Source organism: Dama dama, chromosome 16 (genome assembly GCF_033118175.1).
Source record: "Dama dama isolate Ldn47 chromosome 16, ASM3311817v1, whole genome shotgun sequence".
NCBI classification, from domain to species: domain Eukaryota; kingdom Metazoa; phylum Chordata; class Mammalia; order Artiodactyla; family Cervidae; genus Dama; species Dama dama.
The window spans coordinates 25,538,769-25,651,951 of NC_083696.1; the positions used below are offsets into that span (position 1 = coordinate 25,538,769).

Below are 113,183 nucleotides of genomic sequence, written 5' to 3' on the forward strand. Positions count from 1 at the left end.
CTCTGATAATTATTCTCAACTCACAAATGCAGAGTTTTCTCTACTATTTCTGATGATACCCAACCATAGAAATGTGTGATTATGTTTGGCTGGTTCATGTGTTTTGGACCCTCCCACAAAGGCAATTTTCCTCCATCTATTCATACTGAAGAGTCAGGTGCTGAGAAGCTGGCTGTTTGTGTGTGAAGGAGGCTGTGGCTGGTATCCCCAACAAGAGTGTTCCTGGCAGGAAGCCAGTTCTTTCACGCTACCTGTCAGCACATGGAGGTTTTTTCCTCCAAAGAAGTACCCTCTCAGAGGGAGTGGCCTTGGGCAGTGACAGCCTGCCTGCCAAAATTCTAGAATGTACTGGACAGACAGGCCATCCAGTTACTCCTTTGAGGAAGGGCTTGTTGCCCCCAGCTGTCAGTTCCTTCAGGGTCTGTCTCAGTTGTAGGGAGCCCTTTATCTCAGGAGCAGCAGCCCTCCAATGCCTGACCAGGGAGAGAATCTGCTGTCTGTGACTGGACTATGAAAAGAATAGCCTGGCAGGGAGCTTCTGGGTCCTTCAAAGTCCTAGGTTTAACTCTCTGTTGAAAGTGATCACTGTCTCCTTGGGGACTTGGTAAATGCTGAGTTCTCTTTTGCAAAACTTGTAGTAGCAACATTGTTGATGCTACATTCCTTCAGGGCTCACATCTGCCCCTCTGTGACCCCTGCAGCAAGTGCCTGTGGCCTCAGGAGCTTGTGCAGTGTGGGCAAGAACGTGTGGAGCAGCCCTAATCAGAGGGGCAGGAGTGGGGCCACGAAGCAGCCTTCTGGCTCACCAAACAGTCAACTGGGAGGGTCCCAGCAGGACTGAGCCCCTGATGCCTCCTGCTCCCCTGCAGGTGCTTCTGGGGATCACCGCCCAGATTCACTACTGTCACTTTAATCCTAATGTCAGGGTCTGTGTTTGGCGGAGCCCAAACTCAGCCACACTGAGTCAGGAGCTATTCAATGGGCACCAAGTTAGATGCCATGGTCATGGATGTCCATTCTGATTGGCTGTCGTGGACGTCCATTCTGATTGGCTGTCGTGGACGTCCATTCTGATTGGCTGTCGGTTGTGGGCATCCATTCCGAACGGCTGTTGCTGGGATCAGGGCTCTGTGCTTAGTACGCTGGGCATCCTATCACCTCTGCCTGTGGAAGGGCCACATATCGCCAGGAAGTTGCCTGTCTCACCTCATTTCACAGAAGGGGAAACTGAGGTTCCAAACGTTGCTTGAGGTCACAGAGCTAAGAAATTGAGAGTGTGTTATTGAAATTACACCTTCTATTTCCAGGGTCCATTTTTGTTCTTGTTCTTTTAAAATCTTTTAGCTGCACTGTTCGTGGGATCTTATTCCCAGACCAGGAATTGAAAATGGTTCCCCTGCGACGGAAGCGTGGAGTCTTAATCACTGGAAGTCCCCAGTGCCCTCTGCTCTTAATATGGAAGTCTGCTTTGCCTGTCCAGAAACAGATGAAAAGTGATTCAGAAACAATATTCCATGAATATTAATAGTGTTCCCAAGACTCATTCATGAGTTATTTTTGATACATGAAATAAAAGAAAAAACATAATAAACACCATCATTGAAGGAGAAAAAAAATCCCAAATTTAAAAGTAGAAGGTGAGACACAAAGTATGCTAACAGTTCAGTGGGACAAAAGAAAGTCATACTGGATTAGAAGGCAAGGGGGATTTGAGGGCCATTTTGGAAATTATTGTTTTCCAGGATTTGATCTTCCAGGGCTGTTTTTAGCCCAGTGTGGATTGCTGTGTGATAGAAAAGTCTAGCAAATAGAGTGAACAGGAGTCAAGAACAAGTTTTGGTGACATCCTGATGGTAGGAAGAGAGGCAAGTCAGTTTCCCTCATTTCTTATCTGTTAGTAGATTTTATGGAGGTGCAAATGAGTTGCAATTTCTTGGAGAGCTTTGAGACATAATACTACAGATGTTAATAGTCTACAACCTTGGATGCTTTTAATCTAAGTCTTGGGGAGCAGAATAAGTGGGATACAATTGTGTCACCCTGACATATGTGCGTACAAATGAAGAATGGCATTCCAGATCTTCTCGGTGCTTGATCTCTTCCCAAAATATTTGTTAAAGAGGCCTTTCAAATTTGAAAGCTCATCAAAATAACCCACTCATCTTTGAAACATAAACGCATTTGGAATTTGGTTTCTATGAAATTATTTAAGAAATGGCTGTGTGACTATTTCTGAAACAACATAAAAGAGGAAATACAGTCAGTCAGTAAACTCTTTAGATGTTAAAGTGTATTTTTTCCCCTCTTTAACCAGACTCTGATTGAGAGAAAATAAACTTTCAAATATAAACATTCTCGAAATCAGAAAACTGTACACGTGAGCTGCTGAAAACTGGGTTTAAACCCAATTTTACACCCTCTTTTTGAACTCCTGACCACTGAAGATGGAAAGGGAGTGAAGCTGTAGGATGCAGTGTGCAGATAGTCCACGGACCCCCTGGAACACACTCGGGTGTTCTTAATGGTAGGTTATTTTGGGGGTAATTTTCCATTCATTTAATAAATATTTACTGAAGAGCCTATTTAGTGTCATTTATGCCTCTGAAGGAAGAAGTTAAATATTAATAAAATGCTCCAGATGTAATTTATCTTTGGCATGAAAACCGTCACTACTAATGAAGGATAAAAGGTGACATTCTAGAAGCTTATAAAAATGGGATACTGAAACAACAAAGTTGATAATTAACATAAATTTTATTTAAGTATTCAGAACTCATCTAATTTCTCATATCATCTTGGGAAACAAGGGCTGTCTGCAGTAGCAGTTTTGCAGGCGGGTGGATGCCAGTACCACACAACCTAATTTAAAATAATCAAGTCCAGATGCCACTGCCAAAAAAGAGGTTTGCACCATTCACCGCTGTGACCTGGATCATATTTCAAAAGTGTCAAATCAAAGCTGTCCCACCAAAGCCTGATTTCCTAATGAATTCCTTATGTGTTTCATCTCTTGAATACAAAAAGTGGGGTATCCGTTGGGAAGTAAAATTCAAATTTACAAAAACAAAACCTGTGGGTGTGATCCATTGTGAAGCACACCCCTCACAGATGATCCCCTCACTGTAGAGCTATTTACTGCTTCAGTAAGATGCTTTTATTTAAAAAGCCACATCTGAGAGGCATCATAATATTCACAGAGAAAAGGGACTATGAACTGAAGGGAATCTCATTTAAATCTCAACATTAATGTCTTTAAAAAATTCAGACATTCTGTCATGTTAATCCAGTGTTATTAACAGCAAATTTTTTTTTAATTTTAGCATTTCTATATCTTAAATACTTGATCTTTTTCTTGAAGAAAGATTCAAGCTAAGAGGGTGTTTTTGAGTCCTTACTTACTATGTTAAGTTGTCTGAATACTGAAGAGTAAGTTTTCCTCCTTTTGGAAAAGAGAAAGGAATAATTGCTCATATATATGTATATATATATATATATATGTATATATATATATACATATATATATATAGTAGTGTCATCAGCTTTTAGAAAACAGCAGTCTCCTACCTCAGGCTACCAGTTCATTGTGGTCTTTTCTCAGAAAGATGAAGACTAAAAGCCCTGAGGAGTACTTGTCCAAGAATTCAGGGAAATGGGGCTCTGGCTTATATATGCCTCTAGGACACTGAAATTAAAGTATGAAAACTCCATTTATTCATTCATTCAACCAATAATGATTACAGAATGCCCACTCTATACCAAGGCCCAGCAGTAGCTCTTGTAGCTATGCAATTCAAGTGGATCATTCTGCTTTCCATTTGCAAAATCTTTAGTAGCATTTTCAGTTCCAGAACAAGAAAGTGTAGGCTCACTTATCCCTCATCCTCCTCACTGTCAAACAACTAAGTAGTGTGGAAATAATCCAACAGTCAAAAATAAAGGATTCTGAAAGCTGGAAAGGAGAGGTTGACTAGTTAGAGACCTCAGGACTGATGATGTGGTGAGTCCCTTTCTCTCTCATATGCCTCATATGGGGCCAGAGAGACCTGAAATCTGGAGACACTAATGTACATAGACATGCAAACAAACAAAGGCACTGGCCAAAGAATCAGAAGGGAGAAACCCAACAGAGCCAAAATGGGGTGGGGAGTGCTAACTCCCGCTTCACAAGGGGGCACATCAGAGGTCTCCAATTGCCCTCAGAGCCACACTGGACTGACCAACCCCTTCTCCACCCCTTCCTCTGGGTACTGCTGAGTAGGCTGATCCACTGCAGGCAGCATCAGCACAGCCTGGCATGGCTCTGCCCTCCACCCAATGGCATGAGAAGATCCAGGCCCAGTGGCTTCAGTCTCTCTACCTCCCTTGGCTGAAGGTGGCCCGTCACCTCTATGTGACGCAGGAAAGCAACTTTCACCCCTTTAGGCAGCGCCTGCAGGGACTGAGCAAGAGCCACATAAATGCCAAAAGAATGAAGCAGACCTGAATAGAATGTCAAGGGCTCTGAAAACTAAGTGGTCACTGGAACTATGGCCTACGAAGATAGGCTAGAACCTAGACAGTAAACTTAAAAAGGGTGAATGTCTAATAAAACAGATTTAAAGAGCACTTAAAAGTCTCCTAATATAATAACCAAAATGTCTAGGATACAATAAAATTTCACTCATCATACTGAGAACCAGGAAACCAACACTTTTAATGAGGGAAAAAAACTCCAATATTGAAACAAGAAAAAATGCCAATAATGAACTATTTGACAAGGATTTTAAAAGTTGTAATAACAATGCTTCAATAAATAAATATGAATTCTCTTAAATGAAAAAATAGAAAATCTCAGTAAAAAATAGAAACTATAAAAGACAGCCATATGAAAATAACAGAACTGAAAAATATAAAGCCAATACGAAAGAAAAAATAAACAACCCTCAAAGGGTAAGCTCAATAGAACAGTAGAGATGACAGTGGCTAGAATCTGAGAACCTGAAGGTAGGTCAATTGAATTCATACAGTATTAATAAAACAAAAAAGATACTGAAAAAAATGACCAGTGCAGCAGTGATCTGTGAAACAGATATGGAACTAAATATCTAATGAAAAAATAAAGACAAAAAAAACAATTAATTTAAAAAATCTTAAAAACAATCAGAGAGGAATGGTGTATTAACTCTGCAGGAAGACCAAATTAATGACTCTCGATTTCTCATCTGAAACCATCAAGCCAGAACTTAGTAGCACAATACTTTGCAAGAGATAAAAGGAAAAAACTGACAATGAATTCTATATCTGGCAATTCACAGTATTTGATAGAACTATGAGAGATAAAATCAACAGGAACAAATAAATTTATAAATAAATAAATGAATGAATAAAATCAACACAGAAGACCATCAGCCTAGTGGATCTAACTGACATTTGTAGAACACTGCACCCAACTATAGCAGAATGCTCATTCTATTCAAGTGGTCATGGAACATTCATCATGACAACCATGTCCTTCCTAGGTCATACAACAAGCCATAATGAATTTAAAAGAATTGAAATCATACAGAGTATGTTTTCTGTCCACAAGAAAATCAAATAAAAAGTCAACAATTGAAAGACAACAGAGAAATTTCCAAATACTTGGAAATTAAATACACTTTTAAATAATCCATGGGTCAAACAGGAAGTTTCAAAAGAAATTCTAAAATAAAAATTAAAAATTGTATAAATGAAATAAAAATACAACATATCAAAGTTTGTATGGTTTATCTAAAGAAGGGCTGAGAGGGGAGATTTATAGCACTAAATCTTTACATTAGAAAAAAGACAATATATCAATAATCTGAATTTCTAGCTCAAGAGACTGGAAAAAGAAAAGAAGAAAACAGAAGGAACAAAACAAGCAAAAAGCAGAAGTCAATGAAAATAAAAGCAAGAGAGAAAATTGATGAAACAAAAACTCATTTGTCAAAAAAATCAATAAAACTGGCAAACTTCTTGACAAAGATATAAAAAGAGATTATACAAATCACCAATGTCAACATGAAAGAAGGGTATCACAGTGGATCCTGCAGGCATTAAAATGATAACAAGTAAATACTACAAACAACTCAATCCTCAGAAATTTGACAGCTTAGAAGACCAATTCCTTGAAAACCACATACTAGTAAAACTAAGCAAGATAAAATAAATATATGAATAGTCTTATAATCATTAAAGAAATAGAATTTGTAATACAGTTTCCTGGAAAAGAAATCCCCGGGTTTCAGATATTTTCAAATAGAGAATTTCTCCAAACATTTAAGGAATTAATACCAATTTTTATAAAATCTCTTTTGGTAAAGAGAAGAGGAGGGAACACTTTCCAGCTCATTTTACGATCAATTACAAGGTAAATATGCCCACTACCACTGCCACCATTTAATCTTGTTTTGGAGATCCTGGACAATGCTATAACAAAAGAAAAAGAAATAAAAAGTGGAATCTACGTAGAAAAAACAAAAGAATCAACAAGTGATTCAGCAAGTTTTCCAGATAAACTTACAAAAATCAATGCTTCTCTACACCAACAATAACTGACTAGAAACATAATAAAAGTAAAATACAAATTACAATAACTAGAAGTAAAAAATATCTAAAAATTATCCAAGACACCAAAAATCTGTCAATGGGAAAAGTTAAAAACTCAATGGAGATTGAAGATCTGAATAAATACAAAGACATCCAATTCTCTTAGATAGAACAATTCAATACTGTAAGATATTGATTCTTCCTAAATTAATCTATGAATGAAATGCAATATCAGATAATTCCACTTGGATATTTTGAGGAACTCAACTAAATTTACTTAAAAACATATATGAAGGAATAAAAACCTATGAATGGTGAATTCAACTTCAGAGAAAACAAAGGGTGAATGTGTCCTGTCAAATATTAAGATAGGCTAAAAGACTATAATTTAATAAAGACAGTGAAATTGGCATGAGAACAGATGAAAACACCAAAGGACATAATAATGTAAAGACTGACACTTGCTTATATGAGACTTAATATAAGATAAAGTATAAACATAAATTTAAGGGGAAAACAATAGATTGCTTAGTGAATGATTTGGGAAAACAATCTCACCATATGAAGAAGAATAAAAATGAAACTGGACTCCTACCTAATCCTGACTTCAGATGGATTAAAGACCTAAATATGAAAGATAAAGATCTGAAATCAGTGGAGAACTAAGAGTGTTGAAAACTTCTTAACTAAACTTCAAAAGCACAAACTGTAAGGGAAAAACAAATCAATAACTTTCATTACATCAAAATGCAGGCAGCTAAGATATAGATGACAGTAATGCAACTGCACAAAATTTTAAGGGTTTATTACTTGGCATAAACTAAGAACTCCTAGAATAAACAAGTGGAAGGTAGTAATTCAAATAGAGACATGAGGAAAAAATATGTAGAGAATATTTTCAAAATAGGCGATCTTAATGAAGGCTGATAAATGAGGAAATGGGGCATAACATTATTTAGACAAATGCTTGGTTCTCTAGAAGAAGTAGAGAGGAAAAGGTTTAAGTGGACTACCTCTTGAGAGTGTGGCTGAAGGTGGGAACAGTTGGGGTAGAAATCCTTCAATATAATTTGATTTTTAAGTTTTAAAAGACAAAGAACTAATGTCAAATAGCCTCATCCATATCTTTCAAAAAGTTAAAGAAAATGTCTCACTTAGAGTAACCTAGTCAGTAATAATTACATTTAAAATGCTGCATAAGAACAAAAAATTTTAAATAATTTCAAAAATGATGGCAACATACTGTTTACAAAATAGAAGGATTTAACTAGGTAAGGATAAGTGTTTGACAAATAAAAACAGGTCTAATAAATCTTATATAGCAATTAAATATATTGTGTTTTAAAGACATTTTTGGCATATTACAAGAACACAAAAATACTTTGAGCAGAAAAAATTAGATTGCAAATGAAATAGGTATGATATGCAAAAGTTACAGTGTATAGAAATCAGTTCAGTTCAGTCGCTCTGTCATGTCCAACTCTTTGCGACCCCATGGACTGCAGCATGCCAGGCTTCCCTGTCCACCACCAACTCCTGGAACTTGCTCAAACTCATGTCCATCAAGTCAGTGATGCCATCCAACCATCTCATTCTCTGTCGTCCCCTTCTCCTCCTGCCTTCAATCTTTCCCAGCATCAGGGTCTTTTCCAAGGAGTCGGTTCTTCGCATCAGGTGGCCAAAGTATTGAAGTTTCAGCTTCAGCATCAGCCCTTCCAATGAACATTCAGGACCGGTTTCCTTTAGGATTGACTGGTTTGATCTCCTTGCAGTCTAAGGGACTCTCAAAGAGTTTTCTCCAACACCACAGTTCAAAAGCATCAGTTCTTTGGCACTCAGCTTTCTTTACAGTCCAACTGTCACATCCATACCTGACTACTGGAAAAACCATAGCTTTGAGTATAGAAGCTTTGATATAGAAATACAAACCAATAAATCTTTGGGGTGGGGCAGTAAAACAATGGTAATTTATTCTCTAGAGTTCTGGAGGCCAGAGTCCAAAAGCAAGATGTTGGCAGGTCTGCACTCCCTCCAGACGCCCTGGGGGAAGATCACCAACTTCCGGCAGCTGTTGGTCATCCCTAGTATTCCTTGGCCTGTAGCTGCATCACTCTGATCTCTGCTTCTGTCTTCATGTCTTCTGTCTCATCTCCCCTGTGTCTCTCTTCTGAAGACACTTATCATTGGACTTAGGTACCTCCCCCCCCAACCCCTTTTTTCCTAAATAATTTGAAGCATTCACAGATTCCTGGAATTCAGATACAGAAGTCTTTTTTCAAAAATTAATTTTTAAAATTGAAGTTTAGTTGATTTACAATTTTGTGTTAGTTTCAGGTGTATAGCACAGTGATTTGTAAACTAAATAAATCTTTTATTTCTAAAGTACTTTATAGTTTCCAAAGCATTTTCCTTTTGAATTTGAATTAATATCAGCTGAACATCACTCCAGACACCTTCTCTGGTGATAAATATGTATCAGCGAGATGGGCATCTAAGATCCTTAGGATCCTCAGACAAATATCACCAAGAGAGAGAGCACAATGAAAATGTGATCTTGCATGAAAAGATGTGTGATTTGGTATATGGGCGCATAGATGTTAGAGCCCAAATACCTGGATTCTATCTAGATTCTACCTCTTTCTGTCTGTGTGATGATGAGCAAGTCACTCCACATCTCTGTATCTCAACTTTCTCAACCATAAAACATGAAGTCAATAATCCCCACCCCACAGGGTTTCCTTGAGGATGAAAAAGAGGTTAGAACAGAATCTGGTACATTGTAGGCCTTCAGTTAATGATCACTGTTTTCCTTGGTCTGACAACCAGAAGGCCAAGAAAGAGCCTTCTGGCCTTTCCAGGGTCTTTTCCATGGTAAGGACAAGGAAAGAAGGAGGGGATGTTGTTGGGTCTGGGTTCTGTACACTCTAGTGCGATTTTGTCACATGTTTTACTTATTTATAATATTTATTTATTTTCAGCTGCTCTGGGCCTTTGTCGCTTTGCATAGGCTTTCTCCAGTTGCAGCGAGAGGGAGCTGCTCTCGTTCCGGTGCACAGGCTTCTCAATGTGGTGGGTGCTCTTGTGGCAGAGTGCAGGCTCTAGGCATGTGGGCTCAGCCGTTGTGGCACACGAGCTTATTTGCTCCGCAGCATGGGGAATCTTCCTCGACCAGGGATCGAACCCATGTCCCCTGCGTTGGCATGAGGATTCTTAATTCATTGTGCCACCAGGGAATTCCTTGTCAGATGTCTGAAGCAGAAATTTAGCCATCATTTGAGGAGGTGTTTTACTCCACCAGGTCTCAGGCTGCTCCCTAAAGCTTCTGAGGATCCTGAGAAGTACCTCTCATTTCTTCTCAAGTTTTTTGCGGGTGGCTGAGGGAAGTATAGCAGACAGTTAAAGAAGAATATTTTAATTTCTTTTCTAGCTTTTACCCATCTTTCCACCCTGTTCTCCTTTTCATTTTGTTAGGATGTTTTACTTTACCTCATTTTCCTAGTGCCCTGGCACTGCGTGGTACTCATTTAGTTCTAGAATCACCTTGCAAGGCAGGCAGAACTTGTAAGACTGTGGCCATACTACTGATGAGAAAGCCAACCATCATAGAGTAAAGCTGTTTGCTCAGGGTTGTACATGGCTATGACTTTCCAAGTGATGCTAGTGGTAAAGAACCTGCCTGCCAATGCAGGAGACATAAGATACTCAGGTTCTATCCTGGGGTTGGGAAGATCCCCTGGAGGAGGGCATGGCAATCCACTCCAGTATTCTTGCCTGGAGAATCCCATGACAGAGGAGCCTGTTGGGCTCTGGTCCATAGGGTCACAGAGCTGGACACGACTGAGGCGACTTAGCAAGCATGCACATATGTGCCTGTGAGGAAGAGCCAATGCCATGAGTCTATACCAAGAGCTTACTGCTGTTGTCCTCGAATGTATTCACTCAATGTTTATTGTGTCAATGAGGATCTGGCTGCACTGATGCAGGGGGCGGGGGGTACAAAGATGAGTAAATATAGTTTTTTCCTGCAGACCTTCTAATCTAGCATGTTCAGAAGAGGTTTCCATTAACATAGCTGTGTGGAGCATTTGATGTCACCAGGCAGTTTGTAGCCCAGACAATAAAGGTCTCTATCAACATGTTTGAAGGCAGTATGATGCAGACACAACCACTCTGATTTTAAAATATGGTAACCTGAATCTTACAGTCTTCTGGAAGAGAAAAAGTACAAGAATGTCAAAGCATATTTTGAACTAGAGAAAGATAGGAGACTGGTTCTACCAGACAGGAACACATATCAGAAATCAACAATAGTTGCAGTGTTCTGATGTTGGCCAAGATAAGACAAACAAGCTCAAAAAGCAGCTATTGATCCATAGGAAGAAGTATTTGAAGGAGAAAGGACAACTTTCTTATAATTCTGGAGTGAGGACACCTCTTTTTAGCAAGGCAAAATTTCTAGGCCATATGGAAGAGACTGGCAAATTTGACAGCATAAAAATTTGAAACAGCTGTAAAGAGAAAATAACACAAGAACAAGCAAGAAAAAAGAAAACTTGTCATATAGATACCTGATAAAACTATTTGCTGGTTTTTATACAAAGAAAGATTTTGCAAACACCTGGGCTCAAGATTCCAGTTCTAGAAGTCCACATCATGGAAATTCCAGAGGCACATTGTTACATGTCTGAGGATGTTCATTTCAACATTGTTTGCCATAGGAAAAAAATAAGAAATTTAAATGTCTACAAAAAGAAAACTAGTCAAATAAATTGTGACACATCCAAAATACAGAATACTCTGCCCAAAGTAAATGGAATGAGGTGCTGTTACAGAAAAATTCCTACTTTAAGTCAGAACAAGAACTATGCAGCTGGTCTGTGCTTTTAAAAATCCACTTAAATATAGGTATACTTGCAAATAGAAATGGTTTCTGGAGGCTCTCCAACAAATTTTGAATAAAGAGTTACCCCTGGGGAGTGGAATTGGGTGGAAGTAGGATTTTCAAGTTTTATTCGTCATGCTTCCTTATTTTTTTGGATGTTTAATTTGAACATATAATCACTTGTGTAATTTTAAAAATGTAAACAACAAGAAAGCAAGGTTCCTCATCCCCAGGGATGAAGAATAAGGACTTTGCTTGTCCATTTAAGCTGGGGAGTCAGACAAGTCAGGAGGCCAGCCAGAAGCTAAGGGGCAGGAAACAGATGTGGAAGAACAGCAGGCCAGGAGCACTCACAAATCCCCTTATTGCTCAGCTCTAAGCAGACTGTGTGTTGACTGCACAGGGTGAATGAGGGTTTCCTCTTCACTTGAATGAAAGAAATTAAGAATATCGAAGAGGCAGATGTGACAGCTATATAGAATGATGTATCACCTGCAGGTCTGAGGCCCTGGAGCTATCCTAACTCAGCTCAGCTCAGCAGCAGCGGCGTCAGGATGCCCAGACAGGGACATCTCTGATCATCCCGGCTGAGGACTCAGGCCTGTCTGCATGAGGCAGCCTACTGGGAGGCCTGGCCTCCAGATCTGTTACTAGTTCTGAGCTTGTGAGCTGAGGAAGGGCTGAAATGCAAATACAAGTCTTTCTTAACTGGAAGGAGCTGGCAAACCAAACAACATACCATACTTAATCCGCCTTTCATTTTCAGTGCCATCAATGACAGAAGAAACACACTGGGAATTTGAACAGAGGGTCTCTCTCCAGCTCTAGTTGCCAGGATGGGTGGGGCACTCAGTTCCTCGGGCTTCTATCGGTCCCAGTGTGGGAGATGAGGGGTGGGCCTGCAACTGACTGCCAGATCTGGATTCTCAACAGAACATGTAGGAAGCTGGTTCTAAGCCATGCATGTGAATTAAGGCGGCAGAAATACTTTTCTTGGAAATCTTCAATATTTGGAGCGGCTTCTGTAAACCAGTTGCAGGAAAAAAAAAAAAATCACAGACCTGGATGTTATGTGAGTCCCAAGTCCTTCTGGAATGACTTCCTACTGGACGACGTAAGAGGGAAGATAGGCAAACTTTTTGCCAACTTGTCTCAATTATTATCATTAATAACAACATATATTTTATACTCAGTACACATGAAGTGCAATTTAAAGTATTTGCATGTATCGTCTTACCTAATTCTCACAATGGTTCTATGGGCTACTGCACAATTACTCTCATTTTACAGAAGGAGAAACGCGCAGTCAGTTTTAGTCACTGTCTGGGTTCACATGATGGCTGGTGGTGATGCTGGTCCTTCTAGGTGTCCAGACTCTGGGGCATCCTCTGCCCTCTGCAAGGAACCCTTGGCAGCCTCCTCAGATGCTGCAGTCTGTGGAATAAATTTGAGAGGAAAAAGGGGCCTGAGGTGATGCATAGCATGGGGAGTGTCTCCAAGGAAATTCTTGGTTGCCATTAAGCAGGGGAGAGATGGCTTGGGGCTTGGGGGGACAGAATCACTTGGAGGGTAAGTAGCAACAATCAGGGGAATGGAACCCAATCTTTGAAGCTTTCTGACTTGTGTGTTTTCATCAAAATAGTATACTGATTGGTGTGAGTCACATTCCCTGTGGGAAAGGTGTGCACAGGTAGTTCTTTTTCAGTGACAGAGGTCTCTCTGGAGCCAAAGAGAGTTTTCCAACTTGGCTTGGGAAGCACTGTGACAGCAGGAGGATTTAAGATAATTCAAATATAGTCTGTCAGCCCAACTCTATTTCATAAAGAACTTGTTCAGTGAGGAGTAGGGTCCTGTCCAAGGACTCATGGCTAATGAGCAGATAAGCTAGGACCAGACCATGTTCTGCTTTCAAATCAGCCTTGGGCTGCCTCCTGTTCTATTTTGGCATACTGTGATCTGGTGCTGAGACCTGCCACCCCATCCACATCGTGGACTTCCAAATGTTCATCAGGGACAACACAGATAAGAACACATTTGCTGAAATGACTGGAAGAGTCAACTGGTTAGTAATTATGTTCATTATCAGATTTGTACTTGATTCAGTATTGCTGTTGTTCAGTCACTAGGTTGTGTCCGACTCTTTGTGACCCCATGGACTGCAGAACGCCAGGCTTCCCTGTCCTTCACTAACTCCTGAAGTTTGCAGTCAGTGATGCCATCCAACCATCTCATCCTCTGTCACCCACTTCTCCTGCCCTCAACTTTTCCCAGCATCAGGGTCTTTTCCAACAAGGTGGCTTCGCATCAGGTGGCCAAAGTATTGGAGCTTCAGCAACAGTCCTTCCTATGAATATTCGGGATTGACTTACTTTAGGATTGACTAGTTTGATCTCAATTCCATAGTTTCTAGAACAGCTGAGGGAGCTAAGATGGCAGAGGAATAGGACGGGGAGACCACTTTCTCCCCCCAACAATTCATCGAAAGAACATTTGAACACTGAGCAAATAGCTTCTAGTATATTCAGAGTTGTGCAACCATCACAATCCTATCTTGGAACATCTCCTGCAAAGGTCCCCTGTGCTCATAAGTCATCAGTCAATCTCAACCTCACCCCCAGTTGCAGACAACCACTAACCACTTTTTATATTAGCTTTCTCTGGACACTGAATATGCATAGAATTACATAATTTCATGGTCGTCATCTGTTTTTTTCCCTTATCAAAAAAACTTTGAGACTTTTTCATGCTAACTTGTATTCCATTTTATGAATATACCACTTTCTGTTTATTCAATCATCAGCTGGCAGACATTTGGATTGATTTATGGCCACCATGAATAGCACTTCCCAGGTGGTGCCAGTGGTAAAAAAAAAAACAAAAACAAAAACAAAAAACACCTGCCTGCCAATGCAGAAGATGTAAGAGATGCAGGTTTGATCCCTGGGTTGGGAAGATCCCCTGGAGGAGGGAACAGCTACACATCCAGTATTCTTGCCTGGAAAATGAATGAACACAGGAAACTGGCAGGCTATAGTTCATAGGGTTACAAAGAGTTGGACGTGACCAAAGTGACTGAGCGTGCACACACGCATGGCAGGTTTATGTTAAATTGAAGAAGCCGCCAAACTGTTTTCCAAAAATGTTGTGCCATTTTACCTTTCCACCAGCTATGTGTGGGGTTTCCAATTTTTCCGTATCTTGCTGACATTTGGTATTATCTTTTTGATTATAGTCATTCTAGTGAACATGTAATGGTATCTCGTAGTTGTAATTTGCATTCCTCTGATGACGAATCAGACCAAATGTTTTCATGAGTTCAGATATTTGAATGTCTCTCTTGGTGAAATGTCTAGTCTTTCACCATTCTAAAATTGTACTTTTTCATTTCTTATTTTGGAGTTGTGCTCTTTACATTCTTTATGGATACATATCTTTTCTTATATATGACTGGCAAATATTTTCTCACAGTCTGTGGCTTATCTTAAAGTCTTTCAAGCTGTCTTCTGAAGAGCAAATTAAACAAAAAAAATTAATGAAGCTTAATTTACCTATCTTTTTCTTTTATGGCTTATACTTTTGGTATTACATCTATGTTTGCCTAACCAAAGATTTGAAAGATTCCCTTCTGTGCTTTCTCTTAGAAGTTTTGTAGTTTTATCTTTATATTTAGGCCTATGGTCCATTTTTCCTAACCTGACTAAAAGTCCCACTTTTCCTGAGCTGGAGTCTCCTATAGACAACAAAAAGGAAGTAGTCATGTGTGGCTTCTTCCTCCCCTGGGGGCAAGCGCTGAGTGGAAATCTGCTCCAAAAGCTTTCCATACTACTCACCTAGTTACTGCCTTTCTAAACAGAGGACCACTGACCGAGCACTTCAGAACCCTCTCACTGTCTCGAAAACAGCAATTTGCAACCTGCTTTAGATTTGAGATATTGTTTCTCACCGTTTCACTTGTTTTATACAATTTTCTTGTTTCTAATAGGTATTTTTTTGTGGTGTGTATTACTGGATTGTGGTCACTCTACAGCTTTAATTTAGACTTTGTTTTTGGTTCATGTTGATGTGTTTCAAGGATTGAAGTTAAATAATATGTGCTGCTCCATCATTTTTTTCCAGGAACTTCCAATAATTTTTTTAAAGTAGCAATAAAAATCTAGATATTGCAATCTTGACTTTGAAAGGTTACAATCTTAACCTGCTTATAACAAGAACAGGTCTTATATTTTTGTAGGCATAAGCGGCCAAGGCTTAAATCAGTATGAACCAATGAAATTTCTGATACTATATATTGAAGAAAGGCATTAAGGAATTAAACACCCCCATAACACACATACACATTCACACACACAGACTACCACTCTAGGTCTGCAGAATTTAAAATTAAGAGACCATTCTGTTGAATATATTACATATGCAAATAGACTGATTATCAGGAATGTAGATTTATTTAATTAAAAAACAAAACAGAAGAGATTCATCCCCAAGAGTACTGTTATCTTTTAAAGCAGCAGCAATCACAAGGCACATATGTACAAAATACCTCAAGCAAAATAGAAACTAAACATTAAAAAATATATGTTATCTAAAAAGATGTTGAGGACCATTTGTTAATATGAACATATACTATAAAAATGATATTTTCAATATAATTTTATTCCTTTCCCTTTAACAAGAGATGGAATAATAATGTAATATCTATGCACTATCTTGTGGCACATATCACAAACATTTATATCACCCAACTTGGTCTGCTAAAGAAAAAAAGAGATAGCTAAAGCAAGGATTAAAGATTTTATTTTCAGTGCTTTCACATCTTTTTCAGATATCTGGATTCATTAAGCTGAAAAGAAATAAAGGTCTCATTTTCTTTAGCTTAGAAAAAGCCCATGGTTATATGTCCCTAGGCAAACCCACTATACAAAAAAGAATACATTCAAGATATTCTAAAATATCAAGGACATGATTTCTATTTTGGGATGATCACAGTAACCCTCTTCAGAAAACAGATTAGAAGTCAACACAGAATAAATATAAAGGTCAATTATACTAAAATAAAACAGTATTTGATGTAAATTATTGCTCACTTAGGAAGTACAATGACTGTTCTCTGGTTAGGGATGCTAAGATTCAATGTTAGGAATGGTGCAACATCAGCATTTAGTGTATATAAAAATTCTTGGATTCAAATATATTATAATGAAAAGTTTATAATAATCACACAAAAGTGTTCCTTTATATATTAGCCACCACTGAGCTTCACATGACAAAGACTGAAAAAGATGTGGTTGGATTAGCTCTTCAGTACATTTTGTATCACATATGCTGAAGTGCCTCTAAGCTTTACCGGTGTAGACAATTTTGTCTAATTATTTAGACAAATAGTACTAAATAACACAATTTAAGTATCAGTTAGATGCTACCACTAGTTTTTCCTTTAAAAAAAATTAGATTTTGGGTTTTTGGATGTTTTCTCTTAAAGAGTCACCAGCATCCATCTCGTGGTCACACAACACGTTGACATCCACACCGTCTAGAGACACCTCATCAGGTAACTGCAAGGCACCCTCTGCTCGCTCGGCCAGGATTCTGAGGCCTGAGTGTTGCGTGCTGAGTGGACACCAGGCCCCAGACTAAAGCAGCACGGTCTGGGCCACCTCGCTGATTGTGGACGCAGCTTTCTCCAGCTCCTCTTCTGTTTGTTCCACTGTGACCACAACCCTAATGCTGAGAAACCATAAGGGACACAAAAGACAGTCAAATCAGAGTCTCCACAAAGGGTCAGCGGCCATCTGTTTTTGTGCATAAAGCTCTTCTACTGGAACATGGCCTACTGTCCACAGCCACTTTCTCCCTGCCCTGGCAGGGCTGAGCAGTTGTGGCAGGGACCTTGTGTCCTGCGAACCGCAAGTACTGACTGCCACTTACAGGAGTGACTGTTCCTCCTGGACTGCTAGTGATCTGGTCAAGGTAACCTTGCAGTGGGGCTCTGCTGGGGCCGACAGGAAACGCTATGCTTTTAAATCTACCACTGCAGGTTCAAAGCAGGAAGTCAACACTTCTCAAATTAATGAGTCTGCGGTTGCTCACAATTTTAATTCAGTAAGTCATACAGAGTTCTACAATATTTTGATGCAAGGCAAAGGTTTTCAAGTTTTCAAGAAACTAAAGATAAGAAACATCAGCCTGACAGCTCAATGCTACCCCTGTGCCTCTTACTCTGCTCTGCAAATATCTGCATAAGCCATTGGACACGTATGTGCTGAGGTGGGCTGGGCTTGGAGTCCTGAGGGCACAAAATTAGGGTGGCCCCTGTCCTCATGAAACACAGGCTCACAACTCGGGATGGTGTGATTGGAACAGAGAGAGCAGGATTTTCAGGGTGCCTTCCATTTGCTGCCGGAACAATTTTCCAGAACCCAGCCTGTGCTCCACGTCTGCACGGTGCTCTGACTCCATGTGCTCTTCTGGGCCTATCCCAGCCTCCCCCAGGCTCCCTCTCCATGGTTCCTCTCAAACCTGTGCTCTGGCCTCCCCTGATGCACCTGTAGCTCTCCATAACCCTGCATTCCCTGCTGGAAGGCCTCATGCGCACCCCAGCTTGTCTGATACACTCAATTTTCCTGGTTTGACTTAAGCATCACCTGCTCTGGAAGCCTGAGTCCCTCCCAGGCTAGAATCAACCATATCCTCCTCCTCTGTGACCTGTGTCATGACCTCGAACACTCAATGTTCTGTCCAACCTCCTTGGACTATGCTGTAAAGACTTAAGGGCAGAATAAGGATGTTTTGTTCAGTGAACACTGATTTTACTTATTTTTTTAAATTAATTTATTTATTTTAATTGGAGGCTCATTACTTCACAATATTGTAGTGATTTTGCCATACACTGACGTGAGTCAGCCATGGGTGTACATGTGTTCCCCATCCTGAACCTCCCTCCCACCTCCCTATCCATTCAATGAAGACTGATTTTAAATCATGAGTCAAGGTACTTTCCATGGAGGGCTGCTCAAACCTCTCTCGATTTTCCCCACTGATGCTTTGTTTTTCCTTGGGAGTTTAATAAATGTTTGTCAGATTAAGTATCACACACAGTGCTTGGGCCAGAGGTGAGATGAAACCACCAACCAGACTGTGCCCTTCCCTGCAGGACTGTCCTCATGGCAGAAACAGCTGCCACAGCACGGTGGCAGGTTGTCGCCGATGGGAACCTGGGCTGTCCCAGTTCCATCTTGGGATCACAGATGTTTCATTTACTAGGGTCCTGAGGGATTTCCAGTTAAAATAGGAAAACATCTAGTTTAAGAACAACAGGTGATATACTATTTTTTAATGATACATATTCTTCCTTATCCGATGATAATCTTTCAGATAATTTCAAAACAATATATATTTCAAAAGAGCTTAAAGTAGTAAACAAAATGATGCCTCAGGTTATATTTTAAAGTCTACTAACCTCGGAGGAGGGAGGTACTTTTCTTCTTTCTCCAAGTAGCGTGCCTGAGTTAACGCGATGCCTCTGTCCATGCACTGCATGAAAAAGGAATATACCTGTGACCTGAACTGCAGATGTGCATGGGTGCAAAGTTGCTTCCGTCATGTCTGACTCTGTGCGACCCTACAGATTGTAGCCTGCCAGGCTCCTCTGTCTACAGGATTCTCCAGACAAGAATCCTGAAGTGGGTTGCTGTGCCCTCCTCCAGGGGATCTTCTCTACCTAGGGATCCAAACCACGTCTCTTGCCTCCTGCAGTGACAAGTGGGTTCTTTACCACTAACGCCACCTGGAAAGCCCAGACTGCAGACACTGGTCATTAAAACAGGAAGGTACACTGAAATGCCACCCTCAATAGAAGTTTTCATTCATTTTTCCAATTATAACTACCAGAAGACAAAATAACTACAAAGTCATCCTGAGCAACAGTGTCCTACAGAGCTTCCTGCAACGAGGGAGGTGTTCACTCCGCACGTTCACGGGCAGTCAGGGCCCCACATGCCTTTCGGCCACTGTGAGACACGGCTAGTGAAACTGTGGCACTCAGCTCTGAGGGTGACTTAATTCAAACAGCCATAGGTAACTAGGGATTACCATTTTAAGGCAAGCAGAGTTAGGACATGGGGAAACAGGACCAGCAAAGCCCTACAGGCTAACCAAGAGCTGGATTTAATAACGCCAGCAGAAACACTTCAGAAAGAAATTGCTCACAGGGAAATGGCAACCCATTCCAGTATTCTTGCTTGGAGAATACCATGGACAGAAGAGCCTGGTGGGCCACAGTCCACGGGGTCGCAAAGAGTCGGACACACCTGAGCAACTAACACTTTCAAATGCTAGCAACACCTTTGATTCCCATGTGCTACACTTGGCCACGGTGCTACCAGGCATAGAAAAGTCTGGTAGCACACATTTTTTGGACAGTTTTCCCATACATTAGCTATCTGTCAACAATGTTAAAAAATTAACTAATGCTATCAAAATAAAGAAAGCATAAAGTCAGACAAGGGTAATAATTTATAACAGTTTCTCTTTGGGGTGATGAATCACCCCAAAATTTGGAATCAGATACTGTCTCCTGCACCACCCTGTGAAGATACTAAAAACCACTCAACAGGATATTTTAAAGGGTGACTTTTACAGGTGAATTGCATTTAAACAACAACAAAACCCAGTCAGAGCAAGAGGTGCTGTAAAGGAGAGAACAGTCACGGCCAGCCTGGGGCAGCTATCAGCCTGAAGAGGAACCACTCTGTAAGCTGTGAAGGCAGGTTTTCCTCTGCAAGGAAAAGATGGAAAACAACGGGAGGCAGTGACGTTTGCTAACTCTACACTCAGGAAGTGTACTTGGAAGAGTTAACTCCTTCTGCAAACATCTGGACCGGCTCTGCTTCCTGGCTAGTTAAGAAACATTATACACCATAGCTCAGTTTGTAAAAAACGGTGTTTTGTCAAACAACTCAACAAAAACTTGGCAGAACCTCCTCTCAGTTCTACAAAGCTTAAAAAAGGGCTACGGTGTCATAATTCCCTTTTCTCTTTCAAATACGGAAAAGAAAAGGCAAAGAGGAACAAAGGCTTTTAAGATGGAAGCTGTGATGATGCAAAAACACTGTAAGAATTGCCTCTTCCTTCTTACAAACGCAGCTTTCACAGAGTATTTGTTCCCTCCTCCAGAGGGCCTGTTCTCTCCTCATTCGACTCTCAAGATGATTTCCCATAGACAGCCAGTGTCGGTCGGGCCCACAGATACTACTTAGGGATCTGTGAACTGTCCACAGGCTCACTTTTTCTGTTTGTTATGAGGATAAAGTATGTTAAGTACAGTATGGAGTCAACTGATTCACATGCCCTCTTCTGAGTCTCCCTCTGGAATAAAGTAGCAGTAAGACTAGCTGTTCCCACGAATGAGAAGAGGACAGAGGTGAGTCTGATCAGAACAGACACTCTGGCACCTAGACAAGGCCCACATCCCATGACACAAAGTGTGTGTGGAGAAACATTACTATTACCCTGACGCCTGGCAGCATAGACTCAGGGCAGGAGGCTCAGGAAGGAACTGTCAGGACAAGCAGGACAAGGAAGCAGAGTGAGTCTGTTTTCATTCGCAAATGCGTATGTATTCACCTAATAACTGGATACTCACTTGAGTTACTATTTCCTGAAGCAGTTTAACATCTCTTTCTCGACACCCAGTGGTCTCTTCCAGTTGCAGGTGCAATGCTGGAGAAATAGACTCCCCCACTACTTTTAGTCCAGGAATGCTGAAAGGGAAACACACACAGAAGCATAAATCCCCTTCCAAGCTCAGGTTGTGCTTATGCTTGTGCTGAGCTGCTCAGTCAAGTTTGACTCTTTGTGACCGCATGAACAGGATATACTACCAGGCTCCTCTGTCTACCAGGCTCCTCTGTCCATGGGGATTCTCCAGGCAAGAATACTGGAGTGGGCTGCCATGCCCTCCTCAAGCTCAGGTTCCTCACATGTCAATAATCTTATGAAGTCTGCATTAATGAATGTAACAGAAACTTGGAACTTTCATGGGAAACATCACGTGATGGGATCCTAGATCTGACAAAGCAAGGTAAAAATCATGCTCCGGGCAGTGCTTCCCCGTCTAGGACACCCTGCAGCGCGGCTGGGAAGACGGTTCTCTGTCTGGAGGGTCCCCCTGGGTTCACATTTCACAGAGAACACGTACATCATCTCCAGCCTCCCACCAGGTGGTCTACATGCCTCACCCAGCTTGGCTGGGACCGCCCCTGCCTCAGTGGGACCCTCACAGGTCCCACTTGGGTCGTGGGCCTTGGTCTTGCAGTTTCCTCTCCTCATCGATTCTTCCCCATTCTACTGCTAGTGCCAGACACACCTGGACCCGGTCCACTGTCAATTCCCTGAGGGCCTCCCTCATCACCCACTTTAGGAAAGCACCTTCATTTTCTATTATTTTGTTTTTTTCATGGACAACTTATTATAATTGATAATGTGGCTTCCTTATTCTCTAAATCTTTAGTTCATAAATTATAGGAATGACTTCTGACATTGAAATTTTATATTTTGACCACCAGCAATGTTCAGGTTGTAAAGCTGCCTTCTTGTGTGCAAGTTTTAATTATTTTCTTCTTTCTTAGGATTAACAGCACAGAAACCTGCTCTTTCTCAAGGAGAAAAAGAGATTTCTTTAGGGGTGAAAGTCTGTATTTTCAAATGATTATTACAGATGTTATGAGAACTGCAGGCCATATTACTTAGTCAGGAATGGTATGATTTTTGACCTATCTCAAGGGACACAAACCATAATATACACTATTTGAAACTGGGCTAAACATTTTAGATTGCTTTCATTTAATGTGCTTTACTTGGAAAGATCTGCTTTGCCCTTAGACTAAAATGAACACAAAAAGCACTTGGTAGCATATTCAATTCCTCAAATGTTTTTAGGACTCACCACGCTTTTCCTGAATGACTACTTGTGCCAAACAGCACGTAAGGTGGGGAGGCTAAGATCACCTGCCTTTCAAGCCACCGTTGAACATCATTAATTTATGTCTACCTTCTTTACATGTAATACATCATGCTAATACATCTCTCAATACACCAGGCTGCAGATCTGAATGGAACCTTAGATTCTAGGACTTCTAGAATACTGGGAAACCTTATAGATCAGTTGTTTTACTAATTATTAAGCAATATACTTTCAAAACCCATTTCCTAGATGAATTTTGAATGTGTTAAACCTTATACAAAGAAGTATCAATTATTTTAGGTCATATACTCTCAAACAGAACTGAAAATATTACTTTTCAAATAGCATCTCCTATGAATAAAATGGCCTGGATTTTCCTTGTTAACAAGGCACCTAAAAGCCCAATCAAGGTTATTATTTGATCAAATGGGCTCATTTCACATGTTGGGTGGAGCAAGCTGGTGGGAGAGGAATGAAACAAAATGCCCTCTTTCTGGCTGCCTGGATACTGATGCATTAAAGTTTAACTAAAACCAATGGACAGAGTTATAACTCGAGTTTAGAAACTTAGACGTTGTGTTTCAGAGCCTATTATACTTAAAAAATCTTTTTGGAGACCTTATTATCTACCATATTTTTTTACCAAATGGAAATCCTACACACTGACCTAAGTCCCAGGGACAGAACAATCAACAATTCAGACACGGTCTCTCATGTGCTTACTGTGGGGAGAGCACTGGGCGCGAATAACTATCTGTCAGAATTTAAGGACTTCAAGATTCTAGCAAGGACTCAAACTAGCAGAGACCATTGACTTCCTCTCCCAAATGCAGCCTCAGAGATGACAGATGCAAATCTCTGATTAGAAGAGATTAAAAAAATTACTTAGAACTGAATGTTGGAAATACTGCCTTTGAAAATGTTTATCTTTAAGATATTTACTGGAAAATAATAAAACCAATAAGCTAAATGTAAAAAGCTAAAAAAAGAATAAAATAAAAATCCAATGAAACAAGGAAGGTAGAAAAATAAGGGGAAAAAAGATCAATCAAAGAAAACAAAATCAAACTTAAAAAAATGTGCTGGGCAAAAATCCTGGAAAAATATCATAAAAGGAAAAATGACAGAAACAGAAAATAAAAGGAGAAAATAATATACACACACAAAAGATAATCATAGACTACATGCCCAACCCAAAGGCCCCAACTCCAGAGAGTCTGACAGAAGAGTCTTGCTCAACTCTGAATAAATAAATCATCAAGCCTGGTCTTATACAGTAGCTCCATAATGCAAGACAGTAGAAAAACTGTCGATCATTTGAGGCTACCATAACACTGATTCCTAGGTTACGTAAGGCTGTTGGAACCAAAGACTGTAGGCCCATTTAAATCACAAATATGGATACAAAAATTCAAAATTTTAAAAGTGAAGAAAAATATACTATAATCAAGTAGGGGTTTACTCAGGAATACAAGGATGTTTTAACATCAAAAAATACAGTCATCCCTGTTAGTAACAGGCACATGCTGGGTAACGTGCAGGAGCTGAGGTGGGTTTCAGTAGCTCCAAGTGTGCATGAGAGGTGAGGGTGTGAAGACTCAACAGTGGGAAAAAGGCTGACCACAAAGAGAGCAGAGCCACAGGCTAGTTGCCAGAAGCGAGTGTGGGGTCCTGGGAAGGAAAAATTTAAGACAAGACGGGGCAGAGCTAATCAAATGACTCAGGAAATGGGAGAGACTGCAGAGAAAGGAGCAGAGACAATCAAAGGCACTCGGTTTTAAGAAAGAAGAGCTATGCTGGATGGATGAACACTTCTCTGGCTATAACACGAGGGAAGACTGGCTTGGATACCGGCAGGTGTACAAGTTTGTGAGGGAAAATGAAGGAGTTCCCAAGTGAAAGCATGAGGCAAGGCTGTCAGCTAAAAGTGGGTGGAGTGAGACAGAGGGTGAGGGATTTTAGAGAGAAGTGTGAAAGAGCTGGGAAAAATGGAGGACTGGACTTAAACATATCAACACTGCTAGACAGAATAAAGGGCATATGAGGCATGTTTACACGAACTGGCAGTGACTCCAAGGTGCTGGGCTGAGCAGGTTTATTAATATTTCATAAACCAATGTAACTGGAAATAATAACAACAATATCTCTCTACCATAAATCATGCAAGAACTTTTGCTATGATCGTAAAGTTAGATCCAGACTTTAATTATTTCTGCCCCTATATTATCTGGAACATCTGTGACCTGCTTATTTATTAACTGTCTTTTTCTTTTAGAAAAGTTTCTAGGTTCCATATCTGGGAATAGGGATAGGACTTCCATGACTGAGAAGGCAGGTTTCACCTTGGAAAGGCAAAAAGAAACACCACAGGCAAGGTGAGTTAATTTTCTATAAGAGCCTGAGGATGTCACCAGCCTCAATTTTTCCCTCCTCAATTCTCAAGGAATTTTAAAGAACTACTCTTGTATAGTTAATAAAAATAAACAGAATATACATAAGGTTCACTTCATTTTCACTAGTTTAAGTAATTTAAAATAAAACAGTAATTTTCTAAAAAGTAACATGGACAGTATGAACCCACCATCATCTAATTACGTCCTTCTATCCCTACAGATGTGCAGAGATTCTCCAACGTTTATCAGTTATTTTGGGAGGTCATATGTTCTGTTAGTTGTTATTTTTCATCTTTATCTTTTGTACTGCTGTAATTATTTTACTAACAAGCTTGTTATCATTTTTAGAAAAACAAAGCTATGATTCTTTAAAACAATGGCAAATGGATGTTCTGGATTCACACAAAGAGAAATTTGAATGAACTGTGTTTTTGGTTTCGTTGTTGCAATTTAGTCCAACTGATCCAGCCTATTAAATTGCACTCAAAACCAAAGAGGTGACATTCAAAAATTTTCATGAGTTGTTTGAATGTGGTGAAGATAAACTTTAAGTTGGTTGAAAAGATATAAAACTCACCCTTGTAAAGCTTTATGAATTCGTTTGCACTTTTCCTTCAACACTGCAAAAATACCTGAATGAAACAAATACATTTGATAGTACATTTGGAAAATTTGCTATTACTAATCTAAAAATGTTTTTAAAGACCCAGTTCATCAATTTATTTTAATTAATTTATTTTTCTTTTGGCCATGCCATGTGGCATGCAGGATATTAATTCCCCAACCAGGGATCAAAATTATGCCCTTGCAGTGACAGCAGAGTCTTAACCACTGGACACCAAGGAAGTCTCCAGTTCATCAATTTCAATCGCTGCAAATCCTTCTGCCTACTAACTCCTACTGCTGGTAACTCCTCTGAAGGTCCTCAACTTTCATCTCTGGCACATCTAGATGGCACCTTCTCATCCCACTTTCAGCAAAATCTGGGAGGTTTTCAACAACAAAACAATGGCTCTTTTTCTTACCAAGATTCTATAAATTATCTGGCTAAGAATAAAAGGGTACAAATCTGATTTCTGGACCCTAAAGACTTTGGGAAAACACAGACACTGTTGTTAATGTTTATGATCTCTTTCTTGATACTTTTGCTTTCTTTTAAGGAAATTTCACAAGCTGAAATATCTGAGGAGATGAGAGTGGTGGGCTATCTGACAAGCAAGTATATGAATATGCACAGAGAAACATTCACTTTTCTGATTCTCTGAATTAAAAAAATCAATGCTGAAACTTTAGAAATTTAGAAAATTTAAACTTTACAAAACCCAGGCCTGCTCTTGCATTTGTGTTTTATCCCTTAGTGAGGTGTTAGCACAACCTAGAATCACATTTTAAATTGAGTCACCTGCCCATTAAGCAAGCTTTAATGGTTGGTAAACTAGTTTGACTTTGGTACCAACTCATGGTTCAAAGGCTGAAGGGGGAAACCAGACAATAGCTATAAAATTCTATGTACAAAAATTAGCATACTTCAGCAAATTTCTCAAATAAATAAATAAATAAACTAAACAGTAACTGGCTCAGAGGTAACCCTCCTGTTTCTGGCATCTTTGCCCACCAAAGGAGCCAGCTCTGCTGTGGCTCTGGCTTTATCTCCAGAAACGAGAGAGGTTTTATACCAAAACCCTGGGGCAGTAACAACTTCTTCACCACCATTCTTCCCACAGGTTGCCAGATAATCTAATTCTGAGCCAGAGCTTTGTCTAGGAAATAATTCCCTCCAACCAATTTTTCAAAAAAGCAAACCAGGAGCATGGCTAACATAACCTGTGGTACCTTTGATTTCCTGGGATTAAAGGTTATACCTGGATTCTCTTCCATGATGTTGAGAGCCTCAATCGCAGCAGCAGCTAACAGGGGAGGTAAGGAAGCTGAAAAGCAGTATCCCTGGCCAGAAAGTCGCTGAAAAGAAACAAACAAGTTACAAAGCATACATTTGGTGGGGGGTGGGGGAGACAGAGAGGCTAAAAAATCTAAAGGCACTATATCTCCGTACCACCTACCAAATAGTGTGTACAACTGCTAAGGTGGTAAAACCCAGGCATGTACAGACGTTATCATGTAACAAAAACAAAACCTTTTTTTAAAAAAGGGAAACAATTTCTAAATGTAAATATTTTGAGTGATTCTTTAAGAAATCTATTTCTAAATAAAAACTGTACGATAAACTAGGAATGAAATTTTGTAAAAACAGTTACATGTTTGGGTGATTCAAATGGAGCAGTAAGTTTCGGTTTTTGCTCTTTGTTTTTAAAAAGAACCCACCTGATGGTCAATCACGAAAGACCTGCCACAGCAGAAACCCCCAATAGAAGCAAGTGAATTCTCCATGTTGGCACTGATAAGATCAATATCATCAATCTGCCAGAAAAGAGGGACAGTGGGAGTTACTTCTCAATTTAAAGAAAAGGAAAAAAAAAAAGGCCAATGTCAAGCTTAGAGACAAAATTTCAGCAGTGATGATGTCAACATCTGTGAAAATAAAGGATAAGTCATACAAAATCAATTGTTAAAAGGACTGTTGCTTCACAACCCACCTCTGAAAGTGTCTCATTTTATATATACTTTTCTGCCATTTCGTCATGCACTGACAATTTATTCAGAGGATAAAAGATGAAATCTAAAGCTGTTTGATACTAAACGTATTCAGAGGCACAAGATAAGATCATTCCTTGCTAAAACAGTGGTCTCACCTGGCCTTCTCCATAGAAGGTACTTGAGAGAAACAAAAGGGAATCTTTTGAGCATTTTTGCAATGTGTACCACATTCATCTTTTCCACCTTTCCTAAAATGAAATCAATTTATTCAAACATGAAGGCAATAGGTTCTTTGAACAAATGAACCAATTTGGGCATGGATAAACCTAATGTGCCCAGTGGGCTCCTGAATACCCACCACCTGTTCAACTGCTGAGCACTCCTTGGGTCCTCATGTTCTGCTCCAGCCCCCAGCACCAAGTTCCATCCTGTGCACGACAGCCATTCAGTAACTACTCACTGGTGGCCCTAATAACTGGTCAGATCACATATGGTGCTATTCTAAGTGTTCCACAGATCCAACAAGGAAACCTGCACCCTCTTATTCTTCTTTATCCTTTCCTTATGAAAAATTTCAAACATATATGAAAGTATACAGAATTACCACCAGATTCCATAATTATCAACTTATGGACAAACCTGTTCTATGAACAGCCCCCTACTGCCCTCTTCATTTCTTTGGAGCAAATTTCGGACTTAACTTGTTTTCATCCATAAATATTTCAGTGAGCTTTTCTAAAAGATATGTACCCTTTCAGAAACATTATCAAATTAAAAAATGAAAAATTTCTTAATGTCAAACATGGAGGGTTCAAGCATCTCTGTTTCACAAACCTTGTTTTCCTTAGTATCTGTATGAATCAGGATCCAAATAAAGTTCACACATTCTGTCCTTTTACTCACACTCTTATAAACAGTATCTCTGAGACAACTGCTAAAAGCAGTCAGAAAACCAGAACAGTGAAGTTAGATGGTGCTTTTATCTTCTTTAAAACCTTCATGTCTTAAAAGCTGCTCTGGTCTAAATTTTACTTGAAGTACATTTCCATTTTTCTTAAATTCTTTAGGGCATTTAGTTGCCAAATGTCAGTCTGTCTCTGAGGAACATGCTTCAGTCAACTTTCTGTGGTATTCATTCTGCTTTACATTTTTCTCTAGTTCTGTATGGGTAGAGGGATGCAAATATAATTGAAGGTGATTTTATGTTTCGTAAGTTCAACTTTTTAACACAAGTTGTGAAAATTTTTATACACAAGATTTGGAGAAAAGCTTCCTTAACTTGACCACACAGTGGAGGGCAAGGACAGGCTATGGCAGTGGTGAATGAAGACAGGCTACAGCAGCGGTGAGCAAGGACAGATTACACAGCGGTGGGCGAGGGCAGGCTATGCAGTGGTGAGTGGTGACAGGCTGTGCAGATGGGCCCACGCTGCCTCTCCTTCCTGAAGATCTAGGCGCTCACACCACCAAGGGTGGGGCTAACTGAAGCTTATTTTCCTTCAGCAAAAGAAAAACATGACATACTCCCGTTGTCTGGGACCTTATGGGGCTTTTCTGTGAATCCCATGTTGGTAGTGTTTCTGATATTGTACATATAAAAATCATTGCCATACATACATGTTACACAGAATATATAATTCTAAATGTTAGAAAGGACATCTTTTCACTGCTATAATAAATATTTTCTAAGGACAACTTGAGGAATCCTTACTGATTTTAAGGGAAAAAAAGGTAAATTTAACTGTTTCTAGAGAAGAGATACTGAAAGCTGGGATCAAATGCCTCCTTGTAAACAGAACACCATTCTGGAATTAGCTACTCTGAATTCACAGATTTCAAGGGAAGACGGGGCCTCTGGCGTGGCTGAGCCGTCCTCCACGGGCCCAGTGAAGTGCTGCACGTGCACGCTGATGAGGAGTGCTGTCTTCTATCCATGAAACCTGCCCAGCAGGATGGAACTGCATGGTTACTATATGAGGGAATGTTCCAAAAAAGGAGAGCTTACATTGATTCCAAAATGTTCCGTGACTCCTCGGCCATGCTCTCCCAGGACTCCAAATGAAAGGCTTTCCTCCAGAAAGATTCTTGCTTTATATTTATATTTTAACTTAACCTATGTGGTAAATAAACACAACTTTAAAATACTGATGATTAGCAGTGCACAGAACATATGCATAAGAACAAAATTAAACCTAAAATAAAAAGGAAAGGAAAAAAACGTACAGTTGGTCGGTCCTCAGTACTGGTGGATTCATATTTGTGAAACTGCCAACTCGCTAAAATTTGTGACCCCAAATTAATACTTAAGGCACACTTGCAGAGTGGTGAAAACTGAGTCACCTGTAACACACTTTCCAGCCGAGTAAACAGGCTACTGCTTCAGCTCATATGGTGAAAAAGTGTCCTCTTCATGTCCTGTTTACTACCACATTTTTCACATTTTGTGCTTTTCGTTGGTGATTTTGTTATTTAAAATGGACCCCGAGCACAGTGCTGAAGTCTTGTCTAGTGTTCCTAAGTGCAAGAAGGCTATGATGTGCCTTATGAAAAAAAAAAAAAAATGTGTCTTACACAAGCATCATTCAGGCCAGAGTTATAGTACTACTGGCCATGAGTTCAATGTGAATAGATCAACAATATATATTAAATAAGGTGTCTTTTAACACAAACACATATAAAACAAGGTTATGTCCTGAGCCATGGATGAAAACATTGTGATGAGAGGTCTGCGGTAAACTGGCTCTGTATTTGTCCTAGGAGCAAAAGTTTAGTATTCGATAACTCGGTATTGGCAGCAAAGTAAACACACCCACAGGCTTCCCTGGTGGCTCAGACAGTAAAGAATCTGCCTGTAACGCAGGAGACCCGGGTTTGATTCCTGGATCGGGAAGATTCCCTGGAGAAGGCAATGGCATCCCACTCCAGTATTCTTGCCTAGAGTATTCCACAGACAGAGAAGCCCGGCTAGCTACAGTTCATGAGGTTGCAAATGACTGATAGACTAACACACACACTCTTCATAGATCAGAACTGCCATGAATAATGAAAATAACAAAATTTGGATGCTCTAAAATGATTCAATTTAACTCAAATAATACAGACAGCACAATGTCAATTTTTAAAAAAGGAACTGTTTAGACCTTGTAAGTACAGACATGTAATATATCTGTCAAATATTGGTCTAATTATGCATTAAAACTTCCAGGGAAATGTTGTATACATTCTTCCCTCAGAGGCACTATGCTTCAATTTAGATTCATTTTTATTAATGCAGAAAAAGTTTTCATTAGTATGGTTTTTTAATCTTTTTTTTTCCTTCCCCTTTGCTTTCTGGCTTGTAGGAAAGTCCTTTCCCATCAAAGGTTTAGATGCATATTTATCTATATGTTTGTCTAATTATTTCATAAATTTTTGGGTGTATACATTGGGAAATGTACAAGTGTACAGTTTTTTTTTTCTCCTTCTGATGTCTAATTGATTTACCCTTTTACAATATGTATGTGATCAGTTTTACAGCTGAATTAAAATATAGTGATTATCAACCACTAAATTTTTATATATGTGACATGAGAATTTGGGTCATAAATCCTTCCACGACTCAAGTAATCTTCCCTTGTGCCACAATCATACTTTTAATAATCAAATTTTAATTACTAAGACTTTTCCCACTGAGACTATAGAATTAATGCACAAAAATATACAAGACTCTCGTATCATGAGTCTCTGATAATTTATTTTTTAACCATAATCATGCTAATCAATATCAAGTTGGGAAGGGATCCCCACTGGGCTTTTAGATAAGTTTTCATTAACAATGAACGAACCAATTTGGGGAGAATTACATTTTTTCAACTGACTCTGTCCTATCCATTAATATGAGATATTATCAAATGAAATAGTCTCTAAAAACTATGTTTTAGAAAATGTTTAATAATATTATTACAGTACTGGTACACAGACAAGTGTAACAAAACAGGAATCCCTTTGTCAAACCCTAATTTGTATCCTGTAATTTTACACATTCAATACTTACTGTTCCTACACTTTATATTTTTTCCATTGGCTGTATATCTGCCCATGAACACTGCTTTATTAATATATTTCTGTAATATATGGTTCTAGTATCCTGTGGCCCACTCTTTCTCCCACATTATCTTATCAATCTTTGACACAAATGGAAGGAGAGAATAAGAAATCATCTCTTTTATTAACATTTAGGATGCATCTAGATTTCCTCAATAAATAGGGAAAAATTTAAAAATAAGACATGAAACTCTTAATTTTAAATCCTTATTCAATTGATGGACTCACAGATTCAGACTTTAACGGTCAAATGCAATGGTAGTTTACTACAGGAAAATCAGTGTAACATACTATACTAACAGATAGAAGGAAAATTACATGATTAACTTAACTGATGCAGAAAAAGCATCTGACAAAACCCAAATCCCATATGAGAAAAGGGCTCAACAAATTAGAAAAAGGAGGAACTTCCTCAACTTGATTAAGGGCATTTATGGAAAACCCACAGCTAAAATCTACTCAACGGTGATGGCCTGAAAGCTTCCCCTTAAAGATTAGGAATGAGATAAGGATACACACTCCTGCCACTTATAGTCAACACTGTACTGGAAGTTCTAGCCAGAGCATTAAGGCAAGAAAAGGAAGACAACCAGATTTGAAAGGAAGAAATAAAACTATCTCTGTCCACAGATGACATAATCTTAAATACAGAATAATAAGTTCAGCAAAAGCTGTATAAGACCAATACACAAGAGTCAGTAGTATTTCTGTAAGTAGCAATGAACAATTCAAAAAGGAAATTAAGAAAATAATCCCATCGATAACAGCATCAAAAAGAATAAAATACGTAGGGATAGATTTAACCAAAGAGAGATAAGACCTTACAGTAAAAACCACAAACAGTAATGAAAGAAATTGAAGAAAATAAAAATAAACGGAAACACATTCCTTGTTCATCAATGAAAAGACTTACTATCATTAAGATCATAATACTTCCCAGAGCAATCTAAATATTCAATACAACCCCTATAAAAAAATCTCAATGGCATTTTTTTTACAGAAATGGAAAAGCTGATTCTAACATTGAAATGGAATCTCAAGGTACCCCAAATAACCAAAAGAATCTTGAAAAAGAACAAAAATGGATAACTCACATGTCTTGATTTCAAAGCTTACAAAGCTACATGGATCAAGCAATTAAGCATGGTGCTCACATAAGGCTAGATAGACAAATGGAATAGAACTGAGAGTCCAGAAAGGAACCTATATATTTATAGTCAGACGATTTTGAACAAGGGTGCCAAGACCATTCAATGGGAAAATAATAGTTTCTTCAACAAATGATAGAGGGACAAACAGATAATCACATCCAAAAGAATGAAGTTGAACCCCTCTCTCACAGAATATACAAAGACAAGTAAGAACAGAAAGTTAGATAAATTGGACTGTGCCAGAATTAAAGACCTTTGTGCATTATAGGCCACCATCAAAGAAACAGACAATCTACAGAATGAGAGAAAACATTTGCAAATCACATTATCTGATAAGGGTTTAGTATCCAGAATACACAAAGAACTTAACAAAAAAGACAAACCAATTTAAAACTTGGCAAAAGGCTTCTACAGACATTTCTCCAAAGATCAACAAGTAGTCGACACAAGAAAAGAGGCTCAACATCATTAATCATTTAAGAAGTGATCCTGAGGGATCCTCTGGAGTGACAGAAAAGTTCTATATCATGACTGCGGTGCTGGTGATTCAGTAGGGTACACCTGTCAGAACACATCAAATCATACATTTGAAATAAGTGTATTTTATTATGTATCCATTACACTTCAATAAAGTTGATTTTAAAAAACTCAGTCGTGATTACTCTTTAAAGGTCATGGTTGGCATTTATGTTAATCTACTTCCCTAATATGATCAGAATGTGCTTATGATACCTATTAAGCAAAGCAGTGTAGACATTATACATTAAAAGTGGTCACAAACAAAAGGTATAACTGCCAAATAGTCTGAATTCTCAAATAATTAATAAACATAGTTGCTCACCAATTCTGGAAGAGGGCAAACAGTTCCAGTATTCATATACAATCCTTCAACTATAATGAAACGTCGAGTTACACGAGCCTTGCGAGGATTCTTTAAAAGAAAAAACACAGACGTTTTAAACTTTAGTAACTCCAAATACAAAAATCTGTTAGGTGCTTTCTAGCACTTTCACCCTACAAGACTTATTCACCAAGGTAAATAAACTGACTAAATTAATTTCAAGCTTTTCTGAAATCCTGTTACTATGAGATGAAAAACAGTGCTTTCTTCTCCCAGGTATGTTTTCGGGTCACATAGCCAATGAGGAGGCCTCACCCACAAATACAGACTGTTTAGAATCTGAGAATACTAAAACAAAAATAAAACCCTCCAAGCCCAGAATGACTGGAAAGGGACCCAAGGGAATCTTCTGGGGAAGAAGTGGACGTTTTATGTCATGATAGGGGTCAGGACACCAGGGCTACATGGGTATAACTACTGGTCAAAATTGGATGACTAGGATTTATGTATTTCAGTGTCTGTAAATTTTACCTAAAATAAGAAGAACTATAATGATGATGACAGTCATCATCATCTTCAGCGATGGGGTGGGGAGTCAGGTGAAGGTTCAGATGACACAATGACAGAATTTTGAAAACAGAGCTGAGAGAAGGGCACAGGGGGCTTCACTATACTACTATTTCCTCCAAATGTGCCAGATCTTTTAACAATAAAAAGTTAAAAAACAGACAAACCTTGATCTCCCTTGTCAACCAAAAAACAAATGAAACCTTCCTTATTCCTCAAAACTGAGTCAAGTAAAACTGACTATGGCTTCATCCAGTGATGTTCAAAGGTGGTGTAATGGAGGGACTTTTTCAAATAACACATGCCTTTCCACACCCCACTGACATCAAGTCACTAATAAACCACTCCCACTGCTGAATCTGTTGATGTTTCAGGTATGCTGCACTGAAGGAAATGGCAACCCACTCCAGTGTTCTTGCCTGGAGAATCCCAGGGATGGGGGAGCCTGGTGGGTTGCCGTCTATGGGGTCGCACAGAGTCGGACATGACTGAAGCGACTTAGCAGCAGCACTGAAAAAATTCCATAGACAGAGTTTGCCATCACCTTTCTACTCAAAGGCTTCTTGCTTCCAAGCTTCTAATGAACAACTAGAAATTCAAATATCAGAGCTGTTCTTTAAGGTATATTGGGGAACCCACAGCTGTAATGTTCAAAAAAGTGTCTACTGAAGTACGCAAAAGTTTACATCATTGAGTTTTCTTGGTCATCTTCACTCTGCCATTAACTCAAACATGAAGTCTGTGGGTCTCCTGGGAGGTCACAGGTGAGGACATGGGGGCATCCTGCTTCTCCTTGCCTTTCAAGAATGAAGTATCTTTCTTATGATCTTAAAATAATCAATGAAGGAATATTTTATTCCTGTAATATTCTTGGGAAATGGAAAAGTACAAAAAAGAATTTAACAAATGAGTTCATCACACCATACACTGATTAACTTACTTTGTTTAAGTCAGGATTTTGCTGCAATAGTTTCAGGATGTGAGTTTTAAAAATATTATCTGTGAACATGTTTACACTATTTAATATTATTTAAACCATGATTTTAATGGAGATTTACTATTTCACCTTATAGATACACCACAGATTACTTAATTATTCCCACAGTGTTGGATTTAGTTTGTTTCCCTCATTTGGTTTTTCCAATTTACATTGTGAATATCGGTTGATCTTTTTTTTTTTTTTTGATCTTTGACACCATTTCTGATTATCTTATCTTCTAAAGACAGAACTCCAGAGGATACAGGTATTTAAGAATCCTAGAATATATGCGCCCATTTATCCTCTAGAAACGCTGTCACAACTGAAACTCTCATCAGAGCTAGAGGAGAACTCTTTGTATCATCACACACATCAGTGCGGCACTGATTACTACCATAAAAGTTTTCCCTAACTGGACAGGCAAAAACTTTTACCCTTATTTCTGTAATTGTTAGTGAGGTCAGACTGTTTTTTATTTGCTTAGTTGTTTGTATTTCTGTGAACTGCTGTTTTTAATCTACTTTTTTTTTTTCTTAAAGAAAGATTAATATGGGATAAAAGAACTCTAAAAGAAAAGTAATGAAGAAAATGTATGAACCCCAATAGTTGGGAAATTTTTGACAAAAAAAGTTTGATCCAAATCCAGACTAAACTGCAATATTTTAACTCACTTTCAAAGTAAAAACAAGCATCTAAGTAGGAAATATATAAAAATTTAAATATGAAAATAAAATTTAAAAAGATTTATTTCTAAAAATCAAAATGTAATTTAGAAAGCTTACTCTTGGCAGGGAAATATGGTATAAATTAACTAGTAAAAAGGTAAAAACTATAAAATGGCAATAAATTTGAAGATAATTCCTGGTTATACATTTTTAAAAAGTTCCACAGATTGTAAATCTTATAAAATACATACAGACAAAACTTGAATATGTTGTCTTCCAAATTTGTACAATGTTAACTTGGCAAAATAACTCTAGAGCAGACCAGTTCACTGGTCATACTTTCTATGGCAGTGTTCTTCAATACGGTAGCATTCTATTACTGAATCAGAATAAGGGGCATCATTTTACAATGTGTAGAAAGAATTCACAGGTGGTATGGTCTCAACTTTAAGATGTTCCCTAGCATCTATAGAGTTTTCTAAATTGTATAATTATAAAACATGGCTTATAACACATCTATCGCAGAATAGCAGAGTCTACGCATATTCATCACAAGAATGTGTATGATCATGTAGTGCTGCTCCTAGGCTATCACCTAAACAAGGACAACTGAATCCAAAAGAAATAAAACGAGTATCTAGAAAAGTGGGAATTAACACAAAATTAAGAATGTGATGAGCATCTTTATCAGTTACTCTAACAATGGATGAGTTGCAGTGGAAAAGTCCACTTGAAAGTGGTGTTTAGACCAAGGATCTGGTGACTGGGTTACTAGTACCTCTACATATAGTGGTTCCTTCTGCAGAACCACAGACCAGAACTACCTTCTCCATCCCTGTTGTCAGGGGCAAATAAATGCTAATTCTAACAGTGACGCTTTGAACACATTTCCTCTATTTCCCCCTTTATCAGAACAACAAGGAGCAAGCTCCACTCCCCCAACTCCCTCCCTGCCCCAAGGAGCTAGGCAGGTGCTTGAGAACTGTAAACAGGCTGCAGGAGGGAAGGAAACCATGCTGGAGGCAGTTGCTTCCCATAGGAAGCAGTCGCTCAGAGCTCTGGGATGAGGCTGGGGTCAGAAGAGTCTCACATAAATACATAAATCAAGATACGATGCCACTGTTTTTTCCATTGAACTGATACATGATTTATTCTGATATGAATAAGTCTATTTTAAATTCACTAGGTATATCCTGTTAACACTGTAATGAATTCTGGTGTTATTTCCGTAGAGTTGAGAATATATATCCCTCCATCTCAAAAGTGCATGCAGTTTTTCTTTTTCTCTTTTTAGAAAGCTGCCTAGATACTCTTCTTCCAAATTTGCCACATATAACGATGACAATGATGAGGCAATTACTATCATACTTGGCTTTCTAACCTGAGGTACATTTAATAAGCAAGAACACCCTTATTTAATACCCAAATGTGATCCACAGGCAAGTTTTCATGACAAATTACCATTTCATTTATAATTTAGCTGGTTAGACAGCACTAAAGAACTGTATAATTTTCTTCAAAAGAATCATACCTTTTGATCTTCAATCTCTTGTTCTTTTAGTAGTCGCTCCAGGTCGTCCATATCATTATGGTTAAATAGCTTAATGTCACTACGTGATGCCTGTAATCCCTTCTGAATAGCAAAGCAGGCAGCTTTATCTCTGCAAGAAAGAGAGACCCACCAGACTGGGGTTTAAAGGGTCTTGTCAACACTCTCAGAAAAGGAATGCTTGCTTTTGTTAGTTGACCAACATCCACTTGTTAAACTGAACAGGGTAAATAGATAAAATATGTTTGAACATTAATACATCATTGTTTGCACTTCACTCTGCATGTCTTTCCACCTAACTACCATACTAATTCTGTTCCAAGAAGCACACTCTTGCCATATTTTGACCTTTGAAAAATCAGCATGCATCCTACTGTATGGATGGCATATTAATTTATTCACAGTAATTTTCTCATTCTGAAAACTAAATGAAACATTGATGTATCTTATCATCAATAACATCTCTGATTTGACTGGCCACCACTCTGCCATTACTTTGCCATGAAAATGAATACTGGACTGTTGACTCTACATAACCCAGAGGAGAATGCTGAGTCATGTAGATTAAACTTCAGTATGATCTCCAAAATTGAGTTATTTGTGGTGAAAAGGTGGAATATACTTTTTAAATTAAGTGTATTATTTAAAAGTTCAAACAAGACTTCTACTTCTGGGGAGAAAGGCATTATTAATTTTTCCTATTTTTCTCACTGGGTAAAACCAAAAATCCTGGACATTGTGTATAAAACAAATATAAAGACAGTACTGAAAAATAAGAAAAAGCAGACAAGCAAGGGATTTAAGAAATGACATGAAACAAGTTCCTGGATTTTCCTGATTTGGAACTGATGCAGCATGCAAACTGGAAATACCAACACGCACAGACAAAAAAGGTCTGACAAAAGTCTGCTCTCTGTAGCCAAAAGGACAGGAAAGAGGGCAGCTCAGCAAATGATAACATCTCTGTGTGTATTTTTAGTCACTCAGTCGTGTCCGACTCTTTGCAACCCCACGGACTGCAGCCTGCCAAGCTCCTCTGCCCGTAGGGATTCTTCAGGCAAGAATACTGGAGCAGGTTGCCATGCCTTCCTCCAGGGGATCTTCCCAAACCAGGAATCGAACCCAGGTCACCCACACTGCAGGTGGATTCTTTACCTTCTAAGCCACTAGGGAGGCCCAGTAATGTCTCTATTGCCGCCAAATCAAGAACAACCTGGGCCTGTCTCCTCCACATCAGCAAAGGCTCAGGGGGAACCTAGACTCTAGCCCTTGCAAGGCCATAACAAGGCTCCCCAACACCCCCAAGGGAGTTGTCAGAGAAGACAACCAGGATGTGTATGTATCCCTACAGGACAGTAACGAGTGGCTCCCACTGTGAAGACCATGTGGAGAGACCCAACTTCCCACCCTCCTGCCTGAGAGGCTCTCTCCCCTCTGTGCTTAGGGTGTGCCAGGGGCGGCTCAGAGAGAAGGAGGACTCTCGTCAACCAGCAGAAATGAAAATAACCCATGTCAGTGTCAATAGAGGCCCAGTGGAGACCCTGGACTTGTATTTCCATCTGGCAGTAATGAGGCAGCAGTGCCCCCTGCTCCTGTTGAAAGACTGTCAGAGAAACAATTAGAACATTTAAATAAAGCATAAACTATAACAGCATAATATGAAAATGTTCAGGTTTTACCTGTCACACCAAGAACCAAAAAACATCAAACAATGGGGAAAAAAAGTCAACTAATGTAGGTACCGAGATGACAAAGTTGCCAGGATTATCTGCCAATGACTTCAGAGCAGTCACAATTAAAATGCTTCAATGAGTAAACACCAACATGCTTGAAACAAATGAAGAAACAGGAAGTCTCATCAGAGAGAGGCAAGAAATAAAGAATCCTGTGGAGATGTTAGAATTGAAAAACAAAATAGTCAAGAGAAAAAGCATAGTGGATGAGCTCAAAATCAGAGAGCTAAAAAGACAGAATAGTAGAAATCAAGTCAATGTAGATAGCAAAGAGAAAACAGACTAGAAAGAAAAGAACAGAGTCTCAGGGACCTGTGAGACTACAATAAAATATGCAACATTCAAATTTTGGAGTTCCAAAATTGTGGAGTTCCAAAGAACAGAACCAAATAAGTACTTAAATAAATAATAGCTAAAAAAATTCCAACTTTGGCAAGAGGCTTAAACCAAAAGATTAAAGAAGCTGAGTGAAATTACTGCAGGTGAAACCAAACATATAAATGACAATACAATTTTAGTCAAATTTCTGAAAACTAGTGACAAAGAAAAAATTCTTAAAAACAGCACGCAAAAAATGACATCTTACATATACAAGAAAAAAAATTTGAGTAACAGTACATTTCTCATCATAAACCATGAACACCAGAAAAAACTGTCAGAATGTATTTCAAATGCTGAAAGAAAAGACCGGCAACCAAGAATCCAAAACTAGCAAAAATATTCTTTAGTAATGAAGAGAAGATGATATTCTCAGTTGAAAAAAACTATGAAAATTTTTCTCAAGAGGACCTACCCTAAATGAATGGCTAGGGAAAGCTCTCCACATAGAAATAATAAATAAATAAAATAATTGTACATTCTGATGAAGAAAGAAAGGACAAAGTAAAAAGTATGAACAAACACAGTAGGCTTTTCTTCTCATGAGTTTTTGAAATTATTTTTGGATGGTTAAAGTAAAAATTATAACACTATCTGTGGTTCTCAAGGTATATACGAGAAATACTTAAAACTGTATTATAAAAAAAGATAAGTGATTGTATTATATAAACAAGATAAATAAAAATGGAACTCCCAAAGACATTCAATTAACCCTGAGAAAGGCAGGAAAAAGAAACAGGAAAACAAAAAACAAACAGAACAAGTAAGAAATGAAAAATAAAAATTGGCAGATCTAAGCTCTCAGATAGTTAGATAGCATTACCAATTCAACAGACATTAATCTGAGCAAACTCCATGAGATAGGGAAGGACACGGAAGCTAGGCATGCTGCAGTCCATGGGGCTGCAGAGATGACACAACTTAGCAATCAAACAACAAGCTGTCATATACCAATGATTACATTAAATGTAAATGGCTTAAATATACAATTTAAAGACAGAAACTGGCAGAGAGGATTAAACATACTGCCTATAAGAGAAATTGCCTTCAGATGTAATGAGATAGGTAGGTAGTAAGGGAATATGTATGTATGTTATATACAATAATACAGGCAGTGAACGTATCTATTACATACAATAAATCTATCACACAAACATTCAAAAGGGAAAGCAGAGTGCCTGTGTTATTAACTGATAAAGACGACTCTGGAACAAAAAAAATTATCAGAGACAGAGAAAGGCATTCAGTTTAGTCAGTTGCTTAGTCGTGTCCGACTCTCTGCGACCCCATGGACTGCAGCACACCAGGCCTCCCTGTCCATCACCAACTCCCAGAGTTTACTCAAACTCATGTTCACTGAGTCGGTGATGCCATCCAACCATTTCATCCTCTGTCCTCCCCTTCTCCTCCTGCCTTCAATCTTTCCCAGCAACCGGGTCTTTTCTAATGAGTCAGTTCTTCGCATCAGGTGGCTAAAGTATTGGAGTTTCAGCTTCAGCATCAGCTCTTCCAATGAACACCCAGGACTGATCTCCCTTAGGAGGCACTGGTTGGATCTCCTTGCAGTCCAAAGGACTCTCAAGAGTCTTCTCCAACACCACAGTTCAAAAGCATTAATTCTTCAGTGCTAGCTTTCTTTATAGTCCAACTCTCACGTCAATACATGACCACTGAAAAAACCATAGCTTTGACTAGACGGACCTTTGTTGGCAAAGCAATGTCTCTGCTTTTTAATATGCTGTCTAGGTTGGTCATAACTTTTCTTCCAAGGAGTAAGTGTCTTTTAATTTCATGGCTGCAGTCACCATCTGCAGTGAAATTTTGGAACCCCCCCAAAATAAAGTCTGTCACTGTTTCTACTGTCTCCCCAACTATTTGTCATGAAGTGATGGGACCGGATGCCATGATCTTAGTTTTCTGAATGCTGAGTTTTAAACCAACTTTTCACTCTCCTCTTTCACTTTCATCAAGAGGCTCTTTAGTTCTTCTTCACTTTCTGCCACAAGGGTGGTGTCATCTGTATATCTGAGGTTATTGATATTTCTTCTGGCAATCTTGATTCCAGCTTGGCCTTCCTCCAGCCCAGCATTTCTCATGATGTACTCTGCCTATAAGTTAAATAAGTAGGGTGACAATATACAGCCCTGACATACACCTTTACCTATTTGGAACCAGTTTGTTGTTCCATGTCCAGTTCTAACTAACTGTTGAGCCATTATGTAATAATAAAAAGGATTAATTAGTCAAGAAAACTTATCCTAAATATGTACCAAATAACAGAGCTTACAAAAGGTAAGAAACAAAAACTGATAAAAATGAAAGAAGAAATAGACAAACCACAGCAACAGTTTGATAGAACTGTAGTAGTAGTAGTTTGATAGAACTTCCAAACAGAAAATCAGCAAGGATACAGAAGAACTCAATAACACCAATCAGGAAGATTTAATTGTCATTTACAGAACACTCCATTCAGCAGAATATTGTTTTCCTATTTAATGACAAGGCTTCCCTGGCAACTCAGATGGTAAAGAATCCACCTGTGATGCAGGAGACCTGGGTTCAATCCCTGGGTTGGAAAGATACCCTGGAACAGAGGGTGGCAACCCACTCCAGTATTCTTGCCTGGAGAATCCACATGGACAGAGGAGACTGGCAGGCTACAGTTCACGGGGTCACAAAGAGTCAGACACAACTGAGCAGCTAAGCATAGCACAGCACATTTAATGATGATGGTGAAAAATAATTTTCCTCAAAAGTTAAGTAAAATTTCATATGGAAATTATTTTTGTTTCACTAAAACTATGATATGTAGAAATATATCTTAAGAAGTTGACATGTAAAACTACCACTCTCTCTCTGAGTGGATTGTAAGACATGGCAAATAAATGTTTTGTGGTTTCTTTCGTTTTTAATTTGCATATCATTGACTTTTAACAAATAATGATCAGTGTAACATTTGATCACTGAATACTATCATATGAAAAACTGAAATGCATAAGGAAGGAAATTAATCATGCGTCCTATTATGGAGTGATGCGTTCTCACTGTTGTCCTCATACAGGCTTTTCTATTTGCCAGAACATTCTTTTTTAAAGTGACTATGGAACATATTCCAAGAGAGACCACAGCACAGGCCACAAAACTAACAAATTTACACATTCCAAAGGTTTGGAAACGAAACAACACACTTCTGCATAACCTATGGGTCAAAGAGAATATTAAGGAAAATAAAATACAAGGAACTACATGAAAATGAAAACAAACATATCAAATTCATGGAACACACACAAAAAAAAAAAAAATTCATGGAACACAACTACAGCAGTGATGAGGTAAATTCATAACACTAACACATTAGAATGTGAATTAGATGTGACTGGTGATAGAAGCAAAATCCGATGCTGTAAAGAGCACTATTGCATAGGAACTGGGAATATTAGGTCTATGAATCAAGGCAAATTGGAGTGGTTAAACAGGAGATGGCAAGAATGAATGTCGACATTCTAGGAATCAGCAAACTAAAACGGACTGGAATCTGTGAATTTAACTCAGATGACCATTATATCCACTACTATGGGCAAGAATCCCTTAGAAGAAATGGAGTAGCTATCATGGTCACAAGAGTCCAAAATGCAGTACTTGGATGCAGTCTCAAAAATGACAGAGTGATCTCTGTTCATTTCCAAGGCAAACCATTCAATATCACAGTAATCTAAGCCTATGCCCCAACCAGTAACGCTGAAGAAGCTGAAGTTGAACGGTTCTTGAAGACCTACAAGACCTTGTAGAACTAACACCCAAAAAAGATGTCCTTTTCATTATAGGGGGCTGGAATGCAAAAGTAGGAAGTCAAGAAACACCTGGAGTAACAGGCAAATTTGGCCTTGGAGTACAGAATGAAGGAGGGCAAAGGCTAATAGAGTTTTGCCAAAAGAATGCACTAGTCATAGCAAACGCCCTCTTCCAACAACACAAGAGAAGACTCTACACATGGACATCACCAGATGCTCAACACCGAAATCAGATTGATTATATTCTTTGCAGCCAAAGATGGAGAAGCTCTATACAGTCAGCAAAAACAAGACCGGGAGCTGACCGTGGCTCAGATCATGAACTCCTTATTGCCAAATTCAGACTTAAATTGAAGAAAGTAGGGAAAACCACTAGACCATTCAGGTATGACCTAAATCAAATCCCTTATGACTATACAGTGGAAGTGAGAAATAGATTTAAGGGACTAGATCTGACAGACAGAGTGCCTGATGAACTATGGACAGAGGTTCGTGACATTGTACAGGAGACAGGAATCAAGACCATCCCTATGGAAAAGAAATGCAAAAAGGCAAAATGGTTGTCTGAGGAGGCCTTACAAATAGCTGTGAAAAGAAGAGAAGTGAAAAGCAAAGGAAAAAGGAAAGATACTCCCATTTGAATGCAGAGTTCCAAAGACTAGCAAAGAGATAAGAAAGCCTTCCTCAGTGATCAATGCAAAGAAACAGAGGAAAACAACAGAATGGGAAAGACTAGAGATCTCCTCAAGAAAATTAGGGTTCATGTCAATGTACGACAAAAACCACTAAAAAAAAAAAAAAAGAAGAAGAAAATTAGAGATACCAAGGGACCATTTCATGCAAAGATGGGTTCGATAAAGGACAGAAATGGTTTGGACCTAACAGAAGCAGACGATATTAAGAAGAGGTGGCAAGAATACCCAGAGGAACTGTACAAAAAAGATCTTCACGACCCAGATAATCACGATGGTGTGATCACTCACCTAGAGCCAGACATCCTGGAATGTGAAGTCAAGTGGGCCTTAGAAAGCACCAGTACGAACAAAGCTAGTGGAGGTGATGGAATTCCAGTTGAGCTATTTCAAATCCTGAAAGATGATGCTGTGAAAGTGCTGCACTCAATATGCCAGCAAATTTGGAAAACTGAACAGTGGCCACAGGACTGGAAAAGGTCAGTTTTCATTCCAATCCCAAAGAATGCTCAAACTACCACATAATTGCACTCATCTCATAAACTGGTAAAATAATGCTCAAAATTCTCCAAGCCAAGCTTCAGCAATACACGAACCGTGAAACTTCCAGATGTTCAAGCTGGTTTTAGAAAAGGCAGAGGAACCAGAGATCAAAGTGCCAACATCCACTAGATCATCGAAAAAGGAACAGAGTTCCAGAAGAACATCTATTTCTGCTTTACTGACTATGCCAAAGCCTTTGACTGTGTGGATCACAATAAACTGTGGAAAATTTTGAAGGAGATGGGCATACCAGACCACCTGACCTGCCTCTTGAGAAACTTGTATGCAGGTCAGGAAGCAACAGTTAGAACTGGACATGGAACAACAGACTGGTTCCAATTAGGGAAAGGAGTACGTCAAGGCTGTATATTGTCACCCTGCTTATTTAACTTAATATGCAGAGTACATCTTGAGAAATGCTGGGCTGGATGAAGCCCAAGCTGGAATCAAGATTGCCAGGAGAAATATCAATAACCTCAGACATGCAGATGACATCATCCTTATGGCAGACAGTGAAGAGGAACTAAAAAGCCTCTTGATGAAAGTGAAAGAGGCGAGTGAAAAAATTGGCTTAAAGCTCAACATTCAGAAAACTAAGATCATGGCATCTGGTCCCATCACTTCATGGGAAATAGATGGGGAAACAGTGGAAACAGTGAGAACTTTATTTTTGGGGACTCCAGAGTCACTGCAGAGGGTGATTGCAGCCATGAAATTAAAAGACGCTTACTCCTTGGAAGAAAAGTTATGATCAACCTAGATAGCATATTAAAAAGCAGAGACATTACTTTGCCAACAAAGGTCTGTCTAGTCAAGGCTATGGTTTTTCCAGTGATCGGGCATGGATGTGAGAGTTGGACTGTGAGGAAATCTGAGCGCCGAAAAATTGATGCTTTTGAACTGTGGTGTTGGAGAAGACTCTTTAGAGTCCCTTGGACTGCAAGGAGATCCAACCAGTTGATCCTAAAGGAGATCAGTCCTGGGTGTTCATTGGAAGGACTGATTCTGAAGCTGAGACTCCAATACTTTGGCCACCTCATGAGAAGAGTTGACTCACTGGAAAAGACCCTGATGCTGGGAGGGATTGGGGGCAGGAGGAGAAGGGGACGACAGAGGATGAGATGGCTGGATGGCATCACTGACTGGATGGACATGAGTTTGAGTAAACTCCAGGAGTTGGTAAAGGACAGGGAGGTCTGGTGTGCTGCGATTCATGGTGTCGCAAAGAGTTGGACAAGACTCAGCGACTGAACTGAACTGAACACATTAGAAAAAAAGAAAAGCCTCAAATTAGTAATTGAAGTTCTCTCCTCAAGAACCTAGAAAGAACAAGATAAACTGAAAATGATGAGATAAGAAATACACCAGAAATCAACAGAAATGAAAACAAAAATACACTGTACCAAAAATCTATGAAACAGAGTTAATTTTTTAAAAAAAAGATCAATAGAATTGACAAATCTCTAGCAAAAATGACAAAAAAGAGAACAGACAGAAATTACCAATCAGGAAGGAAATGGGCTTCCAGACATTCAAAGGACAATAAAGGAATACCACATTAGAAGGATAATAAAGGAATACCACAAAGTATGCTATACATACAAATTTGTTTATTCAGAAGAAATGGACCAATTACTTGAAAAACACGAACTGCCTCATCTCACTCAATTTTTAAATAGCCTTATAAGTACTAAGGAAATCAAGTTCATAGTTAAAATACTTCTAAAACAAAACAAAACAAAAAAACTCCAGGCTCAGCTGTTTTTACTGGAGAATTCTAACAAATGTTTACAGAATTTCTCCAGAAAATACTAGAAGAGGAGAGAACACTTTCAAATTGACCTCATAAAGTATTATCTGATGCCAAGACTGCTGCTGCTGCCGCTGCTAAGTCGCTTCAGTCGTGTCCGACTCTGTGAGACCGCATGGACAGCAGCCCACTAAGTTCCTCCATCCCTGGGATTCTCCAGGCAAGAACACTGGAGTGGGTTGCCATTTCCTTCTCCAATGCATGCATGCATGCATGCTAAGCTGCTTCAGTTGTGTCCGACTCTGTGCGACCCCATAGATAGCAGCCCACCAGGCGCCTCTGTTCACAGGATTCTCCAGGCAAGAATACTGGAGTGGGCTGCCGTTTCCTTCTCCGACGCCAAGACTAACAAAGTCTAAAAACAGTTAAGTATGGCTAGTCATCAGGGAAATATAAACTAAAACCACAATGAGATATCTTTATACACCTACAGAATGGCTAAAACAAAAAATAGTGACAACACCAAATGCTGCTGAGGATGTCGGAGAAACTAGATCGCTTATATACTGTTGACAGAAATGAGAGATAATATAGCCACTCTGAAAAGTTTGGCAATTTCTTAAAAAATGAAATGTGTAACACTGCATGACCAGCAACTGTACTCTTTCGTCTATATTCCAAAGAAATAAAAACTTAAGCTCACAGAAAAACCTGTACATGAATATTTATTGCATCTTTACTTGTAATAGCCCCAAACTAAAAACAACTCTGATGTCCTTAAGAAGTGAATGATTCAACAAACTTTGGTGTATCCGTACCATGGAATGTGGCTCAGCAATCAAAAGGAACAAACTCCTCTTTTACACAATAATTCTGGAGAATCTCTGGAAAATTCATTCAAAATGAAAAAAGGCAATCCTCAAATATTACCTACTATATGATTAATTTAGTAGGTAATCAGCAATTTAGTACAGCAATCTTCAAATGATGAAATTACAGAAATGGGAGAAGAGAGTAGTGGCTGCCAAGGGTTAAAGAGAAAGCAGGGTAGAAGGGACACAGGTGTGACAACACCAGGGATTATCTTGACTTTATCAGTGTCTACATCCCAGTTTGAAACTGTATTACAGTTTTGCAAGAGGTGACCTTTGGGGAAGACTAGGTAAAAGGTCCAGAAAATCTCTACATTTCTTACAGGTGTACGTAAAGCCACAATATATCAACATAAAGCATTTCATTAAAAAAGGGTACATAAAGTAACAGAAAGATAAAGTAACAAGGAAAGACCTAAGTATATCAACAACCATTGCTCTGAGATCTGTAGGCAAAGCATTGTCACGGTTTACTACAGAAGAAAGAAAATAAAACCTCGGGCATATTGCCTATGCCTAATGAATTTATCAAAAACAATTCATTAAACCATTTACTAAATATCTTCTTACCTCCAGTGTTCCTACCTAGATTTCAGGTGGAATATTTAAAATTATGTACTAGGAAATAATTAAATTGTCTAATGATGTACTAGAAATTTAAGTTCTAAGACACCAGGCATAAGACTTGAAAGTGAATTTAGACTAGGTTTCCCAACTAAACCAAAAGGACAATATAGTATTCATTATCTGACAATGGAAGCATACAAGTTCAACTGTTAACTGTAAGCTTTTTCTGAACTTTAAACTCAAAATGGAATTTATGGGGTGGTACTTGTACAAAGCAATACTGGATGACATTGTAGTTGTAACTATGCTTTATTAAAAATCTAGCCCCTAGCTGGGGACTTTCTTAACTCACAAGGACACCATGCTGTCAGGAGCTGCATAGGGAAGACAGAGGGCTGGCCCCTTCCTGCAGAAGTTTGACCTTCTCGACGTTAAAAAAAAAAAATCAATATTTTAGGTAGATGATCTCTAACAGAGGCATTCTCTAGAAAGGCCAACATTATTTCCAAAGGAATTTTGATGAGAAATGTAGGTAAAGGTTACTTACACAAACACAATGTCCCCTCTCTTAGAGTAAGCAGGAATAGCACTAGCTATAGTGGCAAATCCATATGAGTATATTATGGCTTCTTCTGTCTTCATAAATTTTGCCAGGCGGTCTTCTAAATCCAAGTGCACATCTAGTTCAAGAGTAAAAAGTTAAACGGTTAAAAGGTCTTTTAATTCTTTCTCTTTGACTAAAGAAGAAATAACATAGGCAGTTTAGTTATTAATAGTCACCTTGTGGTCAAATGTAATTGTTTTTAGTTATAAGTTACAATATCTACTAATTCCAGGCCCAAACTATTTCTATACTCTGTGAACTGAGTCAGCTACTCATTTGTCCATAAATGTGTGACTGAGATGGCTCTGACTCTTGGTTTTGCTTTCGTATCACTCTAGCAGTAAGAATTCAAGGCCCTGTCACTTTGCCTGCTTTAACTTCTCTCAATCAACAATGCTGAGGTGTTATCAACGTACAATGGTAATTTATTAATGCCTTTTTGCATATTAGCAGAAGTGACCAAACCAGGCATTAAGACAACTGTCAACCAGCTTTTAAAAGGAAAAGAATGAAAAAAGCAAAGTAGTTAAAAAGAACTCCACACACTCTGCATTGACAGGGAGACCTTCTCAACTATGGAGGTCACTCTGCTGACAGTTTGTGTCAGCATTTATTGGTGGCACCTTCCATCACACTGTAGGACTGAATTTCTGTCTGAATTTTCTTTTTAAGAGCACTGGTGAATTCAAATGTAGAGTACAAAGAGAAATATGGTCCTTTTATGGAAGCAGCTTAGGAAGAATGTTGGTATAATTATAGGGATAAATTGTATTAAACTGTCTTTTTTCTTCTCTCTTACATCATGGTTCCATATAGCCTTTCACCTTCCCAGGCCCTCGGATGAAAAGACCAGCGATATCTGGAATAAACAGTATACTGACTGGCTTTGAACTGGAAAACTTTTTAAGGTGTCTTGAAGCATTACCCAAGAGCGGAAAAATTTTTTCAACTTCCTTTAGCTCTTTTAACTATAGCAGGATCCAAGCCTGGAGAACTAGATCAGCGTTTTACCCATGCCCTGTGCAAGGAGAACTCAGAAGCTGATACAGGGAACATGCAGACAGGCCCCTCTAGCCTTGTAGTTTCAAGAGAAAGAGGAGGAGCTCAGAGGAGTAAAGGCAGACTTTCAGACAGAGCCGGGGCATGTCCACTGAGAGGAACTCAGAAGTGTAGGCAGTGGCAGAGGACCTAGATGTTCTCAAGTAAGGGGTGGTGAAGAAGGCTGACAGCCCAGCAGAACCCTCCCTTCAGCCTAGATGTGGAGGACCTGTAGGTGGGAGCATTGCACCAAGAGATCCCTTCAGTATCAGTCTTCCCTGCAGTATGCCCCTCCCCACCAGAGGCATTCCTAGTGAGAAAGTGGAGAGGGAAAAGACCCGAAGGACTGAGAGATACAAAAGAAACAACTTAATCCAGCTAAACAAAGCTGGACTCTGAGTGGACTAAATATTTCCACGGTAAGGGACAGGGACCTAGTTAATTATAAAGCTTCCATCACCTTCCAGGGAGGGGTAAGTTCAGCAATAGGAATAAACCACTTTTTAGAACATCTGACTAAAGTGTCTAAACTCTGTAAACCCACTTACTGATATATCAGAGGCAAGCTAATCTTATTGCAATGTCTTTTAATTAATGAGACAAAATTGAGAATTATAAAAGATACAACTTCACAAAGGACTACATTTTTAAAAGGAGATGAGGGCTAACAATCTCAGTTAATTCAATTGTTAATTAAACATTTAGTAAGTATCCCATAAAGATACTCTGATAAGCACTGGGTCAGGGAGAAATACAGGGCTCCTGCCACTTGACAAAGTGAGACAGCTAAGAGAGGCACCTGGCAGTTTTCAATGGAGAACTCTGAGTCTACAGGGCAGACAAAAAACTAAGTTGTGCCTTCGGTCTCCTGGTCTGAAGCATTTGGGTCCCTTCTACACTCAGAACTGCAACACCTCCATAGTGACTTCTGACTAAAGGCAGAGGTCCCTCAATCATGAACTAAAGGCTGCAGGGGTGGGAGCCAGGAGTTGAGCAAGAGAGGAGACAACACAGAGGGTCCAAACTAAATCCCAATTTGATGGCAAGAGAGGTACAGTGAGGAATTAGAAAATTTAGCAGCAGTATCCGAAAAATAAAATAAATCAAAGTCTACTTCATGCGTAGACTTCTTAAAGGATGATACAGAATTGTGAAACTGAACTATTTATCCCATTCTAATAAAGCAATGATAAAAAAAAATCTAGGCATGCTTCTGCCCATTTATAAGTTTAAAAGTATACCAATATAGCCTGAAAGTGAAAGTCACTCAGTAGAGTCTGACTCTCTGCAACCCCATGGACTATACAGTCCATGGAATTCTCCAGGCCAGAATATTGGAGTGGGTAGCCTTTCCCTTCTCCAGGAGATCCTTCCAACCCACGGACAGAACCCAGGTCTCCTGCACTGCAGGCAGATTCTTTACCAGCTGAGTCACAGGGGAAGCCCAAGAATACTGCAATGGGTAGCCTATCCCTTCTCCAGATCTTCCTGACGCATGAATTGAACCGGGGTCTCCTGCATTGCAAGTGGATTCTTTACCAACTGAGCTATCAGGGAAGCACTCCTATATAGCCTATTACATAAAAAATACATGAAATATCACTTAATTTCCATTACCAAATAGTTATTTTTATAGAACTGATACTTTAAATACATCAATATTAAATAAACATGAGATTTCACAATAACAAGGTCTAGAAGGATGCATCCCGGTTGATCGAAATGGTACCAAAGGAGTGCTTAGCTTTTCAAGCATCAAACCTGTGATAGCAACACCATAAAGTCTAAAGACTTGATTTTGCTCCTGCCTGCCCGCCCTTCTATAAGGTATGTTGCCAGGGAAAGGTTTCAGGCAAAAATCTGACAAGAACAAGGAAAGCAGAAAAGCACCAGACAACCAGTTTCCTCCTTGCAGCTGAGCACAGGCATGTCTCAGGCGTGTCTTCCTTTTCTTCTCTGTTAGTGCCCTCTGAGCACCTTCCCTACAGGAAGACCCCCACCACTCCACTGCCTCCCGTTTCTGATCAGATGAGAGGGCAGGTCCCATGTAGGAGGACTCCTTCAAATTACAATGCTGCCTCTAAACTGGGAATTAGCTATGGGAAATCTCAACAATTTAGCTAGCATAAATACAACCCAAGTCACAGTGAAATGCTTTCATTATCTCCATTTCAAAAAGAAAAAACATGCTGTGGATACAGACAAACTTTCTGCCAATCACAAAAAGGGATTTAAAATCATTCTGTAGATCTAAATCATCCTCATTGATTAGCAATAAAACGAATAAAAATAAATAAAACAAACACATCTTGGCTCTGCTTTAGGGGTTTAGAGTTAGCAACTCAGTTGATAAAAAAATTATGTTAATACTCTCATCACACATACTCATAACCATTTTTATCTCATTACCATGAAGTGGTAAGAAGAATCTCTCTACAATAAGTCAGTGATTTACTGGTTCTTGTCTAGTCCCGGAAGCTTAAATAAGACAGGCCTTTTCTCCTCCTAACTAAAAACACTGGGCTTTAGCTGATGACAGCCTTGCAAAGCAGGTTTTGTGACAGGTGAACAAGGATAACTGTGTAACTTCTTTTTATGTATGATACTACTCTGCAATGAAGAAATTCTCAACAAAAGGGCGGGGGAGGCAGCAACAGAAAAAACCGTCAGGGCATGTTCTTGGACTCTGGATGTCTATCTTCTGTGTGTATGACCCATTTCAACAATTAGATTCATAGATCTGCATGCAGCATTCTTTAATTCACTGCTAGGAACCAATATGGCAGGCAAGAGGCTATGGCAGGAGGTGACCAGAAGGCCTCCTTGTCTTCTCAGCACTTGCTGCCCTTTATGGCATTTGCTCACTCACCAGAACATAACAGATGGGAGGCAAGGCTAGGGCAGGACGCCCCACACCAAGCACAGAGCCTGACCATCGTGGTCATCACAGGGGCTCAGATCTGGGGTCCCTCACTGTGAACCCCAGACAGGCCTAAAACTCTTCTGTCCCTCTCAGGTCCTTCCTCTGTCAAATGGCAACAGGTGTACCTAACTGAAAGGACTGTTAGGAGAACTGCAAGAGTTAATGCTCATAAACACTCAGAATAATGCCTAGCATGGAAAAAGCAGTATGCTGTGTGTTTGTTCAACTAAATTAATATTTGTAGAATAAAAGAAAATGTTTTCTTCTTTTAAAAGGAAGTATCAGATATGTTACCTTCTAATGAAGCTATTCAAATTCTGGGTATCCAAATATAAGGACTATATATTAAAGCCACTTGGTTCAATTTCCTGTTTATCAGAATAAAAGGAGGTATTATGGCCAAGTTTGTTGTTCGGAGGAAAAACCATAAAATTGCCAACTTTAAAACAGTTTAAAAACAACCTACTATATTTTCTCTTATATCTCCTTATTTTTATGTTACATATTTTAAATACCTGAGACTCGGACAATTTTTCTTAAAGGTACAAATATCACATATATACTCATTAGAACACAAAAACAGTGCTGAATGTTTTTCAGAATGCTTTCACATGCAGTATTTTTTCACAAACAGTATCTTATGTGATTCTTACCAAAATGTTCTAAATTGCACAAAGATCATTCCCTGCCTACACTGAGAAAACTACAATCCCATGACTGGTAGAAGGAAGTAGCAGATCTAGGAATTTTATGACCAAGTGCTTTTCCTACTAAAACATGCAGTCAGGATCCTACAACAGAGAAAAAATATTTTCAAAATAAACAAATGAACAGTTCTTTACTATTGGCTCTAAAACACAATTAAATGTCACTATCTCTCAACATAAAACCCTGCCAGTAACTGTCTTTTGATTTAGTTAAGACCACAGAGCCCAATATGTATTACATATGCAAGGCAGATCCCAGGCCTGAGGAATAAACAAATAAATGAGATCTGAATGCATTACAAACAAAATAAAAAGGTTCAGTGAGAGCAATTATCAAAGGCACTGGGACCTCATCAGCCTTAGAGAAAAGGAAGGCTCCACAACTTGATAAAACCATTTGACTGATTCTAAAATACACATTAAAACAGTAAAATGAGAAGGTGGAAAAACCTCTGATTCACATGGTCCTTTACTATGTAAGACAACTTGCTGGGCCTTTAGGAGGCAAAAGAACATTTAGTCTAAGAAACTAGAAGAATTTTAACTCAATTCTCAATTCTCTTTTTTCTGTGTTAATCATCTAGTATCACCTAATTTTACTATCAAACAATAAGTGGAAAATGTTTTAATAAGGAAATTTACTTTTCCACTAAGTGATTTTCATTCATTATTTGAAATGTTGAGAGGTAAAACAGGCAACATTTGCTTCACTGAAAATAGATGCCGGAGTGATCCTTCCAAGAAAAAGACAAAATTAAAAGCAACCTTTTGCTGGGCCAGGGAAAGAGACCCTAGTCTCACAAATGCACAAGCTACTAAAATGAAAGGAAGGGGGTCTTCACTTCTGCTTTAATGCTCAGTGCAAAGGGTTAATGCACCCTAAATATTTAGAATAATTTAATTGTAGACAGTATTTTAGAGATTTAAAATACAGCCTTAGCAGATCTCAAGTAGCTTCCCTGAACTTACCTACACTGAAATTTCAAGGTAGTGTAATACAATTACAGTAATTTAAGTGATTGGTTCCAGAATAAGGAAAAACAGAAAATATCCTATTGAAAAACCAAAAAGTAAAAATACATGCAATATACACATAAAGAAAGGAAAAAAGATGATAAGCAAGCATGGGTAACTGCTGAAAAGGAACAAAGCAAGTTAATAGGAAGGACGAAATACTCAGAAAACATCACATGTTACTCCAGGCTGTAGGTTTGGTGTCTTATTACAAAACCATCACACGGCAAACTAACCTTCAATCTTTGTGCCGATACCACAGTCTGACTGGACCCTGAACTACAACAGGACAAGAACAATGCGTGTGAGTGGGTATGTGCTGTCATTTAGACATGTCTAGCCTTTTGAGACCCACCAGCTACAGGACTGTAGCCCACCAGGCTCCCCTGTCCATGAGATTTTCCAGGCACGAATACTGGGGTGGGTTGCCATTCCCTACTCCACGGGATCTTCCTGACCTAGGATCGAAACCACGTCTCTTGAGCTCCTGCACTGGCAGGCAGATTCTTTACCACTATGCCCAAGAAAGACACAGTGACAAATAAAGTAGTTCACAGAAGAGCTGATAACACAACTATGTGTTTATTACATTCAGACATGTGAGAGATTAAATTTAAAACATACTTGAACAGCATACTACATATATAGGGTATGCTATCATTTTTGCAAAACTGGGGTGAAAAAGTATGGAAGTGGTTTGCATACACTGAAAAAAAGTCTCTGGAAGAATTAACAAGAAACCACTGACAGCAGCTGTCTTTTCTGGGATGCAGAATGACAGTGGGTAGAAGACTTCACTATCTTCTTAAACCTTTTTGAGATTTATATCATGGACTGAATTATTCAATCAAGAAAGTTAATTCAAGGTTTTATGAAAAGTGAAATAAGTCAGGCAGAGAAAGACAAACACCATATGATCTCACTTATATGTGGACACGAAAAAACAAAACAAACAAACCATAATGAAAACAGGCTCATAAAGAAGAAATATGTGGCTGCCAAAGGGAAAGGGGATGAGGAATGGGGAGAATTAGGTACAGGGGATTAAGAGGTACAAACGTCCCGTTATAAAATAAATAAGCTATGGGGATGTAATATACAGCATAGGGTATGTGGCCAATAATATTGTAATAACTTTGGGGACAGATGGTTGCTAGACTTATCATTGTGATCATTGCATAATGTATGCAAACGTCAAATCACTATACACTTGAAACTAACATAATATTTTTTGTCAACTATATTGCATTTTAAAAATTAATCTAAAAATCATTAAAGACACCCCCCCCACACACACACACAAATCTGGAAGCACCTATTATGCATATTTCAGGTGATTCAAATGAAAACTGACTGGGAGATTACAACAACATATTTCCACAGTTCTGGGAAAACTGGTCTTAAAGATTCGAAACTTTTTTTTCACTAAATTTTACAATAAATCTCTTATTGGTCTTCTCAGATAACTCTTGAGCAACAGTCAAGGCCACACGAGCAAATAAAATCTGCTAGAAAGAGAGGCTTTTAAGAAAGCAAATTCTTTACCCCAGCAAGCAGATCATGGAAAGAAAGACTTGTTCATCAGATTACAACAAATAAACCTGTAAAAACAAAAAGTGCCTTTTCTAGTTTTCTAATTCTTATCAAGGAAATAATACCCTACCAATAAAATGCAGGCAAACAACTCATGTTTGCATTAGGCTAGGAGAAAGAGGGAGGCTCTGATCTAAGCTCTTTAAAGTCTTTGATCTTCCCATTACGATTGCAAATCAGAAAACTTGTTTTCTAGTTTTAGGGTTGAAATTAATTAGCAGTGTGACCATGAGGAAGTCACTTAACCTCTCCGAGCTTTCTAGTTCTCTTCTGAATAGCTGGGATGCAAGAATACAAGATTTTAAAGATCCTGTCCAGCTGCAGGATTCTTGGACACCAACTCCCATCATCTGTTTCCAATACAAATAATTCAACCACTAAACTAGCTAAGGGATAAAGAAAGGTGCTCCCTTAAATAAAAACATCTTAACTGCAGAAGTGAAAAAAAAAAAAAACAAAACACAGACCAAGAAATGAAAAGGAGCAGAGAAGACAAAAGAGACTTCCTTCCCTGGCCCCTTTCCCCACCCTCTGACATTTCATAAACCAGAATGTTGTTTCCAGTAGTATACTCACTTGAACAATTATATAACATTTCTGAAATTTTCAGAAGCAAAGAACAATATACATTTAACAAAAGCCATCATAAAATTCCAAGGTCTTCTTTGATGACTCTGATTTAGGGAGTTCACTGTGTTTGAAATCACACTCATCCTAACATGTAGTTAATCCATCCCAGGTCATCCACACATAAGGAAATCAATGATCCTTCATCTTCATTCCAGAAAGAAAAGGGCTATACAGTTGACCACTGCCCCCCTTACCCCCAATCTGTTCTCACCTTGCTCCTGGCATGTGGTGGCTGCCCAGCCAGGGCAACTTCCCAGTCCCTCTGCTGGAGACATGATCCGGGCTATGTTTTCACCAATGGCATGTGAGCAGAATGATGAGCAATACCACCTGCCCACCCAAACGGGAACAGCAGCCCTGCACTCCTGCTCCCCCATACTCATCATTTGGCTGCAGCCACGCAGACAAGGAAGGTGCCCTTACTAGGCCAACAGCAACAATACAGGGAAGATTTGGGTTCCTGCACGACTATAAAGAGCAGAGCCATGCAAACCAGATGCTTCCCATCACAAATGTCATGCATGGCAGACAGTCTCCTCATACCACTGTCTCTTGGGGCAAATGCAACAAGAGCTCAGTCTTCGTCCTACTGAGACAGTGCGCTTTTGGTACCCATGGCCCTTTGGCACAAGGGACAGTCAGCCTGAGATCAACACGTCTCCCACCAATGCTTTCAAACACAAAATCTTTTAGAAAGTTCACCTGCTTATTACCACAACTAAGGATACCTTTTCCAAGGAGTTTTGAAATCAGATTGGATCTTAATTGTTGAAAGCAGTAGTCTAAAAAATATGACAGAAAACATACCAAATGTGCCATAAAATCCTCTAGGTCCACAAGTTCCCACACCATACTTCTTTAGAGATGCCAAAGCTGCTGCCTTTGTGGAAAAAAACATATATATATATTTTAATAATTTAGCTTTAAGAATTCAAAAATGAAATTTCCTGTTTTTTAACCCACATAGCTCCCCAGTCACCTGGCTTTTTCTCCTTTATAAGGACTAAGACAATTCTGACAGGATATAAAGAAAGGAGGGATAGAAAGATTTAGGCATATGACTAAGAACATGGAAAAGTTATATTAGCTTGATCATTAAAACCTGATTGTTAGTTGCTCAGTTGTCTCCGACTCTTTGCGACCCCATGGACTGTAGCCTACCAGGCTCCTCGGTCCATAGGATTTTCCAGGCAAGCATAATGGAGTGGGTTGCCATTTCCTTCTCCAGGGGATGTTCCCAACCCAGGGATGGAACCCAGGTCTCCTGCATTGTAGGCAGATGCTTTAACCATCTGAAAACCTGGTTAACTCAATGCATTCACCCTTTCTGGCATTTTGGGCCTAAGTTTTACCTCAAAGGTCACGGACATGAACTTGTGCAAACTTCGGCAGATGGTGAGGGGCAGGGAGGCCTGGCGTGCTACAGTCCAAGGGGTTGCAAAGAGTCGGACATAACTGGGCGACTGCACAACTTTCCTCAAAAAATGTTTACTGGCCCACAATCCCAAAAGGAGATGAGGCAATTTCTTGGACACATCTCCAACTATTACTGGGTTTGGTTCATATAGTTCTCTGGCTGTCATCTAACACTAAACCACATGAGGACACTCCTGCCTTCCTTTGTTACAGCTCTGTCAAGAAAGATTAATGATAAACATTTACATAGTCCTTTCAGATATTCTGCATTTGTCTCTTATTTTATGCCCAGTTGCTTAAGTCAGTCATGTTATCTGTCCACTTCAGCATATGTGCTACCTACCTTGAGCCTAGGATTATCCAACAATCCAAGAAAATTGAATGAAGCAAAGTTTATACATTCTTTTCCATTCACCACAATGTTATGGCTTGGAGGGCTGGGGAAAGAGACAAGAGTGGTATACTTCAGCAGTCATTCCTGTTGCAGGACACACATTATTATACTTCTTGGAGAGGGAAGGGGACAGGACACACAAGTGTTGTCATTCAACTCTATTTGCATACGCCTATCTCTCTTTTTATTCTTAAAAAGTAAAATTAGAAAATGGTATATTAAAAATCAGATACTTGGTCATTAATTCTACTCTTAATAGGCCCCTCTATACTAGTTAAATAAAAAAAAAAAGGTGAGCTAGAATTTCAAGATTTTGGATAGATGAATGGCAAACCTTTGCTTGGTTTTGAAACTCACTTAAGTTGCTAAATAAAGTACCTAAGGAAAATATAGAAACATCAAGATCAAAGACATGAAGAGGCAGAGCGAGTCACAATCTTACAGACAAGCAGTTTAAAAATACATGTTATCTACAGGAAGCCACCACAAGAGTAAGTGAGGTACGGCCCCCGTTTCTAAAGTTAATGCTGAAATGCTATTTAAAAGGAATTCCCCACCCCTCCACAAAGGGGTAAAATAAGAGTGCCCAGTTGCATACAGCATACAGCATGGATCTGAGTTCAGATGAACAGGAGATGGGCTCTTACTCAGACAACCTATTATCCTCTGCTGAAAAGTACTCGAGCTACAAGTCATACTTTAAAAATAAGGGCCAAACTATGGGACATGAGCTATTAAAGGGTGTGATTAATGGATCACAGCCAGCCTATTTCACCTAAAGGAAATCATAAGAATAAAGAATAGAATGAATAGAAACACACCACACAGGGCCAGGGAAAGGACAGTGGCACGGAACTGATTGTGTTTCACAAACTCACTGCTCTGTCACGGGGCTGTTCTGTAAAATGTACTGTGGCCAGAAAAGATTAGGGAACACCATTCTCACCAGTATATCTTAACAGAACTGGTTTTCTATGAGAAAAATAATGAAAAATGCTGGGAAACCAGAGAAGGAAAAGAGTGACTACTAGAAGTAAATTAACAAAAGCAGATGAACTCATACAAGACTCAGTGAAAAGAACAGTTGTAGAATCAGTCAGGCAGATTCTGTCTGCATTGTGGCTACTGACGGCTTCAGAAACTCAGGGTTGTTACTTGGCCTCCATGAGCCTCAGTTTCTTCATCTATAAAGTGGGGTAAGAACCTATGGCTCAACTTGTCATTATAAAAAGTGCTCATTAACTATTTTCTTCTTTCTTATCTATGGCTTCAAGGGATTTTTCTCTTTCAAATCATCCACTATGATTCTAATTCCACTATGTCACTTGTTTTCCCAATTCCCAGGACTTTTTTAGTTTCACAAAACTGAAGTTTCATAAAATTTCCTGAGGTGGTGGAGCTGGCACCCACAAAAACATGAAAAACCAAAATACCCATGTAGACAAAGGCTGCACACAAAATCTCAAACATTCCAGAATGGAAGGCAGAATCAGTAATATGAAAGGACCCACTCACTGATCTTAAGAGAGCCTCCCAGAGAGGCAGGAGGCAAATGGGACTTAAATGGGGACAGAGACACTGGCAGCAGTCATTTTTGGGAGATCATCACATATGGCAACACTGGTGCTGACAAGTGCCACTCTGGAATTCTCACTCTAGCTTATGAGCGCTGAAACTGAGCTATGTCTACCAGACAGTCAGCACTAGCATGGGAAACGCCAGGCCAAGGGGCCCGATGGGCAGAGACACAGTCCCCCCTACTAGCAGGCACGCTGTCACAGGACTCCGTGAGCTGCAGGAACCCCAAGACTAACCCTGCCCACCAACACTAGGTAAACAGTAGCTCTGCGGCTCCTGGCCTTCAGTCAGCTACTTCGTAACCTGGGCCCACCCACAGTGGGCTGGCCCCAGGACTGGACTCCACTAGCCATGCAGCCAGTTGTGCAGGATCTGGACATGCCCATCAGGGGCCAACAACTTCTGCACAACTTCTGTGGCAACCAACTAGACCAAGAACCAGCCATGGCTACCAAGTATACACAGGAATCAGTCCACTGAAACAGACTCACTTAGCCCACACAGGGCATGCTCAGAACCTGTAGCTCTGGTGACCAGATGGAAGGATGCTGTTGCAAGTTTAAAGCAATACAAGAGTATCTCAAGAAACAAAAAATCCCTCAAATAAATGACAACTTTACACTTAAAGGAGCTAGAAGAACAAGCAAACTCTGAAGTTAGTAGAAGGAATAAAATGTCACACACATAAAATCACAGAAATTTCACACAAAAAGGACATTACAGACCAGTATCATTGGTGAACATAGATGCAAAAATCCTCAACAAAATATCAGCAAGCTGAATTAAACAATACATTAAAAGGATCATACACCATGATCAAGTGAAATTTATCCCAAGGATGGTTCAATATCCAAAAATCTATCAACATGATCTATCATATTAACAAACTGAAGAATAAAAATCATGAGCATCTCAACAAGGAGACAGTTTTGACAAAATTAAACATCCATTTATGATAAAAACTCTCAGAAAAGTGAGTACAGAGGGAACATCCCTCAACATAGTAAAGTTCACACGGAGCAATCCCACAGCTAATATACTCAACTGTGAAAAACTGAAAGCATTTCCTCTAAGATTAGGAACAAGACAGGATGAGCAAGGGATCTAAACAGATATTTTTCCAAAGAAAACATACAGATGGCTAACAGGCACAAAAGATACTCAACATCACTAATCATCAGGAAAATACAAAACGACGATGAAATACCACCTCACACCTGTCAGAATAGTTATCATCAAAAAGAAACAACAAATAAATGTTGGCACGGATGTGAAGAAAAAGGAACCCTCATGCACTAATTGTGGGAATGTAAATTGGTGCAGCCACTATGGAAGACAGCATGGAAACACTTCAAAAATTAAAAATGGAGCTATCATACAATATAGCAATTCTAACCCTGGGTATTTATCTAAAGAAATCAAAAACACTCATTAGCAAATATTTTTCCATGCTTATGTTTACTTCAGCATTATTTACAATAGCCCAGATATGAAAGCAATCTGAGTGCCCATCAATATGGATAAAGAAGATGTAAGATATATGTGTGCATGTGTGTGTGCGTGCATGCGCGCGCGCGCACACACACACACACACATACACATACACGAAGGAGTATTACTCAGCCAAAAAAAAAGAACAAAATCTTGCCACTTGTGAGAACATGAATAGATCTACAGGGTATTATGCTGAGTGGAATAAGTCAGAGAAAGACAAATATGTATGATTTCACTTACATGTGGAATGTGAAAAACAAAACAAATGAACAAACGTAACAAAACAGAAGCAGTCACAGAGAAGCAGAGTCACAGTCAGAGGGAAGGGAAGGTGGGGAAATGAGAAAAAATGGATGAGGAAGAATAGGTACAAATTTTCAATTATAAAATAAATGAGTCATAGATATGAAATGTACAGTGTGGGGAATATAGTTAATGATTATTGTACTATCTTTGTATGGTGACAAATGGTAATTAGATTCATCATTGTGATCACTCTGAAATGTATACAAATATAAAATCACCATGTTGTGTACCAGGAACTAAGAGTGTTTTAAGTCAATCATACTTCCAAAAGAAACAAACTCATAGGAAAAGAGATCAGATTTGTGGTTATCAGAGGCAGGTTAGGGACAGGGGGTATTGGATTGAGGTGATCAAAAGGTACAAACTCCCAGTTATAAGATAATTAAGTACTGGGGATGTAACGGGCTTCCCTGGTGGCTCAGATCATAAAGAATCTGCCTGTAACGCATGTACAGCATGACAAATCTAGTTAACACTGCTGTTAAATTATATATGAAAATTGTTGAGGGTAAAACTTGTTTTCCTCGGAAGGAAAAAAAAATTACTATTTAATTTTGAATCTGTATGAGATGATGTATGTTCACTAAACTTAATGTGGTAATCAATTCATGATCTATGTAAGCCAAATCATTATGCTATACACCTTAAACTTATACAGTGCTATATGTCAAGTATATCTTAATAAAACTAAAAAAAATTATTTTCTAATTTTTAAAAGATACTTTATTGCTAACAAATGACAGCTATCATCTGACAACACAAGGTTGCCACAAACTTTTAATTTGTAAAAAATGCAGTACCTACGGGAGTGCAATGGAATTCCCAGGTGGTGGAGTGGTAAAGAATCCACCTGCCAATGCAGGAGACACATGAGACGTGGATTTGATCCCTGGGTTGGGAAGATCCCCTGGAGCAGGAAACGGCAACCTGCTCCAATATTCTTGCCTGAAAAATTCCATGGACAGAGGAGCCTGGTAGGCTACAGTCCACGGGGTCGCAAAGAGTTGGACATGACTGAGCGCGCACACACACACACACAGGAGTACAACAAAGCAAAGTGCAATAAAATGAGGTATGCCTATATATAAATACCTGCAAACAACAGCAGCTGCACCCACTACTATGTTACACATATTTTGTTCTCAATGGGAAAAAATAAAATTGAATAACCATATACAAAGGTGAATTCCAGGCATTTTAAAAGCCTAAAGAGTACTCTGAAAAAGGTAACAGAAGAAAATTTAGAAAGTCTTTGTGACCTTGGAATAGGAAATGATTTCTAGAGCAAGTCTCCAAACATACAAACCATGAGGCTAAAATGGATGGATATGACCAAGTCAAAACTAAGAATTTTGGTTCAATGAAGATACCACAGGCAAAACTAACAGATGGGGATAGAAATTTGTTGTATTTCATGAATCCAAGATGGCATCGGCTGTATTTTATCTACCACTAAGGAAGAAAGACATGGCCAATTAAAATGTAATGATATTTTTCTTATTATATGTGTTTCAGGTTATATTTAATGAAAAGGCATTTCTGACACAGATTTTTGTCATTCTACTTTCACACCTATGTATGGAAAAATATAAACAAGATGAATCAGTTAAGACATTCCTAACTTTTAGTCAGCAGTTCTGACTGACTGCTCCCTGCTACATCATGGATATCACAGGTATTCACACTCCCTGCTAACCGGAGTATCCTGGTATTGCTTGAAAGGATGCTCCACTATCATCTCTGAGATTACCTGACAAGTCAGTATCACCCATTCTCTAAATTTCGTGCTGGAACTTTCCTATTGGACTAAACTCCTAATTTAATCTTTCCTCAATTGAATCATGTGTTTCTAGAAAGTAAGCTCTCATTATCCAAAGGCAGCAGGAATCTGATAAAGGAATGCTCAAAGCCGTAATCCCAACAGCCTCTGTTCATCCGTCTGGAGGAATGTGAGCATTTCTCCTTCCATCAGGTGACTTACACGACTTATGGCCACATAACTCAACTGAGGTGTTGGCAGTGAGTATAGTCATGACCAAGTTCATCGGTGCATAAGAAATGATACCACCCCAACTGCCCCCAGGTAAGAATGACTCTCAGCAGCTGTAAGATTCATATCCATTTCAGAGATCTTAAAATAGAAAAAAAAAGTTTCTTAGAATCATTGTAATAAATCACTACTCAAGAACTTACCAAGAATTAAAATCTACACAATACTAGGGATTTCTGATAATTGAAAGGCAGGCTGGGAATCAGGTAGAAAAAGAAGTAGAAGATACCAGTAGGCATTTTATAGAAGTGAAAAATTCCAACAGCTAATAAGTAGATAAAATTATACTTAATGGCTCAAATAATCAGAGAAATGCAAAATAAAACAATGCTGTCCAGGAATTGGGTACTGGTATACGCCTGTCTCATTTCCCTCTGGGACTTTCCTACATCATGATTCTCCTGCTGGGCCCACACCCCTAGAGAGACTCAAACAGGTCCACAACAGGATATCAATCAGGTTTATCACCACGCTGTTTGTGGCAGTGGGGAGTCGAGGCAGCTGAGGTATACATCACAAGGAAAATGGCTAAGTAAAACGTGGTGGCCATATACCACGAATAATACGTAGCAGTCAGAAGAAATGATGAGAAGTACACTTAGCAACTCCACCTCTCTGTGCTGCTTCATATTTCTTTACACCACTCAATGCCAGCTAACGCTATATTTATTTCATTTTTGGCTTGCCTGGCCTAAGAGAACTAAGATTTTGATTTACTGCACATGTCCAGCGTATTCCTTGAACACAGCAGGAACTCAAAACGTTTGTCGAAAAATTGTGCTGAGTAAAAAACTTGTTTAAAAAAAAATCAGAATGGAGTCTAGAGCACAAAATTAAAAACACACATTCATAAAACATTAAGATTAGATAGTTTCAAGAATATATACACGCTAAAAATAATAAAATACATGATTTTAATGACATAAAATAATGAAAGTAAAATACAAGCATTACAGTGGGATACATTACTGGCGGAGAACAGATGCAGGTGCTGGGGATAAAGGAAACAAAGAAAAAAGTAAATGAGAATGCTGTCTTACATGAGTGCTGATGAGAGCAGTGCTGAAGAGAGGGTCAATACCTGTGTCTGCAAGAAAGGCCCAAAATGAAGAAGATAAAACAGAGACTGAACTAAGCCAGAGGACAAACCTTTAGCAAATGTGAGTGAGAAAGGAGACACAACTGACTGCAATGCAGACACAAACCCCACACATGTCTTGTTCTACACATCTGTTTATAAAGTTGTATATACATACAAATAGCATATATATTACTTTACATATAATATGAAGCGGACTTCCCTATAGCTCAGATGTTAAAGAATTTGCCTGCAATGCAAGAGACCTGGGTTTGATCCCTGGGTCAGGAAGATCCCCTGGAGAAGGAAATGGCAATCCACTCCAGCATTCTTGCCTGGAGAATCCCATGGATAGAGGAGCCTGGCGGGCTATAGTCCATGGGATAACAAAGAGTTGGACACAACTAAGTGACTAACACACACATATATATTTTATACATATATAATATATATATATATTACATATAACTGAGAAAATTGTATAAATTACTTCATGCAAAAGCATTTGAAAACACAAGAAGAAATGAGCAATTACTAAATGACAATAACCAAAACTTACTCATAAAGGAAATAGAAACAGCTTTACAAACTCGCTGAAGACATTAAATTCATGATTAAAAATCTATGCTCAACAGAACAAACAACAAATATGTATTATTGCCAAGAAAATTACAAGACTACTAAATTTCTGATACCAAACCTGGGCCAGCAGAGTAAGGGAAAAGAAAAGACTAAACTCATTTTCCAATACTGATACTAAAGGTACCAAATATTAGCAAAAAAAAAAACCAACAATTAATAAAAATTAACCAAACAGTCATGCTAAAATAGGGTTTATCACTAAGTTGTAAGAGTTTTCTAATATATATTTTGGATACTAGCCCCTTAACAAATATATGACTTGAAAATATTTTCTCCCATTTTGCAGGGTTTTATATTGTTTCTCTGATAGTGGACTTTGAAGCAGAAATGTTTTTAACTTTAATGAAGTGCAGTTTATCTATTTTTCCTTTGGTTGCTGGTGCTTTTTGTGTCATATCTAAAAATCTTTGCCCAACCCAAGATTACAAAGAATTACTCTTTTGTTTTCTTTCTTCTACTAAGAATTTATGATTTTTGCCCTTAAATTTAGGCCTGTGATTAATTTTGAGCTAATTTTTACATATGTTGTGAGTTTGAGGTCTGTCAACATTCTTTTACATTTGTCTATCCAGTTGTCCCATCACCATTCGTTAAAAGAGACTATTCTTTCTCTACTGAATTGTCTTGGCACTTTGTTGAAAATCAGTGGACCATAATTTAAGGTTGTCCACCCATTTTTAAGAATAAGACACTGAAATGCTAACCAGAAAGAAAAAGGTGAAAGTGTTAGTTGCTCAGTCATGGCCAACTCTTTGTAATCCCATGGACTGTAGCCTGCCAGGCACCTCTGTCCGTGGAATTCTTCAGGCAAGAATAGTGGAGTGGGTAGCCATTCCCTTCTCCAAGGGCTCTTTCTGACCCAGGGATTGAACCCAAGTCTCTCTCATTACAGGCAGATTCTTTTTTTTTTTTTTTTCCATTTATTTTTATTAGTTGAAGGCTAATTACTTTACAATATTGTAGTGGGTTTTGTCATACATTGACATGAATCAGCCATGGAGTTACATGTATTCCCCATCCCGATCTACCCTCCCACCTCCCTCCCCACCGATTCCTCTGGCAGATTCTTTACAATCTGAGCCACAGGGAAGCTAGTTGGAAGCACTGTGTAAACAGGCCTGGCTTCTTGACTCACAGTGGGCTTCACTCTGTAATAATCAGACATGAGTTCATCTGTGGAAACCCTAAGCTCAACATTTTCTGTTTTTTCTCTTGACTTTGAGTTTCACCAAAGAGAACTCCTTTGGTCTTTGGTATATATGAGGTATAAATCTGGTTTCCAACTTTCTCTAAGAGCTGAGTTGGAGGAAATGGGATCAGCAACCTAATATTCATTATAAACATTTTACTTGCATTCTGTTTTCAGAAGGGCAACCGTTCCCTAACACATCCTTCAGCCTTTTCATTTATATTTAGCCTTTCCAGAGAGTAAATCTCCATCCTTCTGCAAGTCTACCAAGCTAGAATCTGAGTGACCATTGCAAGCATGATTGCTTGCAATTTTCTCAAGAAATTTTATATATATGCTTAATTAATGTAAAAAATCAATCAGTACAATTTAAAATATAATGGATTAGAGAAGAAGAGTCACAATCATCTCAACAGATTTAATAAAATTTAATACTCTGATTTTAAAACTAACAAAAAGTTCTCTTAGCAAATTAGGATGAGAAAGGAAGGCCGGTAACACCATACAGGTTATCCCTTAAAATTAATCAGGAACAGGACACAGAAGTCTTTGTTACCACTCCTATTCAACACTGCATGGAAAGTATCCTAGCCAGTGCAATAACACAGAAACAAGAAGAAAATGATGCTCTTCATGACAGAAATGAAAACTCTCTGGTACCTAGAGACAAAGCTATTAAAACATATGCAACATCAATTTCCTGGCTGTGATACTGTACTACAGTTAAGCAAGATGTTACCACTTGGAGACATGATGAAGGGTATATGGAATCTATCTGTATTATTTCTTATGACTTCATGTGAATCTATCATGTTTCAAAATAAAAAGTAGGAAAAGTTAAGCAAAATCTTTATGAAGAACGTTATCCAACTTTTCTCAGAAACACGAAAGACCTAAATATACAAGTTATACATAAGATATATGGTGATGAGATTCAGTATTAGCAATATGCCAATTGTCTCCAAATTAGTTCACAAATTAAATCCATTACTAGTCAAAAATTTAAATTCATTTTCTGGTCAAATCTGATCAGCTAAACCTAAACTCTTAGTGAAGAGTCAAAAAACAGCCTAGACTGTTCTGAAGAATAAGAAGGTTAAGGACCCATGCTAGTCAAGACCTATTATTAACCTAGTGGTATAAATGAAGTTCTGGCATAAGAACAAATAACACTGTAGACGGAGGTTTGTAACACTGTACAGGAGGCAGTGTCCAAAACTATCACAAAGAAAAAGAAATGCAAGAAGGCAAAGTGGTTGTCTGAGAAGGCTTCACAAATAGCTAATGAAAGATTAGCAAAAGGCAAGGGAGAAAGGAAAAGATATGCCCAACTGAATGCAGAGTTCCAGAAAACAGCACGGAGAGATAAGGCCTTCTTAAATGAAAAATGCAAAGCAACAGAGAAAAACAGTAGAATGGGAAAGGCTAGAGATCTCTTCAAGAAAACTGAAGCTATCAAGGAAACATTTCATGAAAAGATGGGCAGGATAAAGGACAGAAACGGTAAGGACCTAACATTAGCAGAAGAGATTAAGAAGAGGTAGCAGAATGTACAGAAGAACTACACAAAAAGGTCTTGACCCAGATAACCATGATGGTGTGGTCACTCACCTAGAACTAGACATCCTGGAGTGTAAAGTCAAGACGGCCTTAGGAAGCATTATTACAAACAAAGTTAGTGGAAATGATGGAATTTCAGCTGAACGATTTCAAATCCTAAAAGATCATGCTATTAAAGTGTTACATTCATATGTCAGCAAATCTGGAAAACTCAGCAGTGGCCACAAGATGGGAAAAGGTCTGTTTTCATTCCAATCCCAAAAAAGGGCAATACCAAAGAATGTTCAAACTACCCTACCACTGAGCTCATTTCACATGCTAGCATGGTTATGCTCAAAATCCTTCAAGCTAGGCTTCAGCAGTACATGAACCTAGATACATACATAAGCTGGATTTAGAAAAGGCAAAGGAACCAGATTACCTTTGGTAATGGAATCACATTACCAATATCTGCTGGATCACAGAGAAAGCAAGAGAGTTCTAAGAAAAAAACATCTGCTTGACTATGCTAAAGCCCTTGACTGTGTAGATCACAAAAAACTGTGGAAAATTCTTAAACAGATGATAGTACCAGACCACTGCACCTGTCTCCTGAGAAACCTGTATGCAGGTCAAGAAGCAACAATTAGAACCAGACATGGAACAATGGATTGGTTCAAAATTGGGAGAGGAATACAACATGGCTGTATATTGTCACCCTGCCTATTTAACTTATATGTGGAATACATCATGCAAAATGCCAGGCTGGTTGAATCACAAGCAGAAATCAAGTTGCTGGGAGACATAACAACACCTTCAAATATGCAGATGATACCACTCTAATGGCAGAAAGCAAAGAGGAACCAAAGAGCCTCTTGATGAGGGCGAAAGAGGAGAATCAAAAAGCCGGCTTGAAGCTCAACATTCAAAAACTAAGATCATGGAATCTGGTCCCATCACTTCACGGCAAACAGAAGGGTAAGAAGTGGAAGCACTGACAAATTTTGTTTTTCTGGGCTGCAAAATCACTGCGAACAGTGTCTGCAGCTATGAAGTTAAAAGACACTTGCTCCTTGAAGGAAAAGCTATGAGAAACCTAGACAGTGTATAAAAAGCAGAGACATCACTTTGCCAACAAAGGTCCGTACAGTCAAAGCTATGGTTTTTCCAGTAGTTGTGTACAGATCTGGAGTTGGACCATAAAGAAAGTTGAGCTTCCCAGAATTGATGCTTTTGAATTGTGGTGCTGGGTAAGACTCTTGAGAGTCTCCTGGACTGCAAGGAGACCAAACCAGTCAATCCTAAAGGAAATCAACCCTGAATATTCATTGGAAGGACTTATGCTGAAGCTGAAGCTCCAATACTTTGCCACCTGATTCGCAAAGCCAACTCAATGGAAAAGATCCTGATGCTGGGAGAGACTAAAGGCAAAAGGAGAAGGGGGCGGCAGAGGAGGAGGTGGTTAGACAGCATCACTGACTCAGTGGACATGAATTTAAGCAAACTCAGGGAGACAGTGAAGTACAGGGAAACCTGGCGTTCTGCAGTCCACGGGGAGGCAAAGAGTTGGATATGATTTAGCGACTGAACAACATAAACGAGGTCCTGGCACAGGGAGAAGAAATACACCAAAAGAATAGAAATAAAGCCAGAAATAGATCCTATATAAGGGAACTTAACATATGAAGGCTTCCCTGGTAGCTCAGATGGTAACAAGTCTACTTGCAATGCAGAAGACCCAGGTTCAATCCCTGGGTCAGAAAGACCCCCTGGAGAAGGATATGACAAAGGAGTCAGACATGACTGAGTGATGAACATATGAAAGTAGGGAAATTTCCAATCAGTAGGTTAAAAAATGGATTATTCAACCAATTATGTTGGGACAAGTGGCTGTCATACAGAAAACAGGCAAATTAGACATTTGTGGTAGGAAGGATTTTATGATCATAACATTAATGACTGGTAAGTTTGATTTAAGAACAAGTAAAACTTTCATAAGACCAAAGTAATTCACCAAAGTGAAGAATACAAGCCTCTCTCCTATCAGACCAGAAGTAGGAGGACTGTCCCAGGAGGATGTGCTCCTGGCTGAGGATGTGCTCGGTGGTGTCTGACTCTTTGCCAACTAATGGACTGTAGCCTTCCAGGCTCCTGTCCATGGGATTTCCCCGGCAAGAATACTGGAGTAGGCTGCCATTTCCTTCTCCAGGGGAATCTTCCTGACCCGGAGATTGAACCCACATGTCCTCCATCAGCTGCGTTGGCAGGCAGATTCTTTACCACTAAGCCACCTGGCTCTCTCAAGAGAATATGCTGCATCATATTTCTTAAATGAATACTGAAAACTTTCACGGCAACAGGCATATTGTTATAAAAGTATAAATATGAGTAAAGGAACAACCACCAACTTCAAGATAGTAAATAGCAGTAAAATTACATATCTGGAGGGATATATTAAAAACATGTATCTGGAGGGCTGACTATAATTTAGATGTAGGTTTCTGATGGCATGGAGGGTCAGCACCCCTAACTCCTATACTGTTCAAGGATCAACTGTATTGCTAATGCTCTATTTCTTTTAAAAAACGTATTTGAAATAAACACAGCAAAATGTTAATACCTATTACTTCTTGCTGGTGGATACTATGTGTCTAATATTTTCTCTATACTGAAATAGAAGAACTAAAAACAGATAAAACACTGGAAGCCAGAAGGGACCAGAGTGAGTTGAAGTTTCATAATTCATACTGTGAGAGTCAAAAGGGACTGTCCATATTAATCAATCAAGAAACAGTGGTGCAAGCATACCATTACTATCTAGTTATGACGATCTGCAACAGATCTAAAATCAGAAACATACCAGGTGGGGAAAAAGGAAGAATGCTGTTTTTCATCTCACTGTCTCACCATCTGAAATAGTATATGTCTGTATTACTTTGAAAAATAGATATTTTGTTTTAAAGAGACAAACTCTGAAACCCAAACTGGAGACTGTTAAAGAGCATTTCTGATCTCCAGAAATTTCTGAAAGTCTTATTTCAATTAAAAAGGGAATACTATATAAACCAACGTATACTTTGCTGAATTTACTTTCAGGAAACCAAACACCAGCCCTTGACTAGCAAAACCAATTTACCCTGAGACAATGTTGTAGTTGAGAGCAGGATGGTCCTTTGAGACAGGAGGAACGAGAGGCTCTGGTTGCCACTCTTCAATCAATTCTTCTTTTTCCTACAAGAGAAAAGCTGTTAAAGTACAGTGTAGTGCTACTTACTGGACAGCAGCTCTAGCAGCACCTAAACTGTTTGTTGTAATGATGCCATCATAATGAACGTGCTGCTAGAAAGAGGTCCAGACGCTGTGGCTGGAAATGACACTAAATCACTACTGAGTTTTGTGCACTTAACCCCTCACCTTTATCCTCAACTCAGGCTAAAGGCTCTTTTCCCATGAAACTTCCTGGGTGATGGAAAATTTTTTTAAATTTTATTTTTGTTCAGAATTTTTCACTGTAGGAAGTATAACTGCTACTGATGATAAAACAAAAAGTCTACAACACAAAGATAAGAAGCACAACTGCAGGTTAAGTGAGCTCAGCTTCTTGCAAAATATTACAGACAGCCACACTTTAGGTTCTTATAGGCATGATAGTCACAGGAAGGGATCAGCTAGACTACAAAGCACTGGTTCTACAAGCCACTGGCAAGGATTCAGAAGCAACTGAAATACACCAAAAGACTCTCTAATAGTAATTATTATAAAAGGATTTAGTTGTTTGGAAATTTCTCACAGAAAGCCACTTTATTCCTTTTACCTGTTATTTTTTGCATTACAGGTATTTTGATTATTTTGAGTTTCTTATCCTTTCTTGAACTAGAAAAGGAAGTGTAATTTTGAAAATGTACTCTGGATGTACTCAATGAGATGAGGCACACCTGATGAACCTAACGGACACAGCAATTCTAGCCTTAGATAAGCCCACTCTTAATATTTCTATTTCCACACTCCTGTTAAATGCTTCCGTGTGTGTTTCTCCTAATAGGCAACTCTAGGGCATGGCCAGGAGCATATTCACTTAAGGCTCAGGGACTCAACAATGCTAGCTGAATAAATCAACTGCACGGAAGAATAGTAGCCTGAACAAGCCTGGAGTACGTGTGATACACACAGTCCACTCACTACCATGGAGACAGATTTCAGAATCAATTCAAGAATGCCTGATATTCAAGAGACTCTGCACCTCTGTAAAACTGAGAAGGGCATTTCTTCTTTGCTGCTATTAAGTTAAGCTTTAGAAACGCTCACACAGTTGTTTTTTTTTTCCTTCCACAGTTTTTAGGGTAAGATGTCAGTGATTACTGAATCTTGCTCTAGGTAAGTTCTGCTTTTAGAGGGTTATCCTAAAATTATGTTTAGGCATTATTCTTTCAAAATGCACATTTGCATGGACTGATATGCTTAAACTTAAATTAAGAATATTAGGAATGATCAACCCCTTAAACAGCTGGGCTAGAAATCTGTTCCATGGCCACATAATTATTCACATGGAGTTCCTAAATACCAAGGGGAAAAAAGTAGACAGGATTTCTGGACTGGATGACTCAATCTCACTGTAATACTATCAAAAGAGTGTTCTATGGCACACTAATCCCACAAGGTATCATAAAGAAAGGCAGGGATGGGATCTTCGGTCAAGTGTAGGGTAACTCCCCAGAGGTTCAAGTAGCTACTGGCGTATAAAAAACCTTTTATATAAGAAGTCATGCAATGAGACACCTCTTTAGTTTGCTTTACCCAGGTTTCCTAAATTTATTTGCCCTAAGAGTCACTTGCTGCATATCCCCTAGAGGGGATACTGTCTGACCGTCTCATGATAAACATTAATGATCAAGACAGCAAGGGCCAGCCAGTGAAAACAAGGAAACACTTGCCACATTGCTGTAATTCCATCCCTCTTGCACCTTCTCCTGTGAATGCTACAGCAGGCAAAGAAAAGAGCAGTGCCCATCTTTGTGCTACACTTAACGCTGCCTTGTGAACCTCTGATCTGAAGTTTTAGGCACTTTTGCAGGAAAACATCTCTAACTGTACCTGTCTCTAAGTATTCTGGTGTGTTGCTATAGAGGCTGGACAGGGAAACAAAGTCACAGCAACCACACTGCAGTCAAAACTGCTCTCCCCTCTCACACCTGGGCACAGCTGATCAGTGTTCCTACCTGCACGAGAAGGCAGGGGAACTCCACAGACCCCTGGTCCTCCATACGAACAGCCCCCAGAGGGCAGCATTCAAAGTCCTCTTGACACTTCTTCCCAAGGCCTGCCCAACTTGGGCTTGAGCTGCGTCCTTTACCATACAGAACACATCAAAATTCGATTTGGGGTGGGAAGGTGGAGAGTGGTGGGATGGAGAGGATTCTCTCCAACTCTGAATCTCCTTTATGAAGACCACAGGGAAAACTCTCATTCAGGCTTCAGAAACAGTGTTGCTTTTCCCAAGCAACTCATGTAACCTTATAGGTGGACACTGGCAATTCAGCAGTAGCCTATGTTTCCCTTCCAGCATCTAGTATGTTTCCAGACTGCTGTTTACTCCTAGCAAAATATAAAGGCCTGTAACATGGTACTCCTTTGTGTACTTACTTTATCCCTGGATTCCTTGTAATTTGTTTACCCTGATATTTCATTCCTGTTTTCCTTATATTCCAGAAAACATTTTAACATATATAGTTGAGTCCTTTATGAAAGATGTAGCAACTATAATCATACACCAAATAATAAAATAGAAATTTAACTTCTCACCTTGAGTGTAAGATCAGATCGTTCTTGTAATTTGTAAGTTTTAGAGAAAAGAAGTCTGATTATCCAGAGTATTAAAATTCCTTCTAAAATAAGATGATAAGCAGGAGCCTAGGAGTGAGTCAAAAACAAAAGTAAAACAAAAACAAGAAATAAAATAAACAAATATTTCCAAACCTGCATATATAATTTAATGTATCTGCATATACTACTACCCATGACCCTCATGAAACCTATTTATTACTTCTGAAGATTTACTTCCAAAGCTCACTTTATTTCTGCTCATTCCATTTCCCATTTCTAACAGAAGGCAATTTCTCCTAACATGAAAAATCTCTAAAACTGCAGCTTTAAACCATCTTTAGGAATAAAAATTAATTTTTAAAATAAAATCTGACACAGAATTTCAGTAATTATATTAACTATCAGATCCCTCAGGTAATTTGTATTTTTACTGGTACGAAATGACTGTAACAAACACTTTGCACCATCACAAGCCTTCTATCACCTTCACATACCACGGATGAACTGAGAATTATTTGGAAACCAGTTTCCACAATTTTCAAAGAATTTTGCACATCTTACGACATTTTCTGTATCTCTGATAAGCCTCTTTAAATTCTCCTTGGAACATGGCAGAAAGACTTTATTAATGCTTAAAGAAATAGCATGTCTTTTCTACCATAGCTCCCCAAAGGTATGTAGTGTTTTCCGTGTCAACAGGCAAAAAGTTACCTTAATGAAATTATCCATGTCAGGTCTTTTCAACTGTACATTTCCAGGATAAAGGCCAAGCTAGCTGACTTTTAGGTTTTATACAACTAAACACACCAAGTGCATATAGAAGATTCCAGATATCAACTGAACCCCCATCAGTCAGTTATGGAGTGCTGTACTCCAATAGGTTGTCATTGGAAAGCCATTTAAAAGAGGTGTTTAGAAATGTAAATACAAACTATTGTAAAGCATTAGACAGAAAGTGATGATTCATAGTAGTTCAAAAAATTCTGAGGTGGTGACAGGGAACCTGCTGACAAATGCATATATAAACTTTCAGATCACTGCACAGGTACCTTTAAAACTGCATACATGTTATCTATGCATCGGTACACAACAAGACTCCTTAAATTCTACATCCAAGGTACACAGAAATTAGAAGCAAAACCAGAAATCTAAGATTATTTTTAAAATTTGCTGATCCCTCCTGAATATAATTCATTTAAGAATAAGGGCTCTACTAAAAAAAAAAAAACCCTTTTGGTTTTATCAATAATTGGATCATAGCTGACAGACAAATATCCAAGTCACTAGTTAAACATTCCACTCCGCAAAGACATCATCCTAAGAAAAGCTGAAATGTCTAGTAAATTAATAAAAATGATAAATGCAGGTTCTTTTCTTCCCTAGGAAAAACATCCAGGAGGACTTCTCTCAAGTTTCACTCATGGTCAGTACTAAGGTATGAGAAGTTACATAATCAAAGGGCAGTCTTCAGAAAGGCAGCAACAATCTACAGTAGAAGTTATTCATTTCTGAAACACAAATCGTAAATTTTAGTGGTTCTTCTTAGTCACTGATAGCTCAGTCGGTAAAGAATTCGCCTGCAATGCAGGAGACCCCAGGTGGATTTCTGGGTTGGGAAGATCCGCTGGAGAAGGGATAGGCTACCCACTCCGGTATTCTTGGGCTTCCCTTGTGGCTCAGCAGGTAAAGAATCCGCCCGCAATGCGGGAGACCTCGGTTTGATCCCTGGGTTGGGAAGATTCCCTGGAGAAGGGAAAGGTTACCCACTCCAGCATTCTGGGCTGGAGAATTCCAGGGAGTCTAGAAGAGTGGGACAAGACTGAGTGATTTTCACTTTCACAGTCACTATGATTAACCTATGGTTGGACATCTCCTAAGCCATACTGTCTCTCTTAAGAAACTGTTTTGTTTCCATGTCCAAAAAGTCCTGATGGGTCCTGACGCATCTTTCATCATCACCGCTGCCAGGACGTGCAATATTAAGTTTTAAGAAAATTATCGAAAGAAAACTGAGATTCACTTTACATGAATGTGAGTTCTATAAGCACAGCGAGTTTTACCGGTTCGCTCACTGCACTACTTCTAGCATTTACATCTGTGCTGTCCAACACTGTAGTCGCTAGCACCATTCAACTATTTAAATACATATCTAAATTAAATGAAATATTCAATCCTTCAGCTGTACTAGCCACTTTTCAAGTGCTTAATAGCCACATGTCTTTAGTGGCTACTGAACAGCTCAGAGAACAAGCAGAAAGTTCTACTGTACAGTGCTGGAAACTCACTAAATGTCGAACGAACATTTTACAAGAACGACATTTAAATTTTATATTATCTTACTACCTGAAATGGCTGGCCTTTCAAAAAACATCCCTTAACTAGTCTTTCTTCAGAGATTTACTAAAGTAGTTGTATCTCTCCAAGACAGAAAATGGGACGTATGCGGAAGAAAAACTATTTCATATTTCTAAATCATTCGGCTATCTCCCAACAAAAACAAATTCCAACTTATTATCTTTTCCCCTATTACCTGCTCCACAGTTCCAAGAACCTGTCTTCCCTAGGACCCCTCTAGACTGAGATTTTCCATTTTACTTTCATCTCTCCCGTTTAGCAGCTCTGGCTTTTGACTAGCCTCTCTCCTGTATCCGGACAGGACCTGGAGAGGGCTCTCCACTCGCTGGAGAGCAAATCGAGACCCCCAGTTCGGCTCCCACCCGCGCCTCGCAACATTCCGCCGCCGGGAAATGTGTGCCTGTGAGCCCTTCCAGGGAGCGACGCCGAGGGTCCGGGCGTGACTGGGCCAGGCCCGCCTAGGCCTCAGAACAAAAATCCACACAAAAGGTCCCACTTCCCCAGGGCTGGGTGTGGTCGTGAGCCCCTGAAGTCGCCAAGCTCACCTCGTAGAGCGCCTGTACCATCTCCACCAGTACCCACTGCTCCGCGGCAGTCGCCATAGTTAGCGGCCGGGACTCCCTTCCGGAAGGCAGATCGCAGGCTCTTCAGAAACTGCGCGGCGCGGCCCAGTGACGTCTAGGTGCCCGGGAGGCGGGGCTGCCGGGAGTTGGCGCCGCCTCCTCGCGCCTGCGTTTTGGGTGGCTGGCAGCTGCGTTGTCTGAGGGAGGATTAACCTGGTGTGGTGAAAGTTGACCTTAGGATCTCGCAAGGGTGTGGGGAGTGGTGAGAATCGGCAGGCTGGTCCCCGCATCATGTGTTCACAGCCAGGCCATTAACTGCTGGACCCTGTGCTGGGCTCTTGGGATGGAGGGGTTGTAATAAATGACCCTCACGCTTGGCAGGCAGTTGGGTTCAAGGAGTTATTATGCAATCGCAAACATATTCTTTACTTTTAAATTATGTAAGTAATGCAAGAATGCATTATAATTTAAAACAAAAGAAAAAGAAAAGACAACTCTAACTATCCACTTACTGTGTAAGGATTTGTACATATTAAGCCGTATAGCAGTTAGCTGTGGAACCTTCAAGAGCGTAGGTATCCAAAAGTGATGTGCGCATACTTCGGCTGGATTTCTTAAATGTAACTGGGAGCATAGGGATAATACTGTTGCACAATTGTCTTCTCTTCTTTTTTCTTTCTGGGGCTGTAAATTTTGTATTTATAACCAATGAAGAAGCCTATTTATTGTAATTTGTTCTGTGTATTTCTCATCACATTTTATTTAAGCCTTTCTCTTTTGGGGGGCTTCCCTGGTGGCTCACTCCCCCCCCCCCCCGCCCCACTTTTTCACCTGTTACAAACAATGCTCAGTAACCATGGATGTGTGTATGTCTTTCTGTGCATGTTAGGGTATTTCCAACAGGTTTCCTCAAAGTCAGATTTTACTCAGTGTGCATGTTAATGTCAGTAAACACTGCCATACTGCTCTCCAGAAGGGCTCAATCGATTTTAAATATTTGAAAGTGTTGTTGTTCTGTTGTTAGTCGCTAAGTCCTGTCTTTTGAGACTCCATGGTCTGTAGCCTGCCAGGCTCCTCTGTCCATGAGATTTCCCAGTCAAGAATAGTGAAGTAGGTTGCCAATTCCTTCTGCAGAGGATCTTCGTGACCACAGGGATTGGATGTCACCTGAAGTTTTCAAAGGTGATCTAAATATAATCTGGGGGGACAAATGATTTAGATGAAAGTGAGATAAAAGTATCTTCCAAAATCATTTGGTAACTTAAAACTGTATAGCTTTTCTGTAAATAAAATTAAATGATGAAAATGCATCAAAAGTCTAGATCATTTCCAAATATGATAAAATACTGAAATATTAATTGCTAAAGTCTCTTACTTATTTTTGTCTTTTTATTATAGCAAAACTAAATATGTTTAGATTTATTAGAAACATGTCATGTACCAGATTAAAAAAATTATTATGAGGAAATGTATGTTTCTGGAAATTATGAAATATATTCACAAGATTGCCAACCAAAAAATATTGGTATAACAAGCAGTTCACAATCACTTACTGCTGTTTTCTTAGAAATTAAAGTTTCTAAGGGTTAAGAATTGTAATTAATAGGCAATTAAAATTAGTAAGGAAAACATCTTCCTATGTATGGAAAAAATGCACAAGGAGTAGAAATGCATTTTGCTAAGGGGAACACAAGTAATTTTGTCCTAAAAAGAAGTTTAAAAAAAAAAAGAGGAAGGGAAAGCATAGGACAAAATTTGAATATTTTTATAAAAGAAAGAAGTTATATAGAGGCTATGGAAAAGAAACCCTAAGAAAAGTTTTGTGTGTGCTTAGGACTGGCTAAGGTTAAAATAAATTTAATTAAATGAATGAATTTTAATATTAAAACTAAGCTGTTGCTGGGAATTCCCTGGCAGTTCAGGGGTTAAGGCTCTGTTTCCACTGCAGAGTGCGTGGGTTTGATCCTTGGTCAGGAACTAAGATCCCACAGGCCACTCAGTGTGACAAAAACCACCAAGCTGCTGCAAAACTAGAATTTTATTTTCTCTGTCTGTTAAGAGGACAAAGTTTTCTTGCAACATCGATCTGTTTGATAGCAGACTGTCGAATTTATTTACCTCTTAAGTAGTTTGTTGTAATTTCTGTATTTGCCTTTGAAAGATTTTGTTGTCACTTTGGTTAAGTGAATAAATATTCATTCATAGTGATGTATGATCCTATTTGAATGAGTGTTTTAAAACCTTTTGATATATTTGACAAATTTCCCCAAATCAAATTCTGGATAAAGTCTTTTTGACCTCAAGCTAACTTTGAGAGTTTTCAGAAGGCCCCTGAAAAAATCTCAAAAGAGTGATATTAAACTTATTAGGTTGCAGAGTTCCAAAGAACAGCAATGAGAGAAAAAAAGGCTTCCTATGTGATCAATGCAAAGAAATGGAGAAAAACAATAGAATGGGAAAGACTGTAGATCTCTTCAAGAAGATTAGAGATACCAAGGGAACATTTCATGCAAAGATGGGCTCAATAAAGGACAGAAATGGTATGGACCTAACAGAAGCAGAAGAGATTAAGAAGAGATGACAACAATACACAAGAAGAACAATACAGAAGAGGTCTTAATGACCCAGATAACCATGATGGTATGATCACTCACCTAGAACCAGACATTTAACTTCTATGCAGAGTATATCATGCAAAATGCTGGGCTGGATGAAGCACAAGGTGGAATCAAGATTGCCGGGAGAAATATCAATAACCTCAGATACTCAGATGACACCACCCTTATGGCAGAAAGCAAAGAAGAGCTAAAGAGCATCTTGATGAAAGTGAAAGAGGAGAGTGAAAAAGTTGGCTTAAAGCTCAACATTCAGAAAACTAAGATCATGGCATCTGGTCCCATCACTTCATGGCAAATAGATGGGGACACAATGGAAACAGTGAGAGACTTTATTTTCTTGGGCTCCAGAATCACTGCAGAGGGTGACTGCAGCCATGAAATTAAAAGATGTTTGCTCCTTGGAAGAAAAGTTTTGATCAACCTAGCATATTAAAAAGCAGAGACATTACTTTACCAACAAAGATCTGTATAGTCAAGGCTATGGTTTTTTCAGTAGTCATGTATGGATGTGAGAGTTGGACCATAAAGAAGGCTGAGCGTCGAAGAATTGATGCTTTTGAACTGTGGTGTTGGAGAAGACTCTTGAGAGTCCCTTGGACTGCAAGGAGATCAAACCAGTCTATCTTAAAGGAAATCAGTCCTGAATATTCATTGAAGGACTGATGCTGACTTCAAAGAGCCGACTCATTGGTAAAGACCCTGATGCTGGGAAAGATTGAAGGCAGGAGGAGAAGGGAACAAAAGAGGTTGGATGGGATCATGAACTCAATGGACATGAGTTTGAGCAAACTGTGGGAGATGGTGAAGGACAGGGAAGCCTGGCGTGCTGCAGTACATGGAGTTGCAGAGTTGGACACGACTGAGCAACTGAACGACAATAACAACAGGTTTATTTGGTGTGCCACTGTCAAATGAGTAATGATAAGCTTTAGGCTGTATTGTATGAATGTTACTAATATAGATGTTGTAGAAATTACATAAAATTCTTAAAACTCAGATATGTCCTGGTATAATGTTATCAATCACAATTCTAGTAATTATTTTAAAAGGCAAGAGTTTTGTTTTGAAGAAAAACATGAGTAAGAATCTAGTTATGATTTTAAAATATTGTATGTCACAGAAATAACCAAATTGCCTTGTCATTTGAATTATAAGATATTTAACCATGCCATTTTAAGTATTTTGTCATTTATAGATAGTTACTGTTTTACTCTGATGCTTTCACAAAAATGCTTCATCTTCAAGAAGATTTACAGAAATGATTTTTCTGAGAAATGCGGATTTCCCAATGACTTTCAAATCATACAGTTAATTGGGTAAGGAATTAACAAATAAAAATCCCCTACAGTAAGGACTTCCCTGGTGGCTCAGGTGGTAAAGAATCTGCCTGCAATGCAGGAGACCCAGGTTCGATCTGTGTGTGGGGAGGATATCCTGGGGAAGGAAATGGCTACCCACTCCAGTATTCTTGCCTAAAAAATTCCATAGACAGAGGAGCCCGGTGGGCTATTGTGCATGGAGTGGCAAAGAGCTGGACATGGTTGAGCACCGCACAAGTAAGTATCCTGTTAGCAGAGTTCCCAGCAACCTTACCAGCTGACTAAAGCAGGCACAAGAATCTTAGGATATTTTGGGGACCTCAATAAGAGAAGAATTCACCCAAATATATAGGTATTACAGGCAAATCTGATGGCAAGTCCTTGGTGTGGTTTCATGACTTTGTGGCCTCCATAGCCAAATAAAAATTTAACTTAGAGTTTCTTGCGAAAAGTTCCAGCAAGGCAAATTTTAAAAAACTTTCATGGTCAATCATCATTTTTTCTGGACATGTTTAAGTAATCAGGCCAGGTTTAATGAAACTAAGCTTGTTTTACAATCTAGTCTTTATTCAGCTATCTTTGTTAGAAATAAAGGTGATATTAGAGAAAAATGTTTTTCAGTAGAAATTTAATACACAGTTATAGATACTAGATTCTAGTTCTGTTAGTTATCTTCAAGGTTTTGTTTTTCCACTAGTTAGCTGAACTAGATCCTGAATTCTCCTAGTTCCCTCAAAAGTTTTACTATAACGTTCAAACTAATGTTTTCAATGTTTCTCCCACTTCTGACTTGGAATCATTGAGAACTAAAACTTCTCTTTTCCTGAATCTCTGCGAACTGAAAATGAATAACTCGATATAAATTTAAGAGAGATGACCACAATAGCCCATGGTTAGACAATCTTTGGGCTTATTGCCATGTAAGCCAACAGAAAATTTACCTAAACACCCAAAGACATCCTCAGAGACATTCCAAACTGCAAAAGATGCTTCAGATCTGACCAAGAAATCTGGGCTGGCAGCTCTCGGGACCCAAGACAGTGGGTTTACAATGTGCTCTAATCATTAAGCACTGTTTTTCTTTCATCTCCGTAGAAATGCCTCTTATTAAATACCTGACTGCCCATACCCTTATACCTAACTTTGAGAGCCCACCTGCATCTCCACTTCCTGAAGTAAGTAACTAAACTGATCTGTCATCAGGACTAAGAGACTGGTTCAAAGAGATATAAAACAATCTATCAATTTAACTTCTGGACCATGAAACTTAAGAGAAGTTTCAAAAGTGGGACTGCAAAGGAGCAAAATTTGCCCCCTCTGAAATGATTCTTTGGCATCAAATTATTTTGAGCTGAAAAAAGTCAAAGCCCAAAAGACTCAGAAAGAACCTTTGACCTTCCTCCTAACTGCTCAAAGAATGTAGATAGAAAAGCTCTTTCAGGTAGGGGGCTAACACCATAGATAACTATGGTATGAACTGGGCATGTAGACAGGAACCTAGCAAAGTGCTTGTTAGAATTCCTCTCTGCTCCCCTCTGCATGACCCAGCAGACATTTGTTTATCAAATATTTGCTTTTCCATATCCATGTAAATTGCTTTCCTCCTCTTTGAAGTCCCAAACCACTACCCACAATATCCTATTTTATCTCTAGCCAAAGATGATATGTAAGGTGAGAATTTCTGCCATTTTGCTGAGTTACCCAGTTTTCCTGGGTCTCTACAATGAATACATTGTTATTAAATTTTTGTGTGATTTTCTCCTGTTAATCTGTTTCATGTCAATTTGATTCTTAGACTACCCAGAGAAATCTACAAGGTTGGAGGAAAAATTTCTTCCTCGACAGAGTGAACCTGCAAAACCCTAAGCTCCCCAACCTTGGACCCTAACAAAGGCAGAGCTCCAGATTCTCTCCAAGTTCTCTCTCCCTCTCCACCTCTCCCACCCCATGACTTCACAGTGTGGCCCTGAAGCATGCTGTGGACTCTCCAAAACCTGTGAGTAATAAATCTTGTTCTTTGAAGTTCTCTGATGGTTTCTGCTGAAGTGCATACTGCAGTGATAATAAGATTCGCAAGGGCCAGACCAGGTCAGGGAAATGCCTGTGCAGGCTGCCACAGTAATACAGGCCCTGGGCAAATGTCTCAGGCATTGCTAACCAACAGTATCATTTATCAGTATGTATCACAACATACACATACACGTATTATATTTAGTAATGTTAAACATTCTTTGTTTATTTTGGGTACCAGGTGGTTTATTTCAGGCTGAAGCATCATGTCTTTCTTCAGTTCTAGAACAATTTTTTTGACTATTTCTATTTCATTTATGTGATTTTTAAAAAAAAAATTTATTTATGGGAGAAATTATTTGAAAACTACATAACTGGTAAGAAATTAACATTCAGAATAAAGAACCTCTACAACTGAACAACAACAAAAAACAAGCTACCAAGTCAAAAAATGGACAAGAGATTTGAGCTGACATTTCACCAAAGAAGATATACAATTAGTCACTTAGCACATAAAAGAATTCTTAATGATGTTGTATTACACACTTAAAAGTGGCTAAAATTGTAAAATTTGTTATGTGTACATGTTGTACCACAATGAAGAACTGTTTTTTCTTTATATGTATATACTTATATTTTATATACATTAACTTTTTCTTCAAATTTCCAATGTTTGTCCTTTTAAGTTTCATTTTGGTAGACTTCCTGGTGTCAGCTTTCTAATCCTTTTTATTTTTAGTTGTTCTTATTCAGCCCATCATTGATTTAAAATCTAATTTCAGTGATCATTTTTAATTTCTAGAAATGCTAATTGTTTAAAATTCTAGATGTGGAATTCATTCATTCATCAACATCTATTTGTTGAGCACTTACTTCCTAAGGCACTGGCGCATAGAAATGCACAAAATACTCATATCCCTGCCCTCCTGGAGCTTACACTCTAACCGTAGACAGATAATAAGCAGATAACATGGCTTAGTGTTATGAAATGCTATGAAGAAAAGGAAAGTATGTACAGAGATAAAGAATTACAGAGAGTGCACAGGGAAGGCTCTCTGAAGAGATATTGTTTGGACAGAACTCTTAAAGAAATGAAATGTGTGAATCTTTGGTGAAAGAGTGATCTATGTGGAGGAAAGACCAAGCGATGAGAAAATGTTTTGGGAATTCAAGCAACACCAAAGATGGGAGGTAACTGTAAGGTAAGGGTCAGTTCAGTTAGTTCAGTTTCTCAGTTGTGTCCGTCTCTTTGCAACCCCGTGAACTGCAGTGTGCCAGGCTTACCTGTCCATCACCAACTCTCAGAGCCTACTCAAACTCATGTCCATTGCGTCGGTGATGCCATCCAACAATCTCATCCTCTGTAGTCCCCTTCTCCTCCCACCTTCAATCTTTCCCAGCATCAGGGTCTTTTCCAATGAGTTGGTTCTTCGCATCAGGTGGCCAAAGTATTGGCGTTTCAGCTTCAGCATCAGTCTTTCCGATGATTATTCAGGACTGATTTTCTTCAGGATTGACTGGTTTGATCTCCTTGCAGTCCAAAGGACTCTCAAGAGTCTTCTCCAACACCACAGTTCAAAAGTATCAATTCTTCAGCTCTCAGCTTTCTTTATAGTCTAACTCTCACACCCATACATAACCACCATGGCAGAAAACAAAGGAGAACTAAACAGCTTCTTAATGAAAGTGAAAGAGGAGAGTGAAAAAGTTGTCTTAAAACTCAACTTTCATAAAGGTAAGGGAAGTTCCTGCAAAACTCCTAACTTAGATGCAGTTGGTAAAGTTGGTTGAGGTGCGAAGTCGTCATTCCAGAGATAGCGTCTGAAGGTAGAGCTGATGTGATTTGCTATTGGGGGTTGGGAGAGAAAGGAGGATCAGAATGCTCCTAGGTCTTTATCCTGAATCAATGAGTAAATGGCAGTACCATTTTCTGAGATGGTAAAGATAAGGTGAGCAAGTTTGAAAGCACATGTTAGACATATATGTGGAGATGTCCCAAAGACATGTGGATGTTTGGATCTGAGTTCAGAGACGAGATCAGGAATAGAAATGAAATCAAGTGTAGATACAGAAGAAAAGAGGTATAAAGGTTATGCCTTAAAGCACTTCTTTCTGGGTGTATTAACTGCATTTACTTTAAAATTGTCTTCTGTTTTCTCCATTAATCACATTTCCTCAGATATAACTTCTATTTGATCATATTAGGTATTAGTACATTTGAAAAATATTTCTAAAGTTAAAACTTTTTTCTAAAATTTTAATTTTTTTCCTACCTTGGACTGCTGCCACTCAGAGATTGAATAAAAGAGACTTTACCATAGCCTCTGAAAAGACTTTTTAATTAAAGCCCAGTAAAATCCCATTTACTTTATCTATCAGGATTTCCCTAACTTTTTAATATGAATGGCCATCCAAGATTCCCCACAAAGTTGAAAAAACCTTTAACATGAAAGAAAAACACTAAAACAAGGAATAAAAAGGACTTGACCCAAGTGACTTTTTAGCTGTGACAAATGTACTGTACAAGTGTACACTGTTTAGTAATACGGGAACTGGTTGTGAGTTATGTAGGACTTTTACTATCTTCACCATTTTTTTCTGTAAATCTAAAACTATTGTAAAATCACAAAGCTTATTTAAGAACTTGGGGAAACACAGTTAATGTGAAATGGAGAAGGAAAAAATATATTTTCAGGGAAAAAAAGAAGAATATAATGCAACCACAAGGCAAGAGCCATATGTCATAAAAATGAACATCTAGCTAATAAGGAAGAACTCTTCAGAATTAAAAGCATGGAAGCAGAAATGAAAGAATGTACTAAAGGTCTTGAAAGATAAAGTTGAAACAGTTTCCAGAAAACAAAACAAAAGCACAGAGGTTAAAAAAATTAGGGACAAAAGACATAGAGATGAGAGAATAAGTTTAGGAACTGAAAGATTAAAAAACTTGAGTTCCAGAAAGGTAGTACATGAGAAAAGGTGGAGAGGAAGCAAGCTAAGACATACTCTAAGAAAATTCCCCAAAGGGCATGAGTTTCCAGATTGAAAAACTCCCTCAAGTGCCCAACCCACTGAATATTAGAAGTCCCACACTACTTATACTTTGTAAAGGTGAAGAAAAATGAGAATATAGAAAGCTCCTAAATCTTCTAAAAGAGGAGATAAAACAGTCACACAAAAAGGATCAAGTGTAAAATGGCATCAGGCTTCTCAGCATTATTAGAAACTAGACAGTAGAGCAGGGCCTTCAGACTTCTGAAGGAAATGATTTCCAACAAAGGATTCTATCATCAACTGTCCATAATTAATAGAAATAGAATGAAGATACACAGTGCATATAAATTAGGATCACCTAGGTAATGCTGTAGTAACAACAATCCCCCAGTTTCTTATAACCAGTTTATTTCTTACGTATGCTACGTGGTGCAATAGACTGGTTCCAAATCAGGAAAGGAGTACATCAAGGCTGTATATTGTCACCCTGCTTATTTAACTTATATGCAGAGTACAGCATGAGAAATGCTGGGCTGGATGAAGCACAAGCTGGAATCAAGATTGCCGGGAGAAATATCAATAACCTCAGATATGCAGATGACACCACCCTTATGGCAGAAAGTGAAGAAGAGCTAAAGAGCCTCTTGATGAAAGTGAAAACAGAGAATGAAAAAGTTGTCTTAAAGCTCAACATTCAGAAAACTAAGATCATGGCATTTGGTCCCATCTCTTCATGACAGATAGATGGGGACACAATGGGAACAGTGAGAGACTATTTTGGGGGGCTCCAAAATCACTGCAGATGGTAACTGCAGCCATGAAATTAAAAGACGCTTGCTCCTTGAAAGAAAAGCTATGACCAACATAGGCAGCATATTAAAAAGCAGAGACATTACTTTACCAACAAAGGTCCATCTAGTCAAAGCTATGGTTTTTTCAGTAGTCATGTATGGATGTGTTAGACTATAAAGAAAGCTGAGCACTGAAGATTTGGTGCTTTTGAACTGTGGTATTGAAAAAGACTCTTGAGATTCCCTTGGACTGCAAGGAGATCCAACCAGTCAACCCTAAAGGAAATCAGTCCTGGATATTCATTGGAAGGACTGATGCTGAAGCTGAAACTCCAATACTTTGGCCACCTGATGCAAAGAAGTGACTCACTGGAAAAGACCCTGATGCTTGGGAAGAGTGAAGGTGCGAGGAGAAGGGACAACAGAGGATGAGATGGTTGGATGGCATCACCAACTCAATGGACATGAGCTTGAGTAGGCTCCGGGAGTTAGTGATGGACAGGGAAGCCTGCAGTGCTGTAGTCCATGGGGTTTCAAGGAGTCGACACAGCTGAGTGACTGAACTGAACTGAACTCAACTGATGCTACCTCCCTTCATAAATTTGAGATTAGAGGAGATTCTGCAATGTCTCTCTTCTTCATGTTCCAGGCCAACACAAAAGCCACCTTCTTGGACATCACCTAAAGTTGTATCACTGCCAGGCTCACAGTAGCAATTAGTGCTCTGGCATTAGGTGACATGCCCTTTTTATTCATATGGCAAGAAGGTGTGTTGCTAGCCCATGATTGGAAAACAGAGCCAGAAATATTGGTGAGTAGTACTAACGCCTGGCAGACAAGTTCTTAATAACTGATATACTTTGGTACTCTTTCTCAAGAAACTCCTGAGTGATATGCCACACCCAAATGAGTAAGCAGAACAAGAAAGCAAATGGCATGGGGCACCTTGGGGAGAAAAAAAGGGAAGAAAATTCCAAGATGACAGCTGTGGTCAGGGCTAAGTGTGACTAGGCCAAATTGGATTAAAATGATGAAGGGCAGAAGGAATGGACCTAAGTAGGTCCAACATCAAGGAAAGAAAAAAAAAAAAAAAACAGAAGAAAAATGTTATAGAGATGAATCGCTGTTTGGCTTGACAGTGAACAATGCCTAAAGTCATTTTGTAATAGAAACACTATGAATGAACTTCTTTGAAAAATGGAAAGATTGGAGTTGGTGAAATGTGTATGAGACAGAATGTAAGACACCTGAATATTCATCTTCTATATTAGTGGTCCCCAGCCTGTTTTTACCAGGAACTGGTTTCATGGAAGACAGTTTTTCCACAGATGAGGATAGAGGGGATTGCTTGGGGATGATTCAAGCACATTACATTTATTGTACACTTTATTTCTAATTGAATGCCACCACTCATCTGATAGAAGGTACCAGCCTGGAGGTAAGGTAAGCTCTTAACAAACAACAGCAAAATGAAAACATCATAGCAGAATAGCATGAATAAATAGCAGAACAGCATGCTGTTTAAAAACAAAAAGCAATTTTTAGAAATAACTTTGTCTTTTGGAAATGGGAATGTGGGGTGACGAAGGGTGAACCAGGACTGATTTTTTTTTAAAAAGTAAATCTTGTTCTTTTATCTGAATTCTCAAGATATAATATACATAAGCATGTATATATATTGTATAGAAGATTATCTGGAGAGGGAATGGCAACCCACTCCCGTATTCTTACCTTGGAAATCCCATGGACAGAGGAGCCTGGTGGGCTGCAGTCCATTGGGTCGGAAAGAGTCCAGCACAACCGAACAACTGAACGTGCACGCGCGCGCGCACACACACACACACACACACACGTATATATGTATATGTACTAAATTGGAAAAAGCAAAATTTTAAAAAGTTGTATCCTTAACTGTCCTTTATAATATTTTAACTAACATATTTAGCATTATGTGTCAGTTGCTGTTATTGGTAATTTCTGTGAATTGCACAGTGGAATAATATCTTATTATGGGATGTAGAAAGATTGCTATTTGTATCTAAAATCAAATAGATTTGTTGGCATAATGAAATTAACTCTGAAAATTCCTTAAATCTCAGCATTCAAATAATCTGTGAGAAATTTAAAAATTGAGGTTCAGGTCACCCTTGAATAGCTCTAGTCCTGTTACTTAACAAAGCCACTGAGGACTCTGATTTTTCTGAGACCTGTGTTCCACTATCCAGAGCAGAAATTCTTTGTAAGACCAGTATCAAGGTAATTTTAAGACCAGTATTCCTCACTGGTTATAAGACAGCAGCTGATGGTAATCAGTTCTACATGATTCCATGTTCATATCCAGGCAAAGAAAGACTGGTTTCCTCAGGTTTTTTTTTTTTCTTAAGGTCAAGGAACCAACTTTTTCAGAGATCCTGAGAGCTCTGCTTGGCCCACACTGGCTTAGATCTGCCCACTCTTGAATCACCAAGTGTAAAGGAGCAAAGAGGTGATTCACTGGTACACAGTGGGAAGAATAGAATGGATAATGGAGTCAATCACAGTCCCTTTCACTGGTCTCCTCATTTTATCTTTTTCACCAATCCATTCAACATAGTAGCTATCTGACTATGCCACTTATCACTTAAAATCCATAAACAGTATGGAAGCTAGTCTTCAAAGATTACCTTCCCATCGAATTACACCTCCTGGTATTCGCATCTTAAATCTGAGTTGGCTTTGCAACTTGCTTTTGACCAATGATGCCATGTAACATGAAGGTGGGTCATAAAGAGCTTTACTTTTTCCACCTGAACCTCTAGAAACAGTCTTTTTTTAGAATACTCCCTGTAGGAAACCACTCTACTGTGAGTATTTTCAGACCAGTATTGTTCCCTGGTTATAAGACAACAGCTGATGATAATCAGTTCTGCATGATTCCATGTTCATATTCGGGCAAAGAAAGACGGGTTTCCTGAGGTCTTTTTTCTTAAGAGCAAGGAAACAACTTTTTGATTCCATGATGCTAAAGCCACATGTAGAGGCCATGAAGAGGCATGATGGTTGATGGCCCCAGTTGAGCTCCCAGGCAACAGCACATCAGTGAGTCACTTGGGACATTTGGCCCAGCTGAGCTTTCACATGACTGCAAGTCCCAGCTTCTAAATTTGTGCAACCTCCTCTAAGATCGCAAGTGATAACTGCCCAGCTGGGCACAATCAACCTACAGAACTGTGAGATAATAATAAATTGGTGCTTTTTGCCATTAAGTTCTGAGGTGATTCATGACTTAACAACTGATCACTGAAACAAATGCCTTCCCAAACATACCAGTTTTGGTTGCATTTGGCTGTAAGTAATAGGACTGACCAACAGTAACTTAATGGCCTTAAGTGATCCTACATATCATAAAGCCTGGGGGAGGCAGCTCCAGGATTTGCACAGAGGCTCAGCAAAGTCAAGGACCCAGATGCTACTTTTCCATTCGGCCATCTTCAGCCTGGTGGCTTTGTGTTGTTAGGATTGTCATGGGTTCCAGATGACCACAGTGCCACCCTGTCACATAGAGTCAGGACAAGAGGGGTAAGGCGAAAAGGATGTCTTCTCTTGACATCTGAAGTTTTGCTTGAAAACCTGATTTTTCCCAGTGACCCTCCAGCATTCTTCCATTTTTTCCTTTATTGATTAGAACTGGTCATTTGCCAGCTCTTTGCTGGTCACTGGGAAAGGAGGCATAGAATTAGCCGACCAATTATGACAAATATTTTGAGCCTTGGAGCTGGGCCTACCTTCACTGAGATCAAGGGTTCTCTGCCCACTGCCTCAATAAAATGGGGTCTGGTTTTAGGAAATAAGGTATAGCCTTGGATGTGCCATGGTACCTGCCGCATCATTACATAAAGCACAGTCCTCAACCATCCTTTGTCTCGTGCCCTATTGCCCACTAACCTTTTCCTTCTTCTTGTCCGTGTATCTCGGCAGGATGTACCTAGAATGCTATCTTCTCCCAGCCTCAATCTGAGACATATATCCTTCAGATCTCAGCTCAAACACTACTTTCTCAGGGAGATCCCCCCTCCCTGAGTTATGTGGTCTCTCAGGACTCTACTTCTTTTTTTTTTAGAACTCTGCACTTCTTGATTCCTTGTAATAAAACCTAAGTATGTAGTTGTGTATGTTTGAGTTAATGCCTACCTTCTCCATTAACTAAAGAGCTGTGAAAATATTTTTGTCCCTGTTTTCCCAAGAATCGAGTGGATACTCAACACACAACTAAGAAATGTGTGAATGACTGTGTTTTACTCCCTCACCTTCACCCATACCTCCCTACACTGTTACTGTATAAACGCTGAATCATTTAAAAAATTATTCTGGATCCTAAATCCTGTAAAGCTTCAACAGGGTGATCTTAGATTGTCCCAATAGTAAGCTCCATTTTACTTAAGCAAGAGTTTATTTTATACTTAGTGAAATTATTGTTTCAGTTCAGGATACTATAAATAAACAGTTCATAATGTCATAGAATCCTATTTATCTTTCAAGCCTTGGATAACTATTACACATTTTTCTAAAAGTCCAGATTAACATAATTAGGAGAGCCCTCTTAAAGAAGTTTAAATTAATTTTGTAGAAACTAATGTATTTTATCACATACTCAACCTAAGTGTCCTGATGTGACCCTGTAACTTGAGTTTCTTAGGGAACAGAATCTTAGAGGAAGTCTTAAAGGGTAGATGATTTGGTAGTGGACAGTCTTCTGTGCCAATAGTCTACAGAGATAGATGTAAAAAAACAGTATTTCCATACTTTATTTTAAAGGAGAAACCCTGTCTTAAGTTACTGTCTGTGCTTATGAATTTCCCTGCTATACATACCAACTCTTTGACCTTAGGTTGCTTAACCTCTCTGTGTCCTAGTTTCCCCAGTTGTGAAATGGGATGAGATTGTTGTAAGGATTAGGTGAGTTAGCATATGTAAAGTGCTTTGAACAGTGGCTGGCCTGTGGTAACTGCTATGCAACTGGGTTATTATTCCAGTGTCTAGCATAGTGGCAGGATCTCAATGCGGATCCACCAAAAGCATGCATTTTCAAAGTTTGAACCCAAGCTCTACCACTTAACCAGCTCTAGGACCCTTGGTAAATCATTTATTCTCTTTAAACCTCTGTATTCTCATCTGTGTAATAGGGATAATATCTACCTTATGAAATACAGATTAAGTTAAATTAAATCAAGTTGTGGCTGCAAGTACCTGATAGACAATGCTGCTCTATTTGATGTCTCAGCCACCAGGAAACCATCATACCTGCATGACAGGCCAGAGTGCCTGGGACTGCAGGGCACAAAGGGCATTAAGAAGCCATTAAGCTCAAGTTTGATCATTTTTCAGAGGAAACAAATCCAGGCCGGAAGGAGAGGGGATAAAGTGACTTATTCAAAGTCATCTAGGTAGTTAGAGACAGAGACCTGTTGTAAAAGAAAAACAGTTGTGCACCTCTCTGTTTTATGATGACATATTTTGTTTTATTATGTTTACATTGTGTTAATTTGTAATCACCTTCTTTTCTAGGAGTTGTAAGTATCATTACTTCTGTAGTCCAGCTGTTACCCATCAAAGTAAGAGAAGCAGAGATAAGTTAGTTGCATGAGCTGAGACCCCTTAACCCTTCACTGTCTTTTAGGAGACCTGTTACAGACAGGTTCTCTGAATAGGAGGAGTTGATGGGTTAGAGCCAGTCTGGGGAACCCTGGGGCAGAGGCTGTCCTGGTTCGGAGGCCAGTGTAAGGGCCCAGGGTCAAGAGTCAAATTCTGTCTCTGTTTCCTATAATGAGCAAAACAGAAGCATTTTTTCAAATGACTGTACTAGTTTTTAATGAGAATCAACCTTCTCTTGGGCTTCCCAAGTGGTGCCAGTGGTAAAGAATCCGCCTGCCAAACTAGGAAATGTAAGAGGTGCCAGTTTGATACCTGGGTCAGGAAAATCCCCTAGAGAAGTGAATGGTAATCCACTCCAGTATTCTTTCCTGGAAAATTCCATGGACAGCGGAGCCTGGTGGGCTACAGTCCATGGGAATCACAAAGAGTCGGACATGACTGAGCACCCCTGTACACACACACACAGACAGAGGTATGGTCTTATCTTAATGGGTGATCTTTAATACTACCACTATGCACCTATAGAGAATATCTTTATAAAAGGCTCAAAGGTCATATCAGATAAATATCTGGAAGGCAGAAAGTGATCCTGTTGGTCTAACTTTCTTGAAGGTTCATTGAGCCAAATGGGAGAGCCCCGAGTAGCCCCTCAGTGACTCCTGAGTGAGCTTGCTTCATCCAACACCCACTGCAGGGCAGTGTTTGGAGCTGCCAGGAGTGAACATTGGGCCCAGACATGCATCTGGGCCATCAGGGGAGACTCACCCCAGCAGCAGTTGTGGGGTTTTCATCTCTCAGACAGTTGCTCAGCATATTTGCCCCTGTATCAGGCATCAAGGCTGACCCAGTGCCAACCTAGAATTAGCCCAGATCTATGCTGGCTTCTACTGATGAACTTTTGTCCACTTCCTGTGAAGAATAGAATTTTACCCACTTAAAAATGGTGTGGGGGAGAGTGGACCCATGTATATGTATGGCTGAATCCCTTCACTCTTCACCTGAAACTACCACAACGTTGTTAACTGGCTATGTGCTGTGCTGTGCTTGGTGACTCAGTTCTGTCTGACTTTTTGCAACCCCATGAGCGGTAGCCCGCCAGGCTCCTCTGTCCATGGGGATTCTCCAGGCCAGAATACTGGATTGGGTTGTCATGCCCTCCTCCAGGGGATCTTCCCAACCTAGGGATCGAACCCAGGTCTCCCACATTGCAGGCAGATTCTTTACCATCTGAGCCACCAGGGAAGCCAAAAAATACTTGAGTGGGTAGCTTATCCCTTCTCCAGGGAATCTTTGTGACCCAGGAATCAAACTGGGGTCTCCTGCATTGCAGCTGAATTCTTTACCAGCTGAGCTACCAGAGAAGCCCCATTAATAGGCTATATCCCAGTACAAAATAAAAAGTTTAAAGTTTGGGGAAAAAAGGAAAGAAAGTGTTTATTCTTTCACAGGAAACAAAATTTAATCAAAATCCTAGTTCCGAAACCAAACAAAATAGGACACAGCAAATCTAATTTACTCAGTTCAGTTCAGTCGCTCAGTCGTGTCCGACTCTTTGCGACCCCATGAATTGCATTTACTAGGGAAGGAAAAAAGAGTGAAGAGTTCATGTGAGGTCTGAGGAGTCAAATTTAACAAAGAAGCTGCTTGTAGGAAACTTGAAAAATGAATATGAACTGCTAAAATGAATATGCTCAAGAGAAAAAACCCTGTTGATAGTATTTGTTGCACTCTGGTGTTGTGTCTTTGTGTTGGGTGGTTGGTGGGAAGCATGTTGTTTAGAGGGAAGTCCCAGGAACACTGCACTTCTCAGCTCTGCTGCTCATAAAAACAGAACCCTGAGCTTAAAACCACCAGGGAACTTGGGCTTTGACAAAAGGAAGTTCTATTGTAGATGCAAACTATAATAACTAGGATGGATAAACAACAAGATCCTACTTTTAGCACGGAGAACTTGGGTTGACCAGAAAAGTTTGTTTGAGTTCTCTATGTTTCAGGAAAATCCGAACAAACTTTTTGGCCAACACAGTATATTTACTATCCTATGATAAACTATAATGAGAAGAATTTGAAAAAGAGTATTTATATGTATAACTGAGTCACTTTGCTGTACAGAAGAAATTAAAGTTTGGGGGGAAAGGAAGTTTACCCAACACTGTAAAGCAACAAAATTTGCAAAAAATTTTTAAAAAGAAGAGGCTATTTTGCAAGTGAGGCTTCTGAACTTTTAAGATCTATGCTTAGTGTTGGGGAGAGAAAAAGGGTGCAGGGTAGTTAGGAGGATGAGTTAAGCCCCACATACACCCTTCCTAGTTGTGTGCCTCATTTCCTTATCTGTCAAGCTGGGATGATGGTGGAAATCAATTCCATGGGTGACTGTGGAATAATAAACAAGACAGAACAAGACAGAATATGCTAAAACTGTGCCTGGCATGTAACCTAAATTCACTTAGACCCTTACTGTTACTCTGCAACAGTAACAGTTTTTGAGTACCTGTCATGTTTTAGACTTAGTGCTGGGAGCTTGCCTCCAAACTCCTCATAGCAATCTCAACAGTAACAATAGAGAAGAGCTTGTTGTATAGAGTTTCAGACAAGAAAAGAATTGTGAGCTTGTGTTGATCAGGAAAAATATTCCTGGAGTAGGAAGACTTAAGCTGGGCCACTTATGGAGAAAGAGGATGAACTGAGGGGTTGAGTAGGGAGTTGGTGATGAGGTTTTCAGGAAATGGGAACACCATGGGCAGTGGCATAGGGGCAGGGATAGGGCACTTTCCATCCAGCACATCCAGAGACCTTCCTTGATGACAGAAAAGAAGAGAAGTCAGAGCTACTCAGAACCCACAGGATGCACAAGCATCCTCTCTCCCAGTTCCACTGGTTGAGATGGATGACTTGCATTTGTCATTCAGGAAGCATCTTTTCACATGTGTTTAGTTTCAGTGACTCACAATCATGTACAACCAATCCTTATCAGTTTTATACATTAGAGTCAAATATATACATTATCTATATATTTATGTCTGTGCACTCCTGAATATATACATGCATTCATGTGTATGTGTGTGTATATGCATGTATATATCGATACACTACTTTGCATTACTTTGAATACCCCCAGGGTAGTGAGATAAGCAGTATAGTATCTTTCACTCTCCCTTCTGCACTTCTCCTTTCTTCTGTTTTTCATCTGTTACATTCTTTTATAGATTAAGACCTTGGAACGAAGTAATCATATCAGTCCTCTCTATTAGACAGTCAAGGATCCCTAGGCTGTGAATCCAGCTTGGGTTCCGTGTGTGATGTGTTCATGGAATAAAAAAAGTTTTAAGTTTGATTCTTTGGGAGGGCTGCAGGCACATGTCTGAGAACTGGAATGGGGATAGGAAGTCACAGTCCATAGAATGGGGGATGACTGTAGTCCAAGCCCAGTTGAATGGATTTGGTTTCCTGTCTTAGCTTTCACGCTCTCAGCACATTAAAACAAATCCCTCTGCTTTCTTAGTTTTCTTATCTGTACCATGGGGATAGTAATTTCCTCTTAGATTGTCATGAAGATAAGATGGTTTCATAAATATGAAGCACCTACCATAGTAATAGACAGTAATAACTCACATTTGCTATCATCATTGGGGAAGTTCCAGTTTCAGTGGGGACAGACGGGCAGGGACCCTTTACCAGGAAGTTGAAGTCTGCATTCAGAGCCAATTTAGAGAGCGACCAGGTGACTTGCCAGGATTCCCAGCTGAGATGGACCAAACATATATACATATAGCTTCATCTGGGTCATCTAGGGTGAAAACATTCATATGTACCCTGAACAACAATATAATCAGGGCATAAGGTAAAAAGACTCTCTAAGCCATGCTTATGATTTCACCTCCTTTCTTCCTCCCACATCAACCACCAAAGTTAAAGGAAGGAGTCAGAGAAGTGACACAGTTCATCTTGGCACAGTGAACAAGAGTGACCTGTTGATGACTGACCTCCCTTCTGTTCAGTTCAGTCGCTCAGTCGTGTCCGACTCTGTGACCCCATGGACTGCAGCATGCCAGGCTTCCCTGTCCATCACCAACTCCTGGAGCTTGCTCAAACTCACGTCCATGGAAGTCGGTGATGCCCTCCAACCATCTCATCCTCTGTTGTTCCCTTCTCCTCCTGCCTTCAGTCTTTCCCAGCATAGGGCCTTTTCCAATGAGTCAGTTCTTCGCATCAGGTGGCCAAAGTACTGGAGTTTCAGCTTCAACATCAGTCCTTCCAATGAATACTCAGGACTGATTTCCTTTAGGATGGACTGGTTGGATCTCCTTGCAGTCCAGGGGACTCTTAAGAGTCTTCCCCAACACCTCTTCTTCTCCAACACCACTTCCAACAACACTCCCTTCTGTACTTGCTACTGATTCACTTGATGTCTTTGGGTGAGTCATTCTCCCTTTCCTGACCTCAGTTTCCTGATATGTATGCTAAAGGGTTTGACAAGATGCTTTACTATGATTGCTGGGGTCAATGGAAATAATGAATAATCAAATTTATGATAAGAATAGAGGAGAGTTTTACTCAACCCAAATTGGGGACAATAGCTCAGAAGACATCTTCTCAAATTGCTCTGAGCAAATCCCCCAGGGAAACATAGTTTTCAGGACAGTTTTATATTTTGTCAGAACAAAACATCAGGCATGATGGGGGTATATTTCTTCAAGGTTTCAAAAAAGGCTGACACACACACAGTGAGTCAGAATGACCTCAGCGTCTGGGAAGGGAGAGCCCATCATGAGCTGCCATTGGTCCAAGTGCTAAGGGCTCAGAGAGGAGCTCACAAAGGAGGTGGAGAAATCAGGGCAGTGCCAAGTGGAGGCCAAGGGGGGCGCTAAACTCCTTAGAGTCCCTATTCTCCTCACTTCTCATCATTGCTTGATTTGAAAGTCAGCTTGTTCTCCACCTTGTACAAAGTGCCCTCCAAATGCACGGTCCAGAACCTCCTAGGTAAACCACGAAACCCTTCCTTCACCCAAATTCTGGACCAAGTTAGGTTTAGTTGGATTTTTAAGATGAAATCCTATTGTGCTTTTTGTCTGCAACCTCAAGCTCTCAAACTGAGTTTGTTTGTTTTTTAATGTCACAAACTGGAGATCGTTAATAACCACTCTTTCTTTATTTTAAACATCTAAGAGTTTAGGTGTGGCTAGTCCTGAGCCCAGAGTGCATCTTGTTTTGGTGGAAGATGGTGACAGAGCCAAGGAAAGCAGGCATGTTCTGTGTCTCCTTGAAAATCTTGATTAAAATTAAGTGCCAGGTTTCTGGAGTCAAGCTTTCAGGATCCACAAGAAGTAGGACAAGTTTGACAACATGTTGATCTCCTTTGCTGGATTTCTCTTAGCCGGATTTCTCAATGACAGGCTTGCACAATAGCATATCAGAGGTTTACCGGGCTACCCACTTTAATGCTGTGTTCCTTTTTATTTCTGTGATTAAATGTGGATTTAAGTCCTAAAACTGTATTTTGATGAAGAGTATGTGGGTTTCCCAATGACTTATAAAACCTTTTAGAATTCCCAAGGGAATGAGCAGGTGGTTAGAAATTTATTAACATATCTAAAAACATGTCTTCACTCTCTATAAGGAAAATCAGCAATGTAATCACCATACAGATAACAGCAGAACAGTGTTGTTCCTGTCTTTGCTACTTGTGGTTGTTTTTATTTGTTTGTTTCTTAAAGGAATACACTGTTTTTCAGAGTAGTTTTAGGTTCACAGCAAAACTGAGCAGAAACTACAGAAATTACACATTTATTCTCTGTTCATACAAGGCACAGTCTACTCCACTGTAAAAATTAATAAAAAAAACTATTAATACCCCCCCCAGAGAGGTATGTTTTTGCAATTGATGAACCTACATGGAGACATCATTATCACACAAAGCCAACAGGCTATATTAGGGTTCATTTTTGATGTTGTAGATTTTATGGGTTCTGACAAATTTATGATGACATGTATACAGCATTATAGTATCGTATAGAATAGCTTTACTGCTCTAAAAGTCTTTTGTACCCAAAACTGTTCATCCTTTGCTCTCCTCTAACCTTGGGCAGTTCCAGTTCAGTCGCTCAGTCGTGTCCGACGCTTTGCGACCCCATGAACCACAGCACGCCAGGCCTCCCTGTCCATCACCAACTCCCAGAGTCCACCCAAACCCATGTCCATTGAGTCGGTGATGCCATCCAACCACCTCATCCTCTGTTGTCCCCTTCTCCTCCTGCCTTTAATGCTGCCTTTCCCAGCATTACGGTCTTTTCAAATGAGTCAGCTCTTCACATCAGGTAGTCAAAGTATTGGAGTTTCAGCTCCATAGTTTTGCATTTCCAGAATATCATAAAGTTGGAATCGTAGGGTTTGTAGCCTTTTCAGATTGCCTCCTTTCATTCAGTGATACACATTTAGGGTTCCTCCACATTTCTTCATAGCCATCCGCAGTGATTTTGGAGCCCCCCAAAATAAAGTCAGCCACTGTTTCCACTGTTTCCCCATCTATTTCCCATGAAGTGATGGGACCAGATGGCATGATCTTAGTTTTCTGAATGTTGAGCTTTAAGCCAACTTTTTCACTCTCCTCTTTCACTTTCATCAAGAGGCTCTTTAGTTCTTCACTTTCTGCCATAAGGATGGTATCATCTGCATATCTGAGGTTATTGATATTTCTCCTGGCAATCTTGATTCCAGCTTGTGCTTCATCCAGCCCAGCATTTCTCATGATGTACTCTGCATATAAGTTAAATAAGCAGGGTGACAATATACAGCCTTGACACACTCCTTTTCCTATCTGGAACCAGTCTGTTGTTCCATGTCCAGTTCTAACTGTTGCTTCCTGACCTGCATACAGGTTTCTCAAGAGGCAGGTCAGGTGGTCTGGTATTCCCATCTCCTTGAGAATGTTCCACAGTTTATTGTGATCCACACAGTCAAAGGCTTTGGCATAGTCAGTAAAGCAGAAATAGATGTTTTCCTGGAACTCTCTTGCTTTTTTGATGATCCAGCGGATGTTGGCAATTTGATCTCTGGTTCCTCTGCCTTTTCTAAAACCAGCTTGAACATCTGGAAGCTCACGGTTCACATATTGCTGAAGCCTGACTTGGAGAATTTTAAGCATTACTTTACAAACACACAAACACACATAAACATACATAATTGAATACATTGTTGCTAATATCATTTTGAACAAAAGAATAAGAAAACTAAGTTTTAATTTTGTCTTCAATTTATTTATTCTCTGATATCTTTATTTATGTAGATTTGAGTTTCTGACCTGCATCATTTTCCTTCTCCCTGAAGAACTTCTAATGTCTCTCATAAGGCAGGACTACTGGAAACAAATTATCTTAATTTTTGTTTGTCTGAGAATGTACTTCTTCAGTTTTGAAGGATAATTTCTCAGGGTTCAGAATTCTAGATAATCCTCTCAATACTTGACTATTTCACTACATTATTTTTTCCCTTACACAGTTTCTTAGGAGTCAAATGTAATACTTATCTTTGCTCCTCATATAGGTAGGATGTTTTCCCCTTTGTTTTTCTTTCAATATTTTTTATCTTTAATTTCCTAAGTTTGAGTATTATATGCAGGGTTTTGTTTTGTTTTGTTTTGACGTTTATCCTGTTTGGTGTTCTCTGAGTTTCCTTGAACTGTGCTTTAATGGCTGACACTAATGTGGGGAAACTCTTGGTGATTACTGCTTCTGTTTTTTTCTCTTTTTCTTCTCCTGATAGTCCTATTCAGTTCAGTTCAGTCACTCGGTTGTGTCTGACTCTTTGCAGCCCTGTGAATCACAGCACGCCAGGCTTCCCTGTCCATCCACAAATCCTGGAGTTTACTCAAACTCATGTCCATCCAGTCGGTGATGCCATCCATCCATCTGATCCTCTGTCGTCCCCCTTTCCTTCTGCCCCCAATCCCTCCCAGCATCAGGGTCTTTTCAAATGAGTCAACTCTTCGCATGAGGTGGTCAAAGTATTGGAGTTTCAGCTTCAGCATCAGTCTTTCCAATGAACACCGAGGACTGATCTCCTTTAGGGCTTTGTTATATCCTTTGCAGTTGTCCCACAGTTCTTAGATATCCCATTTCATTTTTTTAGTCTTTTGTCTCTTTACTTTTTAGTTTTGGGAGATTCTGTTGACATATCTCCAAGCTCAGAGATTCTTTCCTCAGCCATGTCCAGTATACTATTGAACCCATCAAAAGCATTCTTCATTTCTGTTAGAATGTTTTTGATCTCTGGCGTTTCCTTTTGATTCCTTGTTAGAATTTCCATCTCTCTGTTTATATTGCCTGTATGTAATTGTGTGTTATCATATTGGGTATTTTCTCCATTATAGCCCTTGACGTATTAATCATAGTTATTTTAAATGCCATGATCTGATCATTTCAACATATCTGCCACATGTAGGTCTTGCTCTGATGCTTGCTCTGTTTTTTCAAAGTGTTCTTATTTTGCTGTTTTGTATGCCTTGTAATTTTTTCTTAGTAGTTAAACCTCATGTACTGGAAGCTCCCTGATAGCTCAGTTGGTAAAAGAATCTGCCTACAATGCAGGAGACCTCAGTTCAATTCCTGGGTTGGGAAGATCCGCTGGAGAAGGGATTGGCTACTTCCTCCAGATTCTTGGATTTCCCTTGTGGTTCAGCTGGTAAAGAATCCACCTGCAATGCAGGAGACCTGAGTTCAATCCCTGGGTTGGGATGATCCCCTGGAAAAGGGAAAGGCTACCCACTCCAGTTTTCTGGCCTGAAGAATTCCATGGACTATATAGTCCATGGGGTTGCAAAGAGTTCAACATGACTGAGTGACTTTCACTTTCACTGGGTAAAAAGACTTGCTGTAAATAGGCCTTTAGTAATGTGGTGGTGAGGTGTGGGAGGAGGAGAAGACAAATGTGATAAGAGGGGAGTGCATGGGGCAAGGTGAAGGAGGATATATGTTCTGTGACTTTCTTTTTAAAAGTTAAACATATCTTAGGAACATTTCTTCATCAATACTTATACAACAGAGCACTGCATTGCTTCCTTTTCAGAGACAAATCTGCATAAGGAGATCTTGCAAGATATGGGTTAGAGTGGACCATTGAATAGATACTACATGCATTAGAGGGGTGTGTGTGTGTGTGTGTGTGTGTGTGTGTGTGTGTGTGTGTGTGTGATAAGCACGTCCTGTGGGATAATGCTGGAAGAAAGGAGAGAAGTGGGTCATTCATTCATTTATGTGGTATGCATTTATTGAGTACCTACTACATGTTGATATCTTTCATCATACAGAATAAAACTTTTTTATGTGGTCAAATTTGCCATTCTTTTCTGTTTTCAGCCTTTGGGTTTTATGTAGAAAGGCCTTCTTCAAACATTTTTTTCCCCCAGTTTTATTGAGATATACATATAACATTGGGGCTTCCCAGGGTGGTGCTAGTGGTAAAGAATCCACCTGCCAGTGAAGGAGACCCAGGAGATTTGGGTTCAATCCCTGGGTCAGAAAGATCCCCTGGAGGAGGGCATGGCAACCCACTCCAGTATTCTTGCCTAGAGAATTCCATGGACAGAGATAACCTGGTGAGCTATAGTCCATAGTGTCGCAAAGAGTTAGACACAACTAGAGCGACTGCACATACACACACACAGTCACACACACACCATTGTGTTAGTTTAATGATTTGATATATGTGTATATTGCAAAATGGTCACCATAAAAAGTTAACATCTGTCATATACATATTTTTTCCTTGTGATGAAAACTTTTAAGATCTACTGTCAGCAGTTTTCAAATATAAACTTCAATTTTCAACTCACATTTTAAAAAATCTTTTTTCTTCACATATTAACAGTTTTAATAATTTTGTTTTTAATGACATAACTGCAATTTATTTTTTGTGTACAGCATAGAGGAAGGATTCAGCTTTTTCTTTTGTCCTGCAAAAAAACCCAAACAGTTAATAAATATGAGAAATCAATATGTTATCCGAGGGAGATGATTACTTTCCAGTTCTTTGGTGCACAGGACTAGAGAGAGATTCTGTCACATGCTTATGGTAGTGTGGGTTGAGACCCCATGAGTGGATAGGACTGGAAATAGTTTTTTAATCCTCTGATGGTGATGGCTAGGACTTCACACAGTGCTGGCAAGTTTGTCGATCAGAGCTACTCTGTGAAGAGTAGTCTGGTTGAGCTGGGGAAACTTAGCGTACATGTCACTTAGACTTAGGAATTTTATTCTTGGGCATGTATCCTAGGAACCTTCCCACACAGAACTATAAGGGAGCATAGCTGAGGATATTTAATACAGCACTATATGTGGTAGGCTTGGAGAACTGTGACTATTACTTTACTAGCGTGTGAGTTGAGTGCACTTGTGTGGTAGTTTGAGCATTCTTTGGCATTGCCTTTCTTTGGGATTGGAATGAAAACCAACCTTTTCCAGTCCTATGGCCACTGCTGAGTTTTCAAAATTTGCTCCAACAGTACGTGAACTGTGAACTTCCAGGTGTTCAAGCTGGTTTTAGAAAAGGCAGAGGAACCAGAGATCAAATTGCCAACATCCGCTGGATCATCGAAAAAGCAAGAGAGTTCCAGGAAAACATCTATTTCTGCTTTACTGACTATGCCAAAGCCTTTGACTGTGTGGATCACAATAAACTGTGGAACATTCTCAAGGAGATGGGAATACCAGACCACCTGACCTGCCTCTTGAGAAACCTGTATGCAGGTCAGGAAGCAACAGTTAGAACTGGACATGGAACAACAGACTGGTTCCAAATAGAAAAAGGAGTGTGTCAAGGCTGTAAATTGTCACCCTGCTTATTTAACTTATATGCAGAGTACATCATGAGAAATGCTGGGCTGGAGAAAGCAAGCTGGAATCAAGATTGCTGGGAAAAATATCAAGAACCTCAGATATGCAGATGACACCACCCTTATGGCAGAAAGTGAAGAACTAAAGAGCCTCTTGATGAAAGTGAAAGAGGAGAGTGAAAAAGTTGGCTTAAAGCTCAACATTCAGAAAACTAAGATCATGCCATCTGGTCCCATCACTTCATGGGAAATAGATGGGGAAACAGTGGAAACAGTGGCTGACTTTATTTTGTTGTGCTCCAAAGTCACTGCAGAGGGTGACTGCAGCCATGAAATTAAAAGACACTCCTTGGAAGGAAAGATATGACCAACCTAGACAGCATATTAAAAAGCAGAGGCATTACTTTGCCAACAAAGGTCTGTCTTGTCAAGACTATGGTTTTCCCAGTAGTCATATATGGATGTGAGAGTTGAACTATAAAGAAAGCTGAGAGCTGAAGAATTGATGCTTTGGAACTGTGGTATTGGAGAAGACTCTTGAGGGTCCCTTGGACTGCAAGGAGATCCAACCAGTCCATCCTAAAGGAAATCAGTCCTGAATGTTCATTGGAAGGACTGATGTTGAAGCTGAAACTCCAGTACTTTAGCTGCTTGATGTGAAGAACTGACTCATTGGAAAAGGCCCTGGTGCTGGGAAAGATTGAAGGTGCAAGGAGAAGTGGACAACAGAGGATGAGATGGTTGGATGGCATCACCGACTCAATGGACATGAGTTTGAGTAAAGTCCAGGAGGTGGTGATAGACAGGGAGACCTGGCATGCTGCAGTCCATGCAATGAGTCGGACACAACTGAGTGACTGAACTGAACTGAACTGATATGTGGTAGGAAAAAGCTAAGGTCTGTCTAAAGGGGAATGATTGTGAATGATGCTGTAGCAGAGGCTGTTTGTACCTCCTCCCCACTCCACAACACCCCCGCACTTATGTTTCTCTGCCAGCACCTGTGGGACTTCATCTGGTCTGCTTTGCCTGCATTCAGGGCAGGCCAGAAGTGCCATAGAAGGAACTGATTTGGCAACATGCCCTTCACCAACTTCTTTCTCTCCCTTACCCACTTCCCCACTGCAATCAGGGGTTTCTAGGGGTCATCTCCTAAATGAGCCACTTGAACCCTCATTCTGAGATGCACTCACACCTCAGGGTCCCCCTTGCAGGGGCCCTCAATAAGACAGATGCATACTAGAATCTCACTTGGTTGCTAAAATATACCCCCTCCACACACACACACATACACACACTCAACATGGATATAACTTTAAAACTAAGTACCAGATGATAAAAGTAGAACACAAAACGAACTTTTAAAGCACATGCCATTTGTATAAACAAAAAATCTTACAGGTAAAACTAAAAATCAGGATATACATTTTGAGATTACATATATATATATAACCAAAGACTTATACTAAACACATTATAGAAAGAAACAGGAGTAAGCTATCAGGAATCAAATGTAAATACCATGCTGTGAACTGAAATTTACATTTATATATATATATTTATTTATATAAATATAGCTCAGACAGTAAAGCATTTGCCTACAATGCGGGAGACCCAGGTTCAATCCCTGGGTCGGGAAGATCCCCTGGAGAAGGAAATGGCAACCCACTCCAGTACTCTTGCCTGGAAAATCCCATGGACTAAGGATCCTTGTAGGCTACAGTCCATGGGGTCACAAAGAGTTGGACACAACTGAGCAACTTCACTTCACCTCATGTTTTATATAGGGCTTCCTGGTGGTGAAGTGAAGTGAAAGTGAAAGTTGCTCAGTCATGTCTGACTCTTTGCGACTCCATGGACTGTAGCCTACGAGGATCCTCAGTCCGTGGAATTCTCCAGGCCAGAATACTGGAGTGGGTAGCCTTTCCCTTCTCCAGGGGATCTTCCCAACCCAGGGATCGAACCCAGGTCTCCTGCATTGTAGGCAGATTCTTTACTAGCTGAGCCATGAGGGAAACCCAAGAATACTGGAATGGGTAGCCTATCCCTTCTCCAGCAGATCTTCCTGATCCAGGAATTGAACCAGGGTCTCCTGCAGCTTCCCTGGTGGCTCAGACGGTAAAGCGTCTGTCTGCAATGCTGGAGACCCAGGTTCGATCCCTGGGTCGGGAAGATCCCCTGGAGAAGGAAATGGCAACCCACTTCAGTACTCTTGCCTGGAAGTCCCAGGAACAGAGGAGCCTGGTAGGCTACAGTCCATGGGGTCACAAAGAGTCGGACACAACTGATCGACTTTACTTACTTCCTGGTGGTACAGTGGTAAAGAATCCACCTGCCAATGAGGAGACACAAGAGACACAGTTTCAATCCCTGGGTTGGGAAGATCCCCTGGAGGAGAAAATGGCAATCCACTCCAATATTCTTGCCTGGAAAATTCCAAGGACAGAGGAGCCTAGCGGGCTACAGTCCATGGGATCACAAAGCGTTGGACACAACTGAGCCACACACACACACACACACACACACACACACACACACACACGTTTTATATAATACATATATTTATATTTTATATTAATTTACATTTATATACCATGTTATATTTATATAATACTAAGTATTGTACATTTATATGTAGTATATAATATAAATGTATTTGTGGCTTCGTTGATAGCTCAGTCGGTAAAGAATCCGCCTGCAATGCAGGAGACCCCGGTTCAATTCCTGGGTCAGGAAGATCGCCTGGAGAAGGGAAAGGCTACCCACTCTACTATTCTGGCCTGGAGAATTCCATGGACTGTATAGTCCATGGGGTCGCAGAGTCAGACACGACTGAGCAACTTTCACTTTCATAAATGTATTCATATAAAACATTTTATATGTTATGGATTTGTATATTATATACATTTGCATTTATGTATATTATATATTTCCACATAAATAAACTTGTAATTTTTTAAGGGCTAAAGAAAAGATAAAAGGCAAAACATATATCCTTTCTCTTATTTCATGGTCTTTTTGGTGATCAACCTACTCTGCTGCTCTGACCCTTAATGCCCGTGTCTCAGACACATATTCCATACATGCAGCTTGGCACACAGCATGATTTCTTTAGTTCTGACTTAGGAGCCTAAGGGCTTCCATGGTGGCTTGGATGGTAAAGAATCTGCCTGCAATGCAGGAGACCCGGGTTCAGTCCCTGGGTTGGGAAGATCCCCTGGAGAAGGGAATGGTTACCCATTCCAGTATTCTTGCTTTGGAGAATTCCATGGACAGAAGAGCCTGGCGGGCTACAATTCATGGGGTCGCAAAAGAGTCGGATACGACTCAGTGACTTGCACTTTCACTTTGGGAGCCTGTGGGCTGTGTTGTTTCACCATCCCTCCTCCTCGGCTCCTTGGCTCTGCTTTACGTGGCAGCTCACACTAACACTTTAGGGCTCCAGGGATCTAGTCCTGCAGCTCATCCTGCCGTGTTATGCATGACAAAATTGGGGTTCTGGTATCCTCCGTGTTGCCAACTCTGGGCAAATGCAGGGTCGGGGGAGACTATGGATGCAGTTTCCTGAGTGGCCTGTGTAAGTTCAAGTCCTACTTCCACCTCTTTCTAGTTGAACAGATGTGGTGAGCTAATTAACTCTGTGTCGAACTGGGGAGTCTGTATGTTCTACTACCCAGGGTAGCTGTGGGGATAGAACAAAATTAGCCTTGTATAGTGTTTCCTGGCACATGATACATGCTCAATAATACTCACCTCTTAGCCCAAGGCTTCTGTGATGTTCCCACTGCTCCAGCCAATGCTTGGCCTGGGCCCTGATCTGTTCTTGTCCTAACAAAGGTTTGCCTCAGTTTCTGTTTCACGCACTCTGTAAGGAAAGGCTGAAAATGCTAACGGTGCCACAAACTGGTTAGGCCAGTGGGTACAGAACATTCTTTTGTCCATTTTGGCTTAAGTTTGAAAAATCACAGTGGAAGTCCTAGGTTTTCTTTTTTTTTTTTTTTTTCGGGTTCCTAATGTTTAAAATAGGGAATTAAGGATCTGCCTTCTTCACAGAGTGACTGTGAAGTCCAAGCAAAATCATCCACATGAAAGCACACAGGAGACTACACTCCAGAGTGCATACTTCTGAGCTCTGAAGGCTTGAGCAGTCCCATCACCCACACACCTATTTTCAGGAACTCAGCTACTCCCTGCCCCTTTTTTATTATGGTAAAATACACATTATTTAATTTTTGTCATCCTAGCCATTTTTTAAGTGTACCATAGTCCACAACTCTTTTCATCTTGCAAAATCAAAACTCTGTACCTACTAAACAATAACTCTTCATTCCTCCTTTCTCTCAGGCCCCCAGGAACCCCATTCTATGAATTTGACTGCTCTAGACACTTCATATGAGTGGAATCACACAGAATTTGTCTTTTTGTGGCTGGCTTATTTCACTTCGAATAATGTCCTCCGGTTCATCTATGTTGTAGCCTGTGTCAATATTTTCTTTTCAAGGCTGAAGAATGTTCCATTGTATGCATACACTGTGTTTTGTTTATCCATTCATCTTTCAGTGGTCACAGTTATGTTTCTTTCTTGTTCTGTTTTCTTTGTGATTACCGTGGTGATTACATTTAAAACCCTCACATTAAATCACTCTAATTTGAATTTGTGTGTGTGCCTAACTCACTTCAGTAGTGTCCAACTCTTTGGGACCCTGTGGACCTCTGTCTATGGTATTCTCCAAGAAGACTGGAGTGGGTTGCCATGCCCTCCTCCAGGGGATCTTCTCCACTCAGGGATCAAACCTGCATCTCTTGTATCTCCTGCATTGGCAGGTAGGTTCTTTACCATTAGCACCACCTGGGAAGCCTTAATTTGAATTTATATCAGCTTTAATTCAATAGCATAAATAACTGCTTCTTTACAGCTCTGTCCCTACTATTTTCAGTTACTGATGTGAAAAAAAATGTGTTAAAATACTTGTGATGTAAAATTTACCATCTTGACTACTTTTAAGTGTACAGTGAAGTGGTACTAAGTACATTCACACTGATGTGTAACCATCACATCATCCATTCCCACAAATCTTACAAATCTGAATTTCTGTGCCTATCAAATAATAGCTCCCTCTTTCCCTTCCCTCTAGCCCCTGCCAACCACTATTCTACTTTCTCTCTTTATGATTTTGATGACTTTTAAGTACTTCATGTGGGCTTCCCTGGTAGCTCAGCAGTAAAGAATCCATCTGCCAATGCAGAAGACCCAGGTTGCATCCCTAGGTCAGGAACATCCCCTGGAGAAGGCAATGGCAACCCACTCCAGTATTCTTGCATGGGAAACCCCATGGACAGAGGAGCCTGGTGTGCTACAGTCCATGGGGTTGCATAAGAGCTGGACATGACTTTAGTGACTAAATAACAACAAGTACCTTATACATGTGGAATCCTATGTTTATTTTTTTGTGACTGGCTTATTTCATTTGGCATAATATCCTTAAGGCTCATTCATGTTGTAGCATATTGCAGAAGTCCCTTCCTTTATAAGGCTGAAAAATATTTCACTGCATGTATATACCACATTTTGCTTATCTATATTCACTGGTGATGGACATTTGAATTTCTTCCATATTTTAGCTATTGTGAATGATGCTGCTGTGTGCATGGATGTAAAATTATTCCTTTGAGACTCCGCTTTCATTTCTTTTGGGTATATACCCAAATGTGGTATTACCAGATCATATGCTAATTCTACTTTTAATTTTTTGAAGTACCTCCATAGTGTTTTCCACAGTAACTTTACCGTTTTGCCCTCCCAGCAACACTGCATATGGCTGTAATTTCTCCACTTCACCACCAAAATGTTGTCATTGTTGTTTTAGATTATAGCCATCTTAATGAGCATGGGGTGGCATCTCATTGCAGTTTTTATTTGCGTTTCCTAAATGATTACTGGAGTTGATATCCTTTTCAGGTGCTTATTGACCTTTTGTATAGCTTCTTCAGATAACTATCTGTTAAAGTTCTTTGCCCATTTTTAAATCAAGTTGTTTGTTTATAGTTGTTGAGTTTTAGGAGTTATCTATGTATTCTGGATAATTATCTATTATCAGATATATAATTTGCAAATATTTTCTCTGAATCTATGGGCTGCCTTTTTACTCTGTGAATAGTGTCTCTTGATATACAAATAAAAATAATTTAATATTTTCATAAATCCCAGTTGTCTGATATTACTTTTGCTGCCTGTGCCTTTGGTGTCATATCCAAGAAATCATTGACAAATCTAATGTTTTGAAGCTTTTATTCTATATATTTTTTCAGAGTTTCATTGTTTTAGATCTTATATTAAATGTTTGATCCATTTGGAGCTAATTTTTATGTATGGTGTTAAGTAAGGATCCAACTTTCCAACTTCATCATTTTGCACGTGGATATCCAGGTTTCCCAGGACTTTTTGTTGAAAAGACTTTCACCAGTCCAGGTTCGATGCATGATACAGGGTGCTCAGGGCTGGTGCACTGGGATGACTCAGAGGGATGGGATAAGGAAGGAAGTGGGAGGGGGGTTCAGGATGGGGAACATATGTACACCTGTGGTGGATTCATGTCACTGTATGGCAAAACCAATACAATATTGTAAAGTAATTCGCCTCCAATTAAAATAAATAAATTTTTTAAAAATTTTAAAAATATGTTAATCCTTTTGCCCAAAAAAAAAAAGAAAAGACGTTCCTTTATTGAATTATTGGCACCATGGTCAAAAATCATTTGGCCAAATATACAAGAGCTTATTTCTGGCTTGTTATTCTATTACATTGATCTATATGTCTGTGTTTATGCCAGTATCACACTGTTTGATTACCATAGCTTTGTCGTAAGTATTGAATTTAGGATGTGTGTGTTCTCTAGTTTTGTTGTTTTTTCCATTATTGTTTTTTGGTTATTTGGGCTCCGTTGAAATTCGATATGAATTTTAGGGTGAGTTTATCTAATTCTATGAACAATATCTTTGGGATTTAAATAGGGATTGCATTGACTTTGGGGGATACTGACATTTTAAAAACATTAAGTCTTCTAATCCATGAACATGGAATGTGTTCCCATTTATTTTGTCATCTTCATTTCTATTAGCAATATTTTGCAGTTTTTCTTGTATAAGTCTTTCACTTCCTTGGTTAAGATAGTTCCTAAGTATTTAATTCTTTTTGATGCTAGTATAAACTTGCCTTTATAATTTCCTTTTCATATTGTTCCTTATTTGTGTGTAGAAATGCAGTTAATTTTGTGTGTTGACTTTGTATCACTTTATTGAATTTGTTTATTCTAACAGCTCTTTGGGAGAGTCTAGGATTTTCTACATAAGATCATATCATCTGCAAACAGAGATAGTTTTAATTTTCCCATTCCAATTTAGATGTCTTTTCTTTCTTTTTCTTGCCTATTTGCTCTAGCTAGAACTTCTAGTACTCTGCTGAATAGAAATGGTGAAAAGGGGTGTCTTTGTCTTGTTTCTGATCTTGGAGAGAAAGCTTTCGGTTTTTAACCACATGTTTGCTGTGAGTTTTTCATATGTGGCTTTTATCATGTGGAGTTGGTTTCCTTATTTTGTTGAGGGTTTTTTTTTTTTTTAAATCACAAAAGAATGTTCAGTTATTTCCAAATAAATTATCTGCATCAAATTAAATGATCATGTTTTTTCCTTCATTTTGTAATGTGGCATATTACATTGATTGATTTTCACATTTTGAGCCATCCTTGTATTCCAGGGATACATTTTGCCTGGTTAAGGCGTATAATCCATTTAATGTGCTGCTGAATTGTGCTTGGTAGTATTTTGTTGACAATTTTGCATCAAGTTTCATAAGGGATATTGGTCCATATTTTTCTCTTCTTGTAGTATGTTTGTCTCGCTTTTGTGTCAAAGTTATGCTGACCTCATAGAATGAGTTAGGAACTGTTCCCTCCTCTTTAACATTCTGATAAATTTGAGAAGGATTGGTATTAGTGCTGTCTCAAATGTTTGGCAGAATTCACAGTGGAGCCTTAAGATCCAGGGCTTTTATTTACTGGGAGATTTTTGATGCAGTCTCCTTACTAGTTACAGGTCTAATCTATTTCCATTAGATTAGTGTTTCAGTCTTAGTAGATTTTGTGTTTCTAGGAATCTTTGTGATTCAGTCTTGGTAGATTTTGTGTTTATAGGAATTTTTATTTTAGGTTATTCAATATTTTGGGGTACAGTCATTCACAATACTATCTTTTTTATTTCTATAGGATTGGTAGTGATGTCTACACTTTCATTTCTGATTTTAGTAATTTGAATTTTTTCTCTTTTTTAGTGGCCCATCTAGTGAGTCTTGCCAATTTTGTTGCTCTTGTCAAAGAATCAACTTTTGGTTTTATTAATTTTCTTCATTGTTTATATATACTGTATTTAATTTTTCTCACATAATCTTTTTTATTTCCTTCCTTCTATTAGCTTTAATTTTAGCTTGTTTTGTTGATCTTAGGTCTTTCTTGTTTTTAATGTAAGAACTTATAGCTATACATTTCCCCCTTAACACCACTTATATTGGGAACTATAAGTATGTTATGTTTCTGTTTTCATCTACCTCTAATTATCTTTGAATATCCCTGTGATTTCTTATTTTATCCATTGGTTGTTTGCTTGTTGTTTAATTTCCACAGTTTTGTGGATTTTCCAACTTTATGTTATTGATTTCTAACTTCATCCCTTTTGCATTAGTCTCTGAATGTATAGAAAACAAAAAGTAAAGTTACAAACCAATGTTACAATAATACTAGCTTTTATATTTGGTCTTGTATATTATATTTATTCATACAGCTTTGTGTTACTGTCTTTGTCCTTTGATTTTACCTCACAGGACTTCCTTGACCATTTCCTGTAGGGCAGGTCCTGTGGTCACAAACTTGCTAAGCTTTACTTTCTCTGGGAAGGTCTTGATTTCCCCCTCATTTGTGAGGAACACTGTGCTTGAGAGATTTTTTGTTTTTGTTTTTTTCCCCTTTTAACCTTTCTTCTGGCCTCCAAAGTTTCTGATGGGAAATCTGCTTATAAACTTATTGAGATCACTTGGAACTGATGCTTCATTTCTCTCTTGCTGCTTTCAAGGTTTGCTTTTTATTTTTATCTTTTGAAAGTTTGGTTATAATATATCTTAGTGCAGGTCTCTTTGTGTTCATCTTAGTTGTAGTTTAGTATATTCTTGCCTTTCTTCAAATTTGAGATCTTAGTCATTATTTCTTCAAGGATTCTCTCTGTTCATTTCTCTCTATTCTACTTCTTCCTCTAAGACTTCCCTGATATTAATGTTTGTTATTTTGTTGGTGTTCCTATTTCTCCTAGGCTCTGTTTAATCTTTTTTCTTTTTCTCCTCAGTCTTAATAATTTCCATTGTCCTGTTTTTAAGTTTACTGATTCTTTTTTCTGCCTGCTCAAAACTGTCTTTGAATCCTTCTAGTAAATTTTTAAATTTTAATTTTTGTACTATTCATTTCCAGAATTTCTTTTTGGTTTCTTTTAGGTTTTCTCTTTATTAATATTTTTATTTTGTTCATACATTGTTTTCTTGACTTTCTCCACATTTTCCTTTAGTTCTTTAAACATCTTTAAAACTATTATTCTGAGGTCTTTGTCTAATGTATCTTCTGTTAAATCTTTTTCAGGGACAAATTTTCTTGAATTTTTTTCTTTTCCTTTGAAAGGGCCATATTTTCTCATTTCTTTGTATGTTTTCTGATTTTTTTTTTAACACTGAACATTTTAATTTGCTCTGGAAATCAAGGTTTCCACGTTTCCCCAGAGTTTACTGTTTTTGTCATTGTTTTCATCTATTGGTTTTGTTTTCATTGACTATTGTAGCCTCTTTGTGCTGAGCATCAGCCTATGGTGTAAACTTAATGCATTCTGTCTTTTCTATCTTTGGGCATGTACAGCTACTTTCTAATTTTTTCCTGTATGTACACTTGTTTTCGAATGTTCTAGTCTTTAATGTCTGGCTTCTGAGTGAGGAAAAGCAAAATATGTAGGGGTAGTAAAATGGCACCTCCCTTTGAAATCTCTTGGAAATCACATTAGTCAAAGAAGAGTTTTGCAACAATGGGAAGAGGTACAACAGTGATGACTGGTGCCTGTTCATCTATGCCTGTGTGATCAGAAGCAGCAATCAATAATCAGAGCACAAATTACCCCATATTTGGAGAATACAAACCTTTTTGCACATCCCATATCCCACAAGCTGTGCTCGGGTTGCTCAAAGAATACCTGCACAGCTGCCTGCCACATGGCTGGAGTTGGGAGGATGGGTAACTGCTACTGTGTTAAGAGCTGAAATTGGCCCAAATTGACTGCAATTTACTGTCCAAGACTTTCCATGGAAGTTGCAAGCCTTCAATAGGCTCCAGATTTCCAAAATAGTTACATCAGACAGAGTCTGTCAGTGCAATTTTTGTCTAGATAGAGAGACAGATTCCTGGCATGTCCTAATTCTCTGTATTCCCTGAAATCCCTCCTG

The 113,183-nt window shown here is 39.2% G+C and overlaps 1 protein-coding gene across 1 annotated transcript; it reads right to left on the reverse strand.

Annotated features, from left to right (window-relative positions):
* Positions 1 to 15,857: 15,857 nt before the first annotated feature.
* Positions 15,858 to 76,586, reverse strand: SPTLC1 (serine palmitoyltransferase long chain base subunit 1). The gene is made up of 15 exons (XM_061163587.1): positions 76,456 to 76,586; positions 73,535 to 73,642; positions 70,872 to 70,966; positions 57,809 to 57,902; positions 56,857 to 56,929; positions 48,088 to 48,220; positions 37,197 to 37,326; positions 33,455 to 33,544; positions 29,385 to 29,492; positions 27,107 to 27,202; positions 26,647 to 26,743; positions 25,362 to 25,416; positions 21,072 to 21,189; positions 18,888 to 18,961; positions 15,858 to 17,155 (listed from the first exon to the last, which is right to left on the reverse strand). The coding sequence occupies exons 1-15, from the start codon at positions 76,510 to 76,512 to the stop codon at positions 17,062 to 17,064; spliced, it is 1,422 nt and encodes a 473-aa protein (XP_061019570.1). The 5' UTR covers positions 76,513 to 76,586; the 3' UTR covers positions 15,858 to 17,061.
* Positions 76,587 to 113,183: the final 36,597 nt, after the last annotated feature.

Bases quoted from the DNA above. Each gene is read 5' to 3' on its own strand.
- SPTLC1 (XM_061163587.1), bottom strand. From the start codon at position 76,512: ATGGCGACTGCCGCGGAGCAGTGGGTACTGGTGGAGATGGTACAGGCG. The intron at 73,643-76,455 runs GTGAGCTTGGCG...ACTCACTCCTAG, and splicing joins TGGTACAGGCGCTCTACGAG to GCTCCTGCTTATCATCTTAT. The intron at 70,967-73,534 runs GTGAGAAGTTAA...TTTCTCTTGTAG, and splicing joins GATCTGATCTTACACTCAAG to GAAAAAGAAGAATTGATTGA.